This window comes from Corylus avellana, chromosome 10 (genome assembly GCF_965113065.1).
Source record: "Corylus avellana chromosome 10, dhCorAvel1.hap1.2, whole genome shotgun sequence".
Classification (NCBI taxonomy): domain Eukaryota; kingdom Viridiplantae; phylum Streptophyta; class Magnoliopsida; order Fagales; family Betulaceae; genus Corylus; species Corylus avellana.
The window spans coordinates 7,309,009-7,453,187 of NC_142499.1; the positions used below are offsets into that span (position 1 = coordinate 7,309,009).

General features: G+C 35.6%; 11 protein-coding genes across 13 annotated transcripts in view; 7 read left to right on the plus strand and 4 right to left on the minus strand.

Annotated features, from left to right (window-relative positions):
* The first annotated feature begins 4,271 nt into the window (after window positions 1-4,271).
* On the plus strand, window positions 4,272-6,020 carry LOC148583299 (uncharacterized). The gene has a single exon (XM_088511073.1). The coding sequence runs from the start codon at window positions 4,725-4,727 to the stop codon at window positions 5,451-5,453; it is 729 nt and encodes a 242-aa protein (XP_088367199.1). The 5' UTR covers window positions 4,272-4,724; the 3' UTR covers window positions 5,454-6,020.
* A 4,218-nt stretch (window positions 6,021-10,238) lies between these two features.
* On the plus strand, window positions 10,239-16,956 carry EXO70A2 (exocyst subunit exo70 family protein A2). Its single transcript, XM_059572194.2, has 11 exons — window positions 10,239-10,418; window positions 10,730-10,825; window positions 11,250-11,455; window positions 12,715-12,957; window positions 13,713-13,851; window positions 13,923-14,135; window positions 15,055-15,260; window positions 15,628-15,825; window positions 15,914-16,013; window positions 16,449-16,702; window positions 16,805-16,956. The coding sequence occupies exons 1-11, from the start codon at window positions 10,260-10,262 to the stop codon at window positions 16,920-16,922; spliced, it is 1,932 nt and encodes a 643-aa protein (XP_059428177.1). The 5' UTR covers window positions 10,239-10,259; the 3' UTR covers window positions 16,923-16,956.
* A 20,746-nt stretch (window positions 16,957-37,702) lies between these two features.
* Window positions 37,703-40,270, plus strand: LOC132162625 (disease resistance protein RGA2-like). Its single transcript, XM_088511344.1, has one exon. It carries the CDS (start codon window positions 37,703-37,705, stop codon window positions 40,268-40,270), a length of 2,568 nt encoding a protein of 855 aa, XP_088367470.1.
* A 6,495-nt stretch (window positions 40,271-46,765) lies between these two features.
* On the plus strand, window positions 46,766-60,686 carry CBL (cystathionine beta-lyase). Its single transcript, XM_059606945.2, has 13 exons — window positions 46,766-47,021; window positions 47,688-47,853; window positions 47,962-48,074; window positions 49,384-49,454; window positions 49,578-49,669; window positions 49,959-50,046; window positions 50,125-50,236; window positions 54,280-54,376; window positions 54,471-54,552; window positions 57,640-57,757; window positions 58,514-58,621; window positions 58,706-58,808; window positions 60,218-60,686. Exons 1-13 carry the CDS (start codon window positions 46,953-46,955, stop codon window positions 60,391-60,393), a joined length of 1,395 nt encoding a protein of 464 aa, XP_059462928.2. The 5' UTR covers window positions 46,766-46,952; the 3' UTR covers window positions 60,394-60,686.
* Window positions 60,687-61,493: 807 nt separating this feature from the next.
* LOC132161781 (uncharacterized) lies at window positions 61,494-67,584 on the minus strand. 2 transcript variants are annotated; one of them, XM_059571964.2, is made up of 8 exons: window positions 67,497-67,584; window positions 67,042-67,233; window positions 66,769-66,874; window positions 65,760-65,942; window positions 62,820-63,308; window positions 62,228-62,241; window positions 62,086-62,153; window positions 61,494-61,724 (listed from the first exon to the last, which is right to left on the minus strand). In XM_059571964.2, the coding sequence occupies exons 2-7, from the start codon at window positions 67,087-67,089 to the stop codon at window positions 62,115-62,117; spliced, it is 879 nt and encodes a 292-aa protein (XP_059427947.2). In that variant the 5' UTR covers window positions 67,090-67,233; window positions 67,497-67,584; the 3' UTR covers window positions 61,494-61,724; window positions 62,086-62,114. The 2 variants fall into 2 exon arrangements, with proteins under 2 accessions (XP_059427947.2, XP_059427946.2); XM_059571963.2 differs by having other exon boundaries at window positions 62,228-62,314.
* A 1,912-nt stretch (window positions 67,585-69,496) lies between these two features.
* On the minus strand, window positions 69,497-75,566 carry LOC132162030 (uncharacterized). Its single transcript, XM_059572275.2, has 8 exons — window positions 75,479-75,566; window positions 75,029-75,220; window positions 74,759-74,864; window positions 73,745-73,927; window positions 70,816-71,304; window positions 70,206-70,292; window positions 70,064-70,131; window positions 69,497-69,702 (listed from the first exon to the last, which is right to left on the minus strand). Exons 2-7 carry the CDS (start codon window positions 75,074-75,076, stop codon window positions 70,067-70,069), a joined length of 978 nt encoding a protein of 325 aa, XP_059428258.1. The 5' UTR covers window positions 75,077-75,220; window positions 75,479-75,566; the 3' UTR covers window positions 69,497-69,702; window positions 70,064-70,066.
* Window positions 75,567-85,321: 9,755 nt separating this feature from the next.
* On the plus strand, window positions 85,322-89,420 carry LOC132187949 (uncharacterized). Its single transcript, XM_088511345.1, has 2 exons — window positions 85,322-86,746; window positions 87,537-89,420. Exons 1-2 carry the CDS (start codon window positions 85,322-85,324, stop codon window positions 89,418-89,420), a joined length of 3,309 nt encoding a protein of 1,102 aa, XP_088367471.1.
* Window positions 89,421-92,433: 3,013 nt separating this feature from the next.
* On the minus strand, window positions 92,434-94,384 carry LOC132161850 (uncharacterized). 2 transcript variants are annotated; one of them, XM_059572053.2, is made up of 4 exons: window positions 94,329-94,384; window positions 93,889-94,072; window positions 93,640-93,745; window positions 92,434-92,848 (listed from the first exon to the last, which is right to left on the minus strand). In XM_059572053.2, exons 2-4 carry the CDS (start codon window positions 93,943-93,945, stop codon window positions 92,676-92,678), a joined length of 336 nt encoding a protein of 111 aa, XP_059428036.1. In that variant the 5' UTR covers window positions 93,946-94,072; window positions 94,329-94,384; the 3' UTR covers window positions 92,434-92,675. The 2 variants fall into 2 exon arrangements, with proteins under 2 accessions (XP_059428036.1, XP_059428037.1); XM_059572054.2 differs by lacking the exon at window positions 94,329-94,384 and adding an exon at window positions 94,168-94,322.
* Window positions 94,385-100,182: 5,798 nt separating this feature from the next.
* ARR9 (response regulator 9) lies at window positions 100,183-102,182 on the minus strand. The gene is made up of 5 exons (XM_059607015.2): window positions 101,730-102,182; window positions 101,491-101,594; window positions 101,300-101,377; window positions 100,799-100,869; window positions 100,183-100,710 (listed from the first exon to the last, which is right to left on the minus strand). Exons 1-5 carry the CDS (start codon window positions 101,830-101,832, stop codon window positions 100,368-100,370), a joined length of 699 nt encoding a protein of 232 aa, XP_059462998.1. The 5' UTR covers window positions 101,833-102,182; the 3' UTR covers window positions 100,183-100,367.
* A 23,577-nt stretch (window positions 102,183-125,759) lies between these two features.
* LOC132191821 (Calcium-dependent phosphotriesterase superfamily protein) lies at window positions 125,760-129,739 on the plus strand. Its single transcript, XM_059606931.2, has 3 exons — window positions 125,760-126,122; window positions 128,243-128,506; window positions 129,028-129,739. The coding sequence occupies exons 1-3, from the start codon at window positions 125,830-125,832 to the stop codon at window positions 129,596-129,598; spliced, it is 1,128 nt and encodes a 375-aa protein (XP_059462914.2). The 5' UTR covers window positions 125,760-125,829; the 3' UTR covers window positions 129,599-129,739.
* Window positions 129,740-142,133: 12,394 nt separating this feature from the next.
* Window positions 142,134-144,179, plus strand: part of LOC132161638 (protein STRICTOSIDINE SYNTHASE-LIKE 2) — a 6,796-nt gene continuing 4,750 nt past the window's right edge. The window contains exon 1 of the mRNA XM_059571798.2: window positions 142,134-142,418. Coding sequence (XP_059427781.2) covers window positions 142,156-142,418 — 263 coding nt within the window. The 5' untranslated portion in view covers window positions 142,134-142,155. The remainder of the gene's footprint in view (window positions 142,419-144,179) is intronic.

Sequence of the window (144,179 nt, forward strand, 5' to 3'; positions counted from 1 at the left end):
TGATGGGTAATGGCCGATGGCCTAATTGCTGTGGCTGCATTGTTGTCGTTCATATTGTTGCTTGGCAAAGGCCTATTGACAGAATGGCCACCACTGCCACGGGCTGCAGGTGTGCACCCCTGGGGTGGCTTGCGCCCACCCCGGGGGGTCATCCTTCAAATTTTATTTTATTTATTTTTTTTTTTTTTTTATTTTTTTTTTTTTAAGATTGAATTTTTTAAATTAAATTAATAAAAAAAATAATATTTTAATCAGATAAAACGGTGAGTTTTGAGTAGGCTAACGGAAGTCAACAAAAATTGACGGCAGGGAGTTTTCTTATAGTTTCGAGTTACCCAGGGACTAAATTTCCGAAAAAAAATACCCAGGGAGTTTTTAAAAAAAGCGCGTTTACCTAAGGATTTTATATATAATTTCCCTAAAAAAAATTTACCATTTAATTTTTTTTTTTTTTTTTTAAATATAAAACAAAACGATAAAAAACTAAAAATAATAATAAAAATATATGCCATTTGGCAATAGGGGGTAGCCGGCCACCCCCTAGGGCCGGTTGGGGGTTCGGCTAGAACCAAACCCAAAAATTTCAACTTTTGGGTTTGGCCCTAACAGGTGGCCGAACCACCCCCTAGGGCTATGAGGGTGGCTGGAAGCCACCCCCAACCCTCAATCGGCCCTTTAGGGTGGATTTCGGCCACCCTCATGGCCCTAGGGGGTGGCTTCGGCCACCCCCAACCAGCCATTGGGGGTGGTCGAAAGCCACCCCCATGTCTTAGGTGGGGTGGCTGGCCACCCCCTATGGCCAAAATAGGGTGGTTGGCCATCCCATATATTTTTATTTATCATTTTGTTTTATATTTTTTTAAATTAAAATAATAAAATAATAATTTAATCAGTAGACACGTGGTAAATTCTAGACTATTGGATGAGAATTAATGGTTAAGATTTTTTTAAAAAAAATTGAAGGGCAATTCCCTAGCTATTGTTAGGGATCCCGATCCATCAAGATCTACCCACTTGTAAGGGTAATAGGTGGATTTTTATTTTTATTTTTTTATTTTTTAATTTTAATTTTAATTTTTTCAGGCTGAATCATTTTTTAAAATTTGTCCAAAATGGGCGGATAGCAGTTTTATTGTAAGTGGTTGCGGGTAGTACTTGCATGCCCGTCCACTTGGGGGTGGCTCGGCCACTCCCTTTTGGCGGGGTGGCTCAATCACCCCATTTTATTTTGGGCCAATGGGCCAAATTTATAATTTTTTTTTTTATTGGGCTGACGTGACGATCCGTTAGTTTTTTGATGGAATATAGACGGGGGTACTAATTACTCCGTATTTACCCATAAGACAAAGATTATCTGTGATACAAATTGAAACTTAAATGAAAAACAAAAATAAAATCATTAAAACCCAAATACTAAAACAGTGTTTAACGCTAAATTCCATTATAATTTTTTTTTTTTTTGGGGAACACCTTAGGCCTTAGGGAGCTAGGGTCTCCCAAGGGCTACAGTGACTCCGCCCTTGATGGTGGTCGACTGGTCGGTGGATGCACATATGGTCACAAATCGCCTCTCCTGTCCATATTTTCACACACACAAACGCGATTTTTCCTTTTCTCTTTTTCTTAGGGTTAAGCTGAGTGAGATTGAAAGAGATTTGAGAGTTATTGTATTGTTGAAAAGAAAATTGTCCCATTTTTCCTTGTACAGTGTGCATGTTGTGATTGAGGGTATGTTGCCGTGTTGGAGTAACTAAGCAAATTTTTTTAATCAGCATTTGATTTTTTGCCTATTTTCGTGTCTGCAAAGGCAATATTATTTATTATTATTATTTTTTTTAAAAAAGTAAAAAACATGTCTAGTTTAGTAGAGGAGGTTTCTAGGGTTTCATTCTTGTAGGGGCTAGCAGGGCTATAATAAAAAACAATTATTTGTAAAGTTTTTTTTTGGGGGGGGGGGGGGGGCGCTAGGGACCCCCAAGGGATAACCTTAATGTGGTTTAAATAGAAATACAAGCAAGAGAATAACATTTAAACTAGGAAACAAACTCTAATGCTAATAATGACTCCAACACTATCCAATAAGATAAGTCTAATCTTAAAATACCAATAACAAAATTAATTTAAATTAATCTTAAACGAAATCGAATTCATATGAAATATAAGTGTACCTTAATATAATGTCTACTTTATACTTAGGTTACTTCCGTAACATATTGTTCAAATTAAAAGTTTGGGAGCATTGCCAAATGAGTGATGGTTTGAAGGGAATGTAAACCTTTCCCAATATTTTAAGTGGATATAAATAAAGGGACGAGTTGGTAGCCTAAGAAAACAATATGTTTGTTGGAAATCTTCTAGCCTAATTTTCTGGCTTGCTTAAGTTGTTATGAAATTGTAGGACCCCAAGGACATAACCAAAGAATTAAGAGAGTAAGGTAAGTAAGACCATCATTCTTTTTAAATTATTTTATTTGAAAGGGTGATTTTGCAATTTCTATGAATTTTTTGAGCTTATTTTGTTCAAGGTCTCAATTTCTTAAATTGTAAGCAAGTGCACCATTTTTCAAAGGGTGATCTTGTAATTGTGTTATGTGTATGATTATATAAAGGATTTCTTCAAAAGATAAAGTACAAAATCTTCATAATTAAGTACTTTTACAACTGGACCCTAAGGCATAGAGTTTAAGGTTATCATTAGTATACCGTGTAGAGTTAAAGCTAATCAATGTTACGTGAATACGTAATAATGATAGATTTTAGGTTCTGAGAAAATTTAAATATTTTAGATTTAAAAAAAATTTAAAACCCTTTTCAAACATAAGGTTTGTGATTAATTTTCTGATTACTCTTTATTAAAATATCATCATGTAAGTAGGAACAATACAATGACTTAGACTTGGAGCAGAACTCTTACACTCACTTAGAAATAAACCCATACAAAGATAACAAATGCAATATTAACTCTAAAATAAATAATTAATAGACATATGTTTATCTCTAATATTAAAATACTAATAACAAAACTAATAAGCTAAGCTTAAATAAAATCTAATCCCTAACTTTACTTCCGTAAGAGCCAAGCACAACCACATTAGCATTGCGGTGGTTATAATCACCGGGAACTCCTTTCTGAGTGTGCCACTCATGGGTTGGTCTAAGGTTAGCCACCCATGGTCAATTGGGAGTGTGTTCTGCTATATAGTTCAACTCATTCTGTGACCACATGTGGATTATAGATGTCATTCAGGATGCGACAACCCTAAAGATTAATATTGATATTCTTATTCAAGTTAAGATTAATTTTTATAGTTATTCCCTTAAATATTGTTCCTTGTAAAGAAGAAGATAATTCTTGTATAATGAGTGCTTCCATTACAAAATTAGTATTTTTGATTATAGAAGGTGATGTTTCTGTTTTTAAGGCATATTTTAAGGATTATATGTTTCTCAGATTTACTTATTTAAGTCGTGGAGTTACTCAGACTACTTAGAATAAGAGATAGCTGCAAAGTGAGTAATTGCCTTATCACCCTAGATGGAGTCGTCACATAAATATCCTTAATGTGAATGTGACACAAAAAAAAAAAAAAAAAAAAACCCTCTATTTAAACAATGACATGCCTCAAATATCTTAACTCTTAAGGCCCATTATAATATAATTGGATAAGGTGTTACACTTCTGATTCCTTTAGGCTGAGTTGTGGGATAAGGATTCATGGTAGTTAAGGGTTCAAATTGCTAATAATTTATACAGCTAATATGAGAGAGGTAACCAAACAACTCAAAATTTATTTGAACAAATATGTGTCACATGGACTTTTTATAAATTACTGACAATTGAAACAACTGATTATAATAGATCTCAATCTCTTTTATCACTCACTCCCAATTTAGGGGTGAATACAGGAGCATGATAGGACTAAAATCTATGGGTAGGACCAATGCTCAACCCTAAATTTCTTTGTCTCGACTTAAAATTGTCTTGTTTAAGCATCCGCTAGTTCACCAAGCCCCCATGTTTTTACAAAAAAATTTTAAAAATGTCCTTATATAGATTTTTTTAAATTAGAATTTTACCCTCTCAATGTGTTTTTTTTTTTTTTTTTAAAGTTTTACCCTCTCTAAACTCTAAATGCTAGTTTCGCATGCCATTACCGTTTTAATTAAATTATTGCCATATTGATGCTAACTAAAGAGGCGCAGACGAAGATTACTTAAACAAACAAACAAACAAAAAAGAAAAAAAAAACGAAGATTACTAATATTCCGCCAAGAGAAATTACTAATATTAATAATAGAAAATCCGAAGGCCTTCTCGATCTTCTGGCTTCTGCAGCAAGACTGGCAAAGCGCGCAAATCTAACCGATTAGAAGGGCAATGTCGACCATATCTGCGATGAAAGAGGGTATTTAGTTCCTAACCGAACCCGCCTATACGAGTCGTTTTACTTTGCTTGATCCCCAAGTCGTCGCTTTCACGCCAATTTCAGCGTCGGGAAGCTACCACTGCACTTCCCTACAACTATCCTCTCCGTAAATGAATTAATATTTATTCCATAAATAGCCTCACCACCTTAATATATTCACCGTTCTGTACCTAAAAACCCCACCCCGCACCACCTTTTGTATATATAAACCCTTCTCTGATCCTTCTTCCCTGTTCACTCTCCCACAAGCCGCTACCTATACACGTCGTTTCAATCTCACCGGATATAGTATCGACCATGATGGATATCGCCGGCGGCTTCTCCGTCCCGGTGGTCTTCTCCGACGGGGAGCGCGAGACCGACATCGGGAACGTCGTCGTCCACCCGTCGCTGGAATTCAAGACCTTCCAATCGATCATGAGCCGCAAGATCGGAATCTCTCCGCAGCAGTTCTCGGCCTTCCTGGCCGGGCCGGAGACTCGAAGGAAGATCCCAATCACGGCAAAGTTCAACTTCGCGGCGGTTTCCCCCGAGGAGGACTGCTTCTTCCTCGTGGTTCTGAAGCGATCGAAACGCGAGAGGAGGCAGAGGACCCGCAGGGAGGCTCGAGAGGACGAGTACTACGGTTCTCGGATGAGCGTCGTGCAGCGAACGATCAAGAAGGTTCCGGAGAACGTGATGCTCCTGAGACGAAACGCCGGGATCGAGAGCGGCCAGGCCATCTCGGGTTTCGTATCGGTTATGGATCGGGTCGGGTACGAGAATCGGGTACAAGAGTTGCGGGCGGAGAGAGACAGATACATGATGAATATGGGCCTGAGCGGGTTGTATTTGGGGAGGGGAGGGAATGGTGACGTGGCGGAGAGAGGAGTTACTCAAAACGTTGTCGTCGAGTGCGAGGAGTGTCTGAGAGCTAAGGATAGCGGGAGAGAGGTTGGGTTTCATCGGTGCGTGTACGACGCTGTGACTTTCGGGTTCAGATCCCCGGCGGGTCCGATTGCGCGGCCCGTTAAAGGATCCGAATAAACCCCTTGGGAAAAGGTTTTGTGTACAGAAGCGGAAAGGTGGAGGCTTTGATTTGCTGTGGGTTGGTGCAGTATAACAAGGATGGAGGTGTTTATAGAATGGTAGATAATTATGGTGCTCTGAAGAGAGGGGTTTGGCCAATAGAGGAAAGAAAACGTTGCCGTCTAGCAATTGTGGCAGTGTTTGTAATTCTGACATTTTCTGTTGAGGAAAAAAGGTAGTTTTCTTTCTTTCTTTCTTTTTATTTTTTTGGCATGGGAGGGTGGGGCAAGACAGAAGAATAGGGCTGTTTCCCACGACATCCCATTTTGTGGCTTCAAATTGAAGACAAAAGAGTGGGAATTGGAGAATTGGTAGAAGTGAGAAAGGAAATATTATAGGCCCTTGGATTAGCCTTTGGGGGGTATATTTGGCATCAAATTTTGTGGGCGCTTCCAGGCTGTCATTGAACCCATTGCCGCTTGGTCGTGGCTACAACTTTTATTATTATTATTATTTTTGTGTGTTTTTGGTCGTGGCTTGTATAATCATATGGACAAGTTCAATCTATTCAAAACATGCTTTGGAGTTTTTTGAATTTTTTGCGGTAGGGCTGCTGCCTTTATGGTATATAAGATTAATAAACAACATGTGGCAAAAGTTCAAAACCACATGTTTTAGTCTAAAAAAAAAAATGGAGAAGCTTTACTTTTAGAAGCAAATCAAAGAGGCTGAAGAAGTCCCACGTATGATCTATTCTTTTCGTAATCTAACGCCAAAATCAAATTTTGACTCGGATATGCCCTTTATGAGATAATTAAAATATAGGAATAAATGCAAAATTAGTTTATAAATTTCGTTAAAAGGCTTGACGTCTTTTGACGGACTCTGTTAATGTATCAAGTCAGTCAGGGGCGAAACTAGAACTTTTAGTTTGGAAGGAGAAAAATTTTAAAAAAATTATTTGAAGGGCAAAATTTAATTTTTAAAGGTCTATTTCTTAGAATTTTTTTTTTTTTTTGGGGGACTATCATACCCTAAGCCCAAGCCCCCCAAGCCATAGGGTTATTCCGCCCTTGAAGTCAGTCAATTCAACCACCCTAAGCCCAATATCTGTCGGGAACTTGAGGTTATCCTCACTTCCTATTCTCTTTCTATTTTTCTTAGTGAACCAACGGGAATTGAAACTATCTAAAATTAATTTGAGATTCTCAAATTCATAAATTTCAACTTTTAAAATAAGTCATGTTTCAGAATTTAATGAGGAAGCTACCTTATTAAATTTCTGTTACTTAATAGCTTCCTCATTAAATTTTGACTTATTTGAGACACTTAAATGAGATGGACGATTGATATTTTTGAACTTAAAAATCTCAAATTTAAAAAGAATTCTAGACAATCCAACCAGGTTATGCCTTCAAGGCTTCAAGTGGCTGGTTCAAATTCAGGAGGTCGGATTTTGTTTTGTTTTTTTCACTTCATGTTCCTTCATTTTGGTAGAATGGTAGGCCTCGAAGGCAAAGTTCAACCAACTTCCTTCCAGTTAGCCTAACCCAATTCATTTTATTTGGCGTAATAGTAATTCATTAGATCAAGTCTTGGACACGTGTCTTACATCTACGTTATAATGAAAGGGTATAGGAGAGTTTTTAACTTTATTTTAAAAAAAATTATTATTCAAGTCTAAATGAATAATTCAGTAAATTTTTAGAATATAGTTTTCTGACTATACATTACGAAGACTTAAAAAACAAAAGGAAAACCGTATCGATCTTTCAATTTTTTTTAATTTCATCCATATGTATTTTCAGTTAAATTCTATCAAAATTTTTAAAATATCTCTAATCTTTTTTTTTTTTTTTCAAAGATTCAAGTGTTGATATTTCTGCAAATTTCATTAAATCCTGACCAACACCTAAATTGTTGCAATTTATTTTTTCTTTTTTTTTTTCTAAAAAAAAGAGGAGTATTTTGGGAATTTAGATACTCTTCCATTAAGATTTAACGAAAAATATTAACCGAAGTGAAGGGTAAAATTGAAAAAAATTGAAAGATAAATCAAAAAAATTGCAAGTTTTTGAGGTTTAGGGTATAGTTGCAAATATGATGAAAGTTTAGGGAGATTAAGTGAAGTTTTTCCAAAAAATAACATTAAGAGGATATAAATATAGGTTTCTTAAATGGATATTGTATTATGCTATATTACTCAACCACTCAACAACATTGGTAAACAAACTCAAAACTCTTATGAGAAATTTATGAACCAATTAAGCTTGAATATGCAATCTTGCTCTAAGTTACAAATGTAAAGTTGTGTTTGGTAGTTAGATCGCTTATTTACTTTGTGATTGAGTCTTGGGAGAAGCGCTGAGTCAACTATAGTATAGTTAATTCCGGAGTTGTTACACTAAAGGCCTTAAAAGAAATTTAATTTATAACATTTTATTAGAAATTTTTATATGTGAGTTAAAATAAGGGTTTTTGATTTATAGATCGCGATGGTCGTTTAAATTAAATATATTTATTTTTGAGGTATTACATTATCACAAGGGCATCCAAGAGTGGCGTGACCACCGTTGTGTTTTGCTAGGGTGGTTGGTGGTCGAACGCTTCATGAATATCTTGTAGAGAAATGTTAGAGGTCAACATTTTTCTCATATTTGACCCATATTCTCTTACAATCAATCATTAGATTTGTGGACGAGAAATGCTAGGGGTCAATAAGTTCCCCATATTTGGCCTATATTCCCTTATAATTAACCATTGGTTTTGTAGAATTATGTAGATCTCACATAAATCAATAGTAGAACCCACAAATCCAATAGTTGATTGTAAGAGAATATTGGCCAAATACGAAAAAACAATTGACCTTTAGCATTTCTCTTTGTGGACTTATGTGGATCTCACATAAGTTAATGGTAGACCTCACAAATCTAATGGTTGATCTATTAAATCTATAAAAAAATATAAACCAAATATAAAAACTATTGACCGATAGCATTTTTCGTTTGTATAAAATTTATCCTTCAAATCTACCCGAGTAGTTGGAGCAAGACAACGGTAAGTTCCCCACACATTCAACGTGAGGGTAGATTTTTGTTAGACATCAAGAAACTGTAGAAGTATTCCCACACGAAAGGAAAGAGATCCATAACTTTTTCTCCGGTTATTCATTTAAAATGTTTTTTTATTTTTATTTTTTATTTTTTATTTTTTATTTTTATTAATACAACTTTTTGAAACCAATAAGTGTTAAAAAAGATCATAAGGATATGACATAAATGAGATAAAGAAAAAAGAAAAGAAAAGAGAATGCATTAAAACTTTCAATAGCATGAGTCATACTCAATTTGTTCCTTTGAAATATATTTTTGTGGGTTAAGTGTTTCTCTATATTGAGTTTTTCTTTTTTTTTTAATTAATCTATTAAACTGACATTTGCTTTGAGTTTTTATATACATTTTAAAATACATGTACAACAATATAATGGAGAATTTCTTCAGAGGACATAGATTTCCTACAAATCTGTTTGTAAAAAACTTTTATAGACTAATTTTTTAAAATGACATGTGTCTTTTAAGTATGTGAAAAACACATACTTTCTTATTAATGCTATTAATTTTTTTTTAAAAAAATGAGTAATGCTAAAAATCCTCATTATGTCCCTCTTATGTTATTCAAAATTGACGTATCTTCTAAAAATATTATTAAATTTGTGATAAATCACTATTGAATTTTGATCCAATAATAATTTTAAAGGCCACATCATTTTTGAAAAGACACAAAGAGAACTTGTAGCATTACTCTAAAAAAACATGTGTTTTTCACATACTAAAAAAACCTGTCATTTTTAGAGACCGATTCGTAAACTTTATCTAGGGTTGTAATCGAGTCGAGCTTTAAGATTTCAAGACTGACTCATTTACAAAGATGCTTATTCGAGCCGAGCTATGAAATGTGTGTTCAAGCTCGGCTCGTTTAAAGTTTGGGCGAACTTGAGCTCAAGGTCGAGTTTGTTGAGAATGATATTCGAGCCGAGCCGAGCTCAACTCAAGCTCAAGCTAAGTTATGAAATTCTTTAATGTATGATCTGAGTATAATTCAAGCCTGAATTTTAAAACAATCTCTAGACATTTATCTATAGTATAAATATAAATATTAAGTAATTTATATTACATATATTATTTAATTACTAATATAGATATTTAAATTTATATAACTAATTTTTAGTAATATATATATATATATATATAAGATATATGAACGAGCTAATGAGTCAGGCAAACGAACCGGTCTAGCTTTAAACGAGCTGAGCTCGCAAGCCCTTATCGAGTTTTCTCAAGCGAGTCGGGTATGTATCATTTACTAATCGAGCGGGTTTCTACAGTAACGAGCGGGTTTCTACAGTATCGAGATCGAGTTCAAATCAAGTTAAACCGAGCAGGTATTGAGTGGGTTATCGAACGGACTGGTTTATTTACGGCCCTAACTTTATCTCAAATCTCCATTATTTTTGAACCTTAAACTCAATTATTTTTGGTTTGTAAGTGACGTGGCCTAAAGTAGAGCTTAAGAAATAATAGGCAAAGCAAGAGGCGAAGCAGACCAACCCGACCCGGCAAGTGACAGAGCACCTCAGAAGATCCGTAATAACGACTTTCGTCCCCTCTATTTCGACGAGGCACCCAAAAGCAACGGAAACTGGTACGCATTTGACGTTTAAATCACGCATTCGCAATTCCTATTCGTTTTTCATTTGCTTTCTTTCTCACCAAACAGAGAGACAGAAACAAAGCGAGGGAAAATCCGGCGAGAAAAGGAAAAAAAATGGGGGTTCCACAGGCAATGCAGGCCCTGAGCGAAAGAGCGGTGTTCATGAGAGAGTCGCTGCATAAGAGCCAGACGATCACGGACAACATGGTCGCCATTCTCGGTTCCTTCGACCATCGGCTCTCGGCCCTTGAAACAGCCATGCGTCCCACTCAGGTTGCACTTTTCCTCTCCCCTGTTTGGCTCACGAGAAAAAGAAAATAAAATAAAAGAACTCCATTGCATACAAAAGCCTGCATTTAACGTTTTATAACACTTTTTTAACAAGTTTGCAAAAATATGAAGAAATTCCCTGCAGTTCGGCGAAATAGTGTTTGCATTCGTTCTGTTTTTCTCTGCTTTCTCTCTTTTCCTATGCACCTAACGAGATCTACTGGATGATTTTTATTTAAATTGGAATATGCTAGGGTTTTTATTTGTATTATTTATTTATTTATTTGTTTCTGTTGTTTTTATGGCTATGGTAGGTACGTACGCATTCGATACGGAGGGCGCATGAGAATATCGATAAGACATTGAAAGCTGCAGATGTAATATTGGGACAATTCGACCTCATGCGCAAGGTTGGTCTCTCTTTTGGTTTCGTATTTGATTGATTTTTACATGGAAAATTTTGTGCTTAAATTTTCATTTTCACATGCATGATGATTTAAGAGGAAGTGTAATTAGCAGAAAACAAATTATGTTTCAGCCACTTTGTTTGGTTGTTTGTTTAGATTAAAAATTTGACTAAGTGTTTGACAATGCCACGTCGGTTGTATTCTTTGGGCTACAGCATTACAAGAGAATAATCTCCTTAGATAAAGCAGATAATTTTAAAGAAGGGCACATTGTTTAGTATTTGTTTAATTGAAAGAAGAATGTAATCTTTTATGCTACATTACTAGAGAACTTGTAAAAGAGGCCTTAATTATATTGCTATGCAGTAGTTTGTAACATTTAATTTTGATTCATAATGCTGATTTTCAGTTCAATATAAATATGTAGGCAGAGGCTAAGATACTCAGAGGCCCACATGAGGACCTTGAAAGCTACCTAGAAGCAATTGATCAGCTGAGAAGCATAGTTCGTTTTTTCAGCAGCAACAAAAGTTTTAAGAGCAGTGGTGGCATCCTTAACCACACCAATAACTTGCTTGCAAAATCTATCTCAAAACTTGAGGATGAGTTCAAACAGCTGTTAACAAATTACAGGTTCAGTTTCCTTTGATATTCACTGCTGCATCACTTTTGTCTTATGGGGCAGATAATTTATTATCCTGACTAGCATCTTAGAAACTTTTGGTGTTGTTCTAATCATGTGAGAACATCCACACCTGCAAAGCTTCAATATCCTAAAATTTGCGAAATATGTTACATTTCAGTTGGGATGAATGAAAATTTTGTTTTGTGTCGTCTTATTCTTGTTTCTGATTTTCTTATATAAAGGAAACTGGGTCTAGTACTTGATCTAGCAATTATTATGTTTTTTATACATAACATTTCTTAAAAGATACGAAAAGAAGAGAAAAAGAAGGATGTCAAAGCAGAAATAACAATATTTAAAGGAACTTGAGTTTGCTGAGCAGCCAGTGACTATACAAGAATCGAACTCTTAACTCACGTCAGAGTTTGGATTTACCAAGTAGTACATAGCTGTACTTTATCTAACTCTTAACTCACCTTCGTACCCTACTTTGCTTAGGAAATTTTTGGCACGAGTAGCAAATCAACTTATTATTTCCTCTTTATGCACTAAATTTATAATAATTTCTCACTTACCAAGTCTTTTTTAATGTTAGAAACTTGCTTATTTGTAGATGGTTATTTTACCTAGAGAATAGGGTAAACATGTTTTGATCCATCCGAAGTAAAATTTCATTGTTTGTTCTATAAACCAAACATTTCTCAGTGATTCTTGGCACTAAATAATACTCCCAGTCCTACATTCCCATAATAAATAATGTGCTTTCCATTTTAGGCTGTCCCAGGACAGATATATATGATGTGCTTTCCTTTTTATTTAGGCTATCCCAGGACAGATATATATGATGTGCTTTCCTTTTTATTTAGGCTATCCCAAGATAGATAAAAGTTTTCTATAATGAAAGTAGTCATCTATGTAACTTCCCATATTTTGGCTCTCCTTTTTTCAAATCGGAATTCATATTTCTTGACCAATCTATAGGGATTTTAGAAAGAGTACATATTTCATTAAAAGTGCATCCCATTTGTAAATGTTCATCTATTGTTGGACGAAGGGAGTAATGAATGAACAAACTGTAACCTTCAACTAGTAGTTTTTGATTTTGGGCACTCTTTGATTGCCTTTAAATCTTTAAAGAAAATAAGAGTACACCTCGCTTCTCCTTTTGTTTCAGACGCATTATGCACCTTCTTGACTCTTGACAGAATTTTTTGGTATGTTAGCCATCTTAGTAAATGAGTCAATGACATCTATTCTTGGATTTCAGCAAGCCTGTGGATCCTGATCGTCTTTTTGATTGTCTTCCCAACTCTCTACGGCCATCATCAGCATCACCAGGTAACCAAGGTGATGCTAGTAGCAGGACTCATTCTGAGCACCATAAAAGCTTAGAAACTGCTGTTTACACACCTCCAACTCTTATTCCGCCTAGGGTTCTGCCACTTCTGCATGATTTAGCCCAACAAATGCTTCAAGCTGGAAATCAGCAACAGCTATTTCGAACTTACAGGTGACTTAATTTAGCTATTTTTTGAAACCTTTTCTGCTTAATTTGATGCTTTGCCAATGCTCAACACTTTAGATTATACAGTTCTATCTTTATGTAGTGGACCTTTCAGTTTATGAAATACTTATGCTAAGATAAAATATGCTAGAAAATGGTTGATATATTCTATTGGATCTTCTCTTATATGATTTAGGTGACTTGGAAAATTAAAATCTGACCAAATAGAAATGGCCTATTTTTGGTTTAACCCACCAAAATTGGAGCAAAATTTTGTGGCTGGCTGATGATAAAACAATTGTTCTAGAAATTATGTGGAGAATGAAGGTATAAACTTGATAATCTTCACTCTTGGTTGGTGGAACCATCATTACATTTAAGTTGGGATATCTTTGTCAAGCCTTGTTCCTGAGTTTCATACATCAAGGTCTGGTTCCCAAAAAAAGTTTGGCTTGAGACACGACTTTCAAGATAAGTAGTGGGTGCTGCAAAAGGGAGTGGTGATTCCTTACTTAATAAGGAGGAGACTCAGAGAATAGCAAAAGGAAAATAATATAGCTTTTGCTCAATCCAAATTGATATGTGTACTTTTACTATATGATATATATTACCTTTTTGAATTCCAAATTTAGGACAGAAAATTGTCGCTTTTATTAAAGGAATGATTACATGTTCTATTATCATAAGGAATGATGATTTTTTTTTGGCACTTACTATCATCCTTTTCTAGTAACAATCATATATTGTTTTCTAAATGTTAGGGAGACTCGATCTTCAGTTATGGAACAGAGTCTCAGAAAATTAGGTGTGGAGAGACTTACTAAAGATGATGTCCAGAAAATGCAGTGGGAGGTTTTGGAGGCTAAGATTGGGAATTGGATACATTACATGCGGATTGCTGTAAGGATTTACTTGAGGCTGATCTGGTAGTGGTGTTGTTTTTCCAACTATTTAAATAATGCGTGAAACAGGTCAAACTGCTTTTTGCTGCGGAAAAGAAAGTATGTGATCAAATATTTGATGGTGCTGAGATTCTTAGGGATCAGTGTTTTGCCGAAGTAACTACGAACAGTGTAGCTGTGCTTCTCAGTTTCGGAGAGGCTATTGCCAAAAGCAAGAGATCGCCTGAAAAATTGTTTGTTCTTTTAGACATGTATGAGATAATGAGAGAACTTCAGTCAGAGGTATGAAATTTTTTACCAGATCAGACCATGAGTTTCCTTTTTTAATATATATATTAGTAGTTACTTTTGATATTGTACGAGAGAGCCTATGGGGATTACCTACCGGTATTTTAATTCTGTTGGATTTTAGCATATGAAATAAGTTAGTTCAATTGTTGACAGGAAGACGACAAATATTTTTTGTCATCACTTAGAATTATATTTATAAAGTCACAATTGCTGCCTTGCTTCCCCAGCTCCTTTTTTTTTTGGGTTAAACATACGTAATATTTTGGTTTAGCTGTCAAAATTTTTGGTGTCTTTGTTGTAAGTAATAAGAAATTACTCAATTTATTCAACTTTTTGGAAAGGCTAGTGGTTGAAAAATCAGAGTTTTTCAATCATAGGTAATTCCTAATTTCTGCTAAATACTCATGCCCACATGGCCAACATTAAACCAAACCATATGTATTAAAACCTAACTTGGCAAGAAGTCTGGTGCACATCAATTGAGAGTTAGCTTGATTCATTAAAAAGAGAATGATGCTATAATGATGGTTTGCAGTCCTCTTTGGAAATTTATTTCTTGTTTATTAAAACACGATTAAATTAAAATGTTATATAGGAGAGACTCGAGAGAGTGTTTGTGTAGTGATAATAAAAACTTTAAATGAAAATCTTTGTGTAGGCAACTAGAACTCATAAAATGATTGATTGAAGAACTCAAGATTTTGGTTTCTTTTCTTTTATGGATTCATAGGTGAATACTAACATGTGCACACACACACAGCACTTTTTAGTTAAAGTTTATTACATAAAAAAGTCGTACTATGCTAAGGAGCTGATTGTATTCCAAAAAACATATGCACATTGGTTTGTTTAACTCAAAAAACTGACAACAATTTTTTTCCTTTTTTTGGGGGGGAGGGGCTCCGAGCAGATTGAAACACTTTTCGGAACTAAATATTCTATTGAAATGCGGGAATCTGCACTGAGTTTGACAAAGCGGCTAGCTCAGACAGCCCAGGAGACCTTTGGTGATTTTGAAGAAGCGGTTGAAAAAGATGCCACGAAAACTTCTGTACTTGATGGAACTGTCCACCCCTTGACTAGCTATGTGATAAATTACGTAAAGTTTCTATTCGAGTGAGTTATCATTGCTGTTCTTTCCACACACTATTTCTAGACTCAATAGCCCTTGGTACATTCTTCTATGTTAGTTAATTGTTTGGTACAAGTAATAATAACCCATCTCCGAGACAAGTTGTCCTGCCTACTTCTTTGTGTTCAGTAGACAATTTTACTTGTATTGTATATTAATTTCAGTAGTTTCTTTATGTTCTATATGAGTCAGGTTTTGCCTGCCCCCCCACCCCCACAGACAATTCACACACACACACACCCGTCTCTCTTCCAGTTATCAATCTGGTTCTGTTTCAATTGTCCCTGGTCTATATTGATGGTCACCATAGTGAAACAAAATGTATGACTGCTGGGTATTTCATGTGCGCAGCTACCAATCAACACTGAAGCAACTTTTTCAGGAGTTTGACCATGCCGATCCTGAAGCTCAGTTAGCATCTGTAACTACAAGGATTATGCAGGCTCTCCAGAATAACCTGGATGGGAAATCCAAGCAGTACAAAGATTCTGCATTGACACAATTGTTTCTTATGAACAACATTCACTATATAGTGAGATCGGTTCGAAGGTGTGTCTATATTTAGCTTGTTCTATTATATGGCAATGATCGTCTCTGTATGCTAGTATGCAAAATTCTCTAAAAAATACATTTGCAGGTCAGAGGCAAAGGATTTGTTGGGGGATGACTGGGTGCAGATACACCGTAGGATTGTTCAGCAGCATGCAAATCAATATAAGAGAGTTTCTTGGGCAAAGGTTTTGTTTCTTTAGTCAAACTTGTTGTATCATAATTTATTTTTCTTTTTCCTGATAATTTCTTGAAGCTTATCCTAGAAACACGAATTCTTATGCTAAAATATTGAGCATGTGGTTAAACAACAGAATATTTTATTTTGACTATTTCAAAAATTATATGGTTTTAAGTATGCCAAAGATCATGACAAACGAGTAGGACTTGATGCCCCAGCAGCATATACCATTTTGAAACCCCAGCAAATTGAAGTTCTGTTTCTTTCTTTAGTTTTAAGAATAAGGACTTCAACTGTACTTTACCATTGAGGGTGCTACTAACGATTGTCCAAGATTATATTCGATATTATCAAACTTTTCCAAGAGAAGTTGGTCAATGATCTCACAAAGCTGCTCCCTTTTTTTTTTTTTTTTTTTTTTGAAAAAAAAAAAAATTCCCAGATTCTTCAGTGTCTCACCGTTCAGGGCTCTAGTTCATCAGGCGGCGGTGGTCCAGTTGGAGGGGAGGGTAGTGGCAGCGGAGTTTCTAGAGCTTCAGTGAAAGATAGGTTCAAGACCTTCAATAGCCAATTTGAAGAACTTCATCAAAGGCAATCTCAGTGGACAGTTCCCGACAGTGAGTTGCGCGAGTCTCTCAGGCTGGCTGTTGCTGAAGTCGTCTTGCCTGCTTTTAGATCTTTCCTTAGACGTTTCGGGCATGTTTCCTCATACTTCTTCCTTTCTGTTTTTTTAAGGCTTTCCTAGTTTTTTTTTTCTTCTTTTTCCCTTTTTCTTATACAAATGTGTTTGTATTACAGGCCTATGATCGAGAATGGGAAGAACCCTCAAAAGTACATAAGATACACCCCCGAAGATCTTGAACGCATGCTGAGTGAATTTTTTGAGGGCAAGACCTGGAATGAACAAAAGCGGTAAATAGTTGATATGACATCTCTTTTTTGGTTTAAGATTTAGTCACATGGTAGCTAGCTATTGGTATGATTTATACAATGATGAGATCAAATAATAGGCCATTTCCCATGTCCCTTTCAAGGCTTGGTTCTTCTTCTCGAGTTCTCTATTTCTCTTATTGGTTCCCCAATATGTTACCCCTTGTACAATTGTAATACTACTAAACAGTGTGGACTTCACATAAAAAGGAAAAATAGAGTTTAGATCCACCCAAATTTCTCCCATCCTCAAAGGTTATGGTTAAAACTGCTGCTTTCCGACTCACCGGTGGCCATCCGCCTCATGCTCTGTGCATGGTAGACAATACTCTCCCTCCCTCCCTCCCTCCCCCCCCCCCCCCCCCCCCCCCCTCTCTCTCTCTCTCTCTCTCTTCAATGTTTATGGAAATGGTGGTTCATGGTTCAAATATATTTTTGTTTATTTGAACTTTACCCCTCCAAAGTTTCAGCTGATTTCAATTTAGCATCAAATGTTTAAAATTTGGCAATGTACCTCAACAAAGTATCAAAAATTCGCAATGTGACCCATCCGTCAATAATTTTCGTTTTTTCTTATGAAAATTGTTAAAAAGACCTAATTGTCCCTATATTTTTGAAAAAAAAAAAACAATAAAACAATAGGAACAAAAAACAAAAAAAAAACAAAAAAATTCACGCGTAATTTATATATATATTATTTATTTTCTGATTTTGGTTTATTTAATTTGAGCCATTTTTGGAATTTTCTCAAAAAATAAAGGGCAATTTTGAAAAGTTCATACAAAAATTGCACATATACTGCACCTGAGCAATTTTCCGTCAAATTAGATAGAAATTGCTAACGCATTGTAAATTTTTGATACTTCGTTGATGTACATTGTCAATTTTTAAACATTAAAAATTAAATTAAAAATCGGGTAAAACTTTAGAAGGTTAAAGTATATTTTTTCCTTATTTGAAATATAGACGAGATTAAACTGTGACCCGTAAGTCTTTGGTCTTCAGTAATTCGTTACCTGTGACTAGAAACCTTTGCCCAAGAAACTTTCAATTAGGGCAATTGCTCATGGAGCTAACAGTCAAATAAACTTTCTTGTAATATAAATAAAAAAAGAAAGAAAGGGTTGGGATTATGAAGGTTTTATTACCCTTTTGGGGCCCCAAATCATATATATTAATTGATTAATTTAAGTTTTATAGAAAGATCGTACATAGTTTTCTTTTACAGCTAAAGCATGAGCCATACACGTAGAATCTTTTCGCAGGAATTTATTTGAAAAATCATTTGTTTATGAAAAATCATGGGTATTAGTGTGGTTAATTTCAAATCATCTATATTACCGTAGATGTTCTAGAGGATATCCAAATTTAAGGTTTGTTTGGTTTTGCGTTTGAGAGTCTTAAAGAAGCGTTTTTAACACTTAAAAAAAACTTTGTTGCTTCGAAAAAAATCTTTGTTTGCTAAAAAAAAAAAAATCTCAAACAATTCTTGTACGCATTTGGCGTTCTTATAATATCTGTAGATGAGATGACTTCAGGGTAGTTTTTTGTCCGCATTTCATCTATTTGTTTTGATAATGGGAAAATTTTAAAAATGTAATGGATGTCCATTTGAAATAGATTTACTTAATCTTTTTATTAAAGCTAAAAGACAAATCGAATTGGTATGCATAACACCAATTCGAGATGTCATCTTTTCCAATTGTATAACATCGATTCGAGCTGCAACATTTTTTTTGTTAGTTCGAGTTGTAATAGTTATTCATTCGCTCCAACATCCCGTTTACAATTCCATTCTACCTCTTTTTATAGGGCCGGACTACAAAGGGGCCAGCAAAGATCAATTCTCATGAATGACCATAGTCCAAGTCATTTAAGAGAATTGAGGGACTACTTGAAGGTCTAACTAGTAACTACCGATGGGCCTGCCAACGACCTATAGTCGAAGGGCCTAAGAGGCCAACAGCTCACGACTGGAGCCTAGACGGCCTGGAGGCCTGTGTCCCAAATAGCTTGGCAATGAGTCAGGCGCACCCTCGCCAAAATACACCTCGACTGCTGATTCAAGACTACGCCAACTTAGCCAACTGCTTGCTCACGCCATACACTCCCTTAACAAATTTGGAGAAGGAATCTTCGTCAGTAACAGACTACTAGCGAGAATTCTCAAGGAAGCACGAGGGCATTCGTGTCACACCGTCTTCGTATCTCCCATCATGTAGTTTTCTAGGAGTATCGATTATTCCACGAAGTCGACAAATTCTGCATGCCATCTTCTTCTCCCTTTACCACGCTCCTAGAGACTCCTTTTTCTCCTACTCCCACCGGTGATATCTTCCCAGCACCTTCCTCGCTCAAACAATAGTCATCTAATGCTCTCGACGCCGCTCACTCACGTCCCCAAGTTCCGTTCAATCCGAGGATCTTGCTCATACTCCACCACTCGACCTTTGCCAATTCACCCGAGTAAAATCTTTTCCATCCCATCTCCAAGATTTTCAATGCTTTTATCCCTTAGCTGCGTTTGCATGAACCTCAATCCTATCCATGAACCCTCTTTGACAGACAGCAATGAAAGAGGAACTTGATGCTTTACACAATATACATGATATTTTGTTGACCTGCCTCCAGGAAAGTCTGTCTGTGGCATCCCATATTGCCTGGGTGTGAGAAATGAGATTTGCATATATAGAGCATACTCTCTTTAAATGGTATGAGGCCTTTTGGAATAAAACCATGTGAGCTGAGGCCTAAAGTGAACAATATCATACCACTTGGAGTAGGGTGTTACATATTGTATCAAAGCCGATTCCCGGCCTGAGATGAAGGGAATGTGCACAAGCCTATGAGGGTTGCCAGCGAGGATGCTGGGTCCCAAGATGGGGTGATTGTGGTGTCCCACATTGCCTAGGTGTGAGAAAATGGATGTGCTTATATAGAGCATAATCTCTCTAAATGGTATGAGGCATTTTGGGGTAAATTAATAATAAAACTGTGCGGGCTGAGGCAAAAAGTGGACAATATCATACCACTTGAAGCGGGGTATTACATTGTTGGTACCTTGACAAGTACAAGGCTTAACTTGTGTAATACCTCAAAAATAAATTAAGGTTAAGTACACTCTAATTATGATGTTAGTGTTGGTTCTCATTTGGTAAAGTGTAAGACCTTGGACATTTTTTAAAATTTTACTGTTGCACCGAACGTTCAATAGAGGTACTGAATGTTTGATGCTTGCAGTACTGAAAAATCAGCTTATGCATGGTAACAACATGGAATGATAAAAAAAAAAAAAATAAAAAAAATAAAAAAATAAAAAAATTATGCATGTTCATGTTTACCTTAAAATTTTGGTTAATCTGAAAGAATTGTGGTTTGATTTCATTAGTGAGCTTAAAATTTTGAACACATGATCTGATGATAGAATTTGTTAAGTTTGATTACTTGCTTAGGACAGTTGAGAATTTACATGTTTGATGTGATCACACAAGCACATTAGCACATAATTTGTGGGGTATGACATGAAAGGCTGATGTGTGTGTTTTTATGTCTTGGGTAAAACTAGATGACTTATTAGATGGATACTTTGGCATATATATATGTGATATAAAAAAAAAAAAAAAAAAAAAAATCATTGATAAGCTTTTCACTAAGTAAGTGGACCTCTTGCCTCAAAGCATTAAGTGTTCACGTCAAAAGGTGAAGAATTTTGATTTGATTAATGTCATGGTTAGTTTGGTTTCGTAGCCTTTTTGACTCGAGTTAGTAAGTCTTTAGGGGTGTTTTACACCTAATGACCTAAAACCACCTGGTTTGGGAGTCATTGACTTAAGACTCGTTACATAGGTCAATTAGAAAGCTTAAGGGAACTAAACATTGCACAACCTGACCAAAAAAAAAAGGAAGAAAATATATATATATATATATATATATATATATGCCATAGTCATTCGTTCTAATAAGGATTTTAGTGAACTTTAAGATATTGAGACATTGCACATTGGAAATAATTGAAAGCTTCGTATTTATGTGCTAGTTCACTTTACACTGTTTTCAAAATTGCGATGTTTTAGCATGTTCTTTGTAAGTAATTAAACTGTGAGATTTCAATTCATTATGAAGATGGAGTTTATCTTTTTGAGCTTGCAAATGAATGAAAATCATGGTCTTGAGTTTAACTTAATTTTTGGATAACATGAACTTTTGCATGATGTTTGTGGGTAACATTTCTGAAAAACCCTCACGAGACTTCACTCGTCCTCTAGGAAATTCCTAGAGGTTTAAAAGGCTTGTTGCATATGCTAAATGCAATCGTATATCCCACGAAAGATGGATTTATCTATTTGTTTTCTATTTTTCCATTTCGTTTTTAGTTTTGTATTGCCAAGGGACTAGCAATATGTAAGTTTGGGGGTGTGTTAAGTGCCAAAATATTCATATTTTAGCCCTTAACTTACATTTGTTAATCCTTTAGTTTTGGTTAATTTCTACCATTTTAGCTCTTTTATGTGCTTTCTTTGTTTTTGTAGGCATTTGGAAGAAAAAGAAGCAATTTCAGAAGTTTTGGGCTTAAAGAGTTATTTTGGGGAAAATTGGAGGCTCTGGTAGTGCGATCGATCGCAGGGGAGCTGCGATCGAGTGCACTACAGGCGAAGATCAAGATGAGCATAAGCGCTCGTGCGAACAAGCAACAGCCTTGATCGCACCTGCGATCAAGTGCCCATCACAAAGGATTGATCGCAGTCCTGTGATCGATCGCACACAGGCTGTGATCGAGCGCACCCGTGCATGAGGAGCAAGCCAGCCGCCATCCTCTTTATGGAAAGTGTGATTTTAGGGTTTTGAAATTTTGTGCGAACTAGGGCTCAAACCCTACGTTTTTTAGGGTTTCTAGAGTATTCCTAAGGCTTATAAATAGACCCTTAAACCTTTAGAATAGACGGACAATTTCGAAGGAGAAGAATTGGAGCTCTTCAAGTTCAAGTTTTGGGTTTATTCTTTTCCTTTCTGTTTTATTTTATGAAGATGTTTAACATCAAACTCATGTGTAACTAATTTACTTAGTAGGGCTAGATTGAAGCCCTAATTATGTTTATTTGATATTCAATATTGGCGCCTTTGTGATGATCATGTTGTGATATTTAAATTGATTAATTCCTGTTCTCATGAATTCCTCATATGTGTTTGCTTGATCAACATATGCATGTGGTATGGACTAGTTAGTTAAATCAGTTTGGATGACCGAGTCCTGGATTTAATAAAAGTAACAAAAGAAAATGATCTGGCTTGAAGAAATTAACCGATGTTCGTGTCCTACCTTCGAGGGTAACATGTCTCTCAAGGGAACATAGGACTAGCTCGTGAATATCTAGAATCCTCTTCACCTTGCGATTTGTCTGATGGGGTGGAAAGTTACCTGTCACTTATGCACTAACAAGAGGAGCAAGACTTTGGTGCCATCACCAAAGGAAGCCGTTTGCAGAGAAATTAGGAAGCGAGGAGGCGATTGCTTGCGCCCGATTCAAGGAAGTGTTTCACATTAGATACACGTTTGGAGGAACATAAATCAGTGTAACACATATGGATGATGAATTAATTAGGACACCCTAGTGATTATTTAAGTACGTATAGGAACAATAAAATAATTCTTGAATCTTAATGGAGAAAAATGTGGGTATGTATGTGGGTAGTGTTAAAACTTTTTATATTTACTACCTATTTAGATTTTCAATGAATATTAAATGGGTGTTAAAGTGACTATGAGATAGAGAAGTGTTAAAGTATATTGTTTTAAGAAATTGCTATGAAGTAGAAAGTTGATTTAAAGAAGTAGTTTCTATACAATGTGTTGAAAGAATCATGTTTTGAATGATGATATTTTAACAAATAGTTGGTTTAAGTATATTTTGTAAAATGTGTTAAGAAACCAATGTTTCAAAGTACAACTTTAAACAACGAATTTTTCCGAATATGAGATTTCAAATATGTTTTATGCTTTTAAAAGAAAGAAAAAAAAGGAGATGTATTTCATTACTCTATCTTTTGAGGATTGTAGTAACTATGCTTAAACAAGAAACAAATCATGGTACTATATAAGGATAGGTGCCTAGATATGAATGAAGGAAATAAAAGTTATGGAACTAGTGAATTTGATTGATAAGTACATAGAAGACAATTTGACTATTGAGGTTAGAGAAAAGTTAAGGTATAATCAAATTGGATTAAATATAAGGATCTAAGTAGTTTACCTTTTCGAGGGTTGTAGTATCAATATCTGAATAAGGAATAGATCATGGTGTTTTATAAGGTTAGAGAGGCTCAAGAACAGAATAGTGAAAGATGGAAAGAGTTGCTTGGAAGATGATTATTTTTTTTTACACCCTCTTTCCTGTCCTTTCGCTTTTGGCCAAGGAATGTTGATATATAGATTTTATTGATTCGTTAATATTGAGGACACTTAGTGTTGAAGCACAATTTTCCTGATGGTGACGTGGTATGCCTGCTAAGTCTGAGTTGACCAACACACAAGTGGTTTGACTGCACAGCAAAGAAGAAGAGAAGGATCGAAGAGACCGGGGGTGAGATGGCGGGGACACTCCGATGCCTAAGTCAGAATGAGAGATAGTGTAAGCAACAAAGGAAGAAGTAAAAGCCAAAGTTGCACTTACCTCAATATGAAGAGATCATCTGTCTTTTATATGCATGAAGTAGTGGAAGTCCCTCTACCAACTAACCACTTTTTCCTAAGTTTCTGCGATACAGTTACTGACAAGGGATTTGGGTGATCATCCTCTTCGAGATCTTAGGGGATCAAGATCATATGATTTGGTGGTCGCGTGTATCACTTGATTTGAACATTTGTAAATGATTGTTGGATAATATATTTGATTTGCATTTTAGATAGATATGGTAGCTTTTGAATAAATAAGATCACTTATCTATTAACGGCTGTATCTTTCAAGATATCTGAGTTATCCTTGTTGCCGAGACCTGTGTGTCTTGAGTCAGTCTTGGACTTAACGGTCTTGGCTTAAGGGTCTCGGATCCCATGGGTCTCGGTCATGAGGGTCTCGGATATGTAGGTCTCGGATCCCATGGGTCTCGGTCATGAGGGTCTCGAATATGTAGGTCTCGGACTTGGTTGCCCGAATCCTTACTGGGCTTGGGCCTTTCTATGATTAGGTTGGACCCGAGGATTATTGGGTATTTAATGGTTTGATCTATGACCCAACAGTTACCCCCCAATTTCCATGTTCTTAGAACTAAGGAAATTTTATGTTTGAAGGAATAGGTCTATCTTCCGAGGTTGTCCCCCATATGGAGATATCCGAGACGACTTATGATCTTCCGAGTCCGGTCTCGGACGACTGAAGCGGGAAAGAATTTTTGAAATTTGAATTTCAAATTTTGGGCGGTTCAATTTTCAAATTTTGGCGGGAAAAATTGAATTTCATATTCGAAGTAGTGTCGGTTGGTATTCCCAAGACCCTGTCGGTTCATTAAGCCAGGTACTTGAGTACCTCCACGTGTCATCTGCAAAGGCGTGCTCTTCTCGGCGCATTTAATGCGCATATTGCAAAGGCGAGTCTTTAAAAGGCGGTAGACTTCCCTTTTTCCATCTACTTTCTCTGTTTCCTGGTTAGAGCTCTAGCTGTCTGCTTTCTCTCTGTTCTCCGAGAGCTTTCTTTCTTTCCTCTTTTCCTTTCATCATCATGTCTGGCAACGAGGGATCAGGTTCCGACGGCCTCGGCGGCAACACTTATCTAGCCTGCTGGCGGCCGGCGTTAACCAGGGCTGATGAAGCCAGAATCCGGAAGGAGTGTTTTATTCTCAAATCAGTGAGGGTTCGGTTTGACGATGAACAGGTGGGCGCTATAGTGCTTTCTGTTGCGCACAAAGTTTGTTTGTACGAGACTATGTTTCGCGCTGGTTTCCGACTGCCCTTCCCGTCGGTGGTGCGAGAGTTGCTGACCTATGCGAACCTGACTCTGCATCAGATTGTGCCCAACGCATGGAGACTTATCTACGCTTGCATGTTGCTTTGGCCTATGGCGCTCGGACCGGGGCATTATCTCTCAGCCCGAGAATTTTTATGGGTATATCGGCTTCAAAAAAACCTGAAGTGCGAAGGCTTATACAACTTCCAGTCATGACGGGGAAAATTCATCCATGTAGACGACAAGTATTCCAGCAACCACGCGTGGAAAAGTAAATACTTTTTTGCTACAGGTCAGTGGGAGTTCCATCCTACTGAAGTTGCCAAAGGTCCGAGAGTGCCTCAGGAAACATGTGTTCCTGCAGGGAATGCGTCTAAAGAACCAATCCTCACCAAAGATGAGCAGCGCCGTGTGAACGACATTTTAGCATGGACTTAAAAACATGAGAATGTACTGAACTATTCCCTATTAATGAGTACGGCCTCGGAAGGGAAAGGCCTCATCACTCAAGAAGGAGGTGCCGGTGGAGCAAAAAAGAGGCTTGCTTCTGTGGTCGTCCGAAACCCAAAGCTTGTTGCCTCAGACCCTCTGGCAGCTAACACTTGAGGAGCTACCCCCCGGAAGTCCAGGCTCGATAAAGGCAAGGGCAAAATAGTTGAGCCACCTAAACAGAAGAATCTCCCACTTCATACAGGTGGGGCTCTAAAGATAAGTGGGGGAGTGGTCCAACCTGCTGCTCCACAATTCCGAACTACGGGGCCCTTAAAAATGGATGCTAGGGCTAAAGAACTAAATGCTCCTCCTTGGGTAGCCAGGGCTTTGCGCTTGGTAGATGACCCAGAAGAGCACGAAGAGCCTGAAGCCCCTTAACTGAAAAAGAGGAAACTGGTAAAAGCGGCAGAAGCTAAGGTACAAGATCAATTCGCCAGCTTCTTGGCTGCCAGGTGAAAGACTGGTCCTGAACCTATGGTGCAACCAGTGGCAGAGGTTGAGGCACGTCCGTTAAACGCTACTCCCTTGGCCTCGGCTGGAGCTATGGCCGGAACGGCAATCCCCATTGGGTCTATATCACTCCAACCCTTAGGCTCAAATATCCAACACATCTTGGATGAAATAGAGTTAGAAGAACATTCAGATAGTTCCGTAGGGATGGTGCTTGAAAGGACCGAGGGGCCTACTGTAGCTATCGAGGAAACTTGACCTCTATCACCTATTGCTGAGGAGGAACTCGAAGCCCGTGCTTCAAAACCTGGAAAGGGTCGGACGCCGACACCCACACGTGCCAAGAAGGCTGATGTTGCCGAGAGGGCCTCGGCTGTCGAGAGGGCGTCTGCTACCGAGGCCTCGTCTTCTTCCGTCTCGCCAATAAGGCCTTAGGGGGTGGATTGGACTATCGGGGGCCTCTTGCAAAGTTCAGCGGCAACCTGAAGGGCAATCCTTTCCTAGCATTGGTGGATTTGATTCCACACGAGAGCCTTACAATGGAACGTGACACATCTGCTCAAAGCATGACTGAACATATAATTTTCTTCCAACTTTTTGTAAGTATAATATTTTTCTCATCTTCTCTCTTTGTATATACATGCTGATGGACTTCCTGTTGCAGAGCATCATGAAGTCGCTGATCTTGTACTGCAACTTCCGGAAGGCGGCCCAGGACTCGGCCACTAAGACAAGCAGTCTCACAGACAAGGTTGCCGATCTTGAAGCTGAAAATGCTAGGCTGAAAGAGATGGTGGCTAAACAAGGTGAAGAGCTACTGCTCTCGGGTCAACAGTAGTCAATAATGCAAGCCGAGACTTCCGAGGCGGCTGTGGCTCGAGCAAGGGCTGAATCTACGGTCACAGAGCTGTCGGCTGAGATTGAAGGTCTCCGAGCTGAAGTAAACCGACTTCAGGAGGACAATTCTATCATAAAAGAAGACTTGAACCAGCTGGAAGAAGCACACACGGGGGTCTCGGATTAGCTGAAATTGGCTCAAGATGAGATTTTGGACCAGAGAGCCTTGGTGGTGAAGGCGAATGAAGCCAAGGTGGTTGCCGAGGAGAAACTCAAATTCTTCAAAGGCAAGCACGTCCAGGTGAGGGCTCAGCTGAAGGAAGCCAAAACCCGAGCTGCCAATTATCTACATTAGTTATCCTTTGCTTCATGGGTTTGAAACTCTGCCTGGGCCGACGGGCTTATTTTGGGCTTTGAAACCTTTCGAGTATGGGCTAAGGATTTAACACGCAGAATAGATCTTGAGAAGGTGAAGATCGAGGACATCCCTTGTTCAGATGCAGCTATGGCGCAGCTAGTTAACCTGGGCCAAGAACAAATGCCCGATGTAGCAGGGATAAAAGAATTTTTCTATGATCCCTTCTCGGATCAACAACGCCAAGGTATCGAGTCAGCCCCGAGTAATGCACAAGCTGCCGAGGCCCCCAATGTTGCTCCTACTTTCGCCCCCAAAGAAAAATGATGTAAAACCTTTTTAGGATTCTCTGTGTATATCTCAACTCTTTTAATGAAATGAGTCTCTGTGAATACTCTTTGTGTTTAGTAGTTTGGAAGAATAACGTCAGTCTAACATAAGGTCTCGAAATAATAACCTTTTGATGTTTGCCTGTTGGTTAAGGTAGTTTGAAAGAACCCTTAATTATGTTTCTCCGAGTTAGGTCTTGGGAAATTTGATTTAACCTTAGTTATGCTTCTCCGAGTTAGGTCTCGGGGAATTTGATTCAACCTTAGTTTTGCTTCTCCGAGTTAGGTCTCGGGGAATTCCTTAGGGTTTTTGACTTAACCTCAGACTTAACCATAGTTATGGTACCTCGAGTTAAATCTCGGGGAATCCTTTAGGTTTTTGATTTCTGGGTTTTGTTAAGTTAAGAGAAAGCTTCTTTCGCTTGCATCTCTTTAGGGCTCGGAAAAGCCTTTTCGGTTGTATTTTTTGAGACTCATAAAACCTTTTAATTTGTACGTATGAACTTCGAATGCTGCTTAACTCCGAGATACTTTATTCATTGAAATGAAAATAATGAAATGAAAAGGAAACCACATATTACAGCATTTTAAACATAGTACTTTTTGAGGTGTTCAGCATTCCAAGGTCTCGGAAGAGCCTTTCCTCTGGAATCCTCCAAATGGTACGCTCCTGTCCTTTTGCACTCAATTACCCTATAGGGTCCTTCCCAATTAGGAGCCAGCTTTCCCTCAGCTGGGTCCTTGGTTGCCAGTGTGATTCTACGTAAGACCATATCCCCAACTTTGAAGCTTCGAGGTTTGACCTTCCTGTTAAAATACCGAGTCACTCTTGCTTGGTATGCTGACATAGTCACTTGGGCTCGATCCCGCTTCTCTTGTAACAAGTCCAGGTGGAGTTGTAAACCCTCGTTGTTGGTCTCGGGCTGGAAGGTCTCTACACAATAGCTGCCCGAGTTGACCAACACACAAGTGGTTTGACTGCACAACAAAGAAGAAGAGAAGGATCGAAGAGACCAGGGGTGAGCCGGCGGGGACACTCCGATGCCTAAGTCAGAATGAGAGATAGTGTAAGCAAGAAAGGAAGAAGTAAAAGCCAAAGTTGCGCTTACCTCAATATGAAGAGATTATCTGTCTTTTATAGGCATAAAGTAGTGGAAGTACCTCCACCAACTAACTACTTTTCCCTGAGTTTCTGCGATGCAGTTACTGACAAGGGATTTAGGTGATCATCCTCACCGAGATCTTAGGGGATCAAGATCATAGGATTTTTTGGTCGCGTGTATCACTTGATTTGAACATTTGTAAATGATTGCTGGATAATATATTTGATTTGCATTTTAGATAGATATGGTAGCTTTTGAAAAAATAAGATCACTTATCTATTAACAGCTGTATCTTTCAAGATATCCGAGTTATCCTTGTTGTCGAGACCTGTGTGTCCTAAGTCAGTCTCGGACTTAACGGTCTCGGCTTAAGGGTCTCGGATCCCATGGGTCTCGGCTTAAGGGTCTCGGATCCCATGGGTCTCTGTCATGAGGGTCTCGGATATGTGGGTCTCGGACTTGGTTGCCCGAATCCTTACTGGGCTTGGGCCTTTCTATGATTAGGTTGGACCCGAGGATTACTAGGTATTTAATGGTTTGATCTATGACCCAACACTTAGTAAGCCAACATAAAGAGCTTTAATGTTTTTAAAATTATAGGTGATAACACAAGTGTATTGATATTATGTTGGTAGGACTTGATGATGTGGTATTTTTGTGACCAAAAATATCAATTATAAAAATTACCGCTCGCAATAGGACGAATCTTTGTAGGATACGGCTATAGAGAGGGTGTCGAACCTCAAGGACTGCATGGGTTTTGTTATCAAATTCGAAAGATCAAAATTAACTTAATTAAAAAGAGAATTGATTTGATTTTTTTAAAAAAGTAAAGTGCTTGAAAATAAAGATAAAAAGTATGAGAGATAAAATAGGGGGTTGATTTCACCACTAACCGCATAACAATGGTCAATCAGATTTAATCCAAAAATTCATTCTATGCATGTTATAAATAAACAAGAAACTACCTTATTAAAGAATAAGTATAATCCATCTTCGGTTGGCACGGATTGTCCACCTAACCACTAAGATGCGGTACGACCCGTCTTCCGTAGATATGAATTATCAAATTCTATAACAGGATACATACAATCAATGAATAAGTGTAACCCATCTTCGGTTGGCACAGACTGTCTATCTAAATTACACTAAACTAGGGTGTAGTACAATCCATCTTCCCTAGGCATGACCTATCAAATCCTATTGATCATATGTCAATTAAACCCATTGTATAACCATCATTCTCATGATCACAGAAAATAAGAATGATTTGAAATCAATAAAAGTAAAATACTTTCTAAGACAAGAGAAGAATTTCACAAATATTAATTTTGGAATTTAAGAACAATTGCATTTAATAATTAAGAACATAATCAAAAGGTAGCAATTCTCATAGTTATACAATCAACATGCATAAATTGAAAATCTAGAAATACAATTAAACCATTGTTACTTGGAAAGGGCTACATCAACACCCTATTACAGAATTAGCCGCTCATCGGGGTGGTAGGATGGCCTCCTGCCATGGATTATCTCTTCTTCAACTTGTCAAGCCTTCAAGAAGATTTTTGTATCTAAAACTAAGCACACCTTCTCTTGAAGGTTAAGGGTCTATTTATAGGGAGCAAGCCAGTCCTAGAAGCCCTAGGAAACCTAGAAATTTCAGAGATTTAAGTCCAAGTCCAATTAGGATAAAGAAAACCCAAGTCCAAATCGGAATAGGATTCGCCCAGAATTGCGTTCCTATCTTGCGGGGCGATTTTGGAATTGTGGTGCTCCGAATTAGGAAAATTATATTTCACAATGATTTGTAGCAATTTGAGTTAGCTTTCCATTGCCGCTTGAATCACCTCAATCGGATATTTGAGCTGAAAGTTACGGCGAAGATACCGAGACATATGCAGAATCCAAATTTGAATCCAATCCGATTTTGATTCCAATTTGAGAAATTCCGAATTAATCATTTTCTTGATTTGATTAAACTTAACCATGATTGGTTAAGTTTAACCATATCTTCTAGGTCTTCTCAAAGTGTGCTTTTAAGCCCAAAATCAATGGAATTAATTGCATCTTTATTTATAACCTGAAAACAATAAAAACAAAACAAAATCAAACAAATAACAACGCTAAGGAATTAACATATGCAAATTAAGGGGCTTGAATGTGCAATATTCGGTGCTTATCACTTGACAAAACATGATGTGAGGCTTATAGGGAATGGATAATCCATATTGATTGATGACGATGTAAACGATCTATGGATGAAAATCAAGTATTATTGAGGTTATTTGATGAAAGAACGATCAATATCAAAGCATAGACTAAAGCGTAGAAATCATCTATTGGTGATAGTGTGAGTGCTACAATCTAATGTCATTAAGGTTGTTTATGGATAAATGTCCTTATTAAAATTTTGGGGATTAGATTCCTATTGCAACCAAGGATTAGAGGTAATGAATAATTGAGGAGATCTATGAGGAGTAATAAATCAAAATTCACTGAATGAAGAGATTAGGTTTAATCTCCATTAAGTCATAAGAATGAATAATGAGCTTCGAGCTAAGGAGGGGAGGCCTATAATAGGGTTTGCTTTAAGTAAACTAAATTCTCGTGGAAAAAAGTGACTAGTAGATTGTCCTAATGGGAGTATTAAGGTCAAACGATCAATATACTGTACCAAATGTCCCCTTGGGATCCAGAGATAGAATCATATTAAGTTTAAAGGATGATAATTAGCATTGACATGCAATACGAAGTATGTTTTGGTTACAAAACTTGAAGAATTCTAGTTGTCAACTATATATTGCATACAAGGTGATAAATTGGAGACCTTAGAAAATAGATGGATATACATTAGGATGATCCAGAATAGTAATTGTAAGAAGGATCACTAGATGTGAGGAGTCACCATAATAATAATGACAGTGGGATATGCGGTATACCAGTAGGCGTTTGATTTACTTTGGGAGTTAGTTGATAGATTTAAGGCTATAATAAATATATGATGACCTTCACAAAGCCATATGTGATATATGATGTGATTCAAGATTATGTACCATATTAAATGCGGACCACTCAAGTATGTAGTGGAATAGACAATATGAGGTATTACGAGAATGAAATGTCAATGGACCAAGTGTAAGGATATGGCTTTGAGATTAAGGATAGTATGTGTAGTGTTGATGATCTTTAAGGTCTATTGAGGAAGTGATGAGAGCGCAATAAATCAATACAATGAGTACAAATTTCGAGGACGAAATTTAATAAGGAGGGGAGGATGTAAGACCCGAGAAAATAATTAAGTTTATTATTAATAACCTCATAGTAATCAGATTTAATTAATGAGATAAATAGCACATGGGACCAGTTAGAATAATTGATATAAATATAAACAAGATTGATTAATAATAATAATATTTGTATGATAATAATATAATAACAATATTATTTAATGATGATATATTATGTAATGTAAGTTTTAAGTGATAAAGAGATTAACTAATAATAATGTTAGTGTGACAAATGATTAATAAATAAAATAGATTAATGGTAAGTTGTAGCTAGAATAAATAAAAGTAGTGTGGGGAATAAAAGAGGACAATAAAGATAGAATCAATATGTAGTGGGGTAATCTTGCAATTTTAAAAAGATGGGGCTTTAAAATAAAAAGGAGATCTAACTAATGCCACGTGTCGGGCTACCATTGGCTATATGGGATATCCCTATTCCCTTTATCCCATCTCTTTCCCATACTCTCTTCTCACACACACCCTTTCTCCCCCTTCTTTCTTTCCTTCGTTTACTTCCTTCTCATCTCCTTCTCCCTTCTCTTCTTTACACACACACATGGCCAAGAGAGAGAGAGAGAACGATGGTGAGATTGAGGGAGAGGAGATGCTGACCGTGGAGAAGAAGTAGAAGAAGAAGAAGAAGAAGAAGAAGAAAGTGAGGAACGAAAATGGGATTTCCGACCATGGATTGTTGTTGGGTAAATTTCTAAGCTTTCTCTCATGATTTTCTGTTCTACCCATTGGATTGGAAGCTTGAAATCATAATAATTTGGGAAATTTCTATTTAGGTCCGAAAATTGAGCGAATTTTAATGATAAGCCTAATTCCTAAAATTAGTTTTTTTTTTTTTTTTGGGGGGGGGGGGGGGGGGGGGGCTTGCTTTTGTGTGTAGTGGATTGCTAAGCATGATTTAAGTTTTGGGTTATTGAATTAATGGGTTGAAACTCTAATTTTACCTATTGGTAAAGTATGGACATAAACCCTAATTGGTATAGTATGAATTAAATTGGGGCTTTTGGTAATGTGAACACTAGGATGGCTAATTGGATGGGTAAATTGCATTTGAAGTGTTCATTAACCCTAGGCTTTCATTGGTTTAATAGAAATGGATGAATATGGGTTTAGGTTCTAATGTCATATTAGAATCATAGTAATTATCGTAAGTGTTTATGAGTATTATAAATTGGGGTAAACGACAATGAAAATGGATATATACATGTTACGTATGATAAGGGAGTAAATGAGTATTTAATGTGAGTAGTAAATAGATAAATAGATGGGTATAATGGTAAACATGTTGATAAACATAGAGTATGATAAGGTTATGTAATAAAATGATTTAAGATGAGATGATTGTATATTATTGGTTGCCCAAATATAACCTTAAGGCATTAGAGTATTATATGTATAAATTGGTTATGTTGTGAAAATGCATAACTAGACTTTGGATTCACTTAGTATTGCAATTAAATATATATGTACAATAAAAGTGACATAAACGCATTATTGAAATTGGATTAACTTAATATGCGTTTAAATTATATAAGTACCAAACATACTTTCATATCATGAATTAATAAAGTAATAAATTGCTAATGTAAAGATGGAATTCATTAAGTGTGTATTTAGTAATCAAGTTAATACATGGTGTAAGAATATGGTAACCTTGGGTGTCTTTAGTGTAAAGCAATTAATTAGAATAAGGCCTTAGTTGAGTTGGCTTAAATGGAGGGTCTTTGGTGCTTAGTTAATGTCTAGGAGAGTAAGCGATGCTATGTGAGAGCATGTGGGTAGCTATGTGTGTAATAAGGTGTAGAGTTTGATAGTTTAACCAAGTCTAATGATGCGGTTAATTGTAGGCATGTAATGTGATTTTGGAGGCTTAGGACTGGATCTAATCTTCCAATGTGTGGTATGGGTAATCGGATCGATGGAGCACTTCGAAAGGATTACTTGAGTCGTGAGTCATTTGCAGGCTACAAGGTAAGTATTTTACTTACTGGGCAAAAAAATACTATTTTTAAAGTATAAAAGATGTTTTAGTTGAACGATTGATGTATGATGTTTTGAGATACTATGACTATTGATGATGTTTCATGAGATGTATTGGATGAATGTTTGATGAAATGTTTCTATGAGCAGTATGGGTTTGCAAGATAATGTGATGATTATGTTGTTATGAGCATTGGATGGTTCACATGGTTCATGACATGATTCTATGATTTCCATGGTATGAATTATGATAGTATATGAGTTCAAGGTTTGTTAACATGAGCATGAACATGGCATAAGCATTGATATGAAAACCGGGTTCAACTCCAGTAGCGATGACAAGTTTCCTACCGTAGAGCTGGCCCATGCATAACGGAAACGGGGTTCAACTCCGGTAGTGATGACAAGTCTCCTACCTCAGGGCTGGCCTCATATGTAAAAGAGAAATGGGGTGACGGCTCCCGGTAGTGATGACAAGTCTTCTACAGCAGGGTTGGCTTCATATGTATAAGAGAAATGGGGTGACGGTTCTCAGTAGTGATGACAAGTCTCCTACCGCAGGGCTGGCCTCACAATGGAAATGGTACAAGATGATGAGCATGAACATGAGCATGCATAGCATATGATTGGTTGATGATCTTTATACTAGACGTATCTGTATGCATATGTGACTGGTATAGGACAGACGAATATGTATACCGTTACGAATTGTTGCATATGATGATATTTATGCTAGATGTATCAGTATGCATATGAGATGGGAGATGGAACCGTGCGTATGTATATCGTTATGGATAGATGATGCATGATGACTTTCAATATGTTTTATTGTTAAGCTAATTAAATTGTAAGTATTTTTTCAAATGATGACTCTTTTAGATAGCCCAGTGAGTTATATACTGCTGAGCGTCTCTATTTCATGGAGACGGCGGGCTCATGAAATCCGCCTGCATCATGGGTGTTGGTGATTCCCGTGGTGTAGACGATGTTGTGGATGTAGGTACAGAGACGGTAGATAAGGATCCTGTTGTCATGTATTTGGGCCACGATGTTTGAGGCCTAGATGCGTCGGGGGTTGATTTTGTTGGACTAGTTATTAGTCCTCTTTGTTAGAGCATTTATGTATATGCTTCGATTTTAGTATTTTGTCTATGGCTCGTGTCGCATGTGACACTTTGTTTAGCCATTCTTTTGTATGTAAAGCTCTACTCACATATATGTATTTGTTAGCTCTAATGTGTTATGTATGTCTTATGTTATTTATGTTCCGCTGTAAAGATATGAACTCTGATTAATCATGGACGATACATATAGCTCTGTGAGACTTATGATATTGTCAATCAGGTTAATGCATGAGTTCGTGGCATACTGCGGTATCACCATGCCACTGTGACAATCCGCTTTGTTGTGGGTTATTGGTTTTTAAGAGAAAAATTTTTAATCATGCTTTTATCAAGCGGGTCGTCACAATTACTTTGGCTAACCAATCGGGATAGTGCACTTCTTCAATAAACCGAACTCTAAGCAACTTCTCCACCTCTTCCGCTATCGTCATATTTCGCTCAGGAGCAAATTTCCTTCTCTTCTGCTTCATCGGTTTCATACTCGAATCCCCATTGAGCTGGTGTAGTATGTCTTTAGGGCTAATGCCTGGCATATCTTCATGTGTCCATGCAAATACTTCCAAGTTCTTTTTTAGAAAAGTGACGAGGCCTTCTCGGACCTTCGAGGAGAGTTGAGACCCGACCTTTACAACTTTTCCGTTTGCTACCATCACATTTTCTAGCGTCTCGGCAGGCTCGCCCTTCGGTTTGCCTTCCTTTCGGCTTCCCACGGTGCTAACCGTCAAAGGTATGGCTTCCGAAGGCTACTTTAGGGAAGTGATTGTTGTGCAAATATCTACCTAAATTAATAGGCAAATAATTGTACGTTTTACCCGCAAGTGCACAAGGTCAACATAGTAGTATATGATGCAAGTACGGGATCATTCCCACGAGGATTGCTAAACTTTGCTTAAAATAAATTCCTTAAGTAAAACAAAACAAAAATTGATTTTGATTTGATAATAATAAAAGGTAGGGCATTGATATCTACCACTAATTATATTTAGATAATATAACAATATGCTAATGCTTTGATCATGTTATGTATATCTAATGTTTGTCAACCTAAGGGCATGAGTGTATACTCCTTAGGCTATAGATTTTCCTAAGAAACGAGTTAGGCATGAGTTTATACTCTAACTCTTTTCTTCCTTAAAGGATTTAGCATAGGTGTATACTAAGTTGTTCTTTAAGAAAACATGATTCTATGGAAATCGACAAACACACGGAACCTAGGGTACGGGTGTATACTCCCAATTTTCCATGTTGATTATCCCAAGAACCCGGTGTGGATTTCTTTTGTCACTTTTATTAAACCCAGGACTCGGTCATCCAAATTGATTTAACTAACTAGTCCATACCACATGCATATGTTGATCAGGCAAACACATATGAGGAATTCATGAAAACAGGAATTAATCAAGTTAAATATCACAACATGATCATCACAAAGGCGCCAATATTGAAATATTAACTAAACATAATTAGGGCTTCGATCTAGCCCTAGTAAGTAAATTAGTTACACATAAGTTTGATGTTAAACATCTTCATAAAATAAAAATAGAAGGGAAAAGAATAAACCTGAAACTTGAACTTGAAGAGCTCCAATTCTTCTCATTGGAAATTGTCTATCTATTCTAAAGGTTTAAGGGTCTATTTATAAGCTTTAGGAATACTCTAGAAACCCTAAAAATCGTAGGGTTTGAGCCCTAGTTCGCACAAAGCTACAAAACCCTAAAAATCACACTTTTCATATCAAGGCTGGCAGCTGGCTTGCTCCTCACGCACGGGTGTGCTCGATCGCAGGTATACGATCGATCCTTCGTGCTGGCGCTCGATCATAGGTGCGATCGAGGCTTCCTCTAGTGCGCACGAGCGCACGCCTTGCGCTCGTGATCTTCGCCTGTAAGGTTTGTTTGCTGCTTCGTGATCTTAGTACCCTAGGATCACGGGATAGACGTACAGCTTTTGTGTGACGATAGGTCAGGGTCTCTGATTTGGACTCGATCATATATGCACAGCTTAGTTACTAATAGTTGATACGCATCCTGATTGATATAGATGATTGATATAGATGATCTGACTTAAGATAATTATGAATATATCTCCAAGGTAAAATGACCAACTTGTCCTTCGGCCCTTAACTATTTTGGCCAATGAGTTGTATCTTGGACTGGGCGTCCGAGATCTCATTGGGCTAAGCTGACCAAGGCCCTGGCAGGTTTGCATACTTGCGGAGTTTTGGGTTCAGGGCACGTTGGGCCTTATGAAACTGATCCATGACCCAACATATATATATATATATAGAAGCATTGAAATATTATGAATATGATTGTTCTACCCCATGAGAAATTAATGAGATAGGTAATTAGATTGTTGAAGTTGAAATATTAAACTCAAAAGTTTAGTTAGTTAACCCTTTTCATGTTGAAGTCTGTTTTCAAAGTCAATTTTTTTTCAAAAAATAGTCTTTCTTATGCTGAATTAAGTGTTTTAAAGGAAATTTTTTTGAAAGGAAATGTATTTTCTTCTATTAATTTTAAATTAGTTGGAGAATATTAATTACTGACTTTTTTTTTTTGTTTATATATTTTCATGCAGGATGAAATGGCAAAAAAGCAAGTTATTTAGATGGAAAATAAGTAAAAAATGGTGGGGTGTATTTGATGGTACAGTCTTTGTCCTTTTCCACCCTCATCCCGAATTTCCTCCAACCAGTTGGGATGAGAAGTCTTGCCCATTTGTTTTGATAGTGGAAATCTTTTTGTTTGCCTCTTTCCTTTAATATCTTCCTTCCTCGACAACTTGGCTGCCGCCTCCCTCTCAGACTCTCTCCCTTCTCCTTCAGGGCTTCAAACCCCCACCGAACCTACACAACATGGCTGAACTTGCCTTTAGCACCATAGGGAATGTCATACTGAAGCTTGGCTCCATTGCTTACCAAGAGTTCAGCTTGGCATCGGGTTTCAAAATTGATCTGAAAAAGCTTGAGCACACCATGTCAATCATTAGAGAGGTGCTCTTGGATGCCCGAAAGAAGCAAGCAAGTAACTCCCTACTGAGGCTCTGGCTAGGGCAACTCAACGATGTCCTTCATGATGCTGAGGATGTGCTTGATGAAATTGAGTACCAAGATTTAAGGAGGCAAGTGGTTCCCACTTATGGGAGCACTTCTACAAAGGTACGCCATTTCTTTTCATCCTCTATGACGCGTGCATTCCCTTTCAAACTGGCTCATAAAATCAAGGGCATTAGAGAAAGGTTAGATGAGATTGCTACTGATAAGGATCAATTTAATCTCACCATAATACGTGAAGATGTGCACCAGTCGAGGGAGCCGACCTACTCATTTGTTCATCCATCAACTGTAATTGGTAGGCATGAGGAGAAAGAGACTATCAAAAATTGTTTAATGCCCCCAGATGATAGCAAAAATGTCACTAAAAATGTCACTGTAATTTCCATAGTTGGGTTAGGAGGTTTGGGCAAAACCACGCTTGCCAAGTGGGTGTACAACGATGAAAGAGTAGTTTCGACTTTTCCATTGAGAATGTGGGTTTGTGTGTCTGAAGATTTTAGTGTTTCAAGATTGATAAAAGAAATTCTTAAATCTACACGTCATAAAATTGAGCTCGATTGGAGTGTGGATACATTGCAAACTGAATTGAGACAAAAATTGAGGGATAAGAAATTTCTACTTGTCTTAGATGATGTTTGGAATGAAAATCGTAATAAATGGATTGAATTGAGAGATTTGTTAATTGATGGTTCCGAAGGAAGTAAAATTATAGTGACAACACGTAGTAACTTGGTTGCCTCCATTATGAGCACCGATTTCACATACAATTTAGAAGGTTTATCCCAACATGATTGTTTGTCTTTGTTTGTGAAATGTGCATTTAAGGAAGGAGAAGAGAAACAACATCCAAACCTCTTAAAAATTGGAAGAGATATTGTGGGAAAATGTAAAGGGGTTCCGTTGGCTGTGAGGACTTTAGGTGGCCTGCTTTATTCAAAAGTTGATGAACGGGAGTGGGAATTTGTAAGAGATAACGAGATATGGAAATTACAACAAAATGAGAGTGACATCTTACCTGCATTGAAATTGAGTTACGATCAAATGCCAATTCACTTGAAGCGATGCTTTGCCTTTTGTTCTCTTTTCCCAAAAGACATTCAATTCGATTCAGATGCTTTGATTCTCCTATGGATGGCACATGGACTATTACTTGAAACGTCTATTAATAAAAAAAAGGAGTTGGAAGATGTTGGGCACTTGTATATAAATGAGTTGGTGTCAAGATCTTTCTTCCAAGACATTGAGATATTGACTCCTAACTTGGCCATCTATACATTTAAAATGCATGATCTCATCCATGATCTTGCAATCTCAGTTGCACAAGGAGAGTGTTCAGTATTAGACTTGGACAACAATAACATTGCTAGAACTGTTCTTCATTTGTCATTTTCAAATATAGGTCCAGAAGTTCCAAAATGCTTAGACAAGTTAACAAATGTGCGTACCGTTATGCCCAATAAGGACTTCCAACCACTCCCATTGTCCTTGGTTGAAGCATGCATCTTGAGATTCAAGTACTTGCGATTGCTTGATTTAAGTTACTCATCTTTTGAGGTGTTGCCAAGTTCTATCGGTACTCTGAAACATTTGAGATATCTCGACCTATTTAATAATAAAAGAATCAAGTTACTTCCTGATTCAATCTGCAAGCTACACAATTTGCAGACATTAATACTTGGTGGATGCATCCAACTTGAACGGCTTCCCAAAGAGATAAGGAACATGATTAGCCTTAGGTGTTTGGCAGTGACAATAAAGTACATGTGCTTATTGGAGAATGGATCCTTTAATTCGCTTCGGTTTTTGATTGTATGTAATTGTTCGACATTGGAAGTTTTGTTTCAAGGAATGGACAGGTGCCTCACCAACCTTCAAACACTGGTGATAAAGTTTTGTAAAAGTTTGACATCTTTGTCTCTCAATATCAAGCACCTAACTGCCTTAGAGGCCCTGATAATTAATGAATGTCCAAAGCTTAGTCTGATGGGAGGAGGAGAAGACAATCAATATTTCAAGTTGAGCCTCCGAACTTTGGAGATTACAAATTTAAGAAAGTTGGAGTTTTTGCCCCAATGGCTACAAGGATCTGCTAATACTTTACAATACCTACACATCAAATCTTGTGAGAATTTCATGGCCTTACCTGAGTGGTTGCCAACTCTCAAATCACTTCACACACTTGAGATTTCCCACTGCCCTAAGTTGTCAACTCTTCCGGAGGGAACACATCATCTCATTGCGCTAAAAAAATTAAGGATTTCTGGTTGTCCTGAATTGAGTAGGAAATGCCAAAGGGAAGATCAGTCCAAAATTGCTCATGTACCATATGTTGAACTTGATACGAACATGAAGAGTACTTTAACATAATCTCTTTTGGAGGGGACACATCATCTCCAAGAGCTAAGAATACTGGATATTGAAGGATGTTACAAGTATAGTAGGAATTTAGATGGAATGCCTCCTTCAGGATGGCCCACAGAAGCCTTGACGAGGAGTACACACAGATACTTCAACAGAAGAAGATGATGAGGCAAGGGCAATTCTTTCTTTCTTTTTGGTCATAAACTCTTAATGCTCTATTGATTCAAACACCAATATTTGTTTAGTGTAAGCGTGTAAAATCTAAACAACGAATCATTTTTTCCTTATTTGAATTTGATGTAAACTAGAATGACAAAAAAAAAAAAAAAAAAAAAATCTTTTTGCATTATATTATTTGTCGAGACTTTCCACTATTTACCACGTCCAATACTCAAAGTGCAAGTATTCTGCTCCTAAAGTATTAACTCTCATTAATTTAATGCATCGAGAAATTGTATCTTTAGTGTGGAACATAATATATAATATTTCCAAGTGTACAAAACACTTGTTATGTTATATTTATTAACTTCTCTTTTGTAATCATATTTTTTTTTTCATGACAGGAGTTCATCATGAGCATAAAGACGCTGATAGTGGAAGCCTAAATGCAACAAAGTTTAAAGTTATATGTTCCTTTGAGTTGTAAATATTTCTGTCATTGTAATCTAAATTAAGAGAAGTAAAGAAATAAATAAATAATAATAATAATAATAAAACATTGCTGCTGTTGCAATTCCTTTTAAGATTATTTAACAATTGTTAATGTAATTATGATCAAGAGATGTATGACCACCACGCTCTGGCGAGTGCTGAGTGGATCTCACTTGTCGGAGCATCTATCCCATGCATTTGCCAGTGTTTTCCGACCTCCGTGCCCCAGTCATTGTTCTTAATTACTTGCTGGTTGTTCTCTTGTTTTCCTGTTGTATTTTTAATGTATTTTGATATTTTCACAGCTTTTTTCTGTTGTGTGAGTTATTGTATGTCTCCCAACTTTTCTTACCCCTCTGAAAATCATCAATAGAGTTTCTTGCTTCACAGAAAACTTAGTTAGGACGACGGAAATCTTCACCAAGCACCATCACATTTCTACAGAATCAAATCTTGCATGCCACCACTGCCATAAGCTCAAGGTTTCCCATATCATAATGACCCATCAATGTTGCAACTACACGAGCAAAAGTGATTCCCTCATTTGTAACGCCCTCAAAACTAGCCTTAACCATTTTGGTAGGGTTACTAGCAATTCCTCCAATTGAGTTAACTGGTAACTAGCTGAAGGGATTGCACGTCTAGCATACTCAGAGTAAATGTAAAGAATATGAAAATAACAAATCTGAGATATCTAATCATCATAAAGTATGCATGGACTTGCATCGATCATAGACTTGGAGCTACTATTCAATATGGCAATTCTAATCAAACCTAGTGTATGCAAAACTGACTCCAAGCTTTTTCCTTTAAAAGTTCTTTCAACTGTTAACCTGACAAGCCGCAAATACTGCGTAAGTCTAAGACTTAGTAAGTAAATCTCACAGTTGTATATAGAATGAGTTCTTATTCATATGTAGTAATAAACATGTATTTTTGGTAAGCAATTGATGGGTTGCCTATGTTATTGCACCATAAAAGTATAGTTTTGATTCCTGAAATGCACAGGTGTAATTCCAACGACAATCACCTATAAATTTTACAAAAAGCTAATATTTTAATATGTCATAACCATCATACATGGTCTACCCGAAATATTACTCATTCTCAGCAGGGTTGGCGCTGTCCCAAGGGACCTGTAATACAATAGCGGTGCTCTAGCTATTGTATGCTACTGTCCATAATACTAGTAACCCGACCGAGTCTGACCTCGGGTGACCCACGCTACTGATGATGTACGTCTTGTAGTGACCCGTAAATCAAACATCGTTGCGCCAATCACGAAACAACCACTGGATCCAAGGCCTATATAACATACACACATTTGACAATAGAATCAGGTTTATATAGTAAGTCCATGGCCATTATATCACACGTACCAATGTACCATGTCATACGATGAATCTTATTAATTAGTTATTAAGGTATTTACCAAGTTGCATGAAAAAGTAATTATGTTTATAACATACACGTGCTTAGTCAATTGACATATCGCACGTTTTTATGGAAAGCAATCATAAGTATTTACTTTCCTCATACGCTCGCTCGATACCTTAGAAATTATAAATTCCTGCTACAACGAAACATAGTTTATCGTTATGCGTAGTACTAGAGAGTCAATTTTAAATACGTAAGGCCATATCAAGTAGCAAACTACTTGAAGGTCACAAAACCCCTAATTTCACCAATTCTGGACACTGCTTGAATGTGCTGGCTTATGGTTAAATGTTCGGGCTTGAGGGCGAATGTTCTGTCATAATGCAGAGAATGTTCAGTTAGATGCTAGAATGCATACAAAGCTCCTATCCTCAAATCATCACGTATCAAATCTCATCTTAGGCTCTTAATGAGTGCATGTAAACATAATAAATCATAATATCTTGCAAACCTACGAAAACAAGAGGTGTTTTTAAAACGTTTGAAAACCTTTTTATCTTTTTAAAGAAAATGATAACACAAACTCATAATAGTATCTTAAGACTTGTAAAGAGCATGAAAATAACAAGAATAACATGAAAACCAGTTGAGAGCATCTCCAAAAGAATAGTAAAATTCCTAATAATAGTCAAATTTGACTATTATGTGTTTTTTTGTCCCCAACAAAATAGGCAACTTAATAAATAATCTGTTAGAGTGTATATGAAAAAATGAGTAGCTAAAGTAAAAATTTGTACTTTTTTAGTAGCTATTTTGCCTACTTCTGCTGGAGATGCTCTGAGTACAGAAGAGTTTACCTTGAAGATGACAAACCACTCCAAAATCTCCTCGTTCTCTCTCTAAAATATCTTCTCACTCTAGGATTAAGGTTTCTGGTACAGGGGTGGAGTTTGGGGCGAGAAAGATGTGATATTTATAGAGGGAGGAGCGTGCTTTGATCTAAAAATGTGGATAAAGGGTTAAATTGATTTTCAGAGTGTTACCAAACATTCGGTATTATGTGCGAACGTTCGGTTTATTATTATACAGTTCTAAGGTTGCAGGTTGAACGTTTGGTCAATACTCAATGATTTACAATTTGGTCAACGAACGTTCGGAATAGTCCCTAGCCAAACACTCGCACTAAAAGTTGGGCTTGAACGTTTGGTAGTCCCTTAGCGAATGTTCGGCCAAAAGCTGAAATTGGGTTTTGGGGCTTTTAAAAAAATAAATAAATAAAAGGTTTTCTCCAAAAAGAGTAGGACTTTTATGGTTATATTTAAAATTCTTTAAAATTAATGGAGCGTTATTGATTTAAAACAAGCATTTGTTTTTAATAAATTCTATTTTTAGGGTTTTGATATTTTAGAGCATCACATCATTAGTACCTTCTTGAATCTTTTTAGGCCCGCATAGCAAGACATCTTGAGATGCAGGACAGCTCCAAAGGATATGTTTCACAATTTCTTTGTCTTTCTCACAAATAGAGCACCACGCGTCTTTAACAACACCTCGTCATAGGAAGTTCATTTTGTGGGAAGAAGATCGTTGTCTGCTCTCTACATGAACATTTTTACCATATTCCCAATGCATTGCCTCGATCCCCCACCTTGCCTCATAGACTATAATTCCTTCTCGATATGATATGCAATTCGAGCTGAGAAATATCCATTCAATGTGTCCCTCCATATTAGAATATCATTTGATGGCACTGGGCTTAGGGGAATTTGGCTAATGATTCACGGGTTGAGGGATTCACGCAACTACCTCCACAAATTGTCTAGTAGTCTCAGCCATAAATTGGGCCAAGGCTGTGGTGTACACCATTGTAAAATGGTGGAGGTGGACGTGGATGCACATGAGGAGGTTAGAATTCACTGTCACAATTTTCATAGTAAGGTGCTTCCTAATTGTTGTTACGGAGAGGATAACGTCGTGGTGGCATAGTTTTGTATCAAGCATTTTAATCAACAAATATTCAAACCAAAACAACATAGTTTATCCAAAGCATAAGCATAAACATAGATAGGCTTTTACAAGCCTTACATTCCTTAATCTCTTAAGAAGATAGTTCTTACACTTAATTTATTTATCTACTTAAGGGCACACAACAGACCTCTACATGAAGTCGCCCTTTTTTAAAAAAAACAAATAAAATAAAAATAAAAATGGAGCACACTATTTTAATCAACAAGTGTTTCTTTCATCCTAATCTGACGATCAACGGCATTCATTTGTTTCCTTAGCTGGATAAGCTTGCCAAATGGGCCTCCCATTTTCTTTATGGGTTCTATATTTGGTGGGGTCTTAATTGCTTTCCTTCTTCCTCTATACAATGATGAGTGCTGCTAGGGCTGCTCAAAGAGGGTGGTTATAACCGCCCCACTAACCTCTTATAACTACTAACCACAACCGTTTTGGTAGGCGGTTATTAAATATAAATATATAAATATAAATATTTTATAATAAAATAAAATATATATTTGTTTTGGTTTTGGGCCATTTTCCATTTGGATTTTGTCTTTTTAATTTTTTCATTTGTATTTAGATTAATGGATTTTGGCTATTTATAACTATATATATGAAATATATAATGTGGTGTATGATGTTTTGGGCTAAGCCTTATTCAAAAACATTGACTGGCCCAAAAAACATTTTGGGCCTTAAACCCTTAAAATAAGCCCAACAAATAAGCCAATTAAGACTCAAAACACTTAAAAAGGCCATATAAAAAAAGCAGTTATAAAATTGCCAATTATTGAATTGAATAACGGCTAACCGCCTAAGCGGTTGCGGTTATTAAAAATCGATAATCGCCCAAGGCGGTTGCGGTTATAGCCAATAACTGTCGAATATAACCGTTTGAGCACCCCTAAGTGCTGCTTTCTACTAGCCGTGGATAAAGGTTAATAACTTAACATCTACAAATTTTCAAACAATATTTTTTTATAGTGTGTTATAATTTTTTTTTAATTTTTTTTTTTTTAAAGTTGCTCGTGTCATAGGTATAGTCAATTCCAATAGCCATTAGAGCAAAACACTCGCGGATACCGTGTTGTGATCCCCCAGCTTTTGTATAACAAAGTCGTAAGAAAAAACCTCTAATTTTCACATGACTTTATGATATTAGAGAAAGAATCACACAACAGATTTTTTTTTTTTTTTTGTTTCTTCCAAAATATTATGAATTTCTCACATAACACAAAACTGAATTACCTCAAAATAATATAAAAAGAAATATTGTTATAGGTTACATATAACATACACATGTAGGTCAGTTTTTCTCTATATTGTTTGTTAGGAGTGCTTGCAGGAACATTTTTGAGCATTTTGTGATCCTTCCATGGTTGAGCAGGAAACTTTTCTGTTGCTCCAATTCTCACAACATTGTTGTTTATACTTTATACGCAATCCCATCCCACTCTGTGCTTCTTCTTTGTATTTTAAATTCTATTAACTGAGTTCTAATGCTTCATTCACAAAGAACAACTGTGCTAAACTACTTGTGATGCATAATAATCTAATTTTTATTTGGTTAGAACAAATTACTGCATTGTTGATCAAGAATTGAATGTTCAAGATATATGTACAGGCCCAAAACTTTTTTTTTTTCATCTAAAACAATCAACCTTTAAAAAGAAAAGGCCCAAAACTATTTAAAATAGGCCCTAAAATGAGACTCAAGGTAGGCTCAAAACATTAAAATACTCCTAAAAGGCCAATACTTAAAGAGTGGTTTATGCGGTGCGGTTTTTAATTTCAATAACCGCTAACTTGGCGGTTATTTCAAAACCGCAAACAGCTTAAAGCGGTGCGGTTACGACTACTAAGTGCCTGCTTGGATGTGCATTTGAGAGGTCTAAAAGTGCGTTTAACACTCAAAAAGTCTATTTAAAGAAAAAAAAAAAAAATACTTGTTTGGTCAAAGTAATTGAAAGTGCTTTTAAAGGTCCAAAATGCTTTAAAATGGCCAAAACGCACTTGGCAAAAGCTTAAAAATGAAGCATTTGCCTAAAAACACTTTTTGACTTAAAATGTCTCTTTCGCAAACACAATCTCAAACAGGCTCTAAACTTTACTACGGTTGCAGTTAGAAAAATAATCATTAACCGTAACTGCTTGTAGTTGTACGCTCTTAATTTCTATCTCATAACTGCTTGTAGTTGTACGCACTTAATTTCTATCTCTACTAGACCCACACGTGTCCACGGAACTTTGGACCATTGGTAACCAGTTGGAGTAATGTTAGAAAGAAGACCCAATTTCTTCTTACCTCCTCCTAAATATGACCTAAATGTGAGGTGACATTTTAAAATCACTATTGAATTTAAAATATTATTATTAGATTTTGATATACAAGTAATTTTAAAAACCAAGAAAAAAAAAAAAAAAAAAAAAAAAAAAACTATAATTCTCCTTCAGCGTTACTCAAAGCCAACCGGTTGCGAAGAAACAGGAGCCACTTTGGTACATCCCGAATCAGACAGAGTAAACAAATATAATTCCCCGGATGTACCACACTTGAAATGGCGTCTGTGTACAGCAGCTATAAACGCATTGGCTCCTGCACACTCCCCAAGCAGTCAAAGCCCACAAAACCCTAGCTCCTTCCATTTCAACCATGGCTTCCATGTCTTCAAGCTCTCTCAGGCCCTTCTTTCGCCCCGTCACCACTGATCTCAACGACCGCGTAAGAGTCCTAAGACTTCCTTATAAACTTGTGCTGGAATTCAAGCCTTCGCTGTCTTATAGATGTATAGAGCCTGAGATTGGCGTAGTTCATATGAAAATGGATTCTGTTTGGTCGCTGAGAAATTGTGGGAAAGCAGTAAAATTAACATTTTTGACAATTGGGTTTACGTTGTAGCATCCATGCTTTTGAAAATGATGTGGCGATTCTGTTTAGTTGAACTGCATTTTCGATATTTTGAAAACTAATGCAATATATGACTTGCAATTCAAACTTGTTTAATTTTAGAGATCCGTCCAGTTTCTTGGCAAGCCTCGGAGTTTTGGGTTAAGTCTTGTTCTTTTTATCTATAAGTCATCTGGGTTAACCTGCCTATTTGAGGAGAAAATGTAGGAAAAGAAAAAAAGCAAAAAATGTTGTAGTCCAGGTTTTATTGTTTTGGTTGAGGAAATGGAGAAAACTATAACTATAAAATCATTTTGAAATCATTTTTATTTTTTTTTATTTTTTATTTTTTATTTTTGAAAGAAACAATCGAAAAATTTAGCATCCAATTTGTCATCTTTGTTTATTATTATTTTTTTTCTAATTGTTTTCCTCGGTTTTCAGGGCAATTAACCGAACGTTTTGGTGGTTTGATTCTAATTCTGATTGGTGTTTGTTCAGGGTTTAACGTCAAGGGTCTTTTTGGTAGGTTTTGGGTTCAATAAATTGGCAGCTTTTGAGGGGAACCGGTTGGTTGGGAGATCATTCAAACTGAGTTGTTCGATGGACAGAGAAATGGATGTTAAAACATCAGCTTTGGTTGACGGTGTTGCAGAGTGCTTAAATGGTATGTGTGGTGTTGTATTTATGCTTCAAAATATGTTGTTTTCTTGATGCTATCCAAATATATGGCTTTCATCATATTTGTGATTGTTGTTTGGGTTTGTTGGTGCAGAAGTGGAGGTGAAGGAGCCAAGTATTTCAACAATGCTGCTGAATTTTGAGAACAAGTCTGATCCTTACGAAGCAATGAGCACACCACTTTACCAAACAGCTACTTTTAAGCAGGTGATACTTGAGAAATTCTCACAAAATTTTGTCTCTTTTAGTATTCAGGAGAGAGGGACATGAGTTTTACTCATTCAAGAAGTTAAATGCAGTTCAGGACCATGATTATGGAATTTAATTTTTTTTATAAAGTAAAAACTATTGGATTCAATCCTATTGCGATAAGGACTATGATTATTCAACTTAAATTATGTTTATAATTGGATTGTTGAGAGAGAGAGGACTATGATTATGCAACTTAAATTATGTTTATAATTGGATTGTTGAGAGAGAGAGAGAGAGAGAGAGAGAGTAAATATGGCTTGGAAGAGAAGGACCTGAGTTTTATTAATTGAAGAAGTAAAATGCAGTGCACGATCATGACTATGCAGCTTAAATTATGTTTATGTAATTAGAACTATTGGGTTAAATCCTTTGTTTGTGTGTGTGAATTAGAGAGAAAGAGTATCCTGGGTAAATATGCCTTGGGAGTTATTAAGGACTATGAAAGTATTCGAGCTGTTGAGCAATTTTGTGCTGTTACAGCAAGTTGTGTGCTTTATTGGGTGGGAAAGAAGGAAAAGCTAGGAACTTAATCTGATTCACTCTGTGAAAGGGGTACCTGGTGATGTCATTAAGTGGATTAAGGAAGTTCATGGATGACCTTTGATCGTCTCCAATCTAGGAGTCTCCTTAGTGTATCTCATTTGTACTCTTCACTTTGTAATTGTAGTTCATCTTGAAGGAGGTCTTCTCTTCCTTCTCATATAATTTCTTTTCTTCTTCTAATGCGCTTTGTTTTTATAGGGGTACTTTAACTTTTCCTATTTTCAATCTATATCACACTTTCCTTAACTTCTTTGCCAATGCGATTTAGGTTTCCTTTTGCTGCTACTTTTCCCTGTCCAAGCCCATTTGAAGTTTATCAATGCATACTCAATTGTTGTCAAACCTTTCCCAAATTTCAAAAATCCTTTTTCCCCAATGTTTATTGAGAGTTAGAAGTTGAAATCACTAAAATTATCTGTTTACTTTTTAGATGGACTGAATAAAGAGTGAAGTAACTACAATCATCTTGGCACACAACACAAACACAAACATAAGCACACGTGTGCACACACACACACACAAGGACAGTTCTTTTGAATGGGTAGAATGCATAAAAACTGAAGTTTTAAACCCATCTGGACACTGGGTCTATATATCATATGAGGAGTGTGCTCAATGCATCAATCCTACGTGTTTATCTATGTTCTACGGTATCTTGATTGCCTGCTTTCTCAATCTATTTTTCTGACTTAAACCATGTCTTTAATACTCTGTTATGCAGCCTTCAGCTACAGAAAATGGCCCCTATGATTATACCAGGAGTGGGAATCCTACACGGGATGCTCTAGAAAGGTGAGACTTTTTGCTTGGTGTACAACTGCAGTTGAATCAGCTTTGTCAATCTCTAAATGGACTTGTCTTGTTCTTTTTTCTGTTTCATTGTTTCTGATGAGCTTTAAACTCTCTGTTTCTTAGCCTTCTGGCGAAGCTTGATAAAGCAGATCGAGCATTTTGCTTCACTAGTGGAATGGCTGCTTTGGCTGCTGTTTCTCATCTTGTTGGAACTGGTTCTTCTCAGTGCCATTAATTTCTTATATTTAAGTTTCTTGAAGTTTCATATCATACATGTATTGGATTCTCAGAGGAATATTCAGTGCTATCATATTAGCTGGACTTGTGTCCTTTGGGGTTACAAAAATCCGTTGTCTGTGCAGGTTTAATTATTTTTTGTGCTACTCTTTGTATGCACTAACTCATTGGAAAAAAAAAAAAAAAAATCCTTATTCTATTTTCTGTTAGTTGCTGATTGCAAATTGTCACAAATGTCTGAAAATTTTCATTTTACTAACATTTTAGGTGAGGAAATTGTTGCTGGAGATGACCTGTATGGTGGTTCTGATCGGTTGCTGTCAAAAGTAATTCCAAAAAAAGGAATAGTGGTGAAGTTAGTATATCTTTCTCTTTTGTTCTTCATATTTCAACTAAAAGTGATATTTAACTTTAGAAAGCTTGCAACATGCAGGCGAGTAAATACAACTGATTTGGATGAGGTTTTGGCTGCCATTGGACCAAGCACAAAGCTTGTGTGGCTGGAGAGTCCGACCAACCCTCGACTGCAAATATCTGATATTAGAGTATGATGTCTTGTTCTAAATCATGAAATTAGTTATTGACTACTATACTTGGTTATTTATTTGTGGCAAGCCCCTATGCAACGAAGAGAAATAGATTATTGGGCTATTCATCTGCCAAGATATGATGCTTAATAGCTTATATGTTATGTGAAATAAAGTGCCTTCCTGGTGATGTTGCTTGAGAAGGTGGCCAAGATACTGAGGAACGTTCTCTTTGGTGGAAATCATCTTTGGATGGAGTCTGAGATTCGAAATTACTGCCACTTGGCCGGTTATGATAAGACTGAGGATGCATGGTGCATTCATTTGTCATGGTTTGTGTTTCTTTAGGCTCTTAAAGGATTCTTTGTTTATGGATTTAGATTTTATAAGAGTTAAAGAAACAACATATAATCATTACATTGGTGGTAGGTTCACCACAAAAAATATTGAATTAGTACTTAAATTTTAAGACATAAACTGAGACGTTCGTGCAGGATGACTTCAACTTTTAGAGATTTAAAAAAGCATTAGTTTTTCAGACTGAATTTCTGGTTCTGAATATCTCGTAATTAGTTATTCTATGGTTTGTGATTTTGTTTTATGGTTAACTGTTAAGATATTTAGATTTTGAGGTTTAAATCTAAGAGTTCAGAAACAGGGTTTGTAATGTAAAGAATGTTGCAGACTGTGTGGACATTGGATGCATCTCTTTGTTGATTCTATTTTGTTGGATAATAAACAGAGCTTCTAAATTTATCAAGGACGACATGGCAGGCTCAAATCATTGTTTACACTAGGATTTACAAAATAAGAGGAAAACCATATTTCCTCTATGGAAATAGACATCTAGCTTCCTGAAGCTGATGAGAGTCATAGAAGCTGATATAAACCTGGATTTGTATTAATACAAAGCCTACAAATTATCTGCATTCTTTTTAGTAAATACTTTCTCTTTGAGATTCTCCTTTACCATATGTTTATCATTTTAAAGTCTAAATTCTCACCAAAGTGTCCGTTTTTAAAAAAGGCTCTACAGTCAGTAGGTTTTGCGACTAAATTTACTTAATCTCATGGTTGAAAGAGGGAGAGACACAGAGAGAGAGAGAGAGAGAGAGAGAGAGAGAGTTCTATAATGATCAATTGTGTCAAGTAATAATTCATTGGCCAAGGACATAGAATCAATTATACTGTTGGTTCTTCCTCTATATATGAACCTTTCATACTTTTCCAATATGATAAGAATAAGATTTTTTTTCTTCTAGGGATTTGAAGCTCTAAAATTAAATAAACTACACCAACCTCCCTGAAAGTTTGGGAAAATATAAGAGATTTACCTCTTTATTTGTGGAAACGACTCGCCATTCCTTTAGGTTTGTGATTATAAAACAGATACAATTAATGATTGGTTATGTGCCAATACGAAGTATGACAGCATATATATTCAAAATGATTTTTCATCTAAAGAAACTTTCAATAATTGGTCACTAATAAGACTGATTAGATGACTAGGAAAATCAGGAAAGAAGGATAGTAGCCTTGGGGAATTGTACAGAGACCCCCGATTAGGGAGAGGAAGAAGAGCACATCCAAAACCTCTGAAAAATTAGAAAAACAGGAGTTGTTGTAAGCCGTCATCCAAATATAGAGAGATTTGGACATAACCCTTTGTCTTCTATGTTGTTTGGCATTGTGATGGAGGATTAGGGTAGGATGATTTTTTTTTTTTTTTTTTTTTTTTCAGTTAGTGGGAGTTTGTTGTTTGGCTTCTCTATGGGGACTGGGAATGTTGGTGGGCTTGATACCTCTCATCTTCTATTTGTGGATGACATCTAATTTACTGTGGGGTAGACTCAAATCACCTCAATCATTTCCGATGCTTGTTCTTGTGTTTTGAAGCTATCTCAGGCTTGAAGATCAACTTGGCTAAGTCAGAATTGGTTTCCGTAGGTTTCATCAATAACATAGAAGGTTTGGCTAGGATCGGTTGTAGGGTCTTGTCTTTACCTATGAAGTAGCTTGGTCTTCCTTTGGGTTCCTCTTTTAAAGCCAAGCCTATTTGGAATGTCATTATTGAGAAGGTTGAGCGTCGTTTGGCTAGTTGGAAGCGGTTTTACTTGTCTAAAGGGAGTAGGACTACCTTAATCAAGAGCACTTTGTCAAACTTTCCTGTCTACTTCTTGTCGATGTTTCCTCTCCCGGCTTGTGTTGCTAGTTGAATTGAGAAGCTAAGCGAGATTTCTTATGGGGACGTATGGGTGAAGAGGTCAAATTCATTAAGAGGAGGGGTGGGTGGTGCTCTAATGAAGTCTTTGGGTCTTATGGAGTGGGTCTTTGAAATTCATTAAGAGGGGTTGGGAGGAGTTTTCTAAATTTACTAGGTTCAAGATGGGTGACGGTTCCAAGATTAGCTTTTGGCATGATGTGTGGTGTGGGAAACGATCCCTTAAGGCAGCGTTTCCGGAGTTGTATAGCATTGCTTACCTTAAGAATGCTTTTGTGGCTGATCATCCTATGTGGAATGTTAATTATGTTAGAGCCGCACAAGATTGCAAGTTGGAATTTTCGCTTCATTTTTTGATCAGTTGTATTTCTTAAAGCTGAATCGGGATTGTGTTGACAAGCTTAGTTGGAACCCCTCCAAGAAAGGGTTTTTCGAGGTAACATCGTTCTATAATGTCTTAATCCCCCATGAAATAATCCCATCTCCTGGAGTTGTGTTTGGAAGAGAAGGGCCCCTTTGAGAGTGGCTTTCTTCGCTTGGTCTGCTGCTTTAGGTAAGATCCTCACAGTGGCCAACTTAAGAAAGCGGAAAATAGTTGTACTAGATTAGTGTTGCATGTGTAAGGAGTGGGAAAATAGTTGACCACCTCTTACTACATTGTGAGATAGTTAGTGTCTTATGGTATTCTATTTTTGGCTTTTTCAGCTTAGTGTGCCTCATCAGGTGAGAGATCTCCTTGTTTGTTGGAGAAGGAAGATTGGCAATTCTAAAAGTGAAGCTTTGTGAAGATGATTCCACTTTGTTTGATGTAGTGCATTTGGAGATAAAGAAATGACCGGAACTTTGAAGACAGCGAGAGGACGGTGGTGGAGTTGAAGTCCTTTTTTCATACCCTTTTTCAGTGGATAGCTGCTGATGATTGTTTTCATATTTTTAAATTTCATGTCTTTTTTTATCACTTTTCTTTTTCTGGTTAGGTGTTTCTCTTGTATACTTCCTATGTACTTGGGTACGCCCTTTAGTTTTTAATGAACTCCATTTATTTATAAAAAAAATGAAAAATAAAAACTCTTTAACACCGTTCTCTCACAATCTTTGAATTACAAGCATTCCTCGCAAAAAGAGGCCAACCTCCAGGCTTTTGATCTACAACATCTAACTGATCTCTCCAGCACACCAACAACTTTGCAACCCTTTGAGCTATAACCCATTCTAAACCAAAAAGCCGAAAAATCAAAACCCATAAAAATTTCTAGCCACTTCAGTGGAGAAAAAGATCTATGGTTTCCCTGCTTCTTGCACATGCAACGCCAATCCAACACTAATGTGCCACTTTCTTAGGTTGCCCAAAATTAAAATCTTTGCTAATACCGTCATCCACACAAAAAACGCCACTTTCGAAGGAGTCTTTTTTCTCCGAATGCTCTTCTAAGGAAAGTGGATCCCGCGGGAGGGCAACCTTAAATTTTTTAAGTCTGGTATAATTTATCCTTTAAAGTCTTAAGTATGATCCATGAGACCATATTTTCCCTTAAAAGTGATTCATCATCAGTTGTAATTATTTTATTGTTGACTATGCTTGATTGTGGTATAGCATTTGGCAATTGAACAGTATTGCTGATAGTGTTGGGAGATGTGTTCATAAAACTAAAAGCTAGACTTTTCTTTGTAGATGTGAATCTTTGTTACTTATTTTTATGATTGGTTCCTTCATCTTATTTAATAAGAACTTTCGGTACATTTTTCCGTATTAGGTTTCTGTCAGTTGATAAAATCATAACCAATATGGGAAGGTGCTTCTTTCTAATGTTTTTTTATTGGGTATTTGATCACTTTTCAGAAAATAGCAGAGATGACTCATGCACACGGTGCTCTTCTGTTGGTGGATAATAGTATAATGTCCCCTGTATTGTCACAACCCTTGACACTTGGAGCAGGTTATCAAAATGCTATAGATGTAAAGTTGGTTTTTACCAGTTCAGATATTTCTCCTTAGAATCTTGTATATTTACTGGTCCTTCTTCCTCTTAGATATTGTTATGCACTCGGCTACAAAATTTATTGCTGGACATAGTGATCTAATGGCAGGTGTGCTTGCTGTGAGAGGGGAAAGGTTGTATCTCTTGCTCGGTGCTTTCAGATTTTAACATATAGCATACATCTTTTTATTTTTATTTTTCCTACTATTTTCATTTCATTTGTTGGAAATTAATGACCCATTTGGAAGTGAGTGTTAACCTCGTTGCTGGCTAAAATAGCATGCTTTGATGTATTTATGTTCTGAAAACCTTAAGAGGATAATTTTGTAGCTCAAAATTTGTAGCTCTTCATGATGGTGGCCTGGTGCAAGTTCCACTTGGTTCCAAAACATAAAAGAAAAGAAAACTCAACGCCATTATGAAAAATTGATTAAGAATTAATCTATTTGTTTGAGTTATCTAGTACTCATATTGTCTAGCATTGAACACACCTTTTTACCAGTCCCTCCTGCAGGAGTTGTCAAAGTCTTTGGTTCTTATGCTATTTCTTGTTTAGTCCTTGAGATAATTTTGTAATGGAATTAAGATACAACATATATATTGATTCATCTAATGACTTGGGGTACGTTTGGTATGTAGAATAGACCCCGGTAATGGAATAGTTTTTCCGTTGTTTGGTTAGTTTATTATTTCCAGGAATAACTATTCTGCAAAATGAGGAATAGCTATTCCTCTCAAAAAGGAGAGGAATAACTATTCCTTTCTTGTTGGGAATAGAACCCCAATTATAATTGACCCAAAAGCCCTCAATGTCTCTCGTCCATCTCTCTCTCCTCTCTCTCTCTCGCCCGTCCCTCTTCGAGGTATGGACTCTTTTTGTCTCTCTTTCTCGTCGTCCCCCCCCCCCCCCCCCCAATACTTCTTCGTCATGGTTTTTTTTCCTATTAATGTCTCCTCAAATTGATTCAGAGGTAAAAATTCAATCTCTTCATCAATCTTCTCTATTTTTGTTCTTAACGGAATTCCCTTCATCAGTCGCTGCTAAGATGGCTGTTGAGAAACTCTGCTATTCGATTTATTTTTTGGGTTTGAATCTCTTCGGTGTACAAAACCTATGCTTTATTCATCTCCTCTGTAGTTGTTGCTCAAATTCTTGTCCCATATGTTTACTCAATCGTTTTTTATCAAAAACATATTATGTGGCTTTTCATGTCTCATCATTACATTTTTGGACGTTATCAACCCCCAAAATATGGAGTATTTCCACATTGACACTCTTCATTTGCATTCCTGCAAGCGAGCTCTCAATTTGTGCTCTTTTCTTGAAATTGATTAGTTGTGGAGAGTTTGGTCTCTGTTTTTCAAGATGAGTACCGCTTCTGCTGGGTACCCATTTGGAATTACCGCCCATTCTCATGGAAAATTTGGTTCTTTGCCTCATGAAATGGACTGCTCAAACTGCTAGTTTGCCTCTAGTTATTTTAGAGCTGGTGGATCAACCACTTATTTTAGATACTACACACCTTTTGTCTAAGCTGGAGTGTTGGTGTTTCAAGAAGATACGTGGGAAATTCAACTTTGTTGTCCATAATCTAGCTGTCATTTTTCAGAAAATTTCAATCTCCTCTATCCTTCTTGATGCACTGGTAGAAAAGTCGGCAAATTGTACCAGGCTTGTAGACTTCCATTTGTTGTGTTTGTCTCAATGGAATTTGATTGGCCAAAAAAAAAAAAAAAAAACACTTCCTAATTGATTGGAAAAGTGAACAAAGGTGAATTCTAAAATGACAACAAAGATGATGACGAAGAGATTCTGTTTTATATCTGAGAAGTTTTGTCTTCTTGAAACAAAGAAGGATCAGTTTGTAGACGAAGAGATTCTGGCTGTACGCATGACTTCTGGACAAGATGGTGGGGGCCCAAATAGAATCATGGGACATCTCTGGTTATGAATTTTGATTATATTGGGTATTCTTGTGTGGCATGAATTGAGAAAAAACTAGTTCAAACATGATTAAAAAAATGAAAGAAAAAAAAGTCTATAAAAGTGTAAATTAGAATTGTATTATAAGAGTATTTAGGAAATTTGATTGTGATATGATTCCATTCACCAGTGTATTGCACTGTACCAAACAGTTGAATACATATTCAGGGTTCTATTTTACTGTTACAACCAAACTAATGAATAGGAATAGCTATTACATTCCTACTAATAGCCTTTCTCAATAGAATAGTCATTCCGCATACCAAATGTGCCCTTAGTGTTTTTACTTGTAATTTTTTTCTTAATGTTGTCTGGTTGACATTTTACACTGCCTTGACAGTTAGAGTGAGTCTAGATTCCCTGTTTGTGGTCCTATGTGTATGTGTGTGTGTGAGAGAGACAGAGACAGAGAGAGAGAGATTTTTACACTGCCTTGGTGGTTATAGTGAGTCTAGATTCCCTGTTTGTAGTCCTATGTGTGTGTGTAAAAATCTCCCTCCCTCCCTCCCTCCCTTCAAACCACGAGGAACAAATTGTTATGCAATACGAGGATTAAAGGGATTTAGATTCTGTGTCTTTGCCTTCTTAATTTTCAAGGTTGACAACAAATTGGGCTTTAGTGGTTAAATACACTGCCTTGATGGTTAGAGTGAGTCTAGATTCCCTGTTTGTTGTCCTATGTATGTTTGTGTTACATGTGTGTGTGTGTGTGAGGCACAGAGAGGGAGAGAGAGAGAGAGAGAGTGTAAAAATCTCCCACCCTTCAAACCACAAGGAACAAACTGTTATGCAATACGAGGAATAAGGGGATTTAGATTCTGTCTCTTTGCCTTCTTAATTTTCAAGGTTGACAACAAATTGGGCTTTAGTGGTAAAATACATTCATTGCCCCAAATCCATTGATTATCGCTGTACTACAAACCTAAAAGTATTAACAATTGTTATACTATCTGTTTCATAACTTGTTAAGTGCCATATCTGTGTACATTAGGACAAATGCATGTGTACCTTAGGTTCAATTTGAAATTCACATGCTCTTACTACTGCTCTCCTCATGCTCTATGCTCTAGTATCTGGTAATCGTGTTTTATCTTGGGTATTATATGTTATAACTTTTTATTCTTGTGCAATCATTTTTCTTGTTTAATTTTTGTATTTTGTCCTAAATTTATTATTATAGACTTATTCTCATTTCATCTCTTTCTATAACCTCACCCACTGTTCTCATATTTTACAGCTTGGCAAAAGACTTGTATTTCCTACAAAATGCAGAAGGCTCTGGGTTAGCTCCATTTGACTGTTGGATCTGTTTAAGAGGAATTAAGACAATGGCATTACGAGTTGAAAAGCAACAGGTGCTATTTCAAATCTTCTTTAAAAACCCTTTTATATTTTTCTTTCGAAAGACCTCAAAGGATATTGAGCCTTTGTTTATTTGTTGTTGTATTTATAGGATTTTCGACATAACCATTGTTTGGTTCAAATGGTATGCAAAATCAAGATACATTAGGAATAGGGAATCAGTATCCCTGGGAATACAATTATTATTCCTATTGGTTGATTTTTTTTTTTTTTTTGATGAAATATTCCTATTGATTTGTTTAGTTACAGCATTGGAATAGACTGTAGAGTTGGTAAATATCTTATAATGCCTCTGTTCCATAATGTTTGCGCAAGTTTCCAGATACACACTTTTAGAAAAACAAGTCATTTAATACTTTCTCATCTCAAATTTCCAATACGACTCTTCTAACTTATCCTTGAAAGAATAAGGCTGTACGTTGGAATATTTTAATAAAAAGGGAATGGATCAGGTGTCCCTATTTCTAGAGTACTGTATCAGCTGTCCTTTCCTCTACAATGATGTATTTTACTTCTATAAATATTAACATATGATGAGTGCCAGGAATATACTGAGCCTCTATTTTGTGAATTCTTTCGTGGGTCTTTATTAACTCCTGCTAACTTTAATATGATTTCCAAATGCTAAACTCATTATAATCATTCTTGAAATGGAAATGATTTCTTTCTGTGCTGCCTTTGGTCTTCTGCTTTGTGTTCTGTTGCTTTGGGTTTCTTGCTCAAAACAGCTGCGTTTGCATCTTTGATAGGAGAATGCTCAAAAGATTGCTGAATTTCTTGCGTCCCATCCACGAGTGAAGAAAGTTTACTATGCCGGTCTTCCTGATCATCCTGGACATGGCTTGCATTATTCTCAGGTACTGTAATTAGATGGATTTCTGAGATTGATACTGCAATAACCTCTACCCACTGGCAGATATTTATATGTTCACCTCTTGCAGGCAAAGGGTGCAGGGTCTGTGCTTAGCTTTTTAACGGGTTCACTTGCACTCTCAAAGCATATTGTTGAGACTACCAAGTACTTCAGCATAACTGTTAGTTTTGGTAATCATCTTTCCCACCTAAATTTCCGCGCTAAAAAAAATGAAAAAGAATGAACAGACCATGAAAGGGAAAATTTTAATTTTACATGATCAGCTTCTAAGGTATCATTACATGGTTAAAGAAAACTGATGACAATCTGAAACTGTTCCATCTTGATTATTATATTACGCAGGAACTCATATGTCTCCTAGTTTTTAGATGCAAACCAGCCCCAATTTTAAATCTACCAATGTGCCCTCTCTCTCTCTCCACCGAACTGTCTCTTTGTGTGATACTTCTATGTGCTTTGCATTTGCACTTGTCTAGTACATTTTTGCAGTGTCATGTTAGATTCTGGAACATGGAACAAAAAGAATGCCAGGAAAAAAATGCATAATAAGTAATGTTCTCTTTATTGAGAAAATAAGGGTGAGTTATTTCTTCATGTCTTTGAAAATTGGTAAACACATGTTTCCTTTTAAATTTGAAATTTCACCATGTTAATATGTAGCATTGACAAAAATTTGGATAATCTCTGCAAGTGTTACATCATAGTGATGGATTTGTGTTATATGTGTAAAAAGAGTGAGAAAACTCTAGATCGCATGCTTCTTCACTATGATATTGTGAGAGTTGTGAAATTTGGTTTTTCAAATGTTCGGGGTAGAGTGTGTTATGCCCAAATGAGTGGTGGAGCTTTGGCGTGTTGGAAAGGAAGGCTTTGTTAGAATGATTTTAATATTGTTTGGAATATTATCACTTCTTGTTTAATGTGGTACATTTGGAGAGAAAAAAATTCTCGAAATTTTGGGGATTGCGAGAAGACGAATTCGGAGCTACAACTTTGTTTCTTAAATCCTTTTTGAATGGATCTATGTTAACGCCCTTCTCAATATCTCTAACTCTATAAATTTTTGTGCTTTCTTTCCTCGTTCTTGATCTTGCTAGGTGTTTTTCTGTTGTATATATCATATGTACTTGGTTTGCGCATGAATTTGCTAAAAAATAAAAAATTTATCAATTCAAAGTTATGGAGTTTGTCAATTTCTCACTAAGAAAAAAATCACGTGGTTTCTGACGCATCATCTTCAAAAATAATTTCTCTTGATATTGGAAGTATACAACTGAAACAGAATTAGGTCCTACAAAACTGACTTGAGCATCCAATTTGAGTACATTTCAAATTGTATCTTGCAAGTAGTAGGAGATGCGTTACTTATCAAAAAAAAAAAAGTAGTAGGAGATGCGTTAGCGTGTGATACATAAACTTGATATGTATTGTTTTGATAAGATACCATTGACAATGGTCTCAAATGTATTGCTGCCTCCTTGCAAGATATCTGGTTGGAATCATGTGTTAACATGGAGTTTAGAGTAGTTTTTGAGAAAATGAGAAATAAGCGTTTTTTTGTAATTGTTTTTATGTGCAGGGAGTGTGAAGTCCCTCATAAGCATGCCCTGCTTTATGTCCCATGCAAGCATACCAGCTGAAGTGCGTGAGGCCAGAGGTTTAACTGAAGATCTTGTTCGTATTTCAGTGGGGATCGAGGATGTGAGTGATTTAATTGCTGATTTAGACAATGCACTTAGAACGGGGCCTCTGTAAGGGAAACCTGAAACACCTTCAAATATTAACATATGGTTCTCATGCTAGTAGGGCTAGTCTGGATTGTTCTGAAAAATTACTTTTCAGGTGCTTTTTTGATACGTATCCCATATTTGAGAGAAAAATTGCAGCTGTAAATGCTATAGTATTTTGGAAATATCCAAGGCAACAATGTTGTGGAAACTCTTCCTTCCACCAATCCATATCTCAAATCATTGAATACTGTGAAATATAATATGACCATGAAATAATTTTTCTATTTCACTTGAAATGGAGAATCTTGTTCTTGCCAATTGCCACCTGTTTTTATCCACAAAATTTTATTTGTAAACAGGTGCTATATACTTCACACGCGGAGCTTATTAATGATAAGCTAATTAGAAATGTTGATAAATATTTATTGGGAAAATTATAGTTTACCCCCCAAAGTTGACTGTTTTTCAATTTGGACATCAAAGTTTCAAATTTTGCAATCCACCCCCACAAAGTTTCAATTTTTTTCAATTCGACCAATATCATCCCAAAATTCTCATATTGCCCCTGATTTGTTTTATTTTTTATGAAAACGAAAACAAATTTAGGGGTGCAAAAATGACCAGATAACCAAAGGGGTGGCTACGGCCACCACGAATTTTTTTAAAATTTTTTTATAAAAAATAAAAGAATAAAAATTAAGGGCAATATGGAAAGTTTTGGATAAAATTGGTCAAATTGCAAAAATTTGAAACTTTGGGAAGGTGGATTGCAAAAATTGAAACTTTGGTGTTCAAATTGAAAAATGCTGTCAACTTTATAAGGGTAAACTGTAATTTTCCCATATTTATTTATAAGGTTCAGTATGACATTTGGGGCTTGCTTAATTTTGCTTAAACCCAAAAATTATGAGAGAAAGCACCAATATGGTTATTTTATATAATGACTCTAATTATGAGTATTCTAGTGATTGACAATGCAAACCAAGTTCTTTCTCCCTCCAATTCTAAAAACTAGTTTAAACTGTCCACAAATCCATCAACACCAACAGCATACCAAATTACCTATATTTGTTTCTGGACTAGGACCGTTAAAATCACCTACATAAATTTTCATGGTCACCCATAAAGTAAAAACCCATTTGCATTATTGCTTTTAATTTCTTTCTTTTTTTTTTTTTTTTTTGGGTCAAATTCTTTTCCTAGAAAAGCACTCCAAATGTCGACTATTATCAATACATTACAATGTACATGAACTTCTACAAGCCAATCAACAGCTTTTAAGGGGTTTAAAATCTGGTTTCTCCAGTTCGAAAATGCTATATACAAACACTTCTTTTCTTGGGGGTGCTGTTAGACCTGTAGAAACAAACCACAGGATGAACAGTTAATAAGTGCTATTGGGCTTTTTAACTAAAGACTAGGAAGTGTAACAAAATGTGTAAGAGGACAATAGGTTTTTTGGATTGAGATTAGGTGCACTTGCATGCCCGGATTGCAAGTGTAAGAGGACCCCTATGGGCCCACCTATTCGGGCAGGTGCTCGGACAGGTGGGTCCCATAAGGGATCCTCTCACAATTAGCTTCTTGTATTCCAGGCAATCTGGGAAGCTAATTGCAAGGGATCTGAACTTGGATCTGGGTTTTTTCACCAAAGTTGCCAACTAGCTTTGTGATATATAAATATTCTTATGACAAAATACAAGTAGATATAGCTTACCCACTATTCACTCCCAAAGTCTTCATAACTCAAGCCTTCCGATATAGTATCCAACCTTCTATTGTCTCCTGAAGCCAACATACCAATATCAATCTTCATCTTTGCAACATGACAGACATGAAAAGTTTGGCAAAGGACTAACCTTGAAGTTCTCCCCTATCACGAGAATCAAGGAAGTTTTCAGAATCTGTTGCTAGGAAGGGTGACCGAGGGTAACTCTCTAGTATATCTGACATTTGTAGAACTATAAACATTATAACAACATAGATACAATGTTTTAGAACTATAGACATTATTTCAACATAGCTACTAATACACATAGATTCACATGTTCTAATGCTAACAAGAACCTGTTCGTGCCTTAAGTTGATTAAAACTACACAAAAACTCACGCACACATATGATGCCCAACTTTTGAGTTGACATCATCAACTTAACTCATAACATGGTCAGCATTTCCACCTACCAGGCTATTACTGAGAACATCTGCACGTTTATTTGTTTTATATTTTATGCATTTTCGCTAAGATAACTATTTGCTTTCTTTTTCTGATATATTTATGTACTGAACTTTTAATCCATGATAAACTGGCTGAGTTCCAGTTGCCACTGTAACTAAAACAGTAATCCTGAGAGCCAAAAGAAAGAAAAATGCACACACACACACACACACACACACATATATATATATATATATATATAGAGAGAGAGAGAGAGAGAGAGAGAGGACAAACCAGAGCTCTGAGAAAAGTCGGCTGTCAGGTCTGAGAGACTGAAATTTCTAGGAATCTGACCTAAAAATCCATATGAAGAAGTGTCCGCATCCAGAAGTTCTTCATTCAAGGGTTGTGCATTGGACTCTACACTAGTGTAAGATGCAACAGATGCATCCCCGATTGTTGGACGCACTTCTGGGACATTTCCATCAGATTCGAACATGTAAGCAGAATTGCCTGAATATCCAGTTTCTGATTTGATCATTCCCCCATTTATCCCGTGAATCATACTCACATTTAAGCTCTGAGCTGATAGCAGAGTTGGTGGAACATCAAGCCTACTAGCATGAGTAGGCATTTCAACAGCAGCGTGCATACTTGGGTCTAATAATGATCCACCATTAGCAAATGCATTAGGCAAACTCAAACCCATAGGGTGGTGGATGTTTTCTGCTTTCACAGCTGATCTTGCATGCTCAGGGGCATAGCGAGCTGAGTTCTGGTGCACTGTCAAACAATGTAACTATTAATTGCCAATCCTAAGGAATTTTAACATCCCATAACAAGCATGTAACTAGAAACAACTTGTGCCGGGAACAGATCCTGGACAAATTTTAACAAGGGGACCTTAGAGAAGGCCAGTCAGTAGCCAATGGGGGTCAATTAACGATAACAAGCAGCCTAGGTTCTATCTCAGAACTTTGAGGGTTTGAAGAAAACCAAATGTAGGCCAAGTGATGACAGCACCAAGATGCATAAATGCTCACTTATCCCAAAATTAATGATGACAATATATCCACATTAAGGTTTGTTTAAACCCACCAAAGTTGCGAGAATATTTTTGGCTGTCAGCCTTTCTGTTGTATGAAACTCAATGTAGCAAGCTGCAAGATGAAAGCCTCTATTTACTTCTTTTCTTTCCCCCTCTTTCCAATTTTTCTGTGGAGAATATTAAAAGCCCTACCTACTTGACGAAATTCAGCTCACCAATTGCAGTTCAATTTTTTTTTTTTTTTTTTTTGATTGGTAATTTACAAACACCTGCATCAAGTGAGAAAATGACAGCTCTGCTCATGACTTAGAGATCAAGTGGAAAAAAAAATTACTGGCTGACACTCTTAACACAATTGTATGCTTCTCCTCCCTTCATTTAGGCCATAAAGTTTACTACCCAAAAATATACCTAGAGAGGTTGAACTCCGCAGTAATAGAGGTGTAGTTACTGTTCAGAAAAATGTTAGAAGTCCTAAGGTCTCAGCGGAGAACAAGTCTGTGAGCCAGACTATGAAGTTGCAGATGGGTTGTCTAGGAGCTAGACATATCATTTGTCTTCTAACATCTTTGAGTACCTTGACCAATGACCTTCATCTTGTTCTTAAAAAACTCAACTTAGTTTTATTCATCTGGTGAACTTGCTAATAATTATCAATTTAACTATAGCAATCTCTTTCTTCCTTTATGCTTGAACCCTAACAATTCATTGAACTGGGAAACAAACAGAATAGCTACAAATCTGCAAACTTTTTTACTAGAATTAAATATCAATTTTGACTTCCATGCTGCAAAGTTTTTTTACGCAACTGCATACACACAAATATTGTCACAAGCATAATTTACAATAATCAAGTAGGACCCACTCAAACAAGGTCGAGAAACTACATGACATTTATCAAAATTGCAAGGAAAAATGAGAGACTATAAAGGACAGCTCAAACTATAATGTTTTAATATTAAACCCTAGAAAATAACCAACCAATCTTGTACCTACAGCACATTAGTCCCATGGTGATACAATGACACCAGATTACAGCAACAGTGGCAGAATGATCACAGTAATACAATGACAAGATGTGGTCAGGCTCTGGAGTTAACGTCACAGTTGGACTAGATAAAATTGAAGACTATTCCTATTTCTCTCTCTAGACTGTCTCCTATCATTCTACTTTATGCATGTTCTCAAACTTAAAGGAACTAGAGACACTTTTTATAGTATCGCACCAATTTTTTACATAGTTTAGTAAACTGTACTTTTTTTCTTTTAGGTTTGCAAGTTTCACCATTACCCATACAAACACATAAGAATTGCAATCAAGAGATATACCATAGACTCAAAAATTACTGGGTAATGGGGGGGCAACTTTAACCCTTCTTCCTTGTCTTTCCTTTTCTTTTCTTCCTTCCAACTAAACAGCCCTAAAACAGTTGCTTTCAAAATTAAAAAGTACAGTCATTAATAATAAAACATAGGTTTTTCAGAATGAACTGCGGTCCGAGACACTTGTGTGTTCAATTTTGTAGAGAAGGTAAAATTTTAGTGACCATCCAAGTTCCTCAATTAATACTACTACTACTATTACTACTAGTAAAGGTAGTAGTAACAATAATAACAATAATAATAATTATTATTATCATTAAGATTTTGAAAATTTATTAAAGAAAAAGTGTGGTTGAATACTAGTACACAAGTATAAAAGAGATGACATTGAAAGAAAGAATTAAAGAAGAAATATAGAAAAATAAATGTGCGAGGGAAGAATAAAAGTCTTAATGCTATAATATTCATCTCTAAGAGCAGAAAAGAACTCTATTTTTTTAATGACAAAGCAAATTGTCAGTTATCCAGTGATTAAAAAAAACATTTTCATTCGGGAAAGCAGCCAGAAACTCCAGCAGAAGCTGAAAGGCTGTATTTCTGGGGCTAATTTGGCGACCAAGGTTAGAGATAAATGCAGGCATGAGATTCTTAATGATGCAACAAAAAGGATATGGTTTGCGGTACAGAATAAGAAATAAAAGGAAGAAGATCCGGGCTGCACAGGAACTGACAACAGTAAAATGCGACTTACAAAAACTAAAAGCTACAGATACAACTAAACCTACAAGTAAGGCCCTGAGCCAAAATGGGCTTGTACAAATTACAGAAAAGACCATCACTAGTAAACATGAATAAGGTCTTACAAGGTGAGATATGAGATCCATTCGAAGTAGGTAATGAAGCAACTCCAGTTGGATCTATCTGACGCATTAACTGCACCTGTTGCTCAAGCAACCTGTTGAATTCATTTATTTGGTGCTTCACCATCAAACGAAGATAATAAGCCTTGAAGAATTCTCGGTTTTCTTCTTCAAGCTTCTGCCAAACTGAAAGGCAAGCAAGTTACCAAGTTTGTGAAGGGAAGAAAGACACAACAAATACATATGAATTGACAAATATAGTACTTAGAATGGAAAAAAAATGCTTTCAAATTTCAGAAGTTACAAATTTATCAGTTTGAAACCACAGCGAAATAAACCGAGAGATTTATGCAACTGGATTTGATTTCTCATCATTGATTCATGAATCAACAACACAAGTAATCGTCTTTTCAAGTAAAAGACGTGAGTCATAACATTGTAGCAGTACACCAACCCCCAAATGCAACAAGTTGGCTGATGACTTCAATACCCAGCGTGCCAATCAGAAAAAAGTTCTTCTAAGATACAACATTCTTTTCAAAGTTAAAAAGTCAAAATTACTTGATAAACACATAACATAGCCACATGGGGTATCTCCGTCTTGAACAATTGAGTTAACAAAAACCCTAAACACTGTAAAAGAAATCCCCAAAAGCAGCATGAATGTAAAGCTTCAGCCTGCAAACTAGAAGGCATTTGTTTCAGCAACTGCCCTTCAACATGCTATCGTTTCTCCTCTTTTCTTAACTTTTTTGACTTGTGTAATTCTAGAAGTTAATTTTCCACCTCTTCTTACACTAACTTTTCAAAAAAAAAAAATCTCAATTGAAAAAATAAAATAAAATAAAATAAATCAGTGAATTAATTTGAATCCAGCAATTTTAGCCGTTTGGAGAGCAAGAAATAGGTAAATTCTAGCAGTTGCATTAAAAGGCAATAATGTGTTTCGCACATTAAAAATAAAAATAAAATGCACGCAACGCCCACCAATCAAATAAGTATTCATAATTACCAAGTTCTGTAAAACCAGGCTCTATTTTGGCTTTATCCAAAAGCGTTTTCACAACTTCCTTCTGGTTCATGTATACCTGAAGACATCGTTCTATAAGATTTTGCACCTGAAATCACACACATATACGCGCCAAAAAAAAAAAAAAAAATCATTCATCAGAACATCATTCTATTCTTCACACAATTCAGAAGAGCAATTAAAGAAGAAAAATACTCCCGAAACAAAACCAAAAATTCACAACAATTTCGAAATTCAAGCAGAATAACAGCTTACTAGTTGTATATCTTGCCGCGAGACCCTTCTAACGGATCCGCTCGACATATTCGGAGGCAGCTCCACACTCAAACAATACTCCCGCAAAAACGCCAGCACCAATTATAACATGATCCTGTGAACATATATTCAGAGCTTAATTTGCACGCCGAAGCTCCACCATTCAGCTTTTCACACGGAGCTTCACGTAACCTAATGCGCAGAGAGTCAAAAACAAATCTCAATACCACCGCCATGATCGCACCGATAAAAAAATAATAATAATCCGAAAAATATATATATATACAAAAAATAAAAAAAAAAATAAAAAAAAAAATCGAGGGTTTGAATATGGCGTTATATGAATCAATTGGCGCAATACGACTTGGAAAAAACATTTCGCAGCGAAAATTTGAAATTATAAGGACAGAAGTTTGAGAGGATTCGAGAAAATTTGGGATTCGGGTCGATCTTACCGGAATTGGATGGAGTTTGGGAAGGTCACGCAGAGTGTTTCCTTTTTATGATGTAACGCTTAGATCAACTAGTGACACTATAATGGATTTTCCGGGCTTTTGTTTTTTTATTTTTTTTATTTTTTATTTAATTACTGAAAGTGATAGAGCGGAATACTGACACGTGGATAAGGTGGGGCCGACCTGGGAGATCAAACAATTTGGACTGTCGTCGTTTCGTTACCCTATCTATCATCCGTCGTTGATATGGTGGTCAATGTTGGGTCAAAGGCATGGTCTCTATCTCTGTCTGTCATATTATTAACGTATTGCAAATTCATATAAAGGATGCTATTTTTACTAAGAGTTTGTTTGGTATTACGTTTAAAAAATTAAGTTTTTAAGTTAAAAAATATTTTTAGGTAAAAGTTTTATTTTTAAGTTTTTGTCAAAAGTGCGTTTTGGTTATTTTTAGACTTTTTGTACCTTTAAAAGCGTTTTTAATTTGTTTACCAAACGAGTACTTTTATTCTTCAAATGGGTTTTTTTAGTATTAAAAACACTTTTAAACTCCTCAAACACAATCTCATACAAATTCTAAAACTCAAAAAATAATTAGGTAGATATTATGGTAAAATAGTAGTTACTTCAACGGTTAACTCTTTTGCTTGTATCAAAATAATTATGGGTGAAATCAGGTGAAAAAAAGTTCACAAAATTGTAATTAACCTATAATTATAAGTCTTTCAATTTGCTCTCTCTGTCAGTTCTACGTAAGTTAATGATAGACCCCAAAAATTTAATGGTTAATCTATTAAATTTATACGTGAATATAGGTTAAATATAAAGAACTTATTGATCATTAGCATTTTTCTATAAAAAAAATGTAATATAAAAAATCACCTGGAATAACACCCATGGCTCGATGGTTAGGGTTTTTTTTTTTTAAAAAAAAAAAAAAAATTATTTAAGGGTATAATTATATTTTAACAAAAAATAATAAGGGTATAATTGATGTTTTATTTTATGTTTTTTTACTAGATTTAACCGAAGGGGTAGAGTGAAATTGGATAATCTATTATACCTTTTTAAAGTTCAAAGGACAATAGGTTTGAAGGAGAGTAGAGCTCGTTTGGGAGTGCGATTTTAAAAATTGCGTTTTTGAAATCACCACTTTTTAAAATCACAGGCTTTTGATAACATAGGATTTTTTCACGATTTTAAAATTTGCGTTTTTAAAATCGCAATTCCAAACACTCCAAAATTGCAATTTGGTTTAAAAAATATAGATTATTTCTTTAAAAACGCACTACCAAACGAGCTCTAGGAATGCATTTGACTTTGCGATTTCATAGACAAAAAGTACAATTTTAAATCAAATCGCAGAAAATTAATTGTTTGGGATTACATTTTTTTTAAAAAAAAATTGCTATTTAAAAACACTAATTCTGCATTTTCAAATCACAGGTAATGATGTGTTATGTTGAAAACGTACAATTTTAAAAGCTAAACTATGATTTTAAAGACCCAAATCACGATTTTGCCAAACGCACAAGTGAAATAATTTTTCTATTTCACTTGAAATGGAGAATCTTGTTCTTGCCAATTGCCACCTGTTTTTATCCACAAAATTTTATTTGTAACAGGTGCTATATACTTCACACGTGGAGCTTATTAATGATAAACTAATTAGAAATGCTGATAAATATTTATTTATAAGGTTCTGTATGACATTTGGGACTTGCTTAATTTTGCTTAAACCCAAAAATTATGAGAGAAAGCACCAATATGGTTATTTTATATAACGACTCTAATTATGAGTATTCTAGTGATTGACAATGCAAACCAAGTTCCTTCTCCCTCCAATTCTAAAAACTAGTTTAAACTGTCCACAAATCCATCAACACCAACAGCATACCAAATTACCTATATTTGTTTCTGGACTAGGACCGTTAAAATCACCTACATAAATTTTCATGGTCACCCATAAAGTAAAAACCCATTTGCATTATTGCTTTTAATTTTTCTCTTTTTCTTTTTTTTTTTTTCTTTTTGGGTCAAATTCTTTTCCTAGAAAAGCACTCCAAATGTCGACTATTATCAATACATTGCGATGTACATGAACTTCTACACGCCAATCAACACATTTTAAGGGGTTTAAAATCTGGTTTCTCCAGTTCGAAAATGCTATATACAAACACTTCTTTTCTTGGGGGTGCTGTTAGACCTGTAGAAACAAACCACAGGATGAACAGTTAATAAGTGCTATTGGACTTTTTAACAAAAGACTAGGAAGTGTAACAAAATGTGTAAGAGGACAAAGGGTTTTTTGGATTGAGATTAGGTGCACTTGCATGCCCAGATTGCAAGTGTAAGAGGACCCCTATGGGCCCACCTATTCGGGCAGGTGCTCGGACAGGTGGGTCCCATAAGGGATCCTCTCACAATTAGCATCTTGAATTCCAGGCAATCCGGGTAGCTAATTGCAAGGGATCCGAACTTGGATCTGGGTTTTTTCACCAAAGTTGCCAACTAGCTTTGTGATATATAAATATTCTTATGACAAAATACAAGTAGATATAGCTTACCCACTATTCACTCCCAAAGTCTTCATAACTCAAGCCTTCCGATATAGTATCCAACCTTCTATTGTCTCCTGAAGCCAACATACCAATATCAATCTTCATCTTTGCAACATGACAGACATGAAAAGTTTGGCAAAAGACTAACCTTGATGTTCTCCCCTATCACGAGAATCAAGGAAGTTTTCAGAATCTGTTGCTAGGAAGGGTGACCGAGGGTAACTCTCCAGTATATCTGACATTTGTAGAACTATAAACATTATTACAACATAGATACAATGTTTTAGAACTATAGACATTATTACAACATAGCTACCAATACACGTAGTCTGACGTAGATTCACATGTTCTAATGCTAACAACAACCTGTTCGTACCCTTAGTTGATTAAAACTACACAAAAACTGACGCACACAGATGATGCCCAACTTTTGAGTTGACATCATCAACTTAACTCATAACAGGATCAGCATTTCCACCTACCAGGCTATTTTTGAGAGCATCTGCACGTTTATTTGTTTTATATTTTATGCATTTTCGCTAAGATAACTATTTTCTTTCTTTTTCTGATATACTTACGTACTGAACTTTTAATCCATGATAAACTGGCTGAGTTCCAGTTGCCTCTTTAACTAAAACAGTAATCCTGAGCCAAAAGAAAGAAAAATGCGCGCGCGCGCGCGCGCACACACACACACACATATATATATATATATATATATAGAGAGAGAGAGAGAGAGAGAGAGAGAGAGGACAAACCAGAGCTCTGAGAAAAGTCGGCTGTCAGGTCTGAGAGACTGAAATTTCTAGGAATCTGACCTAAAAATCCATATGAAGAAGTGTCCGCATCCAGAAGTTGTTCATTCAAGGGTTGTGCATTGGACTCTACACTAGTGTAAGATGCAACAGATGCATCCCCGATTGTTGGACGCACTTCTGGGACATTTCCATCAGATTCGAACATGTAAGCAGAATTGCCTGAATATCCAGTTTCTGATTTGATCATTCCCCCATTTATCCCGTGAATCATACCCACATTTAAGCTCTGAGCAGATAGCAGATTTGGTGGAACATCAAGCCTACTAGCATGAGTAGGCATTTCAACAGCAGCATGCATACTTGGGTTTAATAATGATCCACCATTAGCAAATGCATTAGGCAAACTCAAACTTATAGGATGGTGGATGTTTTCTGCTTTCACAGCTGATCTTGCATGCTCAGGGGCATAGCGAGCTGAGTTCTGGTGCACTGTCAAACAATGTAACTATTAATTGCCAATCCTAAGGAATTTTAACATCCCATAACAAGCATGTAACTAGAAACAACTTGTGCCAGGAACAGATCCTGGACAAATTTTAACAAGGGGACCTTAGAGAAGGCCAGTCAGTAGCCAATGGGGGTCAATTAACGATAACAAGCAGCCTAGGTTCTATCTCAGAGCTTTGAGGGTTTGAAGAAAACCAAATGTAGGCCAAGTGATGACAGCACCGAGATGCATAAATGCTCACTTATCCCAAAATTAATGATGACAATAAATCCACATTAAGGTTTGTTTAAACCCACCAAAGTTGCGAGAATATTTTTGGCTGTCAGCCTTTCTGTTGTATGAAACTCAACGCAGCAAGCTGCAAGATGAAAGCCTCTATCTGCTTCTTTTCTTTCCCCCTCTTTCCAATTTTTCTGTGGAGAATATTAAAAGCCCTACCTACTTGACGAAATTCAGCTCACCAATTGCAGTTCAATTTTTTTTTTTTTTTTTTTGATTGGTAATTTACTAACACCTGCATCAAGTGAGCAAATGACAGCTCTGCTCATGACTTAGAGATCAAGTGGAAAAAACAAATTACTGGCTTACACTCTTAACACAATTGTATGCTTCTCCTCCCTTCATTTAGGCCATAAAGTTTACTACCAAAAAATATACCTAGAGAGGTCGAACTCTGCAGTAACAGAGGTGTAGTTACTATGAAGAACCAGTCTTAAGGTCTCAGCGGAGAACAAGTCTGTGAGCCAGACTATGAAGTTGCAGATGGGTTGTCTAGGAGCTAGATATATCATTTGTCTTCTAACATCTTTTGAGTACCTTGACCAATGACCTTCATCTTGTTCTTCAAAAACTCAACTTAGTTTTATTCATCTGGTGCACTTGCTAACAATTATCAATTTAACTATAGCAATCTCTTTCTTCCTTTATGCTTGAACCCTAACAATTCATTGAACTGGAAAAAAAACAGAATAGCTACAAATCTGCAAACTTTTTTACTAGAATTAAATATCAATTTTGACTGCCATGCTGCAAAGTTTTTTTACGCAACTGCATACACACAATTATTGTCACAAGCAAAATTTACAATAATCAAGTAGGAACCACTCAAATAAGGTCGAGAAACTACACGACATTTATCAAAATTGCAAAGAAAAATGAGAGACTATAAAGGACTGCTCAAACTATAATGTTTTAATATTAAACCCTAGAAAATAACCAACCAACCTTGTACCTACACCACATTACTCCCATGGTGATACAACGACACCAGATTACAGCAACAGTGGCAGAATGATCACACTAATACAATGACAAGATGTGGTCCGGCTCTGGAGTTAAAGTCACAGTTGGACTAGATAAAATTGAAGACTATTCCTATTTCTCTCTCTAGACTGTCTCATATCATTCTACTTTATGCATGTTCTCAAACTTAAAGGAACTAGAGACACTTTCTAAAGTATCGCACCAATTTTTTACATAGTTTTAGTAAACTGTATTTTTTCTTTTAGGTTTGCAAGTTTCACCATTACCCATACAAACACATAAGAATTGCAATCAAGAGATATACCATAGACTCGAAAATTACTGGGTAATGGGGGGGCAACTTTAACCCTTCTTCCTTGTCTTTCCTTTCCTTTTCTTCCTTCCAACTAAACAGGCCTAAAACAGTTGCTTTCAAAATTAAAAAGTACAGTCATTAATAAAACATAGATTTTTCAGAATGCAATGCGTTTCGAGATACTTGTGTGTTCAATTTTGTAGAGAACGTAAAATTTTAGTGACCATCCAAGTTCCTCAATTAATACTATTACTACTATTACTACTAGTAATAGTAGTAGTAACAATAATAACAATAATAATAATTATTATTATCATTATGATTTTGAAAATTTATTAAAGAAAAAGTGCGGTTGAATACTAGTACACAAGTATAAAAGAGATGACATTGAAAGAAAAAACTAAAGAAAAAATATAGAAAAATAAATGTGCGGGGGAAGAATAAAAGTCTTAATGCTATAATATTCCTCTCTAAGAACAGAAAAGAACTCTATTTTTTTAATGACAAAGCAAATTGTCAGTTATCCAGTGATTAAAAACAAACATTTTCATTCAAGAAAGCAGCCAGAAACTCCAGCAGAAGCTGAAAGGCTGTATTTCTGGGGCTAATTTGGCGACCAAGGTTAGAGGTAAATGCAGGTATGAGATTCTTAATGATGCAACAAAAAGGATATGGTTTGCAGTACAGAATAAGAAATAAAAGGAAGAAGATCCGGGCTGCACAGGAACTGACAACAGTAAAATGCGACTTACAAAAACTAAAAGCTACAGATATAACTAAACCTACAAGTAAGGCCCTGAGCCAAAATGAGCTTCTACAAATTACAGAAATGACCACCACTAGTAACATGAATAAGGTCTTACAAGGTGAGATATGAGATCCATTCGAAGTAGGTAATGAAGCAACTCCAGTTGGATCTATCTGACGCATTAACTGCACCTGCTGCTCAAGCAACCTGTTGAATTCTTTTATTTGATGCTTCACCATCAAACGAAGATAATAAGCCTTGAAAAATTCTCGGTTTTCTTCTTCAAGCTTCTGCCAAACTGAAAGGCGAGCAAGTTACCAAGTTTGTGAAGGGAAGAAAGACACAACAAATACATATGAATTGACAAATATAGTACTTAGAATGGGCAAAAAAAAAAAGCTTTCAAATTTCAGAAGTTACAAATTTATCAGTTTGAAACCACAGCGAAATAAACCGAGAAATTTATGCAACTGGATTTGATTTCTCATCATTGATTCATGAATCAACAACACAAGTAATCGTCTTTTCAAGTAAAAGACGCGAGTCATAACATTGTAGCAGTACACCAACCCCCAAATGCAACAAGTTGGCTGATGACTTCAATACCCAGCGTGCCAATCAGAAAAAAGTTCCTCTAAGATACAACATTGTTTTCAAAGTTAAAAAGTCAAAATTACTTGATAAACACATAACATTGCCACATGGGGTATCTCCGTCTTGAACAATTGAGTTAACAAAAACCCTAAACACTGTAAAAGAAATCCCCAAAAGCAGCATGAATGTAAAGCTTCAGCCTGCAAACTAGAAGGCATTTGTTTCAGCAACTGCCCTTCAACATGCTATCGTTTCTCCTCTTTTCTTAACTTTTTTGACTTGTGTAATTCTAGAAGTTAATTTTCCACCTCTTCTTACACTAACTTTTCAAAAAAAAAAAAATCTCAATTGAAAAAATAAAATAAAATAAAATAAATCAGTGAATTAATTTGAATCCAGCAATTTTAGCCGTTTGGAGAGCAAGAAATAGGTAAATTCTAGCAGTTGCATTAAAAGGCAATAATGTGTTTCGCACATTAAAAATAAAAATAAAATGCACACAACGCCCACCAATCAAATAAGTATTCATAATTACCAAGTTCTGTAAAACCAGGCTCTATTTTGGCTTCATCCAACAGCGTTTTCACAACTTCCTTCTGGTTCATGTATAGCTGAAGACATCGTTCTATAAGATTTTGCACCTGAAATCACACACATATACGCGCCAAAGAAAAAAAAAATCATTCATCAGAACATCATTCTATTCTTCACACAATTCAGAAGAGCAATTAAAGAAGAAAAATACTCCTGAAACAAAACCAAAAATCAACAACAATTTCGAAATTCAAGCAGAATAACAGCTTACCAGTTGTATATCTTGCCGCGAGACCCTTCTAACGGATCCGCTCGACATATTCGGAGACAGCTCCACACTCAAACAATACTCCCGCAAAAACGCCAGCACCAATTATAACATGATCCTGTGAACATATATTCAGAGCTTAATTTGCACGCCGAAGCTCCACCATTCAGCTTTTCACACGGAGCTTCACGTAACCTAATGCGCAGAGAGTCAAAAACAAATCTCAATACCCCCGCCATGATCGCACCGATAAAAAAAAAAATCCGAAAAAAAAAAATATATATATATATATATAAAATTTAAAAAAAAAAATTCGAGGATTTGAATATGGCGTGATATGAATCAATTGGCGCAATACGACTTGGAAAAAAACATTTCGCAGCGAAAATTCGGAATTATAAGGACAGAAGTTTGAGAAGATTCGAGAAAATTTGGGATTCGGGTCGATCTTACCGGAATTGGATGGAGTTTGGGAAGGTCACGCAGAGTGTTTCCTTTTTATGATGGAACGCTTAGATCAACTTGTGACACTATAATGGATTTTCCGGGCTTTTGTTTTTTTATTTTTTATTTTTTATTTTTATTGCTGAAAGTGATAGAGCGGAATACTGACACGTGGATAAGGGGGGGGGGGGGGGGGGGGGGGGGGGGCGGGGGGGTGGGGGGCCGACCGGGGAGATCAAACAATTTGGACTGTCGTCGTTTCGTTACCCTATCATCCGTCGTTGAATTGGTGGTCAATGTTGGGTCAAAGGCATGGTCTCTATCTCTGTCTGTCATATTATTAACGTTTTGCAAATTCATATAAACTACGGTATTTTTGGTAAGAGCTTGTTTGAAATTATGTTCCAAAAATAAAGTTTTTAAGTCAAAAAATGTTTTTAAATAAAAGCTTATTTTTAAGCTTTTGTCAAAAGTATGTTTTGGTTATTTTTAGACTTTTTATACCCTTAAAAATGTTTTTAATTTGTTTACCAAACGAGTACTTTTATTCTTCAAATGAGCTTTTTGAGTATTAAAAACACTTTTAGACTCATCAAACGCAATCTCAAACAGACTCTAAAACTCAAAAAATAATTGGGTAGATATTATGGTAAATAAAATAGTAGTTACTTCAACGGTTAACTCTTTTGCTTGTATCAAAATAATTACAGGTGAAAAAAAGTTTGCAAAATTGTCATTAACCTATAATTATAAGTCTTTCTTTTTTTTTCGAAAAAAATTGTTGAAATTTCATTAATCACAAAATAGGCAGTTCAGTTTGATCTGTCAAAACAATATCACGAATACATCTTGGTATAACGAAAGACCAAGACTTCTCCACGACTTGCTTACAGGCCTCTTTGGCCAACTCATGTGCTGCCCTGTTACCAGACCGGCATACATGATGACATTCCCATATCAGGAAAGTGGAAAGTAAAGATTTAATGTCTTTAAAAATCTGTCCATAACGCCCCATGTGGAAAAAATTGGATTTCACACCTGTCACCATGTTCAGCGCATCCCCTTCAAGCATTAGTTTCTCAATGCCCAAATCTTTACTGAAATTCACAGCGTGGAACAGAGCAAGAGCCTCTGCAGCAGTGGGTTCGAGTTAGCCCGGTATGACCATGCTTTTTGCTCCAACGACATCTCCTCTTTCATCCCGGACCAAAATTCCCGCACCGATCATGCCTTTCTTCAAGTCCAAAGCAGCATCCCAATTGGTTTTCAGGAATCCCTGTGGTGGCGCTTCCATCTCTTCATTGGTTCTACCTCTGCATGGGGAATTTCTGTAATATCTGTCCCCATCACCCGTTGAAACTCCTCCTCGTCCTCCAGAACTGCACGCAACAAACTCAATTGGTGCTCAAAGGTCCCATTGAAAATCAAACCATTTCTACGTAACCACAATTTCCTTGCAATGCGCACAAATCTCGTCTTCTCTTCGATAGAGCTTCTTTGGAGGAAAACATTTGCCACCTGGATAAAATCCCACCCCCCCCCCCCCCCAACTACTGTTTTTTGAAAACATTTATCACTCCCACCCCATACGTCCATTGCCGAAGGACATGACCATAGGATATGGCCAGTGGTTTCGGCTTCATTCTCATACATAGGGCAGTAAGGGTCATTGCTAACCTTGCGCCTGAGGAGATTGTCTTTTGTTGGAAGCAGATTATTGCATGCTTGCCACATGAAGACTTTTTCTATATTCGGCAGGGGCAGATTCCAAAGCACTTTCCAGAGCTCATTGGTGCCAGCCCGGGCTGAGCTTTCGGCTTTAATAATGGCCTCTTGTTCTTTCACCATATGATATGCACTTTTCACCGTAAACTCCCCATTAGCTTATCCCCTCCAGATTTGACAATCTGGCTGGTTTGTGAGGCTAAGTGGTAGGGACATAATCATACGGGCCTCCTCAGAATTGAAAATCGAATTAATTAATGGACAGTTCCACCATCGTAAATCCCTATCAATCAATTCACTTACAGTAGCCGATGCAGGGAGCATCTTTGGTGGGAATTGAATCTGAAACGTGTGGGGTCTGGGGATCCATTTATCCCCCCAGATCCTTACTTGAGTACCACTCCCAATCCTCCAAGTTAAGCCTTCTTTCACCAGAACCCGAGCACTGTGGATGCTCCTCCGTGCATATGAAGGCTTGGACCCCAAAGAGGCTTCTAAATAGGTCCCATTAGGAAAATACTTTGCCTTCATGATTTTTGCCGTCAAACTATCCGGGGTAGACCAGAGTCTCCACCCTTGTTTGGCCAATAGAGCTCTGTTGAAGCACACCAAATCTCGGAAACCCAAACCTCCACTTGCCTTAGAGCGACTCATGCGATCCCAACTCATCCAGTGTATCTTCTTGTCATTTGCTTGATGCCCCCACCAAAATCTTTGCATCATTGAATTAATCTCCATACACAGACATTTAGGCAATAGAAAGACATTCATACTATACGTAGGAATAGCTTGAATTACCGCTTTTAAAAGAATTTCTTTGCCGGCCTGTGATAGGAGTTTTACCTTCCAATCTTGCAACCGCTTCCAAATCCGGTCCTTGATCCCTTGGAAAGCTTGTGTTCGTGATCTCCCCACAAGGGCTGAGAGCCCCAAGTAAGAATCGTACCTTTGAGAGGTAGGGATTCCAAAAGCCTCCACAATTTGTTGCTTATTTGCCGGCGAAGTATTTTTACTAAAGAAAATTGAGGTCTTGGCTCTATTAAGCTTCTGTCCCGATGCTTTTTCATACTTTTCAAGCAGCTTTGTTAATTGCCTCCAATTAGTAACATTTGTCCTGGAAAATAACAAACTATCATCCGCAAAAAATAAGTGGTTGAGCCGGGGACCTTTCTTAGAGGTAGGAACACCTCTTAAGAATCCTTTTTGATCCGCCCTGGTTAGGAGTGAGCTCAGGGCTTCCGCACACAAGATAAATAGATAAGGGGATAAAGAGTCCCCTTGTCTAATACCTCGTGTGGGATATATCCGACCCGAGGGGCAACCATTCACTAGGATGGAATAGTTTATTGATCGAACACACGCCATAATGAGATTTGTCCAACGGTCTGCAAACCCCAATCTCCTCATCACTTTCTCCAAAAAATTCAATTCCACCCGATCATAGGCTTTACTCATGTCAAGTTTAACAACCATGAAACCTTCCTTCCCCCACATTTGTGTATGCATCGAATGGAGTGTTTCATATGCAGCCAAAATATTATCCGTTATTAAACGGCCTGGTATGAAAGCACTCTGTGTAATGGAAATGATCTCTGGGAGTATACCCTTCAATCGATTTGTCAACACTTTCAACACAATTTTGTACAAAACATTGTATAAACTGATGGGGCGGAATTCAGTTACACTAGTGGGATTTTTTGTTTTAGGAATTAAGGCAATATAAGTATAATTCAAATCAGCATCTATTATTCCAGAATTTAAAAAAGGTAGAACAGAGTTGCACACCTCAACTCCTACAGTGGTCCAGTTATCCTGATAAAAACATATTGTAAAACCATCAAGCCCAAGAGCCTTTAAGGGTGCCATTAGGTTCACTGCCCTGCTTACTTCTTCTCCTGTGAATTCAGCTAACAAGCTACTATTCATGTCGTCTGTGACCCGTCTTTGAGTGGCCCTTAAACACTGTTTAACCCCTTTTGTACCTTCCGTAGTGAAAAGTTTACTGTAAAAATCCCAAAAAGCTTTTTCAGTGCTCTCCTGGGTATCACAGATGATTCCTCTCTCATCACAAATGTGGACCACTTGGTTTCTCTGATGCCTTTGATTTGCAATAGCATGAAAAAACTTTGTGTTCCTGTCTCCGTGTTTTATCCAGTCCACCTTGGCCCTCTGACGCCACCTCAATTCCTCCTGATCAAGTAATCGATAGTTCTTGCCTCAGAGTTGTCACTTGATGTCCCATGTTCCCCGCTTCTTGACCTTGGGCTATGGAAAGTTGGTTGGTTTTCTGTGCAATAGTTCTCTCTAATTTGTCTGCATTGTCCTTTTTCCACTTTGACAAAACCTCCTGACACCCTTTCATATTTTTTTTTCAAATTCTACCATGTGTCCTCAACAACCCCATTTTTCCTCCATACCTTTTTTATCAACTTTGAGCAGGTCTTCTCTTTTGCCCATACCGCCTCATACATGAATCTACGTTTCTTCTTGTAGCTCCCTGTTGGCATTTTTTGGAGACAAAGCAGAATGGGGTTGCGGTCAGATCGGGTAGAACGCTCCACTGTCACTCGTGCCGCCTGGAAACGCGAACACCACAAAGAGTTTGCCACAACGCAATCCAGTCTCTCCCTAGTGAAAGCTGAGTCCTCTCAACAGTTTACCCAGGTGTATTTCGGACCCCGGAAGCCCAAGTCTGATAAATCACAGTCCAACAACACCTTCTGAAAAGCCTCCATTTGTCCCCCGAGGTCTTCCACCTCCTCCACACTTCTCAGATGACTCTAGGATTTCGTTGAAGTCCCCCATGCAAGCCCACATTTCAGGTCCCAAAGTAGCCAAATACCGTAGCAAACTCCATGCCTCTTCTCTCTTACTGGTTTCTGGATGTCCATAGAAACATGTAAGTTTCCATTTTCCTCCATCACCAAGAGGGATTGTGGCATTGATGTGTCTCCTACTATAATTCTGAATCTCCAATTCCGCTTCGTTTTGCCAGAACAATGCAAGACCGCCACTTCTCCCTTTGCTGTCTACTACAAAAACATTCTAAAAATTAATCTTATTTCTAAGACGTTCCAACTTCATTTTATTCATCTTGGTCTCCATAAGAAAGACCACATTGGGCGCCTTTTCCTTCACCAAACGGCAAAGTTCCCTCACTGTCCGGGGGATCCCAAGCCACCGATAGTTCCAGCTCAACATTTTCATACCGGTGGGCGGGTCTGCAAAGCAGACCTCGTCGATCCCGATCCCACATCTGCGTCCTTATTTACTGTTCCCACCAGACTATTTTTTCCATGCATATCAGCCCCTCGGGGCTTCATTCGGGGTCCCTGGACATCCTCCCCCTGGCCTTCATTTTTCCTCCTCACTGGGTTCCTTCACGAAAACTTGTCCCGCACGAGCCCGTCTTTTCCATTTCAGCCCATTGGGTTCCTTCATATGGCCCCCTTGTGTTCCAGCAGCATCACCCGAGCAGCCCCCCATAGTCTTTGTTTCCTCCTCACTAAGCTGTGGGCCCTCATGTCTTGGCCCATTAGTCCCCTCTCTACTGCCACCCATCCCTATGACAAAGGATCCATGTAGCCATTGCTTAGTTAATAAAAGCCCCCCCTGATCATCCCCACGCATCACGTTGATTGCTACGGGAGAATCTTGTATTAATTCATTTCCATTCTTTGACACATTTATACCTTGCAAAAAATCCGCAGCTGATTTTTCCTGCTCCAGTCCAGCCGTTTCCCCCTCCACCCTTCCTTTTCCAGCGTTGCCACTAAACAAACTCATGTCCGTATCTTTCCTTAACTTTTCCGCCTTATCTGCCATTTCCATAATTGAACCAACAGCCGTTTCTTTTCCTTCGCCGGAGTCCTCCTCCATTCCGGTGACCGTTTTTTCACCACCCCTTTCCTCCTGTTGTGCATCCTTCGTTTTCCATGACACCGAATCCTTGGAATTCAACATAGTTGGGTCGACATATTCATAAGATGGCTGTTGTCATTCGTGATCCCAGTTTCGTCAATATTTCGGTGGAGGCACTCGCCACCATGGTCCAAACTGGGTTTTCAAGCCCTGTTTGCCGTGACCAAACCACAACTCACACCCAGAAGGTCCATGTTGAATTACCCCACAATCAGGACAGAACTTAGGTAGTCTTTCATATTGAAAGGCGATCCATGTTTCCTTTCCTTGAATCTTCAGAGTACGCCCCCTTGCCAGCGGTTTGGACAGGTCGATGATGATTCGAACCCTAAGATATGCTCCCCAACCCACTCCATCCGGATCAGTTTCCACTTCCTCCACTGTTCCCACAGAAGAACCAATCCGATAGCCAACTTTTTGAGTCATACATGCCAAAGGTAAATGGTACATACGAACCCAAAAAGAGACCTTTTAAAAAGTAATACTTGTCGGTGATGTAATGTCGTCAAAATCTTGGACTGAGAAAAGGTTTCCTTCAACAGTCCACGGTCGTCCTTCCAACAATCTGGATTTGTCCCAGAAATGTTCAAATTCAATCAGGAACAGATTAAGTCCCAAAACCTTGAAGACAGTGGTCCCTGAAGGTTTCCACAAACGAATCATAACCGATTTGATGGTGTCCTTGCCAATAATGCGGTCAGCAATAACCTTCCCCACAAGGCAAGCTTGTCCCTCTTGAAACTGCTTCTGATAGTTCATCTTCCCCTATTTCCAATCCCTCACCTTCCTCTTCCGTCAAAGAAATACTCTCCATGTGGTTTGAAAGGTATTCAGCCATCTCAGAGAAACCAATGGAAAAAACTATGGAGCTCCAACTCTGCACGGGACAGAGTTTCTACTTTCTTCTCCTCTAGGGTTTTTGGGGTCCTAGAGAGAAAACCTTTCAAATTCAATACTAAAATACTGTTAAACATACCAAAAAGACAAAATTCAATCAAACATGATACGATATCACCCAGCTTGCATCCAAAAAAACCCCATCTCCAGCTATTCCCTACTACACACGTCCCTTCACAACACACTGCCCAAAATCTTCATGTCACTCTATCCCCAACCGTGCTTTCCCCACGACCTTTTACTCTTTTACAAGCTTTCACGTAAGAGGAATGCTTCCCTTCATTTCATCCACCATCTTCACTTTATCATTTTGATTAAAAAAAAAAAAAAAAAAAAGTAAAGAGTGAAGAAATGATAAAGTGAAAATTTTAGCATTTAATGCACGTGTACGAGGGAATGGATGTTTCACAAATGGAGGGTGTTTGTGGCTCTCAAAATCCAGCAAGAGCAGGTGTTGAGATTTTCTTGCTGACTTTTTTCCACCCTGTTTAAAATTATAAGTCTTTCAATTAGCTCCCTCTGTCAGTTCTACGTAAGTCAATAATAAACCCCACAAATTTAATGGTTAATGTATTAAATTTATATGAGAATGTAGGTTAAATATAAATAACTTATTGATCCTTAGCATTTCTCTAGAAAAAAAAAAATGTAATATAAAAAATCACCTGGAATGACACCCATAGCGAGATGGTTAGGGTTTTCTTTAAAAAAAAAAACAATTATTTTAGGGTATAATTATATTTTAACAACAAATAATAAGGGTATAATTGATGTTTTATTATTATTTTTTTACTAGATTTAGCCGAAGGGGTAGAGTGAAATTGGATGATCAATTGCACCCTTTTAAAGGCCAAAGGACAATAGGTTTGAAGGAGAGTAAGAGTTCGTTTGGGAGTGCGATTTTAAAAATTGTTTTTTTGAAATCGCCATTTTTTAAAATCACACAGGCTTTTGATAAAACATATTAAAATCGCATAGCATTTTTTCACGATTTTAAAATTTGCGTTTTTAAAATCGCAATCCCAAACACTCCAAAATTGCGATTTGGTTTAAACATGTAGATTATTTCTTTAAAAACGCACTACCAAACGAGCTCTAATGATGCATTTGACTTTGCGATTTCATAGACAAAAAGTACGATGTTAAATCAAATCACAGAAAATTAATTGTCTGGGATTACGTTTTTTTTTTAAAAAAAAGAATTGCTATTTTAAAACACTGATTCTGCATTTTCAAATCACAGGTAATGATGTGTTATTTTGAAAACGCACAATTTTAAAGGCTAAACTATGATTTTAAAGACCCAAATCACGATTTTACCAAACGCTTAACTGTGTTTTAAAAATCACGTTTTCAAATCGCATATTTTTAAATCGCTATTTTTAAATCTCAATCCCAAACAAACCCTAAGTATAGTTTTAAAAAAGAGAAATTGTCAATATATATATATATATATATATATATTCATTCAACCATCTCAGTATTAATTATGGAGAAACTTTATGGAGAAATAATATTCACAAAATATAATTTATGAGAAATTAGTTTCAGTTCTGCTTGATATATAATGTCAATTAATCTTTTGTACTAATAATGATTTAAGAGAACCCGTTAATTTGTTCCCACATAAATACTAACAAGACTATGATGAGGATAAAATTTTCTCTCTAGGGCTCTCTGAAACCTAGAGGAGAAGGAAAAATATTCTTCCATCACAAACCTTTCGGCTTGTGCGCGGGAAGGTGAACTTTGCAATCCTTTTTGTCTGTTCTGCTTTGCTGTTATTGGTGCTAGGGATGGCTGAGGAGTTAGAGGCTCTTTGGGGCAGATTCTCTTTGACGGAAGAAGAGCAAGATGGGCTTGAGGTGGAGGAAGCGGATGTGAAGGGGATCACAGAAAAAGGCTCTCATTGTCTGGTTGGAAAACTTATCTCTGAAAGGTTTGTTGGGAAGAGAACCATAAGGGCGAAGCTAATAAGAGGATGGAGGCTGATGGGGTCTTTGGAGTTCAAAGTTCTTGGCGAAAATCTTTTTCTATTGGAGTTTGAACACGAATGGGATAAGATTCGGGTAATAGAGGGACGCTCATGGATTTTTGAAGGCCAACTTTTTTCGGTGATGGGATTACGCCGCCGAGTGAGATGAATTTTGATACGGCGGCTTTTTGGGTTCGGATGTATAAGTTACCGCTTTCATGCATGGGAAGAGAGATGGGGTTCAAGCTAGGAGCAATCATTGGGGTTGTTGAGGATGTTGATACGGATGAAGACGGCATTGGATGGGAAGAATATTTACGTGTAAAAGTTCAAGTAAATGTCTTCAAACCTTTGCCAAGAGGTAGGATCCTCAAAATTCTATGGATTCCTTTTCAATATGAAAGGGTACCCAAGTTTTGTTTCCAGTGTGGGGTCATTCGCCATGGTGCTAGGGGCTGTGTCAATGAGGAATTACGGTGGAAACAGGGAAAGCCGAAGGAACATGAGTACGGGCCATGGTTGGGAGCGGGTTCTCCTAAAAGGCGAGCGGAGATACGACGGGGAGGTTGCAGCGACAATGATTTTTTCCAGGAAGATGATTATTTCCATGGCTCAGCTCCGGAGATGATCCCAGCCAATTTCCGGTCGGCGAGGGGCACAACCATGGAGAGTAACAGAAAATATACAAGGAAAGAGGACATAAGCGGGAAAGGAGGAATCTCATTAAACTCTCCAAAATTCCCTGGGACTGGTTCGGGCGGTTTTCCTTGTGGGGCGTTCAATGATTTAATGCGAGAATCGCCAATTATGGAAAATGGAGGAGATCACGGAGATTTTACGAGCAGGTCCGTTACTTCAAAATTTGGAAAAAACGTGGAAACTGTCGGTGAGAATTGCGGTGGACATGCGCACGTAGGGGAGCAGATGTGTCAAGTTAGGGAAGGAATGAATGAGTATAATGACAACCCATTAAGCAAGATTCACTAAGCCACGTCAGTCCTTCAGCACATGGGTGATATTTTCTCTTCACTTAATGTAACTGTTGGGCCTTATGATCACGAGGGCAGGGAATACCCTTCTGGGAAGGAAGATACGGAGCCTATTGCTATGAGTGGTGGGTCCCTGAGATCGTGGAAAAAAGGGGCCTGAGAGAAGAAGGAGAAAGACACTAAAAGAATTGAGAAATTACTGATTTTGGGGAAAAGACACGCAGAGGTGGATGTGGCTTTAGAGAAGAAGAAAAATGAAAGAAAAAGAGGGAATAAAGTGGTGGAGCATGAAAGAAGCACTGAGAATTTATTGGCGGCGGCTGGAACACAGCCCCGCCAAGAGCCATGAGTATCCTCAGTTGGAACTGCCGGGGGCTTGGGAACCTCCGGACAGTTCGAGACCTTTGTCGCTTGGTAAAGGAAAAGAAACCCAGTTTGGTGTTCCTTATGGAAACCAAACTAACAGCTTCTCGGGTAGAACGGGTGAAGTATCAATTGGGTTTTGGAAGTGTTTTTGTGGTCGACTGTGTAGGGAAGAGTGGTGGTTTAGCTCTCTTTTGGAATGATAATGAAGCGGTGGAAATACAAAACTACAGTCGACGTCATATTAACGCAATAATCAAGGGTGAAGATGGGACACAAAAATGGACTCTAACTGGATTTTATGGCAACCCCGAAGCGTCAAAAAGAAAAGAATCCTGGGACCTCCTTAAGCATCTCCATTCATTGTCTTGCAATGCATGGATGTGTGTGGGGGATTTTAACGAAGTTTTGGGGGATTCTGAGAAATTTGGCGCTAATAAACAGCCTGGATGGCAGATACGGGCTTTCCAAAAAACCATAGAACGGTGCCAACTCTATGATTTAGGGTATAGGGGCCCAAAATTTACTTGGAGTAATAAGAGGGAGGATGGTCAGTTTATTATGGAGAGATTGGACCGAGCTATTGCAAATCAATTTTGGATGAATTCGTTTCAAAATTATGGTGTTGAGGTACTGGCAAATCGAACTTCAGATCATGCTCCGATTTATGTACAGCTTCATATAGACTTGCGTGGCCAAAGAAGAGGGAAGAAGGGATTTTTCTATGAAGCTGGGTGGGGAAAACAACAAAGCCATAGCAACATCATACAATCGATTTGGAGGGAAAATAATTTTTTCTCTAACCCATGGCATTCTTTTTCGGCTAAGGTGGAGAGGTGTAAGCGGGTGATCAAAAAGTGGCAAGTCAAGGAGAAAGGGCAGGCTGAACAACAAATACAGGAAAAAATGGAGCAGTTGAAGATATTGCAAATGGCTGAGACTCACCCGGATGGGGAGAAAATTACCATGTTGCAGCAAGAGGTGAATGCTCTAATTGAGCATGAGGAGATGCATTGGCGACAGCGGGCTAAAGAACATTGGTTACAAAATGGAGATAAAAACACGAAGTTTTTTCATGCCAGTGTTAATCAAAGGCGTCGAGCAAACAAGATTGTAAGTATTGAAAACGAGGAGGGGTTTTTATGCTCATCACTGGAGGATATTATCAATGCTTTCACGGAGTATTTTCAAAATATTTTTTCTTCATCAAGTCCGAGTGGATTAAGGGACTGTTTAGTTGGATTCGAAAGGAGAGTCACTCAGTCCATGAATGAGCAGCTGGAGCGGGAGATCACAGAGGAGGAAATTCGATGCACCATCACACAAATGGGTGGCCAAAAAGCTCCGGGACCGGACGGTTTGCCAGCTTGTTTTTCCCATGATAATTGGTCCATCATCGGGGATGAGGTATGTAATGTGGTTAAAAAAATTTTCAATTTGGGTAACCTTAGCGATGATGTAAATTTTACCCATATTGCTTTGATTCCTAAGAAGAATAATCCCTCAAAGGTCTTTGATTTTAGACCCATTAGTCTTTGTAATGTTTTATATAAAATTATTTCAAAGACCATGGCAAACAGATTGAAGGTGATTCTCCATGAAATTATTTCTCCCAATCAAAGCGCGTTTATCCCGGGCAGACTTATCTCGGATAACATGCTGGCGGCATATGAAACCATGCATTCCATGCACTCTAGGATGTGGGGGGAAAGTCGGATATCTGGCACTTAAATTAGATATGAGCAAAGCCTACGATCGGGTAGAGTGGTGTTTTTTGAAGGGGGTTATGGAAAAAATCGGCTTTGGTGAGAAGTGGATTGGCCTTGTCATGAAGTGCATTTCCACGGTCAGGTATTCCATCATTATTAATGGAAATCCTGAAGGAAGTATTCAGCCCACTAGGGGTATCCGACAAGGGGACCCTCTCTCCCCGTACCTGTTTATATATTGTGCTGAGGTCTTAAGTTCCCAACTTATACTTGCCGAACAATCTGAGAGTCTCAAAGGAGTTCCAACATCAACAAGGGGTCCACGATTAAATCATTTATTCTTTGCAGATGACAGTCTGATTTTTTGTAAAGCCACAGCACAAGATTGGCAACGCTTGACAGTTATTTTGAAAGGCTATCAAAATGCATCGGGTCAGCGGTTGAATAGAGACAAAACATCTATATTTTTTAGCCGTAATACCTGAAAGGAGGTAAAAGAGCTCATTACTCGGTTGTCAGGGGTGCCAGTCACACAGAGGTATGACAAATATTTCGGGCTCCCTGCATTAGTAGGGAAGTCTCGAATCAGAGAATTTAAGAATCTATCTGAAAGAGTAAGGAAAAAAGTTACGGATTGGAAGGCGAAGTTACTTTCACAAGCGAGAAAAGAGATATTATTCAAAGCCGTGGTCCAAGCTATTCCTACATATAGTATGAGTATCTTTCTGCTCCCAAAAGCCCTTTGTAAGGAAATTAATGGCATAATACAGAAATTCTGGTGGGGAAATAAGGAGACTGAAAAGAAAATACACTGGATGAGTTGGGAGAAAATGGGGCGAGCAAAGTCGAAAGGGGGGTTGGGTTTCCGAGATCTCCACGACTTCAATAAGGCTCTGCTTGCAAAACAATTATGGCGTTTATTAAATCAGCCGGATACGTTGGCTTCTAAAATTCTTAAGGCCAAATATTATCCAAGGGGTACCCTAAGGGAGGCAAAAGTGGGGAGTAGACTGTCTTTGGCTTGGAGGAGCATTCTTGCAGCTAAGGAGCTGTTTTTTGCAGGTTTGATTTGGCATATTGGGAATGGAAATTCAGTGTCTATTTGGGGGGATAAATGGATTCCATATCCCTCTACTTATTCTATACAATCTCCTTGCCGAATTTTACAAAGAGATGCAAAGGTTAGTGAGTTGATTGAACCAACTTCGTCAAGATGGAACATTCCTCTTATCAGGGAGATATTTTGGGAAGAAGAAGCTGACTTGATATGTGGGCTACCAGTGAGTAGATACAACAAGCAAGATAGGTTGATATGGAAATGTACAAGCTCGGGCAAATTTTCGGTTAAAAGCACATACCACTTAGAGCTCGAGAGAAATGCAGCAAACTACAGTGGTGGTTCCAAACAATCTGATTATAATGCCATCTGGAAGAATATATGGAATTTAAGGGTGCCCAATGCCACCAAGGTTTTCATATGGAGGGCTTGTAGTAATATTCTTCCCACAAAAGAAAATCTCAAAACTAGAGGGGTGTTGGAGGATGCAATTTGCATTTTATGCACTAGAGAAGTTGAAACGATTGCCCATGCTTTATGGCACTGCCCCGCGGTTAAAGATGTTTGGAGCATAAGTGCACGCTCTCTGCAGAAAAGTGTCTATAATGAGGAGGGGTTCTTGGAAGTTTTTGAGACTTTATCTCACAGATGTAATACGGAAGAGTTGGGAATTTTTGCTTGCACTGCTCGGGCTATATGGAAGAGGCGAAATGAAGTAACTCATGGTGGCTTATTCAAGCACCCAATACAGTTAGCCCAAGACGCCATAGCACAATGGAAATCATGGGACAAATCTCTTGATCAAAAGGAGAATGTGGACGATATGGAACCAAGTGTAACCGCCCATCAGGTTCGGTGGAAAGCACCGGCAGGTGATATGTTCAAAGCAAATTGGGACGTGTCGGTGAAACCTGTTTCAAGGAGATTTGGAGTGGGCATCATCGTTCGAGACTCTAGGGGACAGGTATGTGCAGCATCCTGCTTGGTGATTGATGGACGTCCGGACCCCACAATTGCAGAGGCGATGGGTGCACCGTATACTGTGGAATTCTGCCGTGATTTGGGACTCCAAAAGATTATTTTGGAAGGAGACTCAAAAGTTGTGATTCAGGCTATAAAAGGTGGGTCAATATGGTGTAATTTGGTCAAATTATTGAAGACATCCATACTATCTTGCCAGGTTTTAGAAGCTGGAGAGTGGAGCATGTCCGACGAGAAGCAAATGAAGCAGCCCATGGCCTGGCGAGGGAAGCGATTTCCACTTGAATTTCTAGAGTTTGGATGGAAGAAGCCCCGGATTTTATTAATGATGTAGTAGCTTTAGAGCAATATGCTCTTGTTGTTTAGAATCTCTATGATCTCTTGGTATTTAGAGTCTTTTTTACTCTAGATGTTTTATGTAATTCAACAGATTTTTTTGAATAAGATGAGTCATTTATTCAAAAATATATATATATTGATTTGATACTGTAATATTATTCATTAAAAAAAAAAAACATGACTATGATGAGTATAAAGCTAAATAATCTGGTAGGTCCCATCCTTTCTATGAATCCACAATTTAACTATTTTTTTCATGAATCTCAACTTCTGGTAGACACTATACAAAATATACTGTATATTTGATTCATATTCCTTGGGAATTAATTTATTATTTTGTTATTTTTGTTGGTTTCTTTTGGATAGTCATTATGAAGAAGTTGTCAAAATTAAGCGTAATGCCAAAAATTACATTTTTATCTTTTCACCATCTCAACATTAGTACAGGTGGACGGCACGACGAGCCAAGAAACCACTAGCGAGAGCATGGAGGACGCCAAGACGCACGGAGGGCAACGGAAAAGGAGTGTTTGGTAAACCCTTTTAGTGAGGGGGTTCCCAAACAAGGCTCTTATTTTTTAAATTAGAAACCCAAGAATTTAATCCAATTTTTTTTTTTTTTTTTTTTTTTTAAAAAAAAAAAAAGAAGGAATATATATGACTTTTCCCTAAAACTTATTCAGTTTTATTTATTGTGGCACATTCTCATTATTTGTGTTACTATTAGTCACAAAAAAAGAGCTTAGCTTAGTGTTGCATGTTTATCGTTGAGTACCCACTTTAGCTTGTCCCCTAACATGAAATGCTCGGGCCATGCCATGCTCCGTCAAACCTTCTAGTTTACAAAACTTCTCAACTTCTCTTTTTTAGAGAGAGAAGTTCTCCCTCCTCTCTAGACTTCCCTTCTCCTTGTGAGACATGTTGCCACTGGAGAGTACTTTTGGGGAGGATAAGTGATTGATCATTTTGTTGGAAATAATTTTGAATGGTACATAAATTCTCATTTATATACAATAATTACCGTATGAAAATTAACATTCTAATAAAATAAAATAAAAGAGATGAAAAGTAGAGTATAGAAAGATCTCACAATATGCTATAGAATCACGCAAGAGCGTTGTCCTTAAAGGTTGATTCGTACCTCCCGAAGTATGTAACTCGGTGCGATTGGATCTCTTGACACGCAACCTCTCAGGATTAGACTATTGCGTCTACCTTCATTAAGGACGCACTTCGAATAACGAAGACTAGTAGAACAACCATTTAATCTTCTTGATAAACAAAACCACATAGAGAAAATACAAGAAGTAGAAGACAATAGGTGGACATTGCCCCTAATTATTTGCTTTTATAATGTATATATAACTAAGTAAAAAAAATCTGATGAAAATCTATATCAAGAGTATATTATATATCGCTTTTTGGTGGCTTTATAAAAAGAATTAGTGGGCTATTGATTCATGCTATTAATTGCATGAATATATGTAACTGTCATAAAAAGTTTAATACCAACGGTCATACATATATAATCTTGAAGATATATAGACCAAACGGTCAAATAATTAAATGCCATCAAATCTTGTTAATGGACAAATCCGTTTAGACGTTGGTCAATACCGATTTTTCCAAGCAACGGTCAAAAAGGTAGAAAACTAAATTAAAGATGTTTTTTTTTTTTTTTTTTTTTTTTTTCATAAAAACTGGTTTGATACTCAACGGTAAAAAATTGGTTTAAGACCCAATGGTAATAAAAAAAATATTTAAGTATAATTGAATAATAAAAGATTGTTTGTAACATCACAACACATTTTCCCTCCCTCCTCCTTGTGAGCAGGCTGTCGCCATTGGAGAGTGCTTTGGGGGAGGAGAAGTGATTGATCATTTTCCCTCCCTCCTCCCTTTCCCCCCTCCCCCAAGCTCAGTCATTTTTTCTATGTGTTTTTCTCTTCATTCTCTTTTAGTTTTTTTCGTTGATTTTCCTTCCAAATAAGCAATGGCATCCCCTCCATCTCCTTAAGCTCGTTGTTCCTTCACCTTCAACTTGCGCTCTTAGTCACAATCTTGTTTCTACCAGGTGGTTTGCCCATGTGCCATCCATGAAGAACATATTTAGGCTTTTTCAACACAGATTTGTCTTCCTCCGTCTATCCCCTCTGCCGATGGGTCAAAACCCCAATAGCTACGGCCTCACTGCTACTCCATGCATCCCTCTACACCCGCGCTTGGGCCTCATGCACCACCTTGCCGATGCTGTTGTTTTCTGGATTTTTGTTTTGGTTATGATGTTTGTTTTGATTTTTAGTTATTGTTATTTTTTGTGGGTTATATTCGTCCTATCCCTCAATGGTTTTATCTTGTTGTGGAGACTTTTGTAACTAGAGTTCGTTCTTTATTTTTGACAACTCTTTGAGTTTCCTTTCAATGGTTGTTGCAGCTTTCAAGCAAGTTAGATTCTTGTCTTGCTTCAAAAACCGCATTGTGCGGTCCATTTTTTCGCTTTTAGCCCAAGATACAAAAGACCATGCCATTTCTTTTAGCCCATTTCCTATTTTTTATTATTATTGTTTTCTGCACTATATTTCCATTTGAATATATTGTTGGGGACCTTACTCCTCTTACCTTTTTTGTTTCCTCATAATCCTTTCCCCATTTGATTAAAAAAATAAAAAACAAACTTTCTATCTTGTCAAAACATATATATATATATATATATATATAAAGAGAAATTTTATGGTTCTTCTTGGTGTTCTTTTAATTTTATGTGAATATTATTTTCTTAAAAATTTTTTTTTAAAAAAAAAAAAAATCTTACCCCATCTATATATATATATACATATATACAAACCTAAAATTTTGATTAGGTTAAAATCTCAACATGCCAAGAAGGGGATCCACCATATGCCTTTTGTGAATTGATTTGACTAAAAATAAAAAATAAAAAAATAAAAAATCAATAAAATGATATTTCAATTATTAGTAAAGCAAAATCAAAAGTTTTTTTTTTTTTTTGGAAGGATAACTAAATTTTATTACTTCAAACTATCACCTCAATTACCAATGTTTTCATTCCAACTCAATCATATGCCTTCAAATCTCACTTCTGGCCTTCACAAGCATCAACCAGTTCCACACAACCAAACCAAGTAATTCACTGAGAGGCCCAACCCACGCCCCCCTCCCTCCCATCAGAGAAGAGTCCAAACCTTTTCCCCCTTGTGTTTGAAAAAGATTTAGATTCCCTTAAAAGAGTCTAGGTTCCTCGAAACCTACCAAAAATTATCCGAGTTTGATCTATCTGAATTATCCGATACATTAACTGCACCTGAAGCAACCTGTTGAATTCATTTATTTGGTGAATCACCATCAAACGAAGATAATAAGCCTCGAAGAATTCTGGGTTATCTTTTTCAAGGCTCTGCCAAACTGAAACGCAAGCAAGTTACCAAGTTAGTGAAGGGAAGAAAGTCGCAACAAATACATATGAATTGATAAATATTAGTACTTAGAGTGGGAAAAAAAGCTTTCAAATTTACAAATTTATCAATTTGAAACCACGGCGAAATAAACAGAGAAATTTATGCAATTGGATTTGATTTCTCATCATTGATTCATGAATCAACAACACAAGCAATCTTCTTTTCAAGTAAACAAGTTGGCTGATGACTTTGTAGGAGTGCACAAACCCCCCATTGCAACAAGTTGGCTGATGACTTCAATACCCCAGCGAGCCAGTGAGAAAAAAGTTCTTCTAAGATAAACATAGCCACATGGGGTACCTCCATCTTGAATAATTGAGTTAACAAAAACCCTAAACCCTAAATGCTGTAAGAGAAAAGCCCTAAAAGCAGCATGAATGTAAAGCTTCAGCCTGCAAACTAGAAGGACTTTTGTTTCAGCAAAAGGCCCTTCAACATGCTATCGTTTCTCCTCTTTTCTTAACCTTTTTTGACTTTGTGTAATTCTAGAAGTTAATTTTCTACCTCTTCTTACAGTAACTTTTCAAAGAAAAAAAAAAATTCTCAATTGAAAAAATAAAATAAAATAAATCAGTTAATTAATTTGAATCCAGCAATTTCAGCTGTTTGGAGAGCAAGAAAAAAACCCATATTCTTGTAAATTCTAGCAGTCTCATATGTATTTTGCACATTAAAAAGAAAAAATAAAATGCACACAACGCCCATCAATCAATCAATCAAATAAGTATTCATAATTACCACGTTCTGTAATAGCAGGCGCTATTTTGGCTTGATCCAACAGCGTTTTCACAACTTCCTTCTTGTTCATGTATAGCTGAAGACATCGTTCAATAAGATTTTTCGCCTGAAATCACACACATCATTCTATTGTTCTAACAAACAAGTCAAACGCTTAAAGAAAGAATTCACACAATTCAAAACAGCAAATAAAGAAACAAAACCAAAAATCAAAAACAATTTTGAAATTCAAGCAGAAGAACCGCTTACCATACGTATATCTTCCCACGAGATCCACGAGACCCTTCTAACGAATCCGATCGGCATACTCGAACAATACTCCCGCAAAAACAATAGCCCCAATTACAACATGATCCGGTGAACATATATTCGGAGCTTAATTTGCAGGCCGAAGCTCTTCCTCTTCAGTTTTTCACGCGGAGCTTCACGTAACCTAATGCGCAGAGAGTCAAAAACAAATCTCAATACCACCGACATGATCGCACCGATAAAAAATAAAAATAAAAAAATCCGAAAAAAAAAATATACAAATATGCAAAATGACATGAAATTCGAGGGTTTGAATATGGTGTGATATGAATCAATTGGCGCAATAGACTTGGAAAAAACGTTTCACAGAGAAAATTCGAAATTAGAACAACGGAAGTTTTGAGAGGACTCGAGAATTTTGGGATTCGGGTCGATCTTACCGGAATTGGATGGAGTTTGGGAAGGTCACGCAGTGTGTTTTCTTTTTATAGTCAGATTTAGCCCCTAAATTATAAGTCTCAGTTATTTATTTTATAATCGAGGTTATTCAAATCAATAATCAACGATTTTATAACTGTTTTTTCTTTACATGGGCTTTTTAAGTGTTTTTGGCCATTACTAAACCTATTTTTTGGGCTTATTTAAAATATTTTGGGCCAAAGTATTCTGTAAAAGATGAAAAGAACATGTCATTTTTTAGGTCAGACAATATTTTTGAATAAGATTTGGCCTAAAACATTACATACCACATTATATTTCATATATATACAATCATACACGGTCAAAACAACATCGTTTTGGTGTTAAAACACTAAAATGGGGTCGTTTTGGATGTTATATTATAATTATTATTAATATAAAATATATAATATATATTTATATTATTATATATAATGGTAGGCGGTTAGCGGTTAGCGGTTAGTAACCGCTTTTCCCTACCTCTAAAACGCTAACCACAACCGTCCTAGGCAATTAGTAATTTTTTTTATAGCCGCCTAACAAAGCAATTAGCCGTTAACGGTTAGTGGTTAGCGGTTGGCGAGACGGTTATACCCGCCTCATTTGAACACCCTATTAAATTCTAACGGCAATGCTTAAAAAGACTAAAATATCCCTCGATTTTTTTTTTATAACTTTATTTTTTTAAAAAAAATTAAAATTAAGGGTAAATTTGAAATTTTATTAAAAAAAAAAAATCAAGGGATATAAAAATGTCATTGTATCACTTATAACATTTAAAATCTATCGGAGGGTTAATTGATTGAAATTGAAAATTCAATTGTGTAAATTGAGAGTTTTTGAATTTTGGAAGGTCTTCTTAAAACATGTTGTAGTTCAAGTGCATAAAGTGAAATTTCTTTTTTTTTTTTTTTTTTTTTTTTTTTCAGGGTTGCTGAAAGTGATAAAGCTGCATATTGACATGTGGATAAGGTGGGGCCGACTATAATGAAAATGGATCATCTCTATTTCAAATGAAATTGAGATGAGTCATTTAGGCTAAATAGTAAGGCATAGTTGTCATTTTCTTAAAAGATGTAGATATTTTTGACAACTATGTCCCACCATTTACCCTAAATAGCTGCTCATGAAGCGGATCCTTTCACTGAGAAGCCCAACCCACGCCCCCTCCCTCCCATCGGAGAAGAGTCCAAAGGCCGAAACCCCAAGTTCAATTTGCACTTGTGCTATCTCAAATCTAAACCTCTTTTCTTCTATTTTGAATTTCTAATCTTTTAATTATTTATTGTAGACATTTTATTTAAGATTAGCTTTGTTTTTAGTATTTTAAGATTAGATTTATCCTATTAGATAGTGTTTTGATTCAATAGGGAGTATAATCTCCTTTTGTTAGTATTAGAGTCTAGTTATCATTCTACTTTCCTGGTTTAATTGTTATTCTCTTGATTGTACGTCTATTTCAACTATGATCAATTAATAAAAAGTACGCATAATTTTAATTTCAAACTGTATTTAAAAAAGGTTTTAAGTTCCCTTAGAATCTAGAGACTCAAAACCTAATAAATTATCCCTTATCTCACAAACAGGTAACATCATGGAGCATGTTTCATTTTCATTATAGGGTCATAATGTAGTTTCCATTTGCTATTTAGGGGCATAATATTAAGAGAAATGGTACGGGTTAATATTTTTCTCATATTTAGCTCGTCTCATCTTGCAAATCTAATAGTTGATCTATTGAATTTGAAGGAGAATATATGTCAAATGTGAAGAACATATTAACCCCTACCATTTCTCTAACACTAATGAGGAAGCTCTTACCTATCATATTTCTCACTTTCTAGTCATAAAATTAGGCTTGCATTGCCAAATTTTTATAGAATTAGCAAGCAATGGTTCATTGGTTTAGAGTGGATTCAGTTGAAGGCTTGAAATGAGAGACAGAGAGAACACTAGAGAGAAATGAGTAATGCTAAAAACCACAATCTTAGCCCACGTAATTGATGTAATAGTACCCATCAATTCTTGAATTTTTTTTTTTTTTTTTTTACAAAAAAAAAAACAAGTACTAATAGGCACTGCTATGATAGCTCATTGAAATAAGGGGGTTGTTTTTAACATTTTTCAAGAGAAAAATGTGGCCTTTTGCAATGAGTCTTCCATCTCCCAATTAATTGAGAGGCTGAGAGAACTTAGTGGAGCAAAATGTGCCTGCCACGGTCCCACCTTCATATAACTTTTAAGCATGTCTTTTAAGAGTAACGTTACAGGCCACATAAACAACTTCCAAGTATCCCACAAAAAATTCATGACGCTATATATTTATATTAACAACCTTGTAATGTCTGATTTGTGAGATATTTATAAAATATTTATTAGGTATATGACATTACTGTCTTTTAATCTCACAAACAATTGAGCTACTATTTGGGATTGCATTTAAGATGCTTAAAAGTGTTTTTTAATACTCAAAAAACCCGTTTGAAGAAAAAAGTATTTGTTTAATAAAAAAATTAAAAGCACTTTTAAAGGTCCAAAAAGCTTAAAAATAACCAAAACGAACTTTTGACAAAAGTTTAAAAATGAAGCTTTTGCCTAAAAGCTCTTTTTGATTTAAAAGCTTTATTTCTCAAATGCAATCTCAAAAGTAATCTCAAAAAGGCTCTAAAACTTTTAAGAAGGAGTGAGAAAGACTGCTTCAAGAAGCAAAACATGACATCTATTTCCCTATCAATTGAAGGGCTAGATTGGATTCAAATCCAAAGACTAGGCTCCCCTGGAATTAGGAGTGAATTCCTGATTCTGAAATTCACAGTCAGGATCTTTTGAAAGAGATTCAACGCCTACCGTGATGCCATGTGTCCCACTAAATAAATAATAATAAAATATTATTTAACTTAAAAAAAAAAAATAATAATAAAATACAATTTATTTATTTATTATTAAAAATATCTCACAAATAAATATTTCACGGAGCCACCCCATGGCCAAACGATGGGTCAACTACCCCCAAAGGCAAATCCATTTTTTTTTTTTTTTGACTTTTTTTTTTTGGTGGCCGAACCACTCCTAAGGGCCATGTGGTGACCTTGGACTTTTGGCCTTTAGGGATGGCCGAACCACCTCCAAGGGCAGCCACCCCTAGACTTGGTGGCCAAACCACTTCCAAGGGTCATGGGGTGGCTTCGGCTACTCCAGACTGGCCGGTCTAGGGTGGCTTTGGACTTTTGGCCATTGGGGGTGGCCGAACCACCCCCAAGGCCAGTTTGAGGTAGCCGAAGCTACCACATGGCCAAATAGTGGCCCTAAGCCAACCCCAAGGGCCAAACCCTTTTTCTTTTTTTTTTCTTTTTTTTTTTTGTGACTTTTGGCCACCCCCAATGGCCAAATAATAATAATAATAATAAAAAATTATATTTTTTTATTATTTCTTTTGTTATTTTTTTTAAATTAATTAATATTTTATTATAATTTATTTAGTGAAACACCTGGCATCACAATAGAAGTTGGATCTCTTTCAAGAGATCTGACCGTGATTTCCAAAATCTAGAACTTACCCCTAATTTCAGGGGATCTTGGTCCCAAATCCAGATGCCTTTATTTGTCATGTACCCAAAAAAAAAAATGTGCTGATAGGCACTGCTATGATAGCTCAATGAAATAAGGTTTTTAACATTTTTCAAGAGAAAAATGTGCCCTTTTGCAATCAGTCTTCCATCTCCCCAATTAATTGAGAGGCTGAGAGAACTTAGTGGAGCAAAATGTGCCTCCCACCTTCATATAACTTTTAGGGTAAATATATCATAAGTCCCTAAGTTAACGTGCCAAAATTAAATAGTCCTTAAGTTTTTTTTTTTTGAAAATTTACTATCTAGGTCAATCAAAATGCCAAAAAAATCTCTGTCGTCAGAATTTTTTAACAGTCGTTAGTCTGGGTCAAAACGAACAGTTTCATCTCATTAAAATATTAATGTTTTTAATTTAATTTTAAAATTTAAATCTAAAATTTTTTTTAAAAAAATTGAAGCCCACCCGCTGGCCACCCCACCCATTTCACTTCTATTTGAGAAGAACCCAAAGCCTGAATCGATCAGAGAGTGCAAGAAATTCCATGCAAAGCTTGTAGTCTCACGGGCGATCTCAAAAATCCATATCGCAAACAACCTTTTGAGCCTATACGCAAAATGTAATGGTTTAGACAATGCACACCTCCTGTTCAACAAAATGATTCACAAGAACGTGGTGACATGGACTTCGATGATTTCAGCTCATGTTCATGATGGGTCTTTTAGGAAAAGCTATGGATATGTTCAAAGGAATGCCTGAAGTGTGTGAGAAACCAAACGGGTTTGCTCATACGTTCCAGTAAGATCTACAAAAGAATCAGATAAGAAACTTGAAAAAACAAAAATCTTCGGCAGCAGAAATCAAACACAAATGAAAATGAAACCAACTGCACAAATCTCGAGCCATAGCCAACATAAGAAAAAAGTCCAAAGATACATTAGCCTCTCTCGGGATAAACCCTTTCCCAAGATTCAGATTCAACTTCAAATCTTGCCCTTTTTGGCTCACCTCCAAAAAACCCCAGAACTTCAAAATGTTTAAAGATGCTCTTAATAAAGCTTGGAGCTCGTGGGTAATTGAATCAAACTTGAATTCACACACCGTAGTGAGCAATCTTCTGAAACTAATTCAGCCTCATCCACAGAACCCTCCTTACCCAGAAAATTTGCTTTTAAGCCAACTATCTCTCTCTTCTCGGAAATCCCATCTTCAGCGAATGTGTCATGTTCTTCTTTCTCTAAGGCCTTTCCAATACCAAAGCTTTCAACAGATTCCTCTGTTTTTAGTTCACAACAGCCTCTGAATTAAGCGTTTCACATTCCTTGTCGGAAAAAATCCCAGGGGTGGCATTTTCACACATATCCACCGTTGACGCTTCCTCTCTCGGGAATTTTTTTTTTTTTTAATTAATTTTATATTTAATTTTTAAATTAAATTAATAAAAATTTAATATGCTGACGTGACAAAACGGTGCGTTTTGATGGGAATTAACGGGGTTAAAAAATTTTGACGGTAAGAATTTTATTGGCATTTCGATTGACCCAGGGAGTAGATTTTCGAAAAAAAAAAAAACTTAAGGATTATTTAATTTTGGCGCGTTGACTCAAGGACTTATGATATATTTACCCTAACTTTTAAGCATGTCTGAGTAACGTTACATACCACATAACCAACTTACAAGTATCCCACAAAACATTCATGGGGCTATATATATTAACAACCTTGTAATGTCTGATTTGTGAGATATTTATAAAATATTTATTAGGTATATAACATTACTGTCTTTTAATCTCACAAACAATTGAGTTCCTGTTTGGGATTGCGTCTGAGGAGCTTAAAGTACTTTTAACACTTAAAAAAATCTGTTTGAATAAAAAAAATACTCGTTTAGTAAAAAAATTAAAAGCACGTATAAGAGTTCAAAAAGCCTAAAAATTACCAAAACGCACTTTCAACAAAAGTTTAAAAATTAAGTTTTTATCAAAAACTTTATTTTAACTTAAAAACTCTATCTTTCAAACGAAATGTCAAACAGACTCTAAAACTTGAAGAGGGAGTGAGAAAGACGGCTTCAAAAAGCAAAACGCGACATCAATTTCCTTACCAATTGAAGGGCTATATTGGATTCAAATCCATATGCCTTTATTTGTCATGTACCAAAAAAAAAAAAAATCTATTAATGTTCTACAAGCTCCACTGATCTCACATTTTTTGAGATGCAGAGTGCATTTTAATCGTTTTTTTTTTTTTTTTTTTTTTTGGTTATAATTAGTAGAACAAAATTGGATTAAAATATTTCCATGTAAAATGTATACATGAAACAACTCTCTCTACACTCCTATTGGGCCCTGTATTAACCAGCGCAAAGTTTAAGATTAAAAAAAAAAAGAAAAGAAAAATTATAAAATTACATTGTTCAGATAAAATGGGAAAATTATTTTCATGATTAATCATCAGACCACTGTGGTGACGCCATTGTATCTGGGTCTAGTTCTATCAGGTGAAAGCCCTTCTTCCATGGCCTTCCTCTTGTTACTATTGCTATGTTGGTGGTGGTGTTGTTGTTGTTGCTGCTGATGTTGTTGTTGTTGGCGCTGCTGGTGTTCTTCTTGTGATTGAAGAACTGGTTTCCCTGATTCATCATCATCATCTTCTTCTTCGTTTTCTTGTTTTTGATCTGTTGAAATAATAACATGATCCTTCAATTTTGTTTTCATTATATGGGGCTTAAGCCTATTCACATCTGATAATCTGACTGGCTTCAAGAAAAACTCTTCTGCTCCTTCTTCCAAGCATCTGTTGAAAATTATTTTATCTCAGAAATCAAATTTCTCAGACACCCAGAAAAGAAAATTATGAATCAATCATCCTCCTCTATTATTACCTGTTGATTCTTGAAGGCACATTCTCAGATGACATAATCACCACTGGGATGTTTCTCAGGGATGAAGACTCCTGCAAAATCAGAGAAAATCCTGTAAATTTCTTGGGTCTTCATGGTTTTTAACTTTTTATGGTTCTCATGCACACCACACAGACATTGTCATGGATGACATGAGAAAGAGACCCATGTGATGTGAGGTCAAATAAAAATCTTTTCAACATCTTGGACCTGATTTGTTTGGATCAAAAGTGGTTGGGAAAATATTCCCAGAGATTTTCTTTGAACAAGTGGTGACAAAAGGACCCAGATGGGAAACTTGAAAAATAAAGCATATCAATTTGGAATGCAGATACTTTAGTTTGGAAAGTTTTGACACGCACTGATGTTTTGTGAAAGAAAAAATGATATCAATGGGGAAAAGGTTGAGAAAAAAAGGGTGGGGGAATTAGGAATATCATGGTGGAAGAGGAAGAAGACAAAACAATAGAAACCAAAGCTCACCTTGATTTTCCTGAGCAAATCATAGCCTGTCATGCCAGGCATACAGTAATCTGTAATAATAAGATTCACTTCCACTTCCTGGAGAAACACAAAAAAACAAAGAAATTCAGATAAACTGGAAAAATAAGAAGAAAAAAAAGGCAGGGAATCTCAGACACCCACAGAGAGGACTAAAATGAATCATTTCATACCTGATGATTGTTTGGGAAAACAGAGGATGTATTTGGGTTGCTTTGGTCATCTTCATGCAAACCCAGAAATTCTAGAGCCTTAGTACCAGAATCAACTGTAGTAACTGGCATGAAAAAGAAAAAAAGGTGTAAGAAAAGCAACCAAAACCAATCGATATAAATGCAAAAGTTGATCCAAGAAACAATGGCCCATGAAATATGGATGAATTACAAAGAATTCTTGTGAAACTTTGGCCAACCTTGATATGATGAGGTCTTGAGGAGCTTCTCAATCAGCTTTCTATCTATGAGGCTGTCATCAACAGCCAAAACATGAAACTGGGTCTCGGTAGCCATGCCCATTGCGCCAATTAAAAAGCAGGGGATCCAGAGAAACTCTGTTTTCTGTTGTCTCTCTTAAGTCTGATTTGTGAAACCTATGGGAGGTGGAGAAACTAAGAAGAAGAGCTTTGTATTGAAATAAGACCCACAAAGCAAGATCCGACCGGATTTCTTCCCAAATCTTGTAAAATTTGTCCAAGTTTATTTTGAATTCCAGGGCAACCAAAGGAAGGCAAAATAAGCAACTTAAAATAAAAAATAAAAATAAAAAAACAAATAATAATAATAGTAATAATAAAAGAATAAAAAAAAAATAAAACCCAGAAAAATCCTTGTGAATATTTTTTTAAGATGAGGGGGAGCTGGGGTTCATTTATAGTAAAAGAGGGAGAAATAAAAGAGAAATACAAAAGGGGAAATGAAATGAGATAGAGAGAGGGGATGTGGGGGAGGTGGGTAAGGGGGGCAAAGAAGAGTGGGGCCAGGAAAATCCCCCAAGAGATACAGGTGAGGTCAGCAGAGGTGCCTTTTCCCTTGGGTGTGAAATCATGTGGCGCTTACCATATCTTGAGCAGGTGGGGGAGAGTGGTGGCAATTTGGCAAAAGAGAGGGCAATTTCTTTTGATTCCCTTTTAAGATTTGCCTCCCATGCCCATCCATCCATCTTCTCCCCCCCTCTCTCCCCTTTTAATATATCATCATTCATTTCATACCATACCATACATGATACATTCATGCATCTCAACCAAATTTTCTGCACACCTGGCAGAATCTAACCTGACCCATTAACCCACTCAATGCCCAACCCGGATCCATTCATCCATTCATAGCCAATCCAATATCATATTGCAGTTTTTGTATCTTGGTTGGTGGTACAATTGCTTCCTTCTATTATATCCTACATAATTTAGCCAGCTTGGTAGATGGGTTCATTGGTTTGTGATGTCCAATGTCATCATTGGGTGGACGGAAAGAACAAAGAAAAAACTAACATTTACTTTTTTATATTTTTATCTCACAATTATTTTATAATACTGGTGTGCCATACCCAACTAACTATTAGATTTGTTTTATTTAACAATGATTTGTTAGGTCTGCCATGTCAGCATTATGAAGTAATTATATGGTGAAAAAAATATTGGAGAATAACTTCAATCAGGTCGTGGTGTAAACTATAAATGGGTGTTTTGCATCCTCCAATTGGAAGCAGACACATCAACTTGAAACACCAAAAAAGTAATATAACTCTTTACACCAAATAATTTTTTTTTTTTCTCTTGACAAAATACGAATTGATAAAACCATCAAAGTCACCCGTCTTAGTTGGTTCTAGAGACTCCTATGTTAATGGCTCATAGGTGGGGTAGAGGGCTTGATGGTAGGTGGTCGGCGTTGAATTATAATGAATGAAAAAGTCAATGAAATTGATTTAAATTAAAGATACGGTGCTTTATTTCCATTATATTTAGTGTTTTTATATGATACGTCAATTTTTATTGAATGTTATAAAATAAAATTTTAAACCACGTCCAGATAAAAGGGGCTCTCTAAATACTATTATACTACATAATGGCCAGAAGTAAGGAGGAGGAGCTACGTGTGGAGAAAGAATGCATTACATGTCCCTAAGCTTCAAGCAATGAGTATAATTTCAATATGTGTTTAAACAAACATTATACTGCTGAAAAAAAAAATTAGTTTTATTGAAATTTTCTGAGGAAGATATCATTAGTTTTTGTAGTGATTGCAAATGAGCCCACGACAATAAGAAAGAATCTTTTTGTTTCCATTCCTACATATTTATTTTATGAGAATCACGACTTTTTCTAATGCACTATAATATTACTCTTAAAGCCATTTTTTTGTTAGTGGATATTATCCTTTATCCTGTTGAGCATTACAAATTTTTTATATTAATGCTAAAAATTATATTTTTATGTTATAATTATTTCATAACACAATTTTAATTAACTTTTAAATTTTATTTTATTTTTAATAAAAATTGATCAAAGAATTAGTTGAAATAGTCATATCAGCATTGTACTATATAGAATCTTGAGTGCATTCCCTTCATAAACTAACTAAGGCAACTCCGATTGAATGCGGAATCCCGCTAGCCATAACTCCAATATTTTCTTTCTCACTTTCGCACCCCATTAGATGGCCTACGCTCTCATCAATCTCAAAATTTAATGCTTTCTTACATCAAAAAAGATTTAATGTTTTATCGAGCAACAATTTCATTATCATAAAATGGGCTGATAGGCCACCCCCAGCCAAATCTAGGGATGGCCTCCGGGTCACCCCCACCTCTAGGATGGATGCCAGCCACTCTTTTCCTTTTTTCTTTGTATTTAAAATATATATATATATATTAAGACTAACACATGTTACCATTTTATTGACGCTAAAATGGCTCCTAACGGAATCCGCTAAATATTTTTTTAACATATCTCAAAAATCTTTCAGTTCACTTTGATACGACAGGAAACGATTTATAATTTAAGTTACTACAAAGACCGATTTTACATTTATTCCAAATCATGATCACTCTTCTCAAAATAGACAGGTTGTCTTAAAAATGCAAAGACTATTTTTTGGTAAACTTGAATTTAAAGAAAACTTCTTCTAGATTTGAATTATTTTGATATATATATATATATAATTGTATATTGTATACCTTCATTTGGCCCATGTTCCACTTGTACTTAAAAGTTTCCCGACATCTTTCTTTTTATCCTTTTTTTTCTGAGCAAAAGCTTTTGATACGTTGTCCTTTGAGGATAAAAGTGCACCACCTTCCTACAAATTCACAACAAGTACTGTGAAAGAAAGTAACATAAATAAAGTTGGACAAATTTCAGAAATTTCCCTCAACTTGACTCCATATTCAAACTTGGGGTAAAGTTTTCAAGCCATTTTTTGAATTTGATTCTTTTTAGTGCTGAGAAGTTTCTACACAGCCATCATCAAAAACTCAAAAGGGTCAAAGAATTTGTGTAATTTTTGTGAAACTGAGATTGACTCTCTAGAAGCATATAACACCAAACCATTATTTGGCATGTCTTTAATATGTCAAATATCTTTATCACCAAATCTCCATAATCATCTCATATCTTGTATTCTTTCTTGTAATGGATAAAGGGATAGACTTGTAAACAAACAATGAAGAAATTGTAGCACATGCAAGGGGAAGATAAAGTGAAGAAGCAAATATTTGTGGGCCAATATGGCCTATAAATCCTCAAATGTTTTTCTCCTTTTTCTTTTCCTTGATTGGATGCCCCATGACCCCCCATTAAAAGATGAACAAAAGGTGGTGATTGTTTGGGTAATCCATGTTAATTTTTTTTTTTTCTTTTTTTTATGGGTCATTGTGTTTCTACAATTTATCATGTCCTTTTTAGATTCTATACGAGGAAGATGAATGAATAAGAGCATAACACATGTTGTTTGAGATATCAATTTAACTATTTTATTAAGAAAGAAATGACATGAGATTGCTTTCATATCCCACATAAATATCTTTAGAAAACAAAATAGTGTTTCGCCCCATGATTATAGTACGGTTGACAATTTTTCATATAATCTGTTAATTCGACACGAGCTCAACACAAAATTGCAAGTTAGGGTTAAAGAATCTGACTCATTTAATTAAATAAGTTAGATTATGGTTAACTTATATAGTCTTATACCCATGTCTCGACACACTCAAACCCAACAAGTAAACATGAATTTCCACTTCTACACAATATACGGGTAATTTTGTATCGATGTTACCAACATAATTGCACCGGTACATAGAATATGAATTTATTTCACTCGCTGGCTTTATATATATATATAAATTGAGAGATTTTCCTTCTCTAACGTATTAGAGTGGTTTCAAACAAAACGCAGATTTGGTGTGATACCTCTCTCCCTGGATTAGCACATGGCCACCCATTAAGCACAAGTCATGATTCTATGGGTATATGGGGTTTTTATTATTAATAATATCATTATTATTATTTTAATTCTTTATACAAAACGAACAAAAAAAAAATAGTTAATATATTAAGTGAGACAACATAAATCATCTACAGGGCCGAAACCGAAAATTATTTCTAGCTCGTCATAAGAAGAAATTGAAATCCAAACAAAAGATTAATAAATTGATCAAATTCAAACTTTAATTATTAAATTAACAGGAAATTGAAATTCTAAGGGACCCAAATGAAAAATCTTAAAATATTAAAAAAAAAAGAAAAAAAAAAGAAAAGAAAAGGACGACTCTGTTCCTAGGAGTGCATCATGACACTGTTGTACATTAAAAATTGGTACCTTTGTTTTTTTATTTCCTAGCAAAGATTCCCCGACACACTTTAATTCACTGTACAACCTGTTACACATAATCCGCACTTACAAGATAAGCTTATTTTGAGGGGGCCTTATAACTCATTGCCAAACATATATGATGATGGATCATGCCCGGCTGCTTCAACTTTGTTGTCATGGTTTTTATTTTTTCATCACATTTTTTTGCGGTGTGTATACCCCTCTCACTGTATTCTTAATGCCAGATCGATGAAGATTAGATTACACATGGTTTCGCGTAGTCTAATAAGTTGATAATCATGAGATTAAACCATGTCAATCATGGCAAAAAGGTTGTATCTTTAATTTTGATTGTAGACGAAGGCGGGTTTAGTGAAGTTAGAAAGCTTTTATTTCATGAAAAAATGTTAGTTTCAGTTAGGGGTGAACAAATTAACCGATTACTGATTACCGACGGATTACCGACTTTAACCGAATCGATATTAACCATAACCGATAGTTATCGGTCAGTAATCTGTTAAAAATTTTATACCGATAAGTTTATCGGTCGGTTAAAATTTTTTTATCGAAAAACCGATATGACCATAAGCTATTTTAATTTTTAATTTTTTAGAATTTTATATTTATTATTGTAGTAGATCAATATAAAAAAAAGCTTCAACAAGATATTTTAGCCAAAAATATACTATAAAATAACTCATTTTTAATAAGCTATTTTAGGCTTTAACCCAACAAAACGTATTTGGACTTCCAAAACAATTAATTTTTTACCCAATTAGCAACCAGTAAAAGCCCAATAAAAAGCCCACAAAAGCCCAAAACGATTTAATCGACCGATTAATCGACCAGTTAACCGATTACCGATATGACCGATAATTTTTTGTTAACACTTCTTATCGGTCGGTAATCGGTTAAGATTTGGTTAACCGATAGCTTATCAGTTAACCGACCGATAAGCCCATTAACCGGTCCTAACCGACCAATACCCAGCCCTAGTTTCAGTGGTTACTAAATCAAGCTGTCTGTCAACAGAAGTTAAAAAATCTAGTTCAGAAAGTTCGGTCAAGTGAGATTGTGATTGATATCACATGACAAACTATGCTCGACACTCGCTCAAGCAAGTTTGTGACCGTTTTATTTGTAATTATACTTTCAAGGGTGAAACCCTAATCCTATTTAAGCAAGAAGGGTGGCTTGACCGTTCAATTTTATATGGTTGTTTACCCTAAACTTATTTTCTTCGATTTTCTTATAATTCTTAGGAGTTTTCAAAAATTTATAGAAAAACTGTGAGTTATTTGCAGATTCTTCTTCTTACTACGCCACACTGCATCAATTAGTATCAAAATCCAGCTGCATTGCATCCCAAGTTCGATTGATTGGCCTGTCCAATTGGTGGATTACCCTCATTTTGTCAAAAAGTTGTGCATTATTGCTTGAGTGTCACTAGTTGTGTAAGGTTGAATCTAATGTTTATGATATTTTATAAGATCATACAATAATGAAAAAATAGCTTTGGTTTATTGACCTCTTGAGTGACGGTTATACCCAATGTTGTCTAAAATAATCTGATTTAAGTTTGCCTCATTTGAAAAGAATTGTGATAATATTTTTTTTTAAGGCAATTAACAGTATAATAGAACTTTTTTTTTTTTTTTTTTTTTTCATTAGGTTCTAGGCTCTTGTATTAAGGTTGAACTAACTAAAAATTGCCTTTCAAGGCAAGAGACCATAATTCAACCCTTTTTTTTCTTTTTTTTTTTTTCATTTTCATTTTCTTAAAAAAGAAAAAAGAAAAAGAGATGGCCGGAGGATAACTCTTCCTACCTAGACGAGTCATTACAAGAATCTACTTCATTAGAGGCGACCTAAAGTTACCGCTAAAAATACTATTCTTACAGCTAAAGGAGTGGCGGCTAAGTACCTAACGCTAATAATCATTAGCAGCGACATAGTTCGCCGTTAATAATATATTTGGTCGCCGCTGTTGGTTACCATTAATGGCGATAGTGGGTTGGCTAATGAAGCAGACTCTTATAATGAGTAGACATTACCATTATAGTACTATATTCGTCAGGTTAAACTCAAATTCTTGACCTCTAATCCATGGGTTTTGACATTGTCAAACCAATTTGACCATTATCACCATTTGATGGCTACATTGCCAATCATTATTTGGTGAAATAAACTCATGAATTAGGTAAATGGGTTGAATTTTAATTTACTTATTTTTCATTTTGGCGTCCTTGAATGATCTTAGAGGCATTGACATTTGGTAGAATTTGAAGTTTCTAACCAATGGGTGTTGCTTGACTTGTTAATTATATGGATTAGACCTTGATAATTAAGAACCAAGACAAAAACATTGGTGCAATTTGAGTGAATCAATGAGATGAAATCGACGGCTACAGTTAGTTGATGGAGAGTAGTTGTAGGCAATTGTTCCACCAAGATGGACAAGGGTGCCCACCCTGCAATGGCTGGATTCTAACAGCTTCTGTCGACTCAATAGGAACCTTTGCATGTTCCCCTTTCACGTTTCATCATCGCTTCAGCCTACTCATGTCTCAAGGACATTTGGCTCCTCATGGACTCAGATCAATCTCGGGATCCTGTCCATTTAGTATCTTCTTTTTATTATTATTATGTTCACGTTTATTTATCACAATTATGGCGTCTTACATCGCCATCATATAATGATGATGTTCTTATATGTATAGTCGCACTCTTCTTGACATAATACATTTTAAAATCGTAATGGCCTTGAGTCTATTAAAACTTTGAAGTTAAACGTACTTGTGCGAGAATTGCACTAAGATATATGGTTGGCTCGAAATAGTCAAAAGTGAACTATATTATGTCATTGAGATAGAGCGTTATAATTAATAGTCATGACACACCAATTAATATGATATGTTTTGAATGACTTACAATATTAATCTTTTATATATATATATAAACTACTTAAAATACGTCATGTCAACCAATATGATAAATAATGTGAAGTGTAGCATTACTCTATAGTTTAACCCTGAGATGTGCCTCATCCCAATTTTATCACCTAAACCTTGAGAATTATTATTAATAAATCTCGTTGTAATAAGTTGAAAATATTATTTGTATGGCAGCACAAAAAAAAAAGAAAAAAAAAGAGGGGGCTTTTAACTATTTCTGAAGTATTTGGAAGGTTATGAAGATTAACCGATCTATAACATTTTATATAAAAATCAATTAAATAATTAGCAAAAAAAAAATTAAGAGGGAAAATTACTTATTTGATATCAGGTTTCAGTTGCAGCAAACTCATATTTGGGGTACCAAAAATGATTCATGCCATCCAGCTGTTTGAAAGTTGGCTCCTTGGGGATTTTTTTTTTTTTTTTAAAAAAAAAGAATAATTAGGAGTAGAACTTTAGGTTTACAATGCATACAAGCCAAGAGAGTCATCAGTTATGCCATGCGTTAACTGGCGATTGGTTATGACATGAATCTAATTGTTCATTTAATAGTTTTTGTCAAACGGTTCGACGATAGTAACTATTTTGAACAAAAAGATTATTCAAAGAATTTTCAAGATATATATATATATTTCATTTATAAAGATCATTTTAATTGCAAATGCTAATAAACAAATAAGTAATGTTCTCTTTTTAATAACCACATTGCCACTAACTCTTCTAAAAGTGATAATAATACCATTTCGTTCTTTGGTGGCTTGGCAATTGGCATGAAACCAGAATGGGATGTAGGAAAGAAATCCATCGAAGAGCCGTAAGGCACCAAAGGAGCTAGCTTTCACTATAATGCTCGAGATAAATTAACTGGTAATTAAGTCAGAGTGCCTCTCCGAGCTTATTTACCAAAAAAATAAGTCAAATGATACCAATTAAAGCTCTCTTGACCGAAAGGCTAACCATGAAAGAAAAAATCATTTATATCACAAGATAGTCACCACTAAATCACATCACAAAGTAAGCAGAGCAAAAACCAAAACATCATAACATAACTTAACTGAAAGAAAGATAACATCAAGTATCTCGATCGAAGATCAATCACCGAGTCAAATATCAAATATTACAACCCGAGTCTAATAGTCATAGAGTCATCAAGTACGAAAGATAACTAAGATCTCTAAGTGAACACGGGACAACAAAACACCTAATAATGATTCAACAAAAACCTTAAGAACATGTTATGCAGAGGGTGGGAAAGATCGTGTTACAAGTCACCATTCAAGGAGTGTCTAAGTCCTTGAAAACCAACCTAGTGAGGTTGTCCAACGACATGTTCTTACTCTAATCCCCATTTTTTCATTATCTAGGGGATAGTCCACTATAAAATCAGAATGTTTCACAGGTTGAAAAGGTAATGCCTAAGTCCACGACTTAGTGAGCTATCACATGAGAAACAAGTCATCAGGTAATGAACTCAGCAAGTTTGTAAGATTTACAAGTCACATGCGACATCATGAATAGGGTTCTTGTCAAATAATAAGGCAAAAAATCATGATGGTGCAGTATAACAACAACAATATACGATAACATATGTGAACAAGTCATAGCAATTCCCATATAGTCTATCCATATCCTTTACTCTTTTTGTTGGAGTTTGCGTGTCCTTAAAAGGACCTCTAGTATAACATTAGTGTCCCAATGAGATATAATGGCTACCCAGCACTACTAGTCCGACCTGGTTGGATCTCGAAAGATTCACACCACTAGTAATGCTATAGGGTGTGACCTCCATCCGTGGATGGTTATGCTGGTCACACTAGCCAATTGATTCAATGCAACATTAAATATACTAGTTTGGACAATAGGATCAAGCTCATGATATAGATGGTAGCCATGTCATATGATAAAATTAATAATTCCATTTTACATGCATGTACTTATAAAACTCACACGATGTACCACACTTTTTTCAAAGACCCTATTTACATAAAAATAGAGTTTACATTATTATACACAATACTTCATATAAGTATAAAGCATGCGCATTTGATAATAAAATAGACATGCCATAAAAATTGATAAAAGTTTTCATATGAGTTTCACTCACTTTTGTTTGTGAAAGGTTCTACTATTAGTCGCACATTTAGGCTAAAACACACCTAAAAACCTAAAGAGAAATATTAAGGGTACTAACTCTATTACTAACAAATGTTTACTAAATTGATGTGTAGCTCATTTATTGGTACTTGTTAAATTTATCTTAATTAATTATTTTATTTTTCTCCAATGAATGAGTTACACATCAATTTAGTAAGCACCTATTAGTAAAAGAGTTAGTACCCCTAATATTTCTCGAACCTAAAATTTGGACTTCTAGACGTTCTGCCAGCCTGAACGTTCAATAGTGTTCAGACTGTTTGATCGTTCTCTAGCAAGAAACTCTAAAATTCCAAAAAGGTTATACATTTAGCCTACCTAGCACGTTCTAAGGACCAAACATACTTTCTTTTATCACAAAGGAACTGTTACTTTTACACTCATACCCTACCCTTAATCTAGCCTACAAATTTTCTTTTAAAGCTCATCAAGAAAAGAAAAGAAACTGAAGAGAGGAAGAAAAAAAATCGGTTGAAAAAAAATTGCCCAAGAGGCATATATCTGGCCCCATTTTTGACACATAAAAATTAAAAAAAAAAAATAAAAAAAAAATTGTTGCGGACCGCCACCATCTCTGACCACCATTGTGAGATATCTCTATTTTTGGCCATCATCTTTGACCACCATCCCCAGCCACCATCTCTGGCCGCCTCCATCTCCGGCGAAGCTCACACTCTAAGTTTCTCTTTGTGGTGCACATGGTTATTATGATTATTGCTCATCTAAGTTCACATCAATCTTTTTACACCAGCTACATAGAATCTCATCAGCTTTGTTAAAGTATTAATTAAATTATTAAATTTATTTCTTCCTATCAGTTTTATTTAACCTTTTTGAATAGCTGATAATTTAACACTGTATAAGAGCCAGACGTCATGAGTTTGAATCTTGACTTTATCAATTCACCTCCCCATTTAAACTAAATACTTCATATATTAGACAATTTTTAATGCTTGCCACACCAAATCTCCCTTCATATTTGCCTTAAAACGTTGGATTGAAAGTATGATAAAGAGTAAAGTTAAAGACATACGAATAGGTGATATTTTTTAACAAAGTAATTAGCCTAAGAATGAAAGAAGGCACACATATATAGACTTCTTTGAAAAAAGCAAAACATGTTTACTTTAGAATTTCCCTTTCACGCAAAGAGTGCTACACAAATTAGCAATTTATATCAAAGTTGGTAAGAGGAAAGTTGGACATCATAAGCTCGCAACTATATCAGATTATGTCCTAAAAGGGTAGCTCAATCGGTTGAGAACCATGTCTCATGAAGTGAAGGTCACTAATACGAATTCTCTCCCTTTCCCTTTGTTCAGACATGTCAAAAAAAAAAAAAAAAACAAAAAAAAACTATATCAGATTATGCACATAAAACCTGTTAACTTATCATTTGTCTCAAAAGTATAAAATTATAAGAATATGTAAATTTAATCATTTAATCAATAGTTCAACACTTCTCCCTCACTTGTGAGGTCAACTTCCTTTAATAGGTGATACCCAATACGTAAAATATTTAATTTAAATATAAATAAATTGACCGAATTTGGGTTCAAACTTAAGATCCCATATATATGTATGAGTAAGACGTACGGTCCATGGATGCCTATTTTCTCATGCATATACGTCCAAAAAATAAACGAAAACAAAATATAATCAGATAGCAAATAGGACCTCTCTACTTTTGGCCTTTCACATTACTTGTCTAAGTAGATGGTTTGTGATCGAGTAGCTTAAAATTTATTTAGACAGATAAATTCTATATAAATTCTCTCGTAATAAACTGTCTAAATTACTAGAGATCCAAATCCGTCCATGAGGAGTGAAAAGGTGGGATAGTGGGCTTGGGTATAATGAAATGTGAATCAGCTTATAGAAAAGTATGGTGACCACATGGCATGTTACATAGAGATTTGATAGGCAGAATGCTGATTAGCAATGGCTTTTTGGCATGCACATATATATATCATACATGGTCCCTATCATCTCCCCTGTCTTGGGGCTTTTTGCTGAATGGTCCCCCTCTTGTTCTCTCTCAATTTTGTTTTTCTCCTAATCTTAATGAAAAAGAAGGTACCCTAGATTTGATTTTAGGTCCAACAATGTATTGCAAAGTGGGCACTCACCATGCTTTATCATTATTATTATTCACATCACTGTCTTCGATATTATATTTATATTTAATGCCAATTAAAACTCATTTTTTTATTTTTTATTTTTTCATATTTTTCGTTAAAGATTGTGGGCTCCTTTAATAATGTCTTTTGGTTTTCTTTTTTTTTTTTTTTTTTTTACTTTCTAGCCAAAAAAAAAAAAAGCCAAAAGAAAAAAACATCAACAAACAACACAAAACACTTAATTAGGTTTTGTTTGACAAAAACTTTTAGATTAGTGTTTTGCTTTTTGGTTGTAATGTGATATAAATGTGAAAGTAATTTTGAGTACGTGTTTTGTGTTTTGAATTGTTTGTTAATGCTTTTGCTCTTTCTTTTTTTTTTTTTTTTTTTTTTGGTTAAAAAACAAAAATCCTACTACTTCTGGTCCTAGGGTTTCCACGCTTGTTCCCAATCCAGAGCTACTTAGGGTTTTAGGTTTAGAGTTTAGGGTTTACTAACTTCTTGACTTAGCCTTTCTTTCGTATAATTCCATAATAGCCCTTACTTTCTCGGCAGGTACTGCCCCTTGTTGATCGCGAGGGACGGAGGATACCTATTTATTTTGGACTGTGTCCCGAATCCTATAAATCTTTGTCAAACAAGCCAAAAATACTTATAAAACACTTAAAACAACTTTTACATTTGTGTCATATCACAATCAAAAAATGCAAAACATATTCTAAAAATTATTTTCCCCGTAGATTTATAACCACATGAAATCCGGTAAAATTAGAGTAATGATACAATTCACACTCATTTCACATTAAGTAACCTGAATTGTAAAATTAGCAAAAATTATTCATAAAATTAGGAACAACAATTCCTGCAGGCTTTGCTACTAACAACTCTTAACTCTTAAAGCATTTGTCTCAATTAATGACAATATTTGATGTTCAAAATGAATCGTATTATTTTTTTCCCCCCTCTAAGTAATTAGAGGAACAAGAGGACTATATGAGACAATTAACTATAATTTCTAAATCCTCCTAAAAAACTTTTTAGTTGAATTTAATTTATTCAAACCACGAGCATTCTCCTATACTTTGATGAAGGATTTGACCCAAAAAAAAAAATGATAGACCTTATTATAAGTAACATAAAAAAAGAATTAAAAATACTTAAGAAATCGAATGTTTAGAGTATTGACTTGTCATGAAATACTAGTTGTATTAGGTCAACGTCAACGTAATGATAATATTGACGTGCCCAAGAATTTTTAACATGTGACTAGTTATGGTGGACCTCATTCGATTGAGTCATCAAACAAATCAAGAACCACAACCAGATGTGCCACTTTAACCGAACCCAACATATTCAAAAGAAACCCATAAATTAAGTTACCAAACAAAAACACATCTTTCGTGCCCAACATTATGATCCACCAGATGCCAATTTGTATTCGGGCATCAGGTTTGGTCGTGTTGAGTCATGTATATAAGATTAGAAATTGGAACCCTAACCTTCTAATTTTTTTTTGGGATTGTGTAAAAAAATTGCCAGCTTTATTGTTGCGTGTAGGGTTATGAGTATAAAACTATATAAATCAATCCTAATTCGAATTTTTTATGAGAAACTTTAGAGGACTACAGTAAACTTCCACTCGTTTTGACATTGTATAGTACCCTCAAAATTTTAAAAATCTTAATTAAGGGTATCAAACTCTCAATTTCTTTTAATTACCCTATTATGTTATGATTTTTCGTTAAATCATATCAAAATTCCTAAAATATCCTTGTTTTTTAAATATAAAGAATTAAAAAATATTGCAAAGATTTTTTTTAATAAATAAAATAAAATAAACGTCTAAATCTTTATAAGATTTTTATTTTATGTTTTATAATAAAAAATAGATATTTTGAAAATTTTGGCAAAATTTAACAAAAATTTCTAAGGAAAAAATATAATTGAAAGAAATTAAAAGTTTGATACCTTTAATTCGTAATGAGATGACAAGTAGTGGGAAAAAAATTGTCAGTTGCCCTAACTCCTGCTTGCTATATCATCATTATATTAATGATGCATAAGAAATATGTATGATCACCCCCAAACACAATCCACATATTTATTCAACTTGTACCTAAAAAAAGATGAACTCAACTCAAAATATTTGTGGGAATTTTTTTAAAAAAATATATATAATTAGCCACATGAAGAAGACCTACTAATGTTTAGTGAGCAGGTGCAACCAAATTATATAAGCATTTTCTATTGTAGAATGAGTCAGCTTATTTGCCTGATGCAATGAACCCACCAGAGAGGTTATTAGTTTTAAGAGATACGGTTGTACTTTGAGATATGCTTTTGGAATCTATACATTAATTAATTTACACAAGATTTGGATCAACTTTTATATATTTATTTATTTAGCCTCCCCATAAAAATTACATCTTTAATTAGGTGATCATCTCATCATGGAGATATCATGCACACCCAAAGTTACATAAAAATATTCCTATAAACCCCAAACCCCACCAGTTTACCAAACATGGAAATAACCAAAAAATAATATACACCCCTGGCTTGCAAAAAAAAAAAACCTCATGTATATATATATATACACACATTATTCTTTTAAGAAAAAATTATTTTTTATTTTTTAATTTAAGAATAAAATTATAATTTTAGAAGGATTAGACCGACTGATCAATTTAATACAAACAGCCAACCTCTTTGCTGGGAAAGAAGTGAGAGTGGAGGCATTGAGTAATTAATTACTAAGAATTTTTATTTATTATTATTATTTTTTAAGTATTAACTAAGAAAGTTATGTTGTGGAAACTCTCTTTTAGAGAGAGAATTTCCTCCTCCTTTTCAGAGTAAGGCTTTTTATTTCTCATTGGGAGGTCTTCTCTAAGGGAGGAGGGTTAGATCTCCTCCTCTCTCTCCTCCATTTTCCCTTCCTTGCCACCGTTCTCTTGTTCTTTTTGTGTTTCTTTTTCCTCCCAAAAACTCAGCTTCCGCCCTTCCACCACCTCTAGACCACCAATCCTTGCCACTACGTGATTCTCTGCTCTTGCCTCACTTATCATGGGTGGAACTAAAATTTTTAGTGTGCGGAGACGGATTTTTTTTTTTTTTTGGTTTTTTGGGATGATCACAAGGGGAGGGTGTTAAGATTCCCCCAAGGCAAGCGGTAATGAGGGGCAGCATATACAGAGGACCGGATCATTTTTTGACCAATTTTCTACTATTTGTTTGTAATTTCTGCACTGTATTTTCGTATTAGGTTTTTTTTCATTGGAGAGCCCATCCCTTTGGTTTTTATTCTATGTAACACTTTCCAATTATTGCTTAGAAAGCTCATTCCTTTGGTTTTTATTCTATAAAACACTTTTCCATTATTGCTTAGAAGAAAAAGAAAAAACTATGAAAGTAAACAACTTTTACAAGTTGCCAAAAACAAGTTACAAGTCAAATTTCTTATTTTGTTGTAGTTAGAAACCACCTTAAGCATGATGTGCATGCCTAGTTAATTTTAAATTTCTTTAAAAAAAAATTAATTTTAATTTCTCTTTAACAATAACTGATTGGACAGAAATTTCCTTCAAATCACTCTTAATGAAGTATCTTCAAATCCATGTAAAATAGTGTCAAATGTCTATAAACATTTAAAATGCACATTTAATTCTTAACTTCATTAATAACAGTTTACTAACTTAGATTAAATTTAATGTGCATTTTAAATGTTTATAGACACTTAGTACTATTTTACATGGATTGAAATATATTTTTTTCAGACCGGTTTAGAGAAAATTTATGTCTTAACTGATTCAAAGATTGATTAACATTGTGTCAGCATTATGATAATCATTACAAATTTTGTTGAAATTTGGATAAACCGATAGATGGAGAATCATAATCTTTAAACCAACCAAAAGGAGAGGGAAATCATGAATTGACCCACGGAGAAGCGTGTTAGGTCAACCCTCGATTTATTGATAAAACAAGATCTTGTTTAATCATGACTAGATATGGTGGGGGCTTTTGCTTGAAACATTATTAATTTGTTAGCATTATGGAGATCGTTGAGGATATAATTTGTTCTATAGTTTAAAGTTGAAAGCCAAATATGGCCACACAAATTAAAAGTACTATAAAACATAATTCCTATGTAAAGTCTTTTCACGAGATTTTTTTTTTTTTCTTTATATTAAAATACCCTTAAGCTCTATGTGGTTTAACAACTTTAATTTTTGTAGTCTCGGTTTCATTTTTTTTTTTTTTTAATTACAGATGGTTCTTCAATAATGGTTACAAATTGAGATGATACCTCTATCTAACTTCCGTCCAAAATTTGATGAAAATTTACGTCAACGCCCTTAAAAACTCGACACGCGTCCATATACCTAATTAAAAATTAAAAAATTAAAAAAATTAAAAATCCTTTAAATATTTTTATATAATAATAATAATAATAATAAAACGAGTGGTTTGAGCCACCCCTTTTGGGTAAAATGGGGGTTTTGGCCACCCCCATTTTGCCCTAAAGGGTGGCCAGCCACCCCAGCCGGTTTGGGGGTGGCCGAACCACCCCCAAGCTGCCTATTGGGCGACCCCCATTTGGCCTGGGTGGTTTCGGCCACCCCAGACCGGCCGATATAAGGTGAGGTGGTTCAACTATCCCAAAAGGCCAATGAAAAATAAAAAATTAGGGTGTTACAAGCCACCCCCATTTTGCAACTTAGGGGCGGTTCGGCCACCCCCAAATCGGCTAGGGTGGCTAGCCACCCCTTAGGGCAAAATGGGGGTAGCTTTGTCCAAAAAGGGTGGCTCGAGCCACATTTAAAAAAAAAAAAAAAAAATTAAGGGTTTTTAATCAATTTAATATTTTTAATTTTTAATTATGTATATAAACACATGTTGCGTTTGTAAAGGCGCTCACGTGGCTTTCTATCAAATTTTGGACAGAAGTTAGATGAAGATATCATCTCTGTATTTAACCATTATTGAGGTACCATTTGTGATACAAAATGAAACGGAGTGGGTAAAAAATAAAGTTGTTAAACCACAAGGGGCAAAAGAGTATTTAACCCTAAAATATAATCAAGTAATATATAGTTTTTAGGTTAATAAAAAGAATAAAGATTGAATTAATCCTTGATATAGCTTTCTTCTTCTTTTTATTCTCTTTTGCTATCAAATTCCTTTAACTACAATTTTTTTTTTTTTTTTTGGTTTTGTTTCTTAAGAGTATCGTAAGGTTATAATCGAGCCAAGTATTGAATCAAATTTTGTTTGTTTAATTTTACTTCGAGCATGAGTTGGGTTGATAAAGCTTATCTTTGAGATAGATTATCTATTCAAACTCGGTTTATTTATTTTTCAAACGAACTTGAACTTATTCATTCACCAAACAACTTAATTAAATTTTGTTTCAATATATTATAATCATTAGTTACTTAATTAGGGATTGAGATTTTATCATTTGAATTCATTTAATAAGCTATTTTTATTTTTATAAATTCATAAAAATGAACTTTACCAACCTTGTATGGTTGTATATGTCATATATCACATATAATTTTTTTTTTTTTTTATCATGATATCTTAAAACTTTATTTTAAACAATTTGATATCGAGTTTATATATTTAGGTTTTATAATATACGTATAGACTCATTACAGGCATAAAAAAACACAAACACATGTATAACAGTACAAGTAGTCATATCATGACTTTCAATTATAAGGATTCAAGCTGTGGGGTGTTTTTTTTTTTTTTTTGACATGTCCACACAAAGAAAGGGGGAGGAGAATTCAAATTAGTGATCTCCACTTCATGAGGCATAGTTCACAGCGGATTGAACTACCTCTTAGGAACATTCAAGCTGTGTTTATCACATTAGAAAGATGACTATTTCATCTTTTTAAATAATTATGATGTTCTCATTACGAAGTTAAAAACAATAGTATAAAAAAAAGAAAAAAAAAAAAGAAGTTCTTATGAATTTATACAAGCTTATATAAATTAAAACAAAATTTATATAGGTTTGACTCGTTTACTAAATGAAAATAAATCTTTGTTTCTGTTTTTTAATAAACAAACCAAATTCAAGTATAATTTGTACAAATCGAACTTAAATTATTTATAAAGAATTAATGTATCCATTCATTTACAGCCATAAGTGTAAGAAATGCATATGGAAATTGATTAGGGGATTAAACTATTTGGAGGGAAAGGCTCTACATAAAGTCATCTTTAACGAACTATTATATATGAAGTGGAATGAGAAAAAAAATATATATATATATATATTTATATTATAGAATACAGAAAGGAAAGTGAAATAGAATAATTACATAAACCACTAATCCCTTTTGCTAGTGTTGGAAACTTGATAAAATAATACATACTTTTTTAGGCGGGGCCAAAAGTCAAAAGCAACTATTTCGGGATTAGAGTTGATAATACAAAACTACTACTAATAAAAACTATTTTGGTTGACTTTTGCCAATTGGGCACTTTTTTTTTTTAATCACAAAATAGTTGAATCCCTTATACATTTATTTCGTAAAAAAAAAAAAAAAAAAATATTTTGTTTTGGGCGAGAAGAGGAGTAATCTAAATACCCCAACATTTTTTTTCAAATTCCATTTTCTAAATCATCTAGACCCCACGTTCATTTATAAAAAAATAAAATCTAAATCTCTTTATTTCTTGAGCGGACAGATCATTTGGAAAATGAAATTTGAAAAAATGTGTTGGATTCTTTAGCATTTCTCATCATAAATACTTAATTTCCATCTTAGTAGATTGATATGGCAATATTTATTAGCTCTTAGATTGTTGGGGTAATCCAAAGGCGGATAGGCAACACTACATCAACCCAATAAAATGAGAGTGAGAGAGTATGTAACATTACTCTTTTTACAAGTGCTAATTCAAATGCTGATTTTCATTGACACATTATTTAGTTGTATCGAGTCGTATAACAATATACGAAATAACATTACTTTTAGATGTATGACTAGTTTGTATAAAGTAATGCTACTCTTTATACTTATTTTATACCAACTGATCGTGAAGTGTTTTAACTAACTTTTCATGTTAGTCACTTAAAAAAAAAAAAAAAAAGCCAATACACCTCAATTCAGCTAATCTAAAATAAATGTGATAAATGAGTATGAAAAATATTATTACTTGTCAAGTAATATGCAATTTAATAGACTCTTGTACAATTTGACAATTTAACAATGAAAATTAGCCATTAGAATAACACTAATAATTTTTTTTTTTTTTTTTAAAAAAAAAGAGAATTAATTTTTACTCACACATCATTCCAATTATATAACAATCACATAAGAGTCTAATAAATAATATTATTCTTCCCGGCTTCCATAACCTTGTTGAATTCACAATTATACTTTGACTTTGTACACCTTAATCTTTTTCTGAGTGGTCAAACATTGATTAGAAAGGTAAATTTATACTAATTCTGTTACCACACCCAAAACAATCCAACCAATACAATCATCATAGTGACTCGTACAGAAGTTCATACTTGCCTTTTTTTTTAAAAGAAAGAAAAAAAAAAAATTATTAATGCAGAAGTTAAGTTTGTTTTTTTGCCCCTTTAAATATAAATTGGGAAAAGTCTAAGTATCTCTCAAACTAATACTCAAATGACATTGTCATCCCAAAACAATGAAAACATTCTTGATAAAGTAAAATAAAAATAAAAATTCTTTGAAAATTTTTTTAAAAAAAAATCTTTTTTTTTTTCTTAAAGAAAAAAAAAATATTTTTTCCTTGTTTTTGTTTTTGTTTTTATAATTTTTTTATTATAGTATTTTTGTTTTATTGAAAAAAAAAAATTAGGGGCAATTTTCTTTTTTATTAGTCTTAGGAGAAATATTGTCAATTGTTTAGTAGTTTATTATCGCAATTAAAAGTTTGAGAGAGAACATTGTTAATTGAGTGATAATTTGAAATGAGTACGTGAACTTCTCTTATATAATTATTAACAAAAACATGTGTAAACTTTACTTAAAAACCTGACCTTTCACGCATTTTGAGAAGACTTTTTTAAATTTCAAAAATTCTCAATTTTGTTTCTTAATTTTCAATTTGACGCAATGTACCCTCTCTCCATCCGATTTTAAACGTTAAAAATGATCAAATTACTTTTATACCCCTAAATTTTTTATAAAGTTCCAAATTTACCCTTAATTTTCAATTTTTTTTAAAAAAATCCGACAAGTAATTTGGTATTTTTAATCATTTCTGCTAGCGGTTAACAACTGAATTTAAGGAATGGAGTGGAGATCAATTGAATCAAATTAAAAGTTTATGGGATTAAATTGAGAGTTTTTAAAATTTAGAAAGTCTTCTCAAAACTCATAATATTTCAAGAATCTAAAGTAAAGCATTTCAAAAAAAAAAAAAAAAAAATCTAAAGCGAAGTATTTTCGACATTAAAAAGAAAAAAAATAATAATAATAATAATAATAATCGGATATATTATTGAAGGTAGTAATATTATGGTGTCCTAGGAGGGGGGACGGAGGGGGGCAAAAGTAAAGAGTAGGATGATATTTGAGCAGGAAAATGCAGTAATTGTGGCTGATTTAACGGGAGGAATGGTCCCCCCCAGTGGCAGTGCTCTTACTCCAATGAAAGATTTGGTTATTGAAAAAACAAAAGGATCCTTCACACGTTTGGAGTTTTTCAAAATCATGATTCTTGCCGGGTTTTGTGGGTCAGGGCCTGCTTTTTTAATAATGGAAACTATGAAAAAACGGTTTTGTGGGGTCCACCTTCCCATGTCTCTCTCAATTATTTAATTTAAATTACATATATAACCCCTTCAATTCAATTTGGTATAGACTTGGACCTATTAACCAACCATTTTCATTTTATTCTTCCTTCCATTATTACTCCTAAATCAACTTCTTTTTCTTAACTCTAAAGCTACGACGTTTTACCAGCCTCTCTTGCTACTTAATGCACCGGCCAAAGAAACCCCTTCATGGTTAAGAAATCTATACACCAATTATTAGAGTGGTGGAGTCAGATTAGATTTCAACCAAAATTTGATTTTAACAATTCAACAAAGTTTTGTTTTATTACTTAATAATAAATTTAAAATTTTGGTTACATATCTGAAAATTTTCAATAGAGAGAAATTATATGTAGTAAAGCGACGCTCGAAGAATCAGCCAAGAAAATAATAAGGGAAACTTCACTTATCTCCTTAATGTATCACACATTTTGCAATGTCACCGTTGAATTACCAAAATTTGCAAACATTTTTTATCCCCTTTTAATTTCTCTACTCTGTTTGAATTTAACAAAAGATACTAAAATGTCAAAAATACCCCTGATTTTTTAAATTTTTTTAAAAAATATTGAAAATTTGTCATGGGTAAGTGAGCTTTGACACATGCCCACGTCAATCCCCGATGACCCACGACGAAGCCATGGGTCTGGTTTAGTTTTCTTTAAAAATAAAATTAATTTTTTTAAATGAAGGATAAATTTGTATTTTTATAAATTTACACAAGTACAAGATACATTTCACTTGTTTATAGTTTGAGTTAACGCAAAATCCACATTTGGACTTTGATAATTTGATGGTGACAACGCAAAACTCGTGATACATCAAGTGGGATAAGCGATACTACGAGTGTGGGCTGGCTGGTGGGTGGGAAGAGGAAAATTGTTGGCTTTTTGCCCTATTCTAGGCAAGGTATTTCTACCACCACTAGCCCTTTTTTTTTTTAAAAAAAAAAAAAAAAAAAAAATGCATTTTACTTTCTAAACTATCCACTCATTTGCATTTTTAGTCTCAATATTTAAAAAGTAACATTTTACCCCTCAAACTTTCAAATTGTTGCAATTCGACCATTTTGATTTTTTTTTTTTTTTTTTCCAAAATGCCCTCATCCCAAGTTTTTTTTTAAAAAAAAATTAAAAAATTAAAAATTAAGGGGTCGCTGGCCACCCCAGACAGTCCACCTCTTAATATTTTTATTATATTTTTTTTAAAAACTTGGGATGAGAGCATTTTAGGAAAAAAAAAAAAAAAGTCAAAATGATCGAATTGCAACAATTTGAAAGTTTGTGGGGGGTAAAATGTCACTTTTTAAACATTAAGGTTAAAAATGTAAATGGGTGGATAATTCAAGGGGTAAATTGTATTTTCTCCTTTTTTTATTTATTTTTTTATTTTTTATATACAGCATAATAGCTAGTTCTTTGAGCTTGGGTTTTTTTGAACACTTATAAAAAAGTTTGAAGAGAGATGCCAAATGTAAGGATTTAAGCACTCGAAAATTGAAGTTTGAAGATAAGTACTCTTTATTTGAGAAATCTTGCTTGCCTTTTGAGTTTGACAATACCTTGAAGTTTGAAGCATGTAGACTCATTGTTTGACAAGTTTGACAAGTTTAATAATACCCCTCAAATCTCGCTTGTCTTTCAGAAACTCATATTCCATACATTCAATAATGGCTGTAATTGCTTAGGGTGCAATTTTTCCTAGATTAAAAAAGAAAAATAAAATTAGGCAAACCCAGAGAATCGCTCGTCCCCCTTTGGGTCCGTCTATGGGCACGATATTCCTTACAGCAAGCATAGAGAGTTCAAGAATTCATCTGCTCAAATGGTATACAAAGATTGAGTATCAACATCTCTAACATGACCAAATTGTCCAATCATTTTCCCATACACATTGACATGCCTTGGTTACAACATCATGATACCCAAATTATATATAAACAATGTTCACTAACCATTCTTTGGGGACTTTAGCAATAATGAGTTTGATTTTCATTGAATCTGCTTGGCTGTAAATAAAAGAGAATTTGCTCCAATCAAATGAACTTGGTATTTTCTGATTTGGGGGCTTACCAGTATTTCTAGCCTAGCCTTCTTATGTTTTGTGGATTGCAATAAGGAAGAGAATGCTCATGTTTTTATCTTGTTTGAATTTCAAGTATAAAATCCTTAGTGGAGACTTTTGTAGCCGATGTTTATTTCTCATCGACGGATCCCATTTGGTTCTTGGCAATACTTCCCCTGCAACAACCACTTAACGGTGGTGGTTGCCTTTACCGTATAGGGCTTCTAACTGAGCCATTTTGCCATTGTGTACAGCGTCGTGCGACCCTTAGCTCAAAGGCCTGGTTCCTTTTTGATTCTTTTGCCTACTGTTTATTTTTATCACTATATTGCCATTTTCATTTGGGTTTTGTTGTTGGGGAGCTCATCCCGTTTCAATTGTTTTCTTCCTTGTAACAATTTTCCCATTATTGAATAAATAAATAAATCATCGATTTAACACATAGAACTTAAAAAAATACATAACCTGAGAACTTAAAAGAGTAAACCCATAGCAACAAAAGACTTTGGTTCCATTGGCGTGATTAGGGGTGGGTATCGGTTATAACGGTACCGGTAAACCTATTTTCGATAATTAACCGAAATTATCGGTTAATTCAATTAACTAACCGATAACATTTTGGTAAGAAATCATTTAAAAAATTTCGGTTAATAATGGTTCGGTTAATCGGTTAACCATGAGTTTTTTTTTTTTTTTTTTTTTTAACGGTGAGTTTTTTTAATTGGGCTAAAAATTGATTGTTTTGAGCCCAAATTACTTTTTTGGGCTAAAATAGTTTATTGAACAATTTTTATTTTTATTTTTTTTTATTTTAAGTGGGCCTATTAATTAACACAATAAGAATCCATCATACATATGTTCTACCAAAAAAAAAAATTCTTATCAATTAACAGATAAAAAAAAAAAGTATACTGATTAACCAAATCAAACCGACTTCGGTATAAAAATCTTAAACCAATTATCGACCGACTTCTGGCAATAGGCGGTTAATGTCGATTCGATCGTAGTCGATAGGTGGTCAGTAGGCAGTAAACGGTTAATCTATCCACCCCTAAGTGTGACATTGCATTGTGGTGTTGAAATGGACATTGACATGTTCAATGAGACACGTATGATAGTTAACAAACGGTTAAATTTAGTAGTAAAGTGATAGAGGGAGCCTATTTTAAACTTTGACCAAACCCAATAACCTTATTTTTGAAATTGAAAACCGAATGATTAAATCCAAATCAAATGAAAACCTAAGGACTAAATTTAAATTTTCCCCCCCAAAAAAAAAAAAAAAAATGGTTGTAGTTAACGGGGGGATAAATTTACATAATCTTTTGAAGCAACCTTTTTCTTATCTTTTTCGATAAATCAAATAATTTTTCTTTTTTATTTTAGTTGAATAAAGCTCGATCATGGCCCATGGGCTTTGAATTTGGGTTTGATTTGAGCTTAAACACGTGTGAACTCGAGCAACCTCGAACGTTTATAGCCGTTGGTCTTATCCAACCGACACACACGGATCGTTCGACTCGATTACAGTCTTTACAGAGCCCATTCTAAACAAAGCCTAGCCGGAGAAGAAAGCAAAAAAACAGCCATGGATTCAAAGGTCACGCTGACTCTAGCAGCAAAACTAGCATTCGTTTCACTCGTGTTGGGTCTTTTATACCCACGCAGCCTCAATCCCTTTGCGCCGCCTTCTATACCGGGATCCAATGACCAGCTCCACGCAGCAGAGATTATCCAACTGATCGGAGCGGTGGGACCGGAGAGCCTCGCGTTCGATCCCAATGGAGAAGGCCCCTACACCGGCGTCGCCGATGGCCGGATCCTCAAATGGCAAGGCGATGCCCGTGGTTGGACTGATTTTGCTTTCACCACTTCTGCAAGGTACATAACACTCGCTACTTCTGATGGGTAACTGTTAATATTTTGAACAAGAAAAAAGAAAAAAACCCATTATGTTTGGATATGAATTAGTAAAGTACCCATGTTATATTCTTGAAAATGGAGGAAGAATTTTGGATGGGAGAGGATCCCCTCAGTAAAGGGTAATTGTAACTTGTTTCACATGATTTTTTTTTTTTTTTTTTTCGCATTTAACTTGATATGACTGGCAAATTATGTATTTTGCATTTAACTTGATATGACTGGCAAATTATGCTTAGTGTTTGTTGCTTACTAAAATCCCTATAAATTTTTCTTAGGATTTTGTGTATCACAGAGCTTATCGAAGCCCTTCAATAGTATTAGTTAGTTTTTAGAGCATCTCATAAGATTTTTATTTTTATTTTTTATTTTTTTTTATTTTTTAAAGTAATGTTATATATATCAAAAAGCGGCACAACCTTAGTACACAATAAGTACAGAAGAAGATGACACTTAACTAGAAAGAAAAAAGAGAAGAAGAAAGTCAGAAAAGCTGTGTTAAGAATGGTTTCCATGGAAAAACCAATATAGCATGCAACAGTTCCCAGTCCTATGTTCAATTGTACTCTACCTTTCAGTGAAATAAAAACAATACATGGCAGGATACACTTCATTGCACCTCCATAACATCCCCATACATTGCCTTTGGTTGAACTGTGCATCTTAAGCTCATTTTGCTGCAAAATTCTTTAACAAATGACAGAAATGGCTTGTCTGGTGGAGAGCCTTAATCTTATGCACATTAATTTTGCCACTTGCGTGCTCATTTGTATTCTTTGGCGGAACAGCATGAAGTATGTCATGTTGTAGTGAGGAACATAGCATTGCAAAACAACTCAATCAAAACATAGCTATAGGGGTAGGCTTCTCTGTCCAACACAGCTTACTTCACAAGCCATTACCACCAATAGGGGTGTTAACCCGGTCCTAGTTCCCGGTTTTGGGCAACCGGAACCGGGTCCCGGTTACCAGCCGGTTCTGGTTTGTACCCGGTCCAGTGACCCGTTTTTTAAGAAAATTATTTTTTTTTGGCTTATTTTAGGTATTGGGCCTAAAATAAGCCCTTTTTTTTGCATTCAGTTGGTCCATTATTAAAAAAATCTATTAGCCTTTTTGTCCAAATTAGCTGGGCCTTGTTGTGATTGTTCCAAATAATTAAAAAAAAAAAAAAACTTAAAAAAGCCCAAAAATCCTAAAAAATCAATTTTTTTGCCTATATGGGACAACTGTATGCAAAAAAATGGGCTTGAAGTGTGGTGGATGGCTCAAAAAAATGGGCAATGTCTTTAAAAAGGCGTGAAGTGTGAACCCTAAAGGGCTAAAAACAAAAGCAAAATATATATATATATATATATACACACCCGGTCCAGGTTTCCCGGTTATAACCAGGTGCCAAAAACTGGAACTGGAACCGGTTCCCCGGTTTTCCGGTTTCCTGGTTCCCAGTTATTTTTTGACACCCCTAACCACCAAGGTCCCTGTCTAGAGAAACATGACAATTGAGTTTGACAGAAGTAAGTCTACTCCCTCCAAAAAAGAAACAAGAGAACTATAAGTGCATGAGTGCATCAACATAAAAAGGAATTACATTGATAACTGTGTATGATATTCGAATAACATCACTTCCTGCCCCATGTTTAGGATATGTTCAGCCATATATGAACTAAGATCATTGTCTTGCCAAATTTGAAACGCCTTTCCATGGCTTTTTTTTTTTTTCCAAAATTATAAATTTTGAACAGATGGGTGATGCTTCTTGCCCTAATTGTTTTAATAGGCTATGCCTTATTGAGATGAAGTTGTCACCATGAGATTATTCTGTCCATCTTTATTTCATGTAGAAATGTAAATGAAATTAGATTTCTTACATATAAGGAGTTATGTAAGCATAGAAATGTGGAGCTTCCTTGGAAAGCGATGATAGCGTGCCAGAATCGTATTTTGAGTAGGCTCCAAACAGCAAGGCTAAACTTCCCATTTTAGTTAAACCCGTGAACAAGTTTATTGATCATGTCATACTTTTTTTTGGCAATACCTGTAACTTTTCCAATTTTGATAGAATAAAATTTCTATTTTCCAAGGAAGGAGTGTTTTCGTCCATTTGCACCAGAACTGGAGCATTTATGTGGGAGACCTTTAGGGTTACGGTTTGAAAAGAAAACTGGAAATCTCTATATTGCTGATGCCTACTTGGGTCTTCAAGTAGTAGGGCCTGCTGGTGGTTTGGCCACTCAAGTTGTCACAGAAGCTGAAGATCAGCCTTTTCTCTTCACCAACGATATGGATGTTGATGAGCATGAAGATGTGATTTATTTCACAGATACAAGCAGAAGTTTCCAGAGAAGGTAATTTACTAATTTAATCACAAATTCACAATTGCATTCTGCCCTGTCATGTAGAGGTTCTGGAAGTAATTTCTAAGTCAACCGTTCATATTTAACTGAATATCCCTTGGAAGAGTTCAACGAAAATTTGGTGTAAATATATTTTGTCATGTAGACTTAATGGAATTCAAGCCTCAAGTTACCTAAAATTTGAAATCACTCAAAAAATTTGAAAATTGTTGCAGCTATGGATTTGAAAAAAAAAAAGGAAAAAAGTAAGATATAATGAAAAAGTACGAAATAGAAGTCTAAAAATCCCAATGTCTAAACAGGTTAAACCTCAGTCCTCACAACTGAAACAAGATGAAGTACCAACAAAAGCTAGTGCTGCAGCTTATGAATCCAATATGACAAAATCTTATTTGAAATTTCAATGTGCTAAACAGATTTAAAGCTTCCTTCTTGTGGGTGTAAAAGAAATTTCTTACCTTTTAAGAAAAGGGTTTTAAGTCTTAAACTTTTGTTGTTATTTTGGTTTCAAGGCAATTCATGGCATCAATCTTGAGTGGAGACAAGACAGGCAGGTTACTCAAATATGATAAATCAAGCAAAGGAGTAACAGTCTTACTAAAAGGCCTTGCTTTTGCCAATGGAGTAGCATTGAGCAACGACACGTCGTTTGTGCTTGTAGCTGAAACCACTACTTGTCGTATCCTTAGGCTTTGGCTTCATGGTCCTAATGCTGGAAATGTAGATGTTTTTGCTGAGCTTCCAGGATTCCCAGACAATGTAAGACGAAATTCAAGAGGGGAGTTCTGGGTTGCCTTGCATGCAAAAAAAGGGCTTTTTGCAAGCTGGATTCTGTCAAATTCATGGGTGGGGAATACACTGTTAAAGCTTCCACTCAGCTTCAAGCAGCTGCACTCACTGTTAATCGGAGGAAAGGCTCATGCTGCTGCTATAAAATTAAGTGAGGAGGGAAAAATTTTGGAAGTTTTAGAAGACAGTGAAGGAAAGACTATGAGGTTTATTAGTGAAGTGGAAGAGAAAGACGGGAAACTTTGGATTGGATCAGTCCTGATGCCTTTTCTAGGCGTTTATAATTTGTATTGATTACTTTATAGTTTATGTTGGAGTTTAGTATACTGGTGTCTTGTCTCTCGGCCAAGATAGTGACTTTTTCCTCCACTGGGGCATGACTCCAAACTTGTTCGATATTAAAGTGTTAATTAAATGATTGAATACATTTCTTCCTATGAGTTTAAATTTTTAGGACAAAAGTGATTTAACATGATATCAAAGCCGGAGATCATGAGTATGAAACTTGACTCCATTAATTCACCTCTCGTTTCAATTAATGTGTTGGTTCTCACATAATAAAAGGGAGTTTAAGCCCACGCTTGAGAAAGTATTAAAATATTTATTAAATGATTAAATTTACCATTTAACATGGTATCAAAGCCAGAGGTCTTGATTTCAAACCCTGACTCTGTCATTTATCCATAATTTTAATTAAATATTTCACATGTTGGGCATTACTTATTAAAAAAGAGTTTGAACTCACACATGAATGAGAGTGTTAAAGTATTTATTTATTTTATTATTTTTTTTAAATGAGTGTTAAAGTATTTATTAAAAATAGAGTTTGAGCTCACATGTGAAGGGAAGTGTTAAAGTATTGATTAAATAATTAAATTTACATATTTCTTTCAGTTTAAGCTTTTGGAACAAGTGGTGATTTAACATGGTATTAGAGCCAAAAGTCCTGAGTTCGAACCTTGACTCTATCATTTACCTCTTATTTCAATTAAATATTCCACGGGAGTTTGCGTGCGCCACATTACTTCTAATCGATTTCAGAATCTTGGCTCATATATTCTAAGCAGTTGTGTGGAAAATGGTGGGAAATGGCTCATATTCTAAGTAGTTATGTGGAAAATGGTGGGAAGAGAATTGGTAAAACGGAGTTAGTACTCCTGTCCAACTTCCATCAAAATAATTAACGGAAGTCTACGTCAATCCAATAATAAACTGACATGTGGCAATGAGTAATATTAAAAATGCTACCCCTATGGCTGGTCAGGGCGTGGTCGATCACAACTGGGATGTAATGCACAGTCAGAGAACTCTTTGTCTAGTCAAATGCAAACCCTAATGAAACAAAAACCCTAGTCTAGATGCCAAATATCAAAGAGTTAGCTAGGGGTGTCAATGCGAGCGGTTAGAAACCGCCCACTAACTGCTAACCTCTATAACCGTTAACCGCTTAACCGTATTAACCGCATAATCGTTATAACTGCCTAGCAGTTAGCGGTTAGAGGTTATTGTGTTTACTAACCGTAATCGCTAACTGCCTTTTTATATAATATATTTTTATAATTATAATTATAATAATATTTAACATATAACATAATTTATATAATCACTTTATCATTAAATTACATTTTTTTTAAGATAATTAAATCACAATTTGAGTATTAATATATTATCACTATAATTTATATGATTATATCACAAGATCAATTGATCATTAAATCATTTGATTATATAATAACAAATTATACATATATAATATGACATAACTCATAAGTATACCAATTCATACTAATACAACAATTAAATATCTAGAGACTTAGTTCCAGTGTATATTATAAACTTACAAGTCTATATATGTTATAAATTAGGAAAAATTACAGTTTACCCCCCCCCCAAAAGTTGACAACGTTTTTCAATTTAAACACCAAAGTTTCAATTTTTGTAATCCACCCCCACAAAGTTCCAATTTTTTTCAATTCAATCAATATTATCCCAAAATTCCCATATTGCCCCTAATTTTTTATTATTATTATTATTTAAAAAAAAAAAAAAAAAAAACAACAAATTTGGGGGTGCAAAAATGGCTAGATGGCCAAAGAGCCACCCCAATTTTTTTATTTTTTTATTTTATTTTATTTAATTTTTATAAAAAATAAAATAAATAAATAATTAGTGGCAATATGGAAAGTTTTGGATATAATTGGTCAAATTGCAAAAATTTGGAACTTTGAGGGGTGGATTGTAAAAATTGAAACTTTGGTGTTCAAATTGAAAAATGTTGTCAACTTTGGGGGGGGGGGGTAAACTGTAATTTTCCCTATAAATTATAATTATATATATATATATATATATGAATAATATAAATGTATAAGATCAATACTTAATCATTTGATTTAATGACAATTCAAATACTTTATTCAAGTTAATCATATTATTAATGTACAATGATAATGTGATTCATATAATATCAAATTACGTAATTTGCATTAGATTCAATAATGTGTTACTTATAACCACAATTGAAGTATTAATGTATTATCATTCTAATTTATATGATTATATAATAACAAATTATACATATATAATATGACATAAGTCATAAGTCATAAGTATACCAATTCATAGTAATACAACAATTAAGTACCAAGAGACTTAGTTCCAATGTATGTTATAAACTTATAAGTCTTTGTATATGTTATAAATTATAATTATACGTATATGCATATGAATAATATAAATGTATAATATCAATACTTAATCATATGATTCAATGACAATTCAAATATTTTATTCAAGTGAATCATATTATTAATATACAATGATAATGTGATTTGTATAATATCAAATTAAGTAATTGACATTGGATTAAACAATGTGTTACTTATAAACACAATTGAAGTATTAATGTATTATCATTCTAATTTTAGTAATATTATCACTATAATTGATATGATTATATCATATGATGAATTGATCATTAAATCATATGATTATATAATAACAAATAATACATATAATCATATATATCATATGTTTTATTTGAACTTCTTTTATATGTTATGTTGAACTTTTTTATATATTATGTTGATTTTTTTTTTTACATGTGTGTGTGTGTGTGTGTTTTTTTTTTTTTTTTTTTTTTTTTTTAAAGTTAACCGGTTATAATTTAATATTTAAGGATTTTTTTTTTTTTAAGCACAAGTAAATGTAAATTTGGGGTCAAATATTTTTGATTTTTCAATATGGACTCTTTTTATAGCAATTTTGCCTAAGAAGACACTAAAAATACAAAAAAACAAATGAGGGTGAAAAATGCTACAGTAATAAAAAAATCTCAAAAAAAAGTAAAATTTTGAAAAGCGGTTAGCGGGCAATTAACTATTTTACTAACTGCTAACCGGCGGTTAGTAGCTAACCGCTAACCGCTAGGCGGTTAGCGGTTGCGGTTAGTGAAATCTATTAACCGCTAAGGCGGTTACAGTTAGACCGCTAACCGTAACCGTATTGACACCCCTAGAGTTAGCGATGAAACAAAATTCCTAATCTAGAGAGAGAGCTGGGGTTGGTTAGTATAGTTAGCCCCTACTCATAAAAGTTTTTAGCCATTGGCCTCTACTTGTTCAAATGGAGTTAGTGCTCTTGTCCAACTTCCATCAAAATAATTAATGGAAGTCTACGTCAATCCAATAATAAACTGACATGTGGCAATGAGTAATATTAAAAATTTAAAAAATCATCAAAAATTAAAAAATATATTAAAAAAATTTAATAACTAAACATATTAAAATTACTGAATTTTTTTTTTAAAAAAAATGTCACCCCTATGGCCGGTTAGGAGGTGGTCGGTCACAACTAGGATGTAATGCAGTCACAGAGAACTCTTTGTCTAGTGAAATGCAAAGCTCATTTAAAGCCTGTCAATCTGTCATAATGCGACTTGAGCAAAAGTTGCCAAATATCAAAGAGTTGGCGATGAAACAAAAACCCTAGTCTAGAGATAGAGCTGGGGTTGGTTAGTATAGTTAGCCCCTACCCGTAAAAGTTTTTAGCCATTGGCCTCCACCCGTTAAAACCAAAAGTGTCATAATCGTATAAAACTAATTCATAATCCCTACCAGCTACCACAAACAAACCAATTTGCAGTCCATTCAAAAGAGAAAATAATAATAATAGAAAAAACTTTGCAGAAGACGTGACCTAGCCTTGATCAAGGAGAGGACTGAAGAGTCCATTCCAGCTGCAACAGTGAATCAAAAAGACTAGAGAAGAGTCACGTTGGCCACTGCAAATCAATTTGTGAGCGTTTGTTGCTGGCTTTAGTTTTATTTTTCCCTTTAAGTCCCTATACAAATAATGTAATTTGACCATGTCAGACTTTCTTATTTATTGGGATGTTTATTTTAATTTATTAAAATAAAGGCTAGAGATAAACGCTTATATAAGAGACTGTGTTTAAGATAAAACCTAAGCCAAGCATTTGGGTTACAGCATGGACCGGGGATTAAATCCCCAAGCCCATGTGTCACTCTTACTCTTACAGCATGATTAGTTCTCCAACTTCTCCTACCTGTCCTAGTATTTTTAGCCTAGTGTTCTCTTTGTGTCCTCCTCTCCTAGGAGGGGAGGACACTAAGAAAGAACCTAGCATTTCTCTATTATAAATACCTCCTTTTGCAATTCTATTTGGTAGGCGTGACGACCAACAAGGCTAAAATTTTCTACTTTTCTTTTAGTTATCCTAATTCTCTATGCTATTCTCGGAGGTAAGTAGTTTTATTTATTTATTTTTATTGAAACCATATTTATTCATGCAATAAATCTATCTTTAAATCCTTATCCGCCAAGCCAAAGAATAGTTCATATCATTATTGGGCAAGTTACATTATTAAGAGTTATTCGAATTATTTATTGTGGGATGAAGTATTACTAGTTATTTGCCTTATAAACTATAGGATTCCTATTTCAACACCCTAAAGTTTCTAAATTTTCGCTCAATGTATCGCCTATAACGCCATCTACGCATCGGTTTCCGGCAAGCACGCGATCAGCTTTTCTTCCGGCTGCTGTCATCCGCCTAGTGTGCTCCTATTTTTAAATTTTTAGTTGTCTTGCTTTGATTTTTCCTGTATTTTTCTTGTTTTTCTTGCTGCTTGTAATAAGGTCATGTCCTCTTTCTTGATCTCCTCGCTTGTTATTTTGGTCCAGACCCCTGGGGTTGTGGATGTGAACGATATCCTGGCTTTCGGGTTCAGGAGGATGTGTGTCGGCATGGGGTCCTTTTGATCCCAGGGTCGAGGAATAAGTGCTACCTATGCATTAGTTTGTGTCTGTCTAGCGCAAATCTGTTATTCCAACTGAAGATTAGTTATAGGTTAGCGGATGTTTGGCGTCTTTGATGTGTAATCTTTTAGTTACGACTTTAATCTTTTAGCTTCGGCTAGGATCTTTCAGAACGTTATGTTCTGTGATTGTAAGAGTTTTAATGCTCTTGATTCCTCTATTAATGAGATAAGAATGATTTTCCTTAAAAAAAAAAAAAAAAAAAAAACAATGAATTTTGTAAAGCTCTTTAATCTCCTTTAGTGATTGCTAGACTAATTTGGCACAAATTACCTCTAACATCATTAAAAATTTCGTATAGACAAATAAAAATTCAAAAATTATATTTTAGAGCCTAGCTAACAAGATTTTGTATTTAACAATGTCAATTCAGTTTTAATTCATTTTTAAATTTGGTTTACATCAATGAGATATTAGGTTTGTTAAACATGTACAACATATCATTTTGTCTACCATTACCAAATCTTCAGCTATTGTATAAAAAATTAGTTTGATATAATATTAGATTAGGGGGTCTTGAATTAAAACTCCAAAGTAAAATATTCTAAATATCTGCCCACTTGAGGAATTGATTGAATATTTATTAAATTCATAATTCTCTATCAATTTCAATTTTTAGATTAAATGAAAATAATATTGAATAATAACTTCATTTATGGATGTACGTAAATAAGAAAATTCTATATGGATTTTGAGCATTTAGATCCTGGATACACAAAATTTGCCAAATTAACACTGTTCGAAAATAAACACATAATTCTCATTTTGAGCATGAATGGAACTCTCTCCTTGCATTAAAATAGATATAAGGCATAGTTGCAAGTGTACTCCCTATCTATCTCTACATTTGTCTAATTGTCTTCAAACTTTCACTTGTTACAGGACTCGGCTCAATTTCTAGTCGAGAAAGCAAATTCTTTGAGGGAATATGCGTTGAGGCTAGAGAGCCGCATTTGGATCCTCTTGGGGGCCAGTTCTTGTTAAAGCAAAGGCAAAATTGTGTTTTTTTAGACAATTCTGCCCCTATACTATGTTGTAAAATTAAATGGATGGTGCAAAAATTCTTATTGATGTTAAATAATATTAATCCAAACAATTAACAATTAGATAAATAAAATACAATAAATAAAAAATAGAGCAAGGAAAAATCTCACAAAGCTATAGAATCACGCAAGAGCGTTATCCTTAAAGGTTGATTTCGTGCCTCCCGGAGTGTATAACTCTGTGCGATTGGATCTCTTGACACGCAACCTCTCAGGATTAGACTATAGCGTCTACCTTCGTTAAGGACGCACTTCCAAGTAACGAAGATCAAATGAACAACCTCTTGATCAAAGAAGATGAGGGACAAACCCACACAAAAAAAAAAAAAAAAAAAACAAAGCCCAAAATATAGCTCAATGGCTTATGAAAATAAAATTTGTTGGAAGAAGAAAAGATGTTGTACGATGCTTTTCTTTGGAAACAAAAGAAGTGTGTCCTAAAGCTAGTAGGTGGGCTCAATTTATAAGAACAATTGAGCTCCTTGCTTTTACTAATACCATTAATAACCAACGGTCAAAAGCAATGCAATAAGAATTTTTCTTCTTAAATCCAATAGTTAAAAAGCAATGCAAGAGGAGTTTTTATTTTCTTTTAAAGCCAACGGTAAAAAATGCAATGCAAGAATAATTTTTTCTTAAAGCCCATCAATAAATGACAAATGGTGAAAATTAAAACTCATGATGGTGACTTAATTACCAACGGCTAGAAAAGTGTAAGATGAAATATTTTTTCATAAAATTCATATAAGAATACTTATGTCAAATGGTCAAGAGAAAAATTATCAAAGTGAAATAATGACCAATGTTTGTAACATCACAACATACTAAAGAGAACCGGTTCACTTCCAATCTATTTGAACCGAAAAGGATCCCAGTCTTACAAAGCCAAAATATACACACACTTGCATTAAAATAGATTACGCAAGAGATGGACAATGCGAAGATGGGAAATGCATTTGCATTCTTTTTCATAGAAAATAACTTGTGTCCTGTGAGTAATATATTGCATGATTGAAAATAAATAAATATGTTTTGCGCTGTTAAAAGTGTATCATCTCAACCTTAGATTAGACTAACCTAATGGATCAATGTTATTAATATGAAAATTTAATTTATAACTTTCGCATTAAAAAATAAGTTTTCCAAGCATTTTAAACACCTTTTTTTTTCTTTTCTTTTTTTTTTTTGGCTATTTATAAAAACTTTATGGTATTCATTTTTACTTTAATTAGAAAACATTCTAGCATATCAATTATGTAAGATAAAAGTGTGAAACTATTTTTTAAAAGCCCTAGCCCTAGCCCTAGCCCTAGCTACACACTCTCAAATTGCCATGATATTTTCGGAACAGTTTACCAAATTTTCCGAAAATCAAATTCTAAATTATTTTGGACTCTAAAACCTAGTTCTTTTTTAAGAAGGAAAAAAAAGCCCAAAACCATTGTACCTCTCATTTTCTCACTTTTTTCGCAAATTTCTCAAGAATCAAAACGACATTATTCCTCCTTTTTAACCTCTTCTCTCCTTAACCCAAATACACCAAAGCTTCCCAGTGGCCCAGGGGGATTGAATCAAAATAATCCAAAAATCCCAAGTCTCAAGAGAAAGCAGTGAGAGCCCAAGATAGAAAGCTCTATGAGAAAGGCAGTGGCGGTAGTGAAAACAAATGAGAAACCCTAAATGAAAAATGGGGGCTTTGATATTATACCTAGCTACAAGTGTTAATTGGCTTGACGGTGTTGGTGTTTGATTGGGGATCATAGTAATTACCTTTTCGAATTGTTACTAATTTGAGTACAATTGGCAGGTATATATTGTGAAGAGATTTCGGGTTGGTTTCGTTTTGCGATTTTAAAATGTGCTAATTTTTAAAAACATAATTAAGTGTTTTCGTTTTTGCCTTTAAAGTTGTTGTTTAACGTTTTAAATTATGCACTTTCAAAAGGCACATCCTTACCTGCGATTTGAAAACGCTGAAAAATTTTATGTATTTTCAAATCGCAATTTTTTAAAAACACGATGCCAAACAATCAATTTTCTGCGATTTGGTTTAAAATTGCACTTTTTGTCTATAAAATCGCAATGCAAAATGCACCCTTCATATGAAACTCACTTGCTTAAATAAATTTTAAATTATTCGGCCACATGTCCCAATAAATGAGTCTCATATAAAATTTCTCACATTACATACCTAAATTACTAATAATTTGAGCAAATAATTGTTATAGATCCTTATCAATCGGTTTTCCGACACCCTAAATTCGACAATCGACTCGACCTATATTGAGACATTTGAAGACAATGTAAAATAGTTGATTTGAATTAAATTAATGTATTATTTACTCTCATAATTCTCATATGTTACATATTTATTATGTAACTCTCATGATTCTCATAAGTTACATATTATATAACTCTTCTAATTCTCATATGTTACATATTGATTATGTAATTCTCCTAATTCTCATAGGTTACATGCTAAGCCCCCCTCCAGAGCCGTGAAACCCTAAGCCCCCTCTCCAGAGCGCCGCAGCCGCAATGGAGGAGGGATTGCCGTTGCCTGCATCCCTTCTCCCCTCTCCTCTCCGCTCCGGGTGCTAGTATTTTACTTGATGCCCCTAGTCCCGGTGCCCCTCTCTTCCCCCTCCCCATCTCTCCTTTTCCCCTCTGCTTTTTCTCCGTTTTTGCCTTTGGTATTGCCGTTCCCTTGGCCGCTCTCTTCCCCGCCATCTCCATCTACAACGCTCCCTGCTTGGGTTGGAACAGGTTAGGCACTGGATCTGCTTGCCTTCGCCCGATCCTCCGTCCTCCGCCTGGCTTCCCCCAACGCCTACCCACCTCCTTGCTTTCCGGTTCCGCCGTGCCCATCCCACATTTTGCAGGGGTTCTGTTGATTCGGCTGGGTTTGTTTTCGTTTTTCCCTGATTGTGCTTCCTTGCTTTTGTTCTTTGATTTTGTTTCTTTGCTTCTCGGTTCTGTTTTTAGGCTTGTTTCTGTCTTTGGTGTTTTCCTATTCTGTTGGGCTTGTGTTCTCTGTCGGTGGGTACTGCCTTTGGGTGTTTTCACTAAAACTCTCCCCCTCCCTATTTGTTTGTGTGTGCCGCCAATCTCCTTCGCGCCCGCTTCGCCGCTCACTGCTCGCTGTCGGGTCTTTTCACGCGCCCCTCCCACGTCAAGCTTTTTGTGCCACTTTCCGCCGCGGTTTCCGGTCAGCTCGAGATCGGCCTCCTTTCGGTTGCAGTGACCCGCTTTGTGTGTTTTCGTTTTTATTTCCCTGTATTGTTGTTTTTCTGTTTTGTATTTCCTTTTGAGTTCCTCTGTAGTTTGTTTTCTATGCTGTAATTTCTTTTCCTGCATTTGTTTTGTTGTTTCCTTTATTTCCCTATATAGTTTTTCTTTTTGCTTGTAATAAGGTTCTCTCCTCCTGCTTTGGTGCACCCGGTTGCTACCCGTTATTACTGGTCTAAACCCTTGGGTTGTAGATGTGAACTGTATCCTGACTTTCAGGTCGAGGAGGATGAGTATCGGCTGTGAGGTTCTACTCTCAAGGCCGAAGAATAAGTGCTACCTATGCATTAGATGGTGTCTGTTTGATACTGATCTGATTTTTAAACCTGATAATTAGTCATAGGTTAGCGGATGCTTTTGTTATGGTTGATTTGGTCTGTTGTTGATGACCGTATCTTTAGCTTCGTCTATGATTTACTTCAGAGTTTTTTGCTCTGTTTGTAAGAGCTTTATGCTCGCGACTTTTATCAATGAATGAGTATGGTATGTTTCCTTTCAAAAAAAAAAAAAATTCTCATAGGTTACATATTGATTATGTACTTATTGTATTCTTGGCCCCATTCAACTATAAATAGGCCATTTTATTGTACAATTTCTATGATGTGAAGGAAAGATGTAACCAAGAAAAATCTTTGATGTGTGGATGTAGGACATAGGCCGAACCACCTTAATCTGTATATTTCTTCCTTGCTTTTTCTCTTTATATTTTTTATATACTTTAACAATGTACAAGAGCCTTTATGACCTTAAATCAAAGTACGATGAGAAGTCTCAGGGAAATCTATGAGCAAACAGAAGATGGAGAGACAAATCTTTTCTGCTTATATGCTAATCATGAGCCTTTTACCTTTCAAGAAGCCGTTGAAGAAGATTGTTGGAGATCCGCAATGAAGGAGGAGATACATGGTATTTAAAAGAATGACACTTGGGAGTTGACAACACTCCCATCAAACCAAATTAAAAGGCTATTGGTGTCAAGTGGGTGTACAAGATCAAACGCACTGCAGAAGGTAAAGTTTCTCGATATAAGGCAAGACTAGTAGCTAAAGGCTACAAACAAAAGTACGGCATCGACTATGAAGAGGTTTCTACACCAGTTGCGAGACTTGACACATTGAGATTGTTGATTGCACTTGCCGCTCATCACAATTGGAAAATATACCAACTTGATGTCAAGTCAGCCTTTCTAAATGGCATCCTTGAAGAAGAGGTGTACGTACAACAACCGGAAGGCTTTATAATGGAAGGGGAAGAAAGTAAGGTGTACCGCCTTAAGAAGGCATTATAGGGCTTAAAGCAAGCACCAAGAGCTTGGAACGCATGCATTGATAGTTATCTTCATCAGAACAATTTTACCAAATGTCCATATAAGCATGCTGTATATATGAAGAAAAATCATCTTTGTGAATTTCTAATTATTTTCCTATATGTTGATGATTTGTTATATACAGGAAATAGTGATGAAATGTTCAAGGAATTTAAGCAATCAATGTTTAAGGAGTTCGAGATGACTGACAACGGGTTGATGTCTTATTTCCTTGGTATTTAAGTGAAGCAACGACATGATGGAATTTTCATATCCCAAAAGAAGTACATGAGTGAGATTTTAGAGAAATTTAAGATGGATAGCTACAATTATGTGAATACCCCAGTTGAAACAAGCATAAAGTTGTCAAAAGAAGGAGATGGTCAAGTTATTAAGCCAACTCTTTACAAGAGTTTGGTTGGAAGTCTGAGGTATTTGACGATCACAAGGCCAGATATTGTCTATGGAGTTGGACTTGTGAGTCGATATATGGAGACACCAATAGAGACTCATTGGCTTGCTGCAAAAAGGATTCTAAGGTACATCATAGGCACTTTGAATCTTGGTTTATTCTATGCCTATGGTGATTAAGCAAAATTAGTTGGTTATTCAAATAGTGATTGAGGATGTGACCAAGATGAGAGGAAAAGTACTACTAGCTATGTGTTCTATCTGAGTTCTATTGCATTTTCTTGGACATCCAAGAAACAAGAAATCATAGCCTTGTCTACCTGTGAGGCGGAGTATATGGCAGCTTCATCTACTGTTTGTGAAGCTATTTGGCTAAGGAATCTCTTGAATGAACTGGAACATCCACAAAAAGAACCAACTGTGATTTACGTGAATAACCAATCAGCTATAAAGTTAGCAAAGAATCCAGTGCAACGTGGGAGTAGTAAACACATTGACACTAGGTTTCACTTTCTTAGAGACGATGTCAAGCGAAAGACAATAGAGCTCCAGTAATGCTACACCACTGAACAAGTAGTAGATATATTTATTAAGCCATTATCAGGTGCAATTTTCATGAGGCTAAGAGACATGCTTGGCATGAGGAGGTTTTGATTTGAATGGGCGTGTTGGAAACTAAACAAATCAAAACGTAAGAAAGTGAAAAAGCTATTTTTGTTATTAACCATTATCAAACAAATGATTGACGAGAAGAGTTAACATTTTACATTAATAATGTGTCTTATTACCACCAAGATGGTAGTTGAGTTGGTAGAAGAACTTCTTTCATCCTAGTGGTCGCGTGTTCGAATCCGTTTGCAGTAGTAGATGTGTGAACCAGATGCTACTATGAAGGGGTTCTACCGGCTCATACTTTGGTGGGGTTGTGGTGACGGGCTCGCATTCCCAGGCAGTAGCTATGGTTCAAACCGGACATTCCACAGCGGATGGAAACCCCAATGGTCACGCCCAAGAGGAAAAACTACACTGGTCGCCCATTCCCATCCTTTTTAATTTGAAAAAAAAAAAATAATAATGTGTCTTATTATTATTATTATTATTATTATTATTATTTTACAGTATTTACCTACCTACTTTTCTTTTTGTTTTGTTTATTTTTTTGTCCAAGACATTGGATAGCACACCACACGTGTACCAAGAAATAGAAAACGGTAAGCAACGTAACTTGCTGTCAAACATGCAGGAAGTCACACTCTCGGCATGTGTACTTATACGGCTACTTTCGTCTTTTATTTTCTGGTTAGAAGTTGGGCTTTCTTTTCTTTTTCTTTTTTTAATTTCTTTAATTCTTTTTACATTTGATTAACACGTGTCAATACCTAATTAAAGTCTACAAAAAGGACAGATACACCCTCATCACATTTCTTATAACAAGCATGAAATCAAAGCTCTTCTCGACAGCAACAATGGAATCAAAGGTGTTTTTGACAGCAACGATAATAGTAGTCCTCTCAGGCTTTATAGCCTTTAAGCAAATCAAACCATCATCCCATGAAGACAACTTGTCAGAATTTGAACGTCTTCCACTTGACGATGCTGTTGGGCCGGAGAGCTTCGCTTTTGACCCTCATGGCGGAGGGCCCTATACCGGAATATCCGACGGCCGGATTATCAAATGGCAACAAGATCAACGCCGTTGGATCAACTTTGCCACAACTTCCCCACACAGGTATGCCCTACCCTATCTTAAACAATATCCTCTCCCCTATCATAAACCATATTTTTTATTTCCTTGATATTGCATAAAAGAATCACACTACTCATTCTTATTACAATTTGCTAAATAACATTAAATTATTACAATTTATTAAATAACATTAAATTTACATGCGTCCAAAAACTTCTCATTAAGGGTTGATTCTTGAAGTCTAAGTGTAAAAAAAATTAAGTTCGTTTGAATATAACAATCTACTAAATAATATTTTCCGTTTAAAATATTCTAAATTTAAAAAGAAAGAAAAAAGTGTGCATGTCTGGAGTTTTGTCATCTAAGGAACTTATGGTTGGCCAGCTTTTCAATTTGAGGAGAGAATGCAGACAACGTGTTACATTATCTGCTTTCTTCTTAAAGAAAAACACCCCACACAAAAATAAACAAATAAATAAAAATTGTTAGGCTAAAATAGCATTTATATAATTAATTAGACAATTACCAAAAGAACTGAGTTGTCAATTTGATTAATGACTTATCAATTATGGAGTTGTGTCATCCAAGGAAGGTATGGTTAGCCATGTCTTTCAACGTCTTACAGTGTCTCGTTATTAAAGAGAAGAAAAAGAAGTAATTCTAGATATTATAATTATTATTTTAAAATCTTGAATTAGCAGTATATTAGTGGTTGTTAATTTTTTTTTTTTTTTTTAAAAAAAAAAGACAAAACAAAAGTTGGTTTAGAGTATCATATCAATGAAATAATTGTAAAATAAAAATCACATTTTATCTGACAACACTAAGGTGTAAATCCCAACTAACCCTTGGACCAGCATTTGTTTAAAAAAAATTAAGTTGGTTCGAACTGTCCCATCAATATTATAGGATATCAGTAGGATAAAAATATACTATATATAGCATTCTCAAAATAAATGTTGCTAGGCTACTATACATATTTTAAGAATACTGCTAAAAAATTATATTTTTATCTTACAACTATTTTATAATATTGACGTGTTAATTTCAATTAACTCTTTGACCATTATTTGTAAAAATTAAAATTATAAGTTGGTTGAAAGTGTCACATCAACATTATGACATAACAATTAAATAAAAATGTGATATAATTTTTTTTGTTATAAACATAACCTTTTTCAAATTGACATGATAATTAATAAATCATTAAATAATTAGCAAAAGAGTTGCAGCTGTCAATTTGATCTGGGACTTGGCAACTGTAGACTCTTTATCATTATACTATTTACAGTTTATTTCATTTTTTTCTATGGTTTATTATTTGATTTCTTCGTGGACATGATTAGCCGGCCAACTCCTCAGTACTGTTGGCATGTGCATGTTTGCAGTAGGACCACCCAAATTGTTTAATTAAACTGTTTCCGAGATATTAATTGGAATATGTCCCACCCATAATTTCCCTTTTATAATTTACTCATATTTTGCTTTTTTATTTCAAAAGATTAAAAGATATTAAAAGTTGTTCCTGCTTCAAGATTATATTTTCTTAAGCATTTATGATAAAAAAAAATTCAAAGTATTCCTCAGAAAAGTATTATTTCAAAACATATATAATGATATATATATATATATATATATATATATATATATATATGAACCATTAATAACCCTTCTAGTTTTTTTTTTTTTTTTTTAAATTCACTTTACACCCCTAAAGTTTGAGGTGTTTTCAATTTGAACTACAATGTTTAAAAATTTGCATTGTACCCCCCTAATGTTTCAATTTTTTAATTAACGCCCTCA

Coding starts and splice junctions, on each gene's coding strand:
- LOC148583299 (XM_088511073.1), top strand. CDS start 4,725: ATGATGGATATCGCCGGCGGCTTCTCCGTCCCGGTGGTCTTCTCCGAC.
- EXO70A2 (XM_059572194.2), top strand. CDS start 10,260: ATGGGGGTTCCACAGGCAATGCAGGCCCTGAGCGAAAGAGCGGTGTTC. Junction 10,826..11,249: donor AATTCGACCTCATGCGCAAG/GTTGGTCTCTCT, acceptor ATAAATATGTAG/GCAGAGGCTAAGATACTCAG. Junction 12,958..13,712: donor CAGCTATTTCGAACTTACAG/GTGACTTAATTT, acceptor TCTAAATGTTAG/GGAGACTCGATCTTCAGTTA.
- LOC132162625 (XM_088511344.1), top strand. CDS start 37,703: ATGGCTGAACTTGCCTTTAGCACCATAGGGAATGTCATACTGAAGCTT.
- CBL (XM_059606945.2), top strand. CDS start 46,953: ATGGCTTCCATGTCTTCAAGCTCTCTCAGGCCCTTCTTTCGCCCCGTC. Junction 50,047..50,124: donor AAAAAAGGAATAGTGGTGAA/GTTAGTATATCT, acceptor TGCAACATGCAG/GCGAGTAAATACAACTGATT. Junction 58,622..58,705: donor ATGGCTTGCATTATTCTCAG/GTACTGTAATTA, acceptor CACCTCTTGCAG/GCAAAGGGTGCAGGGTCTGT.
- LOC132161781 (XM_059571963.2), bottom strand. CDS start 67,089: ATGTCGAGCGGATCCGTTAGAAGGGTCTCGCGGCAAGATATACAACTA. Junction 63,309..65,759: donor TGGATCTCATATCTCACCTT/GTAAGACCTTAT, acceptor ATTGTTTGACAG/TGCACCAGAACTCAGCTCGC. Junction 62,315..62,819: donor CGACTTTTCTCAGAGCTCTG/GTTTGTCCTCTC, acceptor TACAAATGTCAG/ATATACTAGAGAGTTACCCT.
- LOC132162030 (XM_059572275.2), bottom strand. CDS start 75,076: ATGTCGAGCGGATCCGTTAGAAGGGTCTCGCGGCAAGATATACAACTG. Junction 73,928..74,758: donor GCCTGGTTTTACAGAACTTG/GTAATTATGAAT, acceptor CTCGCCTTTCAG/TTTGGCAGAAGCTTGAAGAA. Junction 70,293..70,815: donor CGACTTTTCTCAGAGCTCTG/GTTTGTCCTCTC, acceptor TACAAATGTCAG/ATATACTGGAGAGTTACCCT.
- LOC132187949 (XM_088511345.1), top strand. CDS start 85,322: ATGAGTATCCTCAGTTGGAACTGCCGGGGGCTTGGGAACCTCCGGACA. Junction 86,747..87,536: donor GGTCCATCATCGGGGATGAG/GTATGTAATGTG, acceptor AATACCTGAAAG/GAGGTAAAAGAGCTCATTAC.
- LOC132161850 (XM_059572053.2), bottom strand. CDS start 93,945: ATGCCGATCGGATTCGTTAGAAGGGTCTCGTGGATCTCGTGGGAAGAT. Junction 93,746..93,888: donor CGTGGGAAGATATACGTATG/GTAAGCGGTTCT, acceptor GTGTGATTTCAG/GCGAAAAATCTTATTGAACG. Junction 92,849..93,639: donor GCCTGCTATTACAGAACGTG/GTAATTATGAAT, acceptor CTTGCGTTTCAG/TTTGGCAGAGCCTTGAAAAA.
- ARR9 (XM_059607015.2), bottom strand. CDS start 101,832: ATGGGCATGGCTACCGAGACCCAGTTTCATGTTTTGGCTGTTGATGAC. Junction 101,378..101,490: donor TTTTCCCAAACAATCATCAG/GTATGAAATGAT, acceptor GTGTTTCTCCAG/GAAGTGGAAGTGAATCTTAT. Junction 100,870..101,299: donor ATTTGCTCAGGAAAATCAAG/GTGAGCTTTGGT, acceptor CTGATTTTGCAG/GAGTCTTCATCCCTGAGAAA.
- LOC132191821 (XM_059606931.2), top strand. CDS start 125,830: ATGGATTCAAAGGTCACGCTGACTCTAGCAGCAAAACTAGCATTCGTT. Junction 126,123..128,242: donor GCTTTCACCACTTCTGCAAG/GTACATAACACT, acceptor CTATTTTCCAAG/GAAGGAGTGTTTTCGTCCAT. Junction 128,507..129,027: donor AGCAGAAGTTTCCAGAGAAG/GTAATTTACTAA, acceptor TTTGGTTTCAAG/GCAATTCATGGCATCAATCT.